This window comes from Sciurus vulgaris (assembly GCF_902686455.1).
Source record: "Sciurus vulgaris genome assembly, chromosome: 7".
NCBI lineage: Eukaryota > Metazoa > Chordata > Mammalia > Rodentia > Sciuridae > Sciurus > Sciurus vulgaris.
The window spans coordinates 130,500,126-130,644,304 of NC_136467.1; the positions used below are offsets into that span (position 1 = coordinate 130,500,126).

The 144,179-nt window shown below is 43.2% G+C and overlaps 1 long non-coding RNA gene and 5 pseudogenes across 6 annotated transcripts; 2 read left to right on the forward strand and 4 right to left on the reverse strand.

The window, feature by feature from the left end:
• The first annotated feature begins 7,235 nt into the window (after nt 1-7,235).
• LOC306666328 (SRSF protein kinase 2-like) lies at nt 7,236-10,613 on the forward strand (annotated as a pseudogene). Its single transcript has one exon. The product of its transcript is annotated as an SRSF protein kinase 2-like (transcript).
• Nucleotides 10,614-21,936: 11,323 nt separating this feature from the next.
• On the reverse strand, nt 21,937-22,846 carry LOC306665786 (biogenesis of lysosome-related organelles complex 1 subunit 5-like; annotated as a pseudogene). Its single transcript has 2 exons — nt 22,649-22,846; nt 21,937-22,580 (listed from the first exon to the last, which is right to left on the reverse strand). The product of its transcript is annotated as a biogenesis of lysosome-related organelles complex 1 subunit 5-like (transcript).
• An 8,544-nt stretch (nt 22,847-31,390) lies between these two features.
• On the reverse strand, nt 31,391-34,474 carry LOC306666371 (methyl-CpG-binding domain protein 1-like; annotated as a pseudogene). Its single transcript, XR_013766722.1, has 3 exons — nt 34,228-34,474; nt 32,492-34,120; nt 31,391-31,773 (listed from the first exon to the last, which is right to left on the reverse strand). The product of XR_013766722.1 is annotated as a methyl-CpG-binding domain protein 1-like (transcript).
• Nucleotides 34,475-46,494: 12,020 nt separating this feature from the next.
• On the reverse strand, nt 46,495-117,447 carry LOC306665629. Its single transcript, XR_013765095.1, has 6 exons — nt 116,519-117,447; nt 115,468-115,671; nt 80,978-81,096; nt 65,275-65,385; nt 64,595-64,795; nt 46,495-47,664 (listed from the first exon to the last, which is right to left on the reverse strand). It is a non-coding gene; the product is annotated as an uncharacterized lncRNA (long non-coding RNA).
• Nucleotides 81,187-86,121, reverse strand: LOC306666989 (putative RNA-binding protein 19; annotated as a pseudogene). The gene is made up of 6 exons: nt 86,051-86,121; nt 85,168-85,319; nt 84,207-84,277; nt 83,151-83,356; nt 81,572-81,705; nt 81,187-81,212 (listed from the first exon to the last, which is right to left on the reverse strand). The product of its transcript is annotated as a putative RNA-binding protein 19 (transcript).
• Nucleotides 117,448-139,783: 22,336 nt separating the features above from the next.
• Nucleotides 139,784-142,940, forward strand: LOC306665787 (CCR4-NOT transcription complex subunit 4-like; annotated as a pseudogene). Its single transcript has 2 exons — nt 139,784-139,858; nt 139,959-142,940. The product of its transcript is annotated as a CCR4-NOT transcription complex subunit 4-like (transcript).
• Nucleotides 142,941-144,179: the final 1,239 nt, after the last annotated feature.

Genomic DNA, 144,179 nt, shown 5'->3' on the forward strand with positions numbered 1-144,179 from the left:
CACATTTCACACTGTCCCTTAAATGTATGCATTATTCACGAGTCAGCATTCCTAGGAGGTTTCCTGTCTTTTCAAACAATAGTAGCCAGTGATCTATCAGGGAAGATCCTGAAAATACTGAAATATATGCCTTCCATCCACTGCTCAAAGGAATTTTAGAAATCCCGAACATGTTCCATCATTCATAAGGGTTTAGCTCCTTGAGTAAAGGTGTGGAGTTGGTGGAATGAGGTCCTCAGTGCTATTCCAATTAATATCCATAAAAATTGTCGTATGTTTTCCAGCTTTGGTGAGGATCCTCTCTGCATGGAGGTACCAAAGTTCTATTAAGGGTCTTGGAAAGAGGACGTATTCTCATCTCTCCAAGTTTCCACAGTCATGTTTGCCTAGATATGCTGGTAAGGCCAGTGATGGTGTATTGACATTAGAAGGAAAGGGGCTCACTCAGAGAGCTCACTATGGAACAAGGTTGCCTAGGACTCATTTGAGAGTGAGCACTCACAGTTGAAATTTGTATACTCATAATACCCTGAGGAAACAGCACTGATGGGAATGGGATGCTCACCCACAGGACACAGATGACACTGAGCAATGGTGTTTGAAGGAAGATTAAGGACAGGACCCAGAAAATACTAAACACTGTCAGGAGAGGGGCCCTAACCCACAGAACCCAGAGTATAATGAGCAAGGAATGATTAGAGAATGCAGAAAATAGAAACATAGAAGACTAAGCACTAATAGGTGACTTGCACTCACCCATAAGGTTGAGAATAAACTGAGTAATGACAGGTTAGGTGAACTTAGAGGTTAAAACAAGAGGCTGAGCAATGTTAGGAGAGGGGTTATCACCAAGAGGACCCAGTGGAGTCTGAGCACTCGTGTGTGAGTTGCACTCACTCCCAGTACTCAGAGTACCATGAGCAATGATGAGTGAGGGGAGATTTAGGTAAGGACCCAGAGAAGACAGAGCAATGGTGGGAGAGGTGTGCTCAACCCTAAGACTCAGATGAACCTGAGCAATGGAGGTAGAGGGGAGATTTAGTGCAGGACACAGACAAACGTGAATACAGTTAGATGAGGTATGCTTGACCACAAATGCCAGAGGAGACTGACCTCTGCTGGAAGAAGGTTACTCATCAAGATGAGTCACAGCCCTTGAACGCTTTTCAAGAGTACTATTCTCAGTTACTTCAGGGGTTGTGGGACATTGGTATTTCTTCAAAGTTCTGAAGAACTCCTCCTTGGTGTCAGGAAAGTTTTCCTTGGCCACATTTCACACTGACACGTGAAGGTATGCATTGTGCCTGATTCAGAGGTCCTAGGATATTTCCTCTTTTGTCAAAAGAGACCATCCAGGGACATATGAGAAGAGATCCTTGAAATACTTAAATATGTTTTCCATCCACTGTTCAGAAAGTTGTCTAAATCCTGGGCATATGTCACCCATAAGAACTCAGCCACTTGAGCAAAGGTGAGGAAATGATGTACAATGAGTGGTGAACTAGGTCTATAATTCTCTAGGAATTGACATCCATTGGAATTATCCTTAAATATTAGGCATTTGTGAGGAGTCTCTCTGCATGTCAGCTCCAAAGGCCTAATGAGGCTATTGGAAATAGGAAGCATCCTCATCTCTGCAAGTTTCTACAGTCACGTTGGCCTGGAAACACAGAGAAGGCCTGAGATGTTGTACTGATATTAGCAGGAAAGAGGCTCAACCAGAGTGTTCACTAAGGGAAACAGGACTCAGAGCACCCTGTGCAATGGTGAGCAAGGGAAAATTTAGGGCAGGACACAGAAAAGACACAGGACTGGTGGGGGAGGAGATCTCTCCCAGAATATTCCAAAGACCATGAAAATGGCAGTTTGATAAGAGTTTTATGGTAGAAACCAGAGAACACTGAGCCAAGTAATATGATGGGCCCTTGACCACAGAATCTAGAGGAGAAAGAGCTCTTTTGGGAGAGGGTTTAACTCCTACAGATGTCAGAATTTTGGAATCCTTTTCAAGAGTGGCCCTCTGGGCAGTGTCTCAGTATTATGAGGGATGTTGGGAATGGTGCTATTTAAAAGGTCTAAAGAAGTCCTCCATGATGGGAAATTGTCCTTGGTGACATTCAAACTGTCCCTTGAGGGTGTGCATTGTGATTGACCCAGAAGTCTTAGAAAAGTTTTATCTTGTCAAAAGAGAGTAGCCATTTTCATATGACAAGATCCTGAAGAAACTGAAATATATGCTTTGCATCCACTGCCCAGAGAGATGACAGAAATACTGGCATGCCACATCACTTATAAGAGATCAGATAGTTGAAAAAAGTATGGAAATGGTACACTATGGGTGGCAGAATGAGGTCCTCAGTGTTGTGGGAATGGACATCAATCAAAATTGTCTTGTATTTTCAGGCATTGATGAGGAACCTATCTGCATGGCAGCACCAAAGGGGTATTGAGTTTGTTGGAAAGAGGGAGAATCCACATCTTTCCATGTTTCCAAATTCACTTTGGCCTGGACTCACAGAAAAGGCTAGAGATGGTGTACTGACATTGGCAGGAAAGGGGCTCACCCAGAGTTTACTAAAGGAATTAGGTTGCCTAGGGCTCATTGGAGAGTGAGCACTGGTAGGTGATGTGTGTCCACCCACAGTAGCCAGAGGGCACTGAGCCTTATTAGAAGAGTGGAATTGACCCACAGGACTCAGAAGACCCTGAGTAATGCGGGGAAGGAAGATTAAAAACAGGAACCAGAAAAGATTGAGCACAGGTGAGAGAGGGGAACTCTCCCAGGAGATACAGGAGATGCTGAACAATAGTGTGTGAGAGGAGCTTAAACACTCCTCCTTAGAAGACTTAGAATTCCTAGGTGAAAAGTGCTCAACCACAAGGCACAGGAGACTGAATACTGCTGGCCTGAAGACCTTGCTCACAGAACATTTCATATCCTTAATACTCACATGAATGTGAGTACTCTTCTCCTATTCACTCTTCTCCTATTGTTCCCTCTTCTGATTTGACTTTGGTGCTGATCTATGGCCTTATGAGATCTTCCATTCCTCCTGTTCTCCCCAGTGTCCTCTCTCCATGGTGGTCTGGGAACAGTGATCAGCAGTGTGTGGTGCCCTGCCCAGCCTTTCTCCTTAACTCCCATATAGTTTGTGATGTCATAATGACCTAGGAGGAGGGGCAGGCACATCTGTTTTTGCTACTAAGGCCTTAGAAAGTGTGTGGGGCCCTCAGGACTTCCTATGTCTCTAGTGTAACCTTTCCTTGGACCTAATGACCTCTGCCTCACTCTCCCTCTCCCTCTCCCTCTCCATCTCCCTCTCCCTCAAGGGCAGACACTCTGCTCTTCTGCTTCATAAAATCACTAGTGTGAGTTTCTTCATCCAGAGTAGTTTTCTGGGTACTTTCAGAAACTATTGTTTTCTAAAGTACTTAGTTTTCTTATATATATATATATATAAGAAAACTTATATATATATATATATATTATTATTATTTATGAAGTTTGATACAAGAACATCCAAACATCCACAACTTAGAGATTTTTCTCCAAATTATGAAAGTAATTAAATGTAATTTTATTATATTGTTGCCAATTACATTAATATAACTACCAGTTTATGATTGTGTTCTGTTCCTTGTGGATGACTAAAGAATGATATAGTATACACAATGATTGATCTCAGAATAAATGCTGATAATTAAGCAGGGTACATAAATGAAGGCATAAGGCTATTTCCAAAAACTCTGTACCAAGAAGTACAACTATGATGACAGATTTTAAAACCATTCTAAAGTAAATAACCTATAGTTTTCAAAATTTAATTCACTGTAGATCATTGGTAATTTCTATTCTGTGTATACACAACATACAAATACTTACATGGAAGAATTAAGTAATGGTCCTGGTTGAATAGTTAAACCATTTTGAACATCAAGGAAGTAACAAAGTCAAATGAACAAATCAGTTGCTTCAAAAAGCACTATTCTTCTTTACCTTACCAAAAAAAGAATAAACATTTTATTTGCACAAAATTATTTCTGAATCTCTCTCTTATTGTAAGGAATTTTGTTGTCATAGGAGGTAGCAAGCATTTCCCATAGTAGATATTGCTGATGATTTTTTCACTAGAATTGACTTTTTCTTAACCCATTCTAATGTACTTCAACTTTAATGTGAGATCTTTATGGGTCCAGAAAAATTTATCATAGACTGGAACTTAGTCACTTAGTTCCTGTTGAAAGATTCAGTGTTGAGCATGATGTCTAATTGAAAAGATCTCAGAATCTTTGTAGTGAATGCAAAAAGCAAAGCAGAGAAAATACTGTACATTTCTGAACACTATGGTGTGCAAACCAAAATCAAACTTATCCACATATTGGATCATGTGTTCTAACTCATAAATCAGTAATATTATGTTTTAGTTAGTAGAAGTAGGATATTATCTTTCTTATAGTCAAGGGCATCTTGGATTCATTCAGGACCAGCCTGGCTGTTTTATGGTTCCTCTGACCTAAATGTGCAAGTGATAGAGAGAAGAGACTCCAAGAGATGTGGGCACATTATAAACACAGAGAAAGTGGTTATAGCCAGCAACCAGTGGCACCCACCTATAATTCAAGCTATTGAAGAGGCAGGGTCAGGGGATCACAAGTTCAAAGCCAGCCTCCACAACTTAGTGAGGCTGTAAGTAAATTAGCTCTCTAATTTATCCTGGCTCAAAATAGAATATTAAAAAGATTAGGGATGAGGCTTAGTGGATAAGCACCACTGGTTAAATCCCCAGTACTAGGAATAGATAGATGATAGATAGATAGATACATGGATACATAGATACTTATATAGATGATAGATAGATAAAGTGGTTTGAATCCAGAGGGAAGGAGGAAATTGATACAATAAAACTTTTCAACATAGGCTGAAAAATGGGAAAAATGTGTTCAAAAAATTTCAAAAATGGGAAACTGTGTTCTTAGCTAATCCTGAGAATGAGAAAAAAAAAGGAAGTATTATTTTTTTACTTTGAACACATACAAATAAATTTACCTAGTGTCATCACTGATATTATAGATGCTAGTAATGTATGACTCAGTGAAATAAAGACTATTTATGGATAGTTTGAGTGATAAGTTGTTCACACAAATACATATACAAAATAACCTTTCATTATGTAATTTATTTTTACAACAAGATTAATGGTTTAGTTCCAAATTTGACTTCAGCAGTAGGCTGCATTATATATGTACTTTATGTAAATTCATGAGACAGATTTGAGAATATTCCCTACTTCGTAATATCATAAATAATAACTTAATTGAAAGTTTATATAAACAAAACACATACAACCTGCACCTGAATATTTCATTGGCAAATTCATATATGTAAAATTAGACAAAGTTGTTATTTTCAGTTATTTAAATAAATTCATCTAAAGTATCCACCAGTATTAGAAATAATTATTTCATTAGTTTCAACACAAAAATAATTATCTCATATTGATTTTAATTTTTCTTCAATTCTCAATAGTTTAAAAACTTGTATGTTTTATGTTCATAGAGGATCATAATTCCCAATATTACATTAATTATTTGTAAGCCAAAATCAAAGCAATGCATTTTTTTCTTTCTGTAGTGCTGAGGATCAAACCAAAGTTCTCATGTATACTAGGCAAGCACTCTACCACTGAGCTATGTTACCAGACCCAAAACAAGCTATTGGGAGTTCACGTATAGTTTTCATAGTGTAGAAGTACCTGGACACTTATTTCAAGTTAGACAAAAATTTAAAGAAGATTATTTAAATTCAGGGGGGATGGTTAACCAGAAATTGAACCCAAAAGCACTGAACTACTGAGGTAAATCCCAGCCCTTTCTATTTTTTATTTAGAGACAGGTCTTGCAAAGTGCTTGGGGCTTTGCTAAGTTGCTGATGATGGTCTTGAACTTGCCACCCTCCTGCCTCACCGCCCCCCAAGGCTAGGATTATAGGCAGGCACTACTGCTCCCAGCTTATTTAATTTTTTTAAATTTATTTTTATTTTTTCTTCTTAGATATACATGAAAGTAGAGTATATTTTGACATATTATACATACATGGAATATAACATTCAAATCCTGTGATTGCACATGATGTGGATTTTTGTTGGTAGCACATTCACTTATAAACATAAGAAAGTTATATCTGATTTATTCTACTGTCTTGCCTATTCCAACTTCTTTGATTTAAAAATTCTTTGATGAAATATTTGTGTCAATATGATAGGATAATGGATCTATTTATACCCCTTCACCTATGATTTTTCTATTCTGTAATTTCTAATATTGTTGACATGTATCTATTTAAATTTAATTCAAATGAAAATAAAAAATGCAATTCCTCAGTTGCACTATCCCACAACTTAAGTGCTGATTAGCTCAATTTGGTCAGTGAACACTGTATTCACACATATATAGAATGTTTCTTCCATCAATAAACTATAATGGAGGGTCATTGTTGATTTATTTGTGCTTGAAATAATATGAGTAGAATTATTTCAAATTATCATCCATTATTTTCATTTATTCCAAAATAGAAATGATGTTTAAGGTCCTAATACTTGCTTGACCCTGGAATTAACAAAGAAGTCCCTTCCCTCATGTAGCCTATGTTTACTGGACAAGAAAGAAATTAGCGAACACACAGAAAATGTTTTACAGTAAGAAGTGCACGGAAAAACTAGATTAGATAAGGTGATAGAAGTGTCTTAGAAAGGTATATTAGGCCAGGCTAAATAATATGAAAAATATCTTGTATAGAGGATTGAATGAAGGCACAGGGTACTATCAATACCAATACCAACACTCTCAGTGCTTTGAGAGCATTTTATATGGACAGAACAATACAAATGTGCTGATAAAACAATTCCTGGCCTGCGCAGTTCCCGCCTCCTCCCAGCTGGTGGAGTTAGTGGAGGCTGCAACCCGGCTAGGCTGGGCTCCGTGTTGCCACTGCCACCGCTGCTGTGAAGCCCAGCTTCCACCGCGTCAGGATGAGCTCCTGGAAAGTGCTGGCCATTCAGGCCCAAAAACAGAGGCCAAAAAGAGAGAAACATCCAAAAAAAAATCAAGCAGAAGATTGAGCTGCTGATGTCAGTTAACTCTGAGAAGTCATCCTCTTCAGAAAGGCGGAGCCTCAACAGAAAGCTCCTTTAGTTCCTCCTCCACCACCACCATTGCTGCCAAACCCCACACCCCAGAGCCAGAGGAGGAGATCCTGGGATCAGATGATGAGGAACAAGAGGACCCTGCAGATTACTGCAAAGTTGGCTATCATCCAGTGAAAATTGGAGACCTCTTGAATGGTCGGTATCATGTCATTAGAAAGCTAGGATGGGGGCACTTCTCCACTGTCTGGCTGTGCTGGGATATGCAGGGGAAAAGATTTGTTGCAATGAAAGTTGTAAAAAGTGTCCAGCATTATACAGAGACAGCCTTGGATGAAATAAAATTGCTAAAATGTGTCCGAGAAAGTGATCCTAGTGACCCAAACAAAGACAAAGTGGTCAGCTCATTGATGACTTCAAGATCTCAGGCATGAATGGGATACATGTCTGCATGATCTTTGAAGTGCTTGGCCCCCACCTCCTCAAGTGAATCATCAAATCCAACTATCAAGGCCTCCCAGTACGTTGTGAGAAGAGTATCATTCGACAGGTCCTTCAAGGTTTAGATTATCTACACAGTAATTGCAAGATTATTCATACTGATTTAAAGCCCGAAAACATCTTGATGTGTGTGGATGATGCATATGTGAGAAGAATGGCAGCCAAGGCCACTGAGTGGCAGAAAGCAGGTGCACCTCCTCCTTCAGGGTCTGCAGTGAGTACGGCTCCACAGCAAAAACCTATAGGAAAAATATCTAAAAACAGGAAGAAAAAGCTGAAAAAGAAACAGAAGAGGCAGGCTGAGTTATTAGAAAAACACCTTCAGGAGATAGAGAAATTGGAACGAGAAGCTGAAAGGAAAATAATAGAAGAAACCATCACCTCCACTGTACCTTCCAATGAACAAGATGATGAGTACTGCCCAGAGGTGAAACTAAAAGCGGCAGAATTAGAGGAGGCAACCAAGGAAGAGACTGCTAAAGATGATGGCGAAGCTGAGGACCAAGAAGAGAAAGAAGATGCTGAGAAAGAAAATGTTGAGAAAGATGAAGATGATGTTGAACAGGAACTTGCAAATATACACCCTACATGGATAGGGTCACCCAAAACCAATGGCCATATTGAGAATGGTCCTTTCTTACTGGAATAGCAGCTGGAGGACAAAGAGGATGATGAAGACGACTGCCCAAATCCTGAGGAATATAACCTTGATGAGCCCAATGCAGAAAGTGATTATACATACAGCAGCTCCTATGAACAATTCAATGGTGAATTGCCAAATGGACAACATAAGATTCCAGAGTCACAGTTTCCAGAGTTTTCTACTTCATTGTTCTCTGGGCCCTTTATTGTTCTCTGTGGCTTGGGGCTCTGTGCTCTCTGAGGGATCTCTTACTGAGCAAGAGGAAAGCAGTCCATCCCATGACAGAAGCAGGACAGTTTCAGCCTCTAGTACTGGGGATTTCCCAAAAACAAAAACTTGGGCGGCTGACTTGTTGGTGAACCCCCTGGATCCTTGGAATGCAGATAAAATTAGAGTAAAAATTGCTGACCTGGGAAATGCTTGTTGGGTGCATAAACACTTCACAGAGGCCATCCAAATGTGTTAGTATAGATCCATAGAGGTTTTAATAGGAGCAGGCTACAGTACACCTGCAGACATTTGGAGTACAGTATGCATGGCGTTTGAGCTGGCAACAGATTACTTGTTCGAACCACATTCTGGGGAAGACTATTCCAGAGATGAAGACCACATAGCCCACATCATAGAGCTGCTAGGCAGTATCCCAAGGCACTTTGCTCTCTCTGGAAAATATTCTTGGGAATTCTTCAATCACAGAGGAGAACTGTGGCACATCACCAAGCTGAAGCCCTGGAGCCTCTTTGATATACTTGTAGAAAAGTATGGCTGGCCCCATGAAGATGCTGCACAGTTTACAGATTTCCTGATCCCAATGTTAGAAATGGTTCCAGAAAAAAGAGCCTCAGCTGGTGAACGCCTTCGACATTCTTGGTTGAATTCTTAGCAAATTCTACAAATATAGCATTCTGAGCTAGCAAGTGTTTTCCAGTACATTGGACCTAAACGATGACTCTCATTCTTTAACAGGATTACAAGTGAGCTGGCTTCATCCTCAGACCTTTATTTTGCTTTGAGGTACTGTTGTTTGACATTTTGCTTTTTGTGCACTGTGATCCTAGGGAAGGGTAGTCTTTGTCTTCAGCTAAGTAGTTTACTGACCATTTTCTTCTGGAAACAATAACATGTCTCTAAGCATTGTTTCTCATGTTGTGTGACATTCAAATGTCATTTTTTTAAACGAAAAATACTTTTCCCCTTTGTGTTTTGGCAGGTTTTGTAACTATTTATGAAGAAATATTTTAGCTGAGTACCATATAATTTGCAATCTTAAGAAATTATCAAGTTGGAACCAAGAAATAGCAAGGAAATGTACAATTTTACCTTCTGGCAAAGGGACATCATTCCTGTATTAGTGTATGTAAATGCACCCTTGTAAATGTTACTTTCCATTGAGTATGGGATGGGAACTCAAATTTTCAGAAAATCTACCAAGTCCTGAGTGCTTTGTGGCCCAAATTGCATGTAGCAGACACTCACTGCTCCAAGGAGTTGTGCAAATTTTTCATTCCATAATAGTCCATTTACTTTAGATTTTAAACTGAATTTGCTCTGGATAACAAGATGTCATTCCCTATATGGCACTTTAAAAGAAGAAAAGACATGCTTCTTATTCTAAAATATACTTTATAATTTGGCAGTTCCATTTGCATTTTTGCATATTTTTAAAAGTACTTAAAAAAAAGTGATTTCTCTTTGAAAATGTGATGGCTCGGTACCACGTTGTGTTGCCTACTCCAAGCACTGTAAGTTAAAATACATAGATTAAATTGGACAAGGGAAACATGTTCAGTTTGTGTGGAATGAAAAAAATATATATATTTTTTGGAAAAGCATGATCATGTTTGTCTAAACAAGGTATAGTATGTACAGTTTGCAGTGTGGAGGGAAGAATACTTTTCACAGCTCAAAGGTAACAGTGATCACTTTCATTCCATAGGCAGCTTTATGTGTGGCTACAGCAGCTTATACTAGCTTTTTCTTTGTCTTTCCATGAATGAGAAAGTGATTTTCCCTTTGCAGGTTGCACACAGTTTTTGTTTATGCATTTCCTTAAAATTAATTGTAGAATGCAGGACACAAAAACCATTAGTAGGCAATACAATTTTATAATGTCAATATATAGAAGTATATTTAGCCTCTTTTAGATGTCAGTGAATTGAATGTCTTTTTATTTTAAATTTTACATTCATTAAGGTGCCTCTTTTTTCTTGACATTGTCCATTAACATTTATTCATATGCCTTTCCAATAACTAGATTGTGAAAAGCTAACAAGTGTTGTAACAATAATCCATTGTTTGAGGTGATTGCAGTTATCTTAAAAATTAAAGTGTTTGTTTTTTTCCCAAAACAAACAAACAAACAAACAAACAAAAACCCAACAATTCCTTATCTGCGTGTGGTGGAACATGTGTGCAATACCAACAGCTTGGGAGGCTGAGTCAGAAGCATTATAGTTTCAAGACCCTAAGCAAATTAAAGAGACCTTGTTTCAAAATTTTATAAAGGTGGGATGGTTGGAATGTGTCTAAGTGTTTATGGATATGCTTTCTTGGACTTATTCCCTGTACCAGAAAAATAAATATATAAATAAAAACCACACACACACTCCTTATTGTGGATCGGGGAAGAATCTCAGAGTAACTAGAAACAAAGAGCAGTAACAGCTGTCAGAATGTGTCTATGTCTTGCCTTTATCTCTTCATCAGGATTTGAAGTATATATTATAATGTGACACAAAGCAACGGAGTGATTCTGGGATGGGGTGCATGGCATAATATGATTCATTATTAAAGAGAGCACTGATTGCAGCATAGCAAATAGAACAGGGTGGGTATAGGCAGTAATCGAAACAGGGCAAACAACTTCCAGGGCAGGAGTTTAGATCAGAGGTGGCAGTGACCTGGGCATGTATGGTAGCAATGGGAAAAAAAGTTTGGATTTCCTGGGAATGATGAAATTTTCCTGTATTATATCTCTGCATTTTCTCCAGTCATTGAACATGAAGCCAGTGTTCAAAAGCTAACATTATGCTGCAATTTTATTTCTGTTTAGCTGTGAAGCACTCTATCCTGATTAATTAATCTTACTGAACCCATACTAATTCTTGGAGGTGTTGGATTATTTGAAATTAATTACAAAGCCTATAATCACAGTTTAACAATCATTAACAGGTTTGGGATAAAATAATGGTCTTCAGGTTATTTCTCATGAAAGTATATTTCTGGTTCTCACATACTTTATTTGATAAACATTTTCCTTTGTCCATTATCAAATGAGTGCTCCTTGATGTTCTTGCTCCATAAATACAATGTTACCTGGATGCATCAATAGATGTATATTATGCTATTTAGTGCTCATCTAATGTTTTCTCATATCAAATCACATCACATGTTTGGTAAAAATGAATTGAGTGAGAAATAATACAATAAGAACTAAAGGAAAGATACTATGAAATATTTTATTAACAGGGCATTAGATTAAAGAAGCAGAGTCAGATATTCTAAGAATGTTAAAATAATACTAGTGTATTGCATCTCTTTTATCCTATGGAGGAGACAGAGGAGCATAGAAGGGAAATATTCTAGCTGAACTTCTCCTTTGATATATTTTCTCTTCAAGAGGGAGAATGTGCTATAAATATCTATACAAATATTTTAGTATTACATATAAATAAATTGAATAGATTAATTCATGACAAGAAGACTCTAACAACCATATTTTTATCACCTTTTTGTTACACTTGTTATGAAAGTCTTTTCCGTAATATAGCTAGTATCCTTTAAAGCAGCTCTAAGAAAATCCATTCCTATTTTCTATTAAACTACCATTCAACCACTATGATTATGTTCTCATAGAGCAAGCATTTTTTGTATTAGTATAATGGTTCCAAAAACAATAAAAAATTTTTAATAATAAAATTTTAATAACCTCATATTTATTACTTTATTGAGGAAGATATTTGAGATAATAGTATGATGTGATTAGGAAACAGAACAAGGTTGACACTCTAAAAATTTCCACTTTGTAAGTTCAATGTTCAACTTGAATGTTCTCCTTATAAAAGAAAAAAACATGGAGTTTAACAGGTAAGCAAGTACTTACCTGTCAGAAAAGTATTAGATCATACAAAAGACTTTCATTCATAAACTGTTCTTTTGTATTATCAAAACTAAATAGTAACATTCCCTGAGTATAATTGTGGTGCCATACTTAAATTGATAAGCCACATAGACATTTTTACTGTTTTCTATTTCATTACTGTTTTATTTTGTTTTGTTTTTCATAGTATTTAATAATGTGGGATGTTGCCTTCACTCAATTGGTTAGATTCCACAAAAATCAGCTATGTATTTGTTATTTAAGAATAAAGAATAGTATGTATGAGTCAATCACTCATTTTTAAGTGTTTATGGTGTATATAATCTTTCATTTCAATATTACGTATCAGACAAATAAAAGCCCAACATGCAATAAGTATGTATTGAATGTCTTTCTATGATTGTTTCTGTTTCTCAAACTACTCCCACATTTGAAATTACTTCTATTTTTTAATCCCCATTCCTCACTTTATGTGCATTTCCTGAATGCATGTGTGCAAAGACAATTTTCTATTTCAGACTGGCTTCAGAGAAAGTGGAAAAGATAAGTGGACTATTTTCTTGTACTTCTCCACTGCTTTCAACACAAAACCAATGCCTTTGCATCTATGAATTGTATTCCTCCTACTCATATAAATGGGATATGCATTTTTTTGTACAATGTCCATTATGTTGTTACTCCAGTAATCCAGAACACAAACCAACACTTAAAAACTTCTCAAGGGATTCAACATCAATCCTCTTCTTTTATTCTGTAAAAATTTAATCTCCAAATTTCCCTTTTGTCTCAAAATCAAATGAAGACACTTAAACTCTCCTTATTTGCAACACTTATTTTCTCTATTGAATGAAAACTGATTGTCACTTTGTCAGAGAAACTTATATATTCTCTTTCTACTAGTTCTATTCATATGGACCATGCTGCCATAAACTGCTCCCAAGTCTGTGTTACTGATGTTTACTTTTCCAAGAAATATGTGTTTTTATTTTTAAATAATGTTGAAATTACTTTCATGTAATTTAACCTCCTCTAAGTAGTCTCATCCATTACAGCATTTCTGCACGTGCTTGATGTCCTCTTTCCCACATCAAAACTTCTCAATGGTTTTACAAATATTGTCAGTATTATAAGTAAAACAATATTTATATGAAGCCAAGATACTCCTATGTGGGAGATAAATTAAGCATTTTACATAAAATAACTTTGTTCATTCTTCTCCAGATTTTACAAAGATACTCCTTTCTATATTTTGTAAGAGGAAACAGAGGCTGAAAATTTTAATTGCTCGGGTTCACAGAGCTACAAATTGCTATATGTGTTCTAAGTTTTCCAGTGTAGTTCATTTAACCTGTACATATTTTTTTTTTTGTTTTAGCCAAGCATTTTACTTACACTTACAGGTATATCTGTTTTTGATACTCTACATATTCAAGGAAAGCTGCTCAAAATATTTGAAAGTGAAGAAACTTGTGACATATCAGTATACTAGTCATCAGAGAAAAGGTGTAAAAAATATTATTTAAACAATTAACTATATCAGCAGAATTGAATAGTAAGGAGAATAAAAGTCAGGAGATTTGTAAATTCTTTAAAACTACATTGATCAGAAATGTAAGCAGACAATTATGAGAGCACAGAACTGCATCAAAAGAGCACCAACTATCTTGTAAGGTGAATAATAAGTGTCAACTGAGCCTAACATGGAAAATGCAGTAGAAAAGGCCCTGACTGGGAATTAAAGAATGCGTATACATGGGTTACTTTTCTGAAGAAATCTATTTTATTTGCAAGGCACTAAATCTACAAGAGAATGATTGTTAAATCATTGCGGTGCTTGGTAATATGCCAGAAAATAATATGGTAAAAATCATGCATGTATCCCTATTGAGAGGTACTCAATACATGTGAACACATTCTAAAATAAAATTGTAAAAATAACTTCAAAATACTGTCAGAGATGTCTTAAAATTAAATTTTGGATAGAAAACCAGAAACTGTATGTTGACAAACTAGACACAAATGTAATATTCCCCCTACATGCTTGAATTTCTCAATTATTTTGTTACATAAGATTAATTCAACATATGTGGAAAAATTAGAACTGTATTCACTTCATTTGCCTATCTTTTAATGGTGGGGAGATGGATTGATTTCTAAGAAGGCAGTGGGATTAACAAGTACAGGCAAATTATATTAGATAATATTTGCTTAATTCAAGACAATAATTATTCTAAGTTATCTACTAAAATCTCTTATTGGGGAAATTAAAGAGAATATCTGCATATAATAAAGTAATAAAGTGATTATACAGCTACAAGTTAGGAGACAGACTAAACTTTGAATGGAACAACCCCTTAAGGCAACAATATCCAATGAAAACAACACCTAAGGTTCAAGGGTAATTTAAATATATCTAATACTTATATTGATAGCATAAAAAGAAAGAGTTGGAATTGATAATAATAACATAATGCAGCATTTCAAGCATATTACCTTCATGTGATTTGTAAAATACTACCAATGAAGAACATGTGATTTTGGAATGACACCCTCAAGTTTGACTCTCTCCAGCATACTTCATTTTACTGTAGCCACATGCTAGTGTTGAGGGATATGGGTCTCCTGATGTCAGGGATTTAAAGGACATGATCTATTGCTTTACATGCTAGTGTTGAGGGATAGAGTTTCCTAATAATATTTCTCCTCAGGCCCAAAATTAGAAGAAACAATACCCTGAGTGGGAGCAGGAAGTTCCATCCAGGAAGTGTCCAAAAGTAGAACATTATTTCTCACTTCAGACTGGCCACAAGTTTTTCACACTGCAGACATCATACAGCAGAAAAATAAAAATGCCTAGGATTTAGGGACACATGGCCTGCAATCTTCCACAGCCCTGACTCTGATGTTTAAATACATAAAATGCAAAATTACTTGGAAATTTGAGATTAAACCTATTGGCCAAGATGTAATGTATGTTTCCTCCTGTGAACATATTCCCACAATTAATAAGTAAGTGCCCTGGGAATCAGAATAAGCTGTATGTGATTCCAAAGCCAAAATAGTTCCACCAGATCACAAAACTTTTGCAATATTTCTTATTCTCATCAGACTTGAAAAGTGACAATAATTCAAAAAAGCAGGATATGTGATATATGTATATAAAATCCACTCCTGTGTATTACATAGCACAACACAAAGAGAACGTTCCCACCCAAGTATCATCTTGGGGCTCCCATTACAGAATCAAGGGAATCCTGATTCAATTTACCTCAAGGACAAACACCAGCTAAAATTTATCTCAAAGCCCCTTTACATATCAAAATATAGGTTGATTTAAATATGTGGGAAGTTAAATCAGTGTTTATTAATTATAAAACAGGCTGGTTCAGAGGAATGTAAAGGACCACCAAGCCCTATGTTTTCAAAACAAAGAGAAAAATGCACTATAGAGTCATGCAGAAGAATTTTTTATGGAGGGCATAGAACAAAAGGAGGCAAAGGAGGGACATACAATTAATGGAAGTGCCATAAAATATCAAAGAAATGGAATCTGGATTTCAGGCCAGCAGGAGTTGGCATATTGTGTCTGGGCATGTGGATGACATGAGTGACCCTGATGAAAAGATTATATTTTGAAGAAAAAAAGTGGTGATAGGTCAGAAAATGGTTAAGCATTATATAAAGAGTAACTTCAAGGTGTTTTGACAGTTGTGGGAGCAACTTATATCAATTCTTCCATGAAGCCTTGATTCAAATGAGTCCTCTAAAAACATCCAATTGTAGAGATGAGAAAACACAGGCTTCTAGATAGCAAATGGATTCTCAGCATATTTCAGACTGACAACTCCCCAGGACAGAACTGTATGAAATTTCTTCTAAGATTCTCAAAGTCTGGTTTACTCCTAATATATGGGATATTTGTTTGAGAAATTATATTTCTTCTCCAATTTAAGGAGAGAGCATAGTGAAAACATCCTAGGAGGTCCATTTGAATTGAGAGACTATATTGTTTGTCCTTCTTTTATGTTAAGGAAAGTCTTCAGTAACACATCAACCCAGGTTCCTACATTGGGGCAAATACTTCGAGACAACTTGGTGCAAGAAAGCACAACATGGGGTCAAAAATCTAAATAAGACTGAGGGAAGAAAATAATCTATATGACTGATAAATCAACTGAGAAATAACTCAGTTTTTCAGTTGGGAAATTGAAAAAAAAAAAAGGAAGAATGTGATCTTATTTACCTCATGGACAAGAGATTAACCAAGAAATATAACTTTTTAAATGTCAAAACCAAGAGAATCCTGAGAGAAGCTGCTACAATTAGAGAGTTCTTGTGCCATTTAAACTTCTGCAGCCCATCTGTGATGCTATCTGCCTGTAGCTATTAAAATGTTGCATGTTCACATCTCTTCATTCAGTATTCCCTTTCCTGGGAGCCTGTTTTCAACAGCCCACTAGTATATATTACTAGCCCAATTGTATCATCCCTCCAAAATCTCACATGTTGATGTTCCAAATAACTGGTACCTCAGACTGTGACTTCATTTAAATATATGGTTCCTTTTTTATTTTTATTTATGTGGTGCTGGAGATTGAACCTACAGCCTTGTGCATATAAGGCAAATACTCTACCAGCTAAGCTACTCAGGATACTGTACTGAGGATACTCAGTTCAGTATATGGTTCTTAAAGTCATGGTTAATGCTAATCTAGTTAATTGGTATGAAGCCTAATACAATTAAATTTTTCTCCTTATAAAAAGCAGCAATATGGATACAGATGAATAGGAAAAAAATGTCATGCAAAGAGAGTCAAAAGATGGCAACATAAATGTCAAAGTGTGGACCTCAGAGGAAACCATTCCTGGAGAAATCTTGATATAGAGACTCTGGAATTGGCACAAATAAATTTGTTTCACCCCATCTGTGACTTTTTCATGACAGCCCAATGATATTGATGGAGCCCACTAGGACATATATACACTGTTCCTGCAGCATAGGTGAATGAAGGTACAAATGAATCACATCACATTCCAACAGCATTGAAAGGCTGTACTGCTGCAAGAAATGAATTTTTTTCTGGAATATTATAACAGCATTGAGGATACACTCATTACATGATGAGGCTACAGAGATTTGTGGCTATTCTCCCCTTTGTTAGAAGAAAAACTGTTTGGATTATAGATATCTGACTTCAGGATTTTGCCCTGGTAGTTTGGTGGTAGTGGGAAGTAAAAAAAAAAAAATCTGAAGAGCATGTGATGAAGACTTACACTTTAACTGTAAAATGAAAACTTGAGTTGGGGCAGAGCTGCTGAAAATTACAGGTGAGAAATGTTATACTCACCCTGAGCTGAACAGTCCCAAATAAACACATTCAAATTAAGAATATGAATATTCTTTATCTATACATTCTCCACAGACTCATGTAGTAATATGACTTGAAAAACTAGTTACCAACCAAAATCTAAATTTGATGTTCATTGACACATTTCATAGATACAAAGTCAAAACTGGAGACAATTTAGAAAACTGAATATTTTGTAATATTCATTATATTTGTATACGAAAAGTCATTTGGTTAAAAATACAAATAGTATAAACTAATTTGTCAAACTTAATCAAAATATGTTATGAAGTTTGCCTCAGTGAAGATCTGCCTTAGTAAGTTAAAAAAAACTGTGAGGTCTAAAAGCTCAATGTGTAAAACAAGCAACAGTCCATTAGAAAATGCATGCAGAGGAGGCAGATTCCTAGAGATCCTACCACTGTATTTGATATCCATATTTCTAAAATTATGCTTCAGACAAATTAGTTTGGTACTTTAAACCCTTTGAAAATCACTGTTGAAAACAAAATAAGTGACTGAAGTGTTTCTAATATTGGCACATGAATTTCATAGATTTTAATCCAAAGGTCTACTGGAGAAAAAAGAGATGCATGAATATTTTTGTTAGGTGTGTGTTTCAAAGGTGTTAAAGCAAAATCAGAATAAAATGTTTCAAAAATTATAGCAAGAAAATTTGAATTAATCTTTCCTTGTTTTACATAGACATTATTACAGTGGTGAAGTCAAGCAAATACAGGAAAAGTAGCACTTCATACCTACAAGTGGCCATGTAGTTAACTGTGGGTCAGCCCAAGACAAAAAATGTCAGAGAATTGATGTTGCCTTATCCTATTTCATCCACAGGGCTTGTTGTTCACATATTCATTAGTTGTATTCTCTCATTCATATTTAAGTTATTATTTCTAGAAAGATAAAATCCAAACAAAATTATTGATATTTTATTTATTAAATTATATAGGAATTTCTGCATTTGTTATAATAGGACATTTGCAAATAATCATGGTCAGAAAATGTCTCTGGTATTCATCTTCAGTGTATAGAAGAATATGTTGTAACACAGTTGGATACTGAGGCCCAAGAAGGCCTTTGAAATATTTGGGAAACTATTTCAACCTCATGCTTCTGTTTATAGAAGTTTTTAATTTTTTTTTTTTTTTGTGGTGCTGGGGATCGAACCCAGGGCCTTGTGCTTGCAAGGCAAGCACTTTACCAACTGAGCTATCTCCCCAGCCCTTGTTTTTAATTTTTTAGTATAACTATTTTAGTCTTCTGTATTTAATACATTTGGATCAAGCATCTAACTTAAATTTATTGTGGTTATAAAAACTCATCAGTTATTTCCAATTTATTTATTTTCTAAAGTGTTAAGTGATTGGAATTACTAAGTTATATTAAATCATTTACAAATATATATTAAAGTAGATGTTCAAAAATACCTTCAACTTAGAGAAATTTATATCATTTACCATGGTAAATAAAATTTATCATATCATTTTCAGCTTCATGGTTGTAAGATATTCTAATATTTACAAGTGTAGGTCATTTAAATTTTTACTTTTATGATTTTATTAATGTTTCCTTCCAATATTCTGGAAAAAATCTGAAAAACCATGGCCTAAAACAGAGTTTAAACTAAGCTAGCAAAGACAAAAACAAGAAGAAAATACAGTTGACAAAATCATCTTTCATCCCTGTGAACATTGGTAGCTGTCTTGAAAAATCATCACTAAAACTGATTTTTGAAACTTTCTACTGATTTCCATCATGCCATTAATACAGGTAATTGATTGTATGGACAGCTTTAATTCTCATGATGGGTCTGAGACTTAAATACTTAGAAGACAGTGAGATGGACAAAAATCTTACTTCTTGATGAAATCTAGGTAACAGAAGAAAAACTAAAATTCCTTTGTGTGGGAAACTATTTTGTTATACTTACATTTTAGTCAGGTCTCTGAATTAGATATCATGTGCAAACTTGAATATTTATTGACCTAGAAACAGTCATTTCAATATTCCTTTCTCTATATCAAAAAGTGTAAATGGTACGCATTCCTGGGTCAGGGAAATTGATTTTAGCAAGTATTTTCTGTTCTCTACTGAAAATGATAGCTGGTATTTACTGAAAACCTACTAGGAGCCATTGTGTATAGGTCTACAATGTTATTTAGTTTAATTCTCAAATATTATTTGCATAAATAAGTGGAGCCATAGGGAGATTAACATGCCAAAATAAAATGGCTTAAAGCAGAAGTGCTAGAATCTGAGAAGGGAGAAAGTACAGTTCTGAGTTTACGTATGTTCTGAAATCCTACACACCTGTAAAAAGACCTGGAAATTGTGATCCCTATGTAACAAATGGATGGAAGTCACTTTTGTTCTTAGGAGTTCTGTTTTTGGCTAGCCCAAGATACATGAATTTTTGACATGATTATTTTTGTTATAGGTTTGGGAGAGAACAATCATGAACAATTATGGATGTAAAGGTAGAATGTCCATCTTGCAAGTGCTAAAAACAAGTATTCCAATAAAGCTTTATACTAAAGTGAACAGTACAAGTAATTTGTACTTCTTCAAATTTTAACCCTCAATCAGAAATAGTATTATCCTATAAACATTAAGAAACATGAATCTGTCTTCTGACTGCAACAGTATTGCTATTATTATCTGGAATTGCACTACACTAAAATAAATATAATTTTAATATTTTAGTTTTATGTAATGTGATTACATTTTAATTTTACATAACAGTGGTTCTCATTGTGACATATCCCTCCATGGATGTATTATTATTTATTCTAATTAATTCCCTAGTACTTCCCTTGTCCTCTTTACCTTCCTTGCCCTTTTCCCCTTCCTCTACTCTTCTGGTCTTACTTTAATTTATTTACATTTTTCTTGGTGCATTTTAATTATACATAAATATGGAATTCACAATGGTGTATTCAAAATTTATACAATATATTTTTTCAATAGTATTGCCCAGTTCTTTCCCTTTCCCTCCCTATCTCCATCTTGATCCCCTACCTCTCCTCTACTGACTTCCCTATTTATCTGAGATGCTCCCTATTAATTCCTTTTTTTCTAACTTATGTATCTGAGGATAAACCAAAATAAAAACAATAATCTCCCCAAATAAATTACTACTTTCTTTCTTTTCTCCTCTATTAACTTTAATCACATTTTTGACATGTAGCCAAGAATGAAGCTTTGACAGTAAGCCATAATTTTACACAATCATTGTCATTTTTCTGCAGTTGTTAACACTGAGATAACATGAGAGTTAGATATTTTCTTTCTTCTACCTTTCCTTAATAAAAAGCAATGAAAACTATTAGAAAGATCCAGCCATACCTCAAATTCATTTGACATAAATGTCTTGAAATTGTTGCATTTACTTTTGCTTGGTTTATGGCAAACAAAATCAACTTAGTTCTTCAATTTGATTGTTAAATGCAGAATTATAAGGATCACAGTGATGACGAAATTGATACAAGTTTCATCCTAATACACCTGCTTATGAGAACAGACGTGAACATTAAAAAGGATTTACATTTAACACAGATCATTTGCCATGTGGGCAAATACTTCTTGTTCATTCAGAGCCAGAATGCTTATATGGTTCCAGAGGGACTCCTTGGCAGATTGTGCTGATTACTCATTATACAGTTGAAACATATATAGACGTTACTTATCTTATATAGCTTACCCACAGAAAAACATTCACAAAAATGAGGTAAATACTATGGGCAAGACTGTGGTTCTTGGAAAGGCTAAAAGCCAAAATATACTTTTGGTAAACTTTTCCTCCTAAGCATGTTTCAAAAGATAAAAATATTAAGAGCTGGAAGGCCACAAAACTTAGCACACACATCTTGTCATCCAGGGAAACACAGGCATTATGCTGCACTGCAAAATCTGCAATCTTTCCCAGCAGGCAGGTCCAGGACCACTGTGGCCATCTTTGTGATAGTGGAGACAATATTTTGATCATTAATTCTCTTAAATGTGATCTTTTTTCTAAGGTCAGCTGTTTGTTTATATCACTCATGGAATAACACTCTATGTGTTAATAATGCTTTATTCTTATGTCTCTCACAGCCAAGGAAGCTGTGATAGGCAGCTATTTTACCTGCCTTGTTAGCCATGGTGATGAACTAACATCGACCCTGTGTGAGAATGAGTTCAATTATCCTAAGAAGTCTGTACTTACAGTTCTCTCAGTTAATGATTGGAAAACAAGTCAAATCTGACAATGAGTAAATTCATCCCATTTTCTTTCTCTTCTTCCCCATTCAAATGATCATTATATAGGCACTTAAAACAGGAATGGTATGCCACTCTTCCTCTATTGAACAGGCTCAAGATAAAGTTTCTGTTTAAACATAAGAGTGCCACTGAAAGTACTGCTAAACTTGAAGCACAGGCTAAATGTTAGTGGGAGCATTTTGTGGGGGAAGTCAATGTCTTCTCCTTTCTCTGTCAATGTTGTACTTCAGATTCTTAAAATGTTGAGAATTTGGCTAGGTCCTTCTCCATCTTAGCATACTGATCTTTAAGCCTCTCCATGGCTCTCCTGTGCTCTTCATCTGCCTCAGTCTGATGGTGGGGTTGTTCTTTCATGAAATCCTCTCACAGGAGATGATGCTGCTTCTCACTAGCTATTAAGTGGTCATTACACATCATTTTTTGTTCCTGTTCCCTCTGCTGGAGTCTACAGACAGAGTCATTAACTGCTTGCAATCTCTGGAGAACTTCTTTCAAGTTGTCCTGCATTGTTTCTCTGCATTTGGGAGGAGTATGTTCATTTGTTTCATGGATCATATTCTTCAAATATTCAAGAACTCACATTTCTCAAAGACCATGTTTTTCCCACTAAACATGGGCTTTCAAGGGAATTTTCAATTTCAACTTGAGTGTGTGAGTGGGTTCTGATGCTCCAATTCAAATTCTATTACAAAATAATGAGTTTCACCTTGAATAACTAGTCTGTGATCCAAAAGCCTTGAATGATTTCTCCAAGATCCTTGATAATGAGGTGTGCTGAGCCTACAGTCCCCAGCGAGTCCCTCTTCTTGATGCTGCTCTCTGGGGTGACCTCACCACCCATAGGGTCTCTGTCCCTCTGCCACTATTTGGACTGGCTCCGCCCACCTTGCTACACTAAATTACTACTTTCTACATGTAGTTTATTGCCTCCAAATTTTAAGAAGATGGGTAGGTTAGGACCTGTATTGTGGAAGGAAATAGCATTAAATATAAAAGAGTACTCTCCCTCCACTTTTTATATAGAGAGGAGTTATGGTTACATTTTGTGATAGAAATTGCAAATTTGCCACAAATATCCATTTAAAAATGTAGTGAAAACTAATAATCAGAAGCTTGTTCAAAATCCCTCCTATGTACACATAATTTGTTGCTGTTGATTTGCTTATTGAATGAAATATGAGATTAGTGATGGTTTCAGTGGGTGTGAGGTTGTTGCCAGAAGCTCAGTCCATGTCCCTGATGCCAATCCAATAATGAGGATGTTTTTTGGAAAAGGAAAAAGATGGATTATTGCCTTGCTATCAAAGAGAAATGAGATGGATTCCTGTGCCAATGACTGTGATTTTGCCCATAATTAGGAATGGGGGGGGTTTTTATAGAAGCAATTGAGAGAAAAAGAGCAAGAAGATTTCGGGAAGAAGAAGATCAAGGAAAAGAAGATCAGGGGTGAGAAGTTTAGGGTTAAGATCAGGGAGAAGTTTAGATGAAAGAAGATAAGGGAGAAGGTCAGGGAAATGGTTAGAAATAAGAAAAATATATATAATTTTTAAAGTCATAAGGAATATACTCAGAACATCAAGTGATCCTCTGTTATGTTGCCCCACTATAAATCTATAGCTTCTATTTCTATGGAAAGTGGGCAACAATATCTCCTATCTATTTTCTCCTGAAAGCAGGAAAAATTAGGGGAAGTATCCCAAAGTCTTTGTTCTCTATCAGGTGGGACATGGACAGTTAAGGGCATTCAGCATCAGAGCAATCCAGAGGTCCACAGTGGTAGATGGCATGTGACTGAACAAGGCATACATGGGCAGGGTTTGTGCTAAGTTCACAATAAACAGAATAGTAAATCATAACTTTTTGTAAATAATAAGCACAAAAAAATTAGTATTTCACTCAGTCTCTGAAAACCATGTGGACTGTAACTCATAAACTTATCAGTGAAAAACAGATCAAACTCATCACTGTAGAAGGTTAGGAAGATTTGTAGGTTTATGAAATCAGACTGAAATTAACTCAGGAGAAATTTGCAACTCTTGTAATTACTATTAGGCACTCTTATGTAAGAACATTTTCATGATAACCTCCAGCTTTACTTAATTTTTGTAGGGTTCACACAATTGTACCTCTTAAATTATATTAAAAACCATTGCTTTTCCTTTTAAATGTCCATGTAGGACTGTGATCAGGCTTTACTCTCCTGCCAGGTGTTTGAGAACAAGTTGGTCAAAACTGACCTTTGTCCTACCTACTGTTAAATGTCAGCTGAGAGTCCTCAGAGATCACTCTTGGGTACAAGGTGCCAAGCATCCTGACTTCTTTAGTTTTCCTCTACAAGATGTGCCAACTGTCAGGTTGGTTCCAGGTCTGGCTGACTGCCAGGGTCCAGTCCTAAGAGCAGTTGGGGGTCCGAGGTGAATGGGAGCTGTCGGCATGGTGGAGAAACAGCACACAGAGACCCCAAGTGTTCTCAGACTGAGTCTGAATCTTTATTATTCACTGAGTCTTTTTATATGTTGTTTTCTTTGGTATTGATTACATCATTTCATGCTTAATACAAGGAAATGTTTAGTAAAAAATCTTCAAGAGTATAATTAATTATCCTATTCAAGAAACATGTTTTTACTGTATGATAGCTTAAACAAAAAGAAAACCAGTTCCCAGCAAGGTAGAGGGCACTATGCTCCATTTAGTTTTAATTTCCCTGAAAGAATATGTCATTAAGTTTCTATAGAAGTTACCCCTTTCAAGAACGCTAATGTTTGTTATTAACAGTGGAATGTTTTTGTTAATACTAACAGAGAATAGAGGAATCAGGTTATAGTTAATACTTATTTTATTTCATGTAATCAATGATGGACTAACACTCTAACTAGACATGGAAGAAAACAAATTGTACCTATGATTAACCTATTTAATTATTAAGTGAGAAAAATATCCTTAAACTTAATCATAAACACTAAGAACACAATGAAGACCAAACACCACATCAAAACTCAGAGGAATACACTCTCATACATAACCTTAAGAGAATTTGTATACTAAATGAAATCACAGTCTCCTTACAAATTTGAGCAAATCATAATTGCTTATTTATAATTTCATCTAAGTATTAATATTAAATTTTATTGTATGTTATTTTGTGTCCAAACACCATGAAATCTCCCCAGTATTCTCTATAATCTGAATCTAAGGATATATTGAATATTAGTATTGAAAGCAACTGCACATGGAGACATGCCATGTCTATGGCCCCCAAGAAGGAGGATAATCTTTCAGCAGAACCATGTCAAGTGTTGAATTCTCTACTCTAACAGAACCATGTCAAGTGTTAAATCCTCTACTCCAACAGAACCATGCCAAGTGTCAGAGTGGTAGAAAGCAGATGCAGCACCTGACCTCATGTGGCTTCCCTTGGATGCATCAGAGTTATTTCCATTGCCATTGACCCATCTCTTAGTAGAATGTGTACTGGCTAGCTTCCTATTCTCTAGGGTCCTCTCAATCTCCCTTATCACAGATCAGGTGACTCACCAAAAGTGCAGGGCCCAGAGAGCCTGTCATTCTTTGAATACTGGATGACTTTAGATTGAAAAGTCAAAATACTGGCTGCTTTTTCCTTGGTCCTTTCACTTTTTTGCATTGTTTACCATGTTTTTGAGTTTAAACACCAGGCAAGACAGTTTCACCTGTTTAAAGAGAGAGCAACAGGTTATGACTTCAGTATATATAATTGTACAGATACCTCTAATTTAATTGGGGTTAGTATTAGTACTGGAAGTAAGCATTTTATATTCTATAGATTACATGGAAAATACAAAATAAAATTAACAGAACAAAAAAAAAATCTTCAGTTTTTGTGATGTCTATGAACCAAGAAAAAATGACTTTTATATTCTTGAAACTTTAGGTATATATTATATTCTCTTTTTGAGATAAAAATAATCTTGACAAAAAAATCAATTTTTTGAACACAACTTTAAATAAGCTGACATCTAGATTATTTTGGAAACATTCTAACATGGAGTAAGTGGGAGGTAGAGGCTTATCTCTGGTAAGGTGGGGCTCTTCACAACTAACACAATACAACATTACATCTGAAAACAAATCAAGACAGAGACAGTTTTAACTTTATTTTTGCATAAAAAGTGGCAGAATCCTTCCATGTTTTACAATATCACCTTTAAACAGATCAGGCTCTCTTTAATACCTTCCAAAAATGCATTTAAATTCCAATTCCAGTGTGAAGAGTCATACAAAATTGGACATATAACTTATTGACAACAGATTACTTTAACTATAAAACATCAAATGCACAAATAAATACCAAACAAATTTGTTATTTCCACACAAATGTGAGCCTTTTGCTACACCTAATTGTACTTTGGAGAATACCAACATGGCAAAGTGATCTCTGAAGAGAAGACTTTTTACATCTGACTAATTTTAACTATTAAGGTAGAATTTTGAATAGAGTGTATGATGACAATAATCACAGGTCTTTTAGAAAACAAAGTTAATGATCAGAAATTGACTTAGTCAAAGCAAGAAGATATAAGACATGTCTTCAAATGACAGTGTGGCCTTTCTACGTCAGATACAATGTACCAAGGAGAGCACTTATTGGTATCTTGCCAGTAAGCTTATATAAACTTTCATTTTATAAATTTTTACAGAAAATTTAGACAAGGCTTAGAGAGATAGAGTTCTCAGATGCATGTATATACCATGTCACATATATTTAGTGTGTCTACTATATTGTTATAAACTATGTAACACTTGTTTTTTTAACCAGTTATTGATTCTGCAATTCTCTGCAGGCATATCGTTGAATGAGAAACTGTCATAGCAAGAATTTCTTTGCCCCAGTCATGAATATTCCCCGTTAGATCTTAAAAGGGGAGAATATTCTTATCCCCAGCTGAGAAACTAAAAGCTCTGGAATGTGCTGACACATCCTTTGTGGACAGCAACCTCCACCCTCCATGGGAAATGGCACTGCAAGGCAGGACAGAGGCCATGTTCTCTTTGACCATTTTTTTACAGCCAAGGCAGCTTTTCTGGGATCCCCCCCAGCTTGGGTGTAGTGTGCTTGACTTCAATGAGATGATCTGCAATTTCCTGGGGCCCAACTAAGATTTGGCATCTTTAACTTAGTTCTTGATGTGTCAGATCCCTTTTATGCAACTGCAAAAATGCCTGTACATAAAGAATCTCTTTCATATAGTTTAACCCTGGCAGACCAACTTCAATGTCAAGATTATATAATAATCCAGAAAAATCATTTAAAGTTCAGATTGTTTAACAGTAAGCCCTCTTTCTCTTAGACATGCTTATCCCTATAGGATCAAATTCCAGATTTTGTTACACTAAACTATATTTCTCTAGACACTTGTACCTATATGTGCAGACAAGAGAGAATCACCAAAACTAGGGCTAACATATGGGAACTTTTAATCAGACAAATCTGCATGTACAAATTTCCTTCATTTCCTTAAACTTGGACAGATCAACTCCAACTGAAAGTGGATCTAGGAAGCTATTTAAAAGTCAGATTATTACAGTAAAAAAAATTGTAGACTTAAACGTGGCCCTATTTTCAACTCACTTTACCTCCAACAGATCAATTCCAACTCAATATTGTACAAAAAAGAAACAGAAACCAGAGAGGAACCCCCAAACTATGGCCAACAGATGGAAAACTTTAAATTGACCAGGCAAGATCTTTCCCAAGAGACTAACCATAGAACCAGTGAAGTACAGCCATATCTCAAAAGGCTGGAGCATATACAAAATAAACAGAAAACCAGAAGGAATTCCAAAGATCAAGGCCAACAAAGACATGAGAACCTAAAAGAGATAAGAAGGGAGTACTTATCTTTAGGTTCTTAAGTCTCATTGAATCATGACTCCCACACAACTGGAGACACAGATGTCCCAAGAAGAAGCATTCGGATGTTCCCACAAAGAAGAATTAGGTGTATGGAATCAAGGGTCTTGGTGTGTACACCAAATGGCAAAGAGTGTCACAATTTCTTGTATTCAGTTTCCTTTTTTCAATTTAGAATGGAAAAGACTGACAATAAAATCAAAATGACACTCTGGAAATACTGTCACTATTCAACATGAAATGGAGAAAATATATTATTTTAGCCAATTACAAAAACAAATCCTCTGTATTGTACTTACTAATACTCACCTAATTCAATTAAATAAATATGTGGCAGCTGGCCAATTATTTGTCCCAATTTAGTTTATTTCTGTGAGCTCATCCTAATGACTGAAAGCAGTTTCCAAAAGAGTCTGTTAAAGAACTGATATAATTAAGATCCAACGACTGCCACTTGCCTCTTATGGCTGAGAACAAATGGTCTTAATACTGAATACTAACTGCTCGTCTCAGATTATTTTAATAAATTAAATGATCCAGTACATCATCCAGTCTTTTGTCCAAGTGTGAGACATGAAAAGACATGTTTGGTATTTCAGGGACTGTTTCTGTTTCGGTATTGCTTATTCTACAAAATTATTATTGCCATTAATATGATTTGTGAATATGATTAAATGTTTCTTCTGAGATCAGATATGTAGAAAACATTCTGAAAAATTGTGGTCAGAAATTTTGCAAGATAGCTGCATTTAATAATTATTATTTCATCAAATATTTCTGTTTTAAGTGTTTTGGGTTTTCACAAATAAGAAATAATAAGTAATAATAGCAAATAATTATACATGACTCATATTTTGAAATATCTAATAAACATAAAATTCTTAAAAATATTTTAGGAAATGATTACCTAAAATAATGTTTACATCAATGGATACAGAGTTTATGACTTCATGAAATCATTCAAGTGACCTAAAAGTCATCTCACAAGCAGTAAGTGGAAAATACATGGTGTAAATTTATTTGAGATAGGTAAGATCAAAATTGCAATTCATCTATAGAAGTAGATGGTGGGCATATTTTCCCCAATGTATCTAAAAATAACAATTTTCCAGTAGAAAAGAATGTATGTAAAAGAATTTTAGCAAATCATATTAACAAAACAGAAACTCATTTGGTTGCTTGCAATATTCAGAGCAATAGAAATCTTTAGATATAGAAAAAAATGGTCTTCTATTTTGAAGATTACCTTATTTGCAAAGAAACTAATCCAAGAAAGATGAAGAAAAATGTATTCCTCCGCAACAACTAAATATAATTTATGAGCAAATAGACTTTATGTTCCTATAGAGCTCAGTAATTTGAATATCATAATAAGTCTTTTCTGCTTATTGGCCTCCAGACTGAGCACAGACTAGGCACCTGAAAAGAATGTTGTCAAGTAGGAGGATTTAGCTGCTGGAATTCAGTCCTGTGTTCTCATCTCATCTTTGACAAGTCCCAGTATATGATGAACATCTTGAGCCCACATGTTCAATAGGTAAAACAATTTTCCTTGAGAGGTTGTTAGGAAAATTAAATTTGAATACATCTGGCTCTGTTAATATAATACCTATGGTATAGAACCCATCTAAATTTTTTAAATAAGTTAATGATGAATATCCTATATTTAAAATAAGGAATTGTTCCTCTACAAATAGCCTGCTAGTTAGAGCTTTAATTTTACCTAGTGCAAAAACTTGAATGAAGAGATTTTTCTTTCTCTTTACTTTTTAAAACATCTTATTCAATTACAAAGTTGCACTGTAGGTATTTCTTCCATTGAAATGCATTCTGAATGTTTTTTCAGTTGTATTTTAAGAAATTCAGATGTGCAGAGTGGCAACTGTCTATAATCCTGGCAATTTACAGGCATCTGAGGGAGGAAGATCCCAATTTTGAAACCAGTCAAGGAAACCTCATGGGACTGCCAGCAACTTAACAAGACCCTGTATCAAAATAAATTAAAAAAAATAAAAAGACTGAAAATGTAGCAAGGTGTTAATATGCACCTGAGTTCAACCCCCCAGTCCAAAAAAAAAAAAAAAAAACCTTGAATTATTCAGTGCACCTTGTATTATAACATTTACTCAATAAAATTTCTCATAGTAGACAAAGGTGCCAAAAATATGCAATGGAGAAAAGATATAGCCTCTTCAACAAATGGTGCTGGGAAAATTGGAAATCCATATGCAACAGAATCAAACTAAACCCATATCTCTCACCCTGCACAAAACTCAACTCAAAATGGATTAAGGACCTTGGAATCAGACCAGAGACCCTGCAGATTATGGAAGAAAAAGTAGGTCCCAATCTTCAACATGTTGGCCTAGGACAAGACTTCCTCAACAGGACTCCCATAGCACAAGAAATAAAAGCAAGAATCAATAACTGGGATAGATTCAAACTAAAAAGCTTTCTCTCAGCAAAGGAAACTATCAGCAATGTGAAGAAAGAGCTTACAGAGTGGGAGAATATCTTTGCCAATCATACTTCAGATAAAGCACTAATCTCCAGAATCTATAAAGAACTCAAAAAACTCTACTCCAAGAATTCAAATAATCCAATCGACAAATGGGCTAAGGAAATGAATAGACACTTCACAGAAGAAGATCTACAAGCAATCAACAAACATATGGAAAAATGTTCAACAGCTCTAGTAATAAGAGAAATGCAAATCAAAACCACCCTAAGATTCCATCTCACCCCAATTAGAATGGCGATTATCAAAAATACAAGCAACAGGTGTTGGCGAGGATGTGGGGAGAAAGGTACACTCATACATTGCTGGTGGGGCTGCAAATTAATGCAGCCACTCTGGAAAGCAGTGTGGAGATTCCTTAGAAAACTTGGAATGGAACCACCATTTGACCCAACTATCCCACTCCTTGGCCTATACCCAAAGGACTTAAAATCAGCATACTACAGAGATACAGCCACATCAATGTTCATAGCTGCTCAATTCACAATAGCCAGATTGTGGAACGAACCTAGATGTCCTTCAATTGATGAGTGGATAAAGAAACTGTGGTATATATATACAATGGAATATTACTCTGACATAAAGAACGATAAAATTATGGCATTTGCAGGCAAATGGATGAAATTGGAGACCATCATGCTAAGTGAGATAAGCCAATCTCAAAAAACTAAAGGACGAATGATCTCTCTGATAAGTGGATGATGACACATAAGGGGGAGGGTGGGGGGAGTTAGTGTTAGGGTTAAGGTTAGGGTTAGGGTTAGAGTTAGGGAGGGGGACAAGAATGGAGGAAGAAAGGACTGTTTAGAGGGAAAAGAAGGGTGGGAGGGGTGGGGGGGAAGGGAAAAAATAATAGAATGAATCAAACAACATTACCATATGTGAATTTATGATTATACAAATGGTATGCCTTTAACCCATGTACAAACAGACAAACAACATGTATCCCATTTGTTTACAATAAAAAAAAAAAGAATGACTCTTTGGCATTCCCATTCTAAAGTGGGTGCAAGCACAGAACACCAGAGCACAGAAGAAAAAAAATCAGTAACTACGCCAGTTACAGAGGTATACTAGTAACCTAAGTACAACTATGTATACCCTCTTAAGGCTGCAGTTACTGTAAATTAGCATTCCTTAATCATTTGTAGTCCACCCACTTCAGTTTTCTATGTGGTACGTTTCTAGATTTGGATTCCATATCCTGAATTGCTGGTTCAGCTTTTCAGCCACAAAATAATGTCTTTCTTCTCTTTTAATAATCTTTTAATAATTCACTTTTTCGTCCTATAATGCTTCTTCTTTCAATTGCAGTTCCATAAAATACTCATTTTCATTTACTGCTAAGAGTTTACGTAGCCTGAATGAATGATACAAAAATAGCTGAAGATCAGCAAATTTGTTTTGGCTGGACAGAATTTGTCTTGAGTTTTGTGTTTTCAGCAACGTAGTTTTATCAAGTTATCCTCAGTTGAGTAGTGAGACCCTTGGGAGCTGACTCTCGGCAGGATGGCTTTGCAACGTGTCATCTTGGCTGTTTCCCAGAACTCCCTTCCCCAAAAGCTTCTGGTTAGGATGGCCACAAGAGACATTCTGCCTGAGAACTGGAGGGTAGAAGTGAAGCAGCAACACAGTTTACAGTTGGATGGTTGGTGCAGGGGCACCGAAGTGCTGTTGCAGTTCATACATGCAGTCATTTATCTGCAGGCTCACCTCACTGGTGTGGGGCAGCACCCAGGCCTGCAGCCAGGCCTGCAGCTGCTATACCTTCCCTGAGAGCTTCCTTCAGTTTCTCTAATGCTGAGCCAGGTGCACATTTAACTCTGTGAGGAAGGGCACCAACTTCTTCTGCAGGACACCCACATCACTGAAGCAGGAGGTGGTGAGAGACTGACATGGGCTCCAGGAAATCCTTGTGGGTCCCAGCTTGTGCTCGTGAGTTCCAGTGTGTCCTCCATCTCCCATACTTTACATCCATCTTCCCTTTCCGACTGCCTCCCTGCAGACTTGAGTCCTACAGTCTGCAGAAGCCTCCAGTCTACTGCTTTCTAGCTCCAGGTTTTTTAAGGTCCTTGGACCTTGGCAACCAGACTGCTGTGTCCTGGAAGCGGGTTCCACCCAGGCTGAAAATCTCCATGATCACAGGTGTGCCAGGCCCTCCTGCCTCCTCCTCCTCTGGGGCCGATTCGGAGACACAGCCATCCTTGTTCTCCTCCTTTCCCTCCTCAGGGTCAGGTGGCTCTTGCTTCACAGGTGGCAGGCACAGGTCTACTGCCTTGCTAGGGCAGCCAGGCTGCAATGTGGGAGAAGTCAGGACAGTTGTATCTGGTGTCCACTCTTCCTGGGCATCTGCTTTCTCTTGCTTCACCTGAGGTAAGGCCACAACCCAACTCAGGCCAGAGCACTGGGCCTCCTGTAATGGGGCTTCTGTGGAAGCTGTAGCTGGGCCGGGCACCTGCACAGGACTGCTGGCACCCTCCCGTAAAAACACAAGGTCGGTGCCAGGAGGGGGCAGTACAAAGCTAGCACCTGCTTCCTGCTTCATCAGAGGCTGGGCATGGCCTGGTCAGGCTCCTTTGGTAGCCAAAGGAGGCTTCAGGGTTGGAGCCAGATGGGGCCGTCGAGCTCGACGAGGGTGAAGTGGGGGTGATCCTGCCCCCTCCTCAGACCCTGACCCAACACTGGGCAGCAGCCGCTTCATGGCAAACTGCAGACATTGGCGCCAATGACACTTCTGGTGCTTCTGGTTGCTGCCCCTGAATTTGGGCTTGTCACAGCAGAAGTCACAGCGGCCACAGTCCATCCACCGTAGGCAGGCTGCACAGGCCCCGCACTTGCGGTTCTGCCGGTGGTTCATGTAGGGCTGCAGCTGTGTGGGCTCTGGGGGTTCTGGAGGCTGCGGTGTGGGAAGAATAGGCACTGGCTGAGCTCGGGAGTGCCGTAGGGCAGCCATCTTGGAGTCACAGCCTCCCCTGTGGCGTCCATGCTTACCCTGAAGGCAGCGCCACTGCACACACCTCCACTGGCGCCTGAGACCAGGGCAGGGAGGGCGAAGGCAGACTCGGCAATGGCCACAGTCCTCTTGGGTCTGACAGCCCCGGCACACTCCGCACCCTCGGCTCCTCTGCACAATCTGGAGGCAGCGTCTCCTCTCACACTTGCAGAACAGCCCTGAGGCCACATCATGGGGCAGCTGCAGGAGGCAGGTGGAACAGGCCCCACAGTCTTCAGTTACCCTACAGGCTGCACTCTCCACAGCCCACACGCTTAAACATCCTCTGCTCTCAATTGAAGGCAATTCTCTGTGCTCGGCAGTCTTTGCACAATGTCTTGAGCCTTGCCTTCCAGTACCATCCCCTGAGAAGCTGATTCCACAGTTCTCACAGCACCCAGGTGCAGGGAATGAAGCTGGGGCTGTATCAGTATCAGCCTTGGTCTCATCCTCTCGGGTCTCTTTCCTCTCTTTCTTCTCCTTCCTCTCTTTCCTCTCCTTCCTGACCTCAGTCCTCTGGGGTGCAACCTGACGTTTCCGAGTTTTGGCTGATCTTGAAGGCTTTTTCCACTTCTTGCTGGGGACAGCCACAGCCTGGACCTTGGGGGTTGGATAGCACAAGATGCCTTGTTTGAAGTCAAAGAGGGAGAGATCACACGCAGGGCCCAGGTATCGGGTCAACTCAACTTTGCTTCGGATCCTGTCTCCTGTGGGGCTGAGGATGGGCCAGGATGAGTTGGCACCAAGATGAAGCCAATGCAGCTCCACCCATACAATTCTCCTACAGGGCTAGTGGGATTCAGGAGGCAGCCTGGACTTGGCCTCTGGTAATAGGTGTCTGAACGTCCACAGGTGACCCCTGATTTGTGATAGACCTCATGTCGCTTCCAGCCAGGGCCCAGGGCTGGGCAGTCCAGCCAGTCCTCAGCCATGGAGGCCTCCAAATGTAGCAGCAGCCAGCTTGGCTACAGGCATGTAGCTTCTGATGCCCTAGGCCCGCGGACCCATGGTGAGGGTCATGTCTGCGCACTCCGCCTGGTCCTACTCCTCTACCTCCTCCGAAGCAGCCTTCTCTCCGTACTTGATGTTTGATAAATAACATCAAGACTAGGTGTTATCTGCAATGGCATTTAGTGTGAAAAAGAAGTGAATGCTCTTAGGAATACCTAAAATATACTCCAAATATGTCTTTATCCAAATGTCTATAAATATTGTGTTCCCAGCTATAGATCTTGTTCTCTTACTGGAACAATGACAATAACCTTGTGTCTATCTGCTTTTCTTTTGACCACTCTCCAACTTGAATAAATTTGAGTAGCTTGAGTAGATATTATTTTCTAACTTGGGTAAATGTTTTGAAGTATGAATTATGTTATATCACTTTCCAGTGACAACTCTGCAAAATAAAATCCAAGTTCCTTATGATAGTCATGTGGTTTCAAGCTTCAAAGATGGTCCTAAATGATACTTGCTTCCTGATTTTCCATCCTTCTGTGCATCCTTCCATGCCATACCATGGTTTGTTTGTTTAACCAAGAGCACACATCAGAGATGGTGGTACATTGCTTCAGAAATATGTTTCACTATAAAGAAAGTGACCTACCATGTTACAAGAACTGTGCAGAGACTCACATGTAAGGAATTAAAATGCCTGACCAGAAGCCAGTGAGGATATGGGGTGGCTGGCACACTTACCCATGAGTTTGATGTACATCCATGAGTCGATCCTTGAAATGACTACAACCTCAGATAGCCCTTTCAGCCAGAAATGCCACCCTAGACACTCCCAATTCCTGATTCAGAAAAAGTACAAGAGATGGTTTGTTTTAAAATATTATGTTAAGGGACAATTTGATATACAGTTTTTCCTCCCACTTCCTGAGTGGTAAACTGCTTGCAACCTAGAGTAATTTTTCTGCTGGCTATCCCTTTTATTTTACCTGCTACTCTATTTTCTCCACAGGGCTAATCAAATACCCTCCATCTTTTATTTTTCATGGTACGCTATTTTTTTCAGAGTACTAATTACATATCTGTAATTTCCCCACACTCATATAAAATATAAAAATCCCATGAAAATATAGCATCCAAAAGAACAGGGAGCAGATAATCAATTCTTCATTGTATCTCCTATATTTATTCAGGGCACAGCAAAAAAAAAACCTCAATAAAAATGTGTTGGACTCTAACCAATTGAATCAGTTTTTGCAAAATCCAAACAAACAGAACTCCAGGTATTAACTAAAATGATAGAGGTGAGATATTTTTAGTGAAAGCATTGAGTAGAAATAGTATCTTTGCTAGCAGAGATAAAATATTTAATGATAACTGGAAGCAAGTGTGCAGTATACTAACTAGATTCTTTTCTCTCAGAGTTTGTTTTGCTTTCTAGCCAATTAGTTTCAAACAAATGATGTTAACATGACTCAAAATGTAGCAATTCTTGAATTCTTGTATAAAAGAGAACATGTCAAGCTTCACTTTCCTAATTCTCTCTAAGGATATCAGTTTGCTTGAAGGAGACTCCAGCCCTGACACAGTCATCTAATGCATTTTTTTATTGTTCCACAGTAAATCTAAGATAAGGTTGGAGCTATAGAGAGAACTTTATATATTTATTTATTTCAGTGTCATCACTATTCCTATTACAGTGTGGTTTCTAAGGGTCACAACGATGCAGCCAGTATATCAGATAGCAAGCATCTCCAGTTTTCCTGTCAAGGGTGATTCTTTTTTTTTTTTTTTTTTCAGTACTGGGGATTGAACTCAGGGCCTTGTGCTTGCAAGGCAAGCACTCTATCAGCTGAGCTATCTCCCCAGCCCCCAAGGGTGATTCTTTATCCCATGTGATATGATTGGCAGATTGTCAGTGATGAGCAGTCAAGTGCTTCCTCCTTTCTCCTATTGCAGAAGTGTTTAAATGGCATGGATGAGTAATCTTCCACCTGGTAAAAAATTTGCTTGTGTGAGTGCTGCATGAGAACAGAGACATGTATGCCTGGAATCTGAAACCAAAGCAAAGCAAGTAAGTAAATATAAAATCTCTCATTTAGTGGATTGCTGAAATTTCTGTTTCAAGGCATCATTTATATAGTTGCAGACATGCTCCTTGTACTATCTTGGGTACCAGTTCTATGAAGAGTGTCTGTGAGCACAATTTCTCTGATATTTTTAACTACTCCAAGGCCAAACATTGGCCCCTGAGGGAATACTCATCTTGGCCAACAGTGTGTGATGAGTGCAAGTATTTCTCACCCTGATTTGGCATCAGACCTTGAGAGTTCCTCAGTTGAAGTGAGCTTATATGGGATAACAGGCACAATTATCAGTAAATGCTCTATCTGACAAAAACCTAAGCCTCAGTGACCTAATACATAATTACCTCTCATTTTCCAGAAGTCCAATATGGGTCTGGCTGCCTTCCTCCATAAGAAATGTGGGTTCCCCAGATGGATTCTCAGCCAAGATTTTCAAGACCTTTAAAGATGATAATACCAATACTCCGCATATTTTATTCAATGGAATAAGAACTAATCCTTTCAAACACATTCTATAAAGCTTGTATCACCATGATCCCAAAACCACACAAAGACAAATCAAGGAAAGAAAACTTCAGACCAATATCCCTGAAGAACATACATGCAAAAATTCTTAACAAAAATCTGGGAAATTGCATACAAAACATATTAAAATTATAGTGCACCATGATCAAAGTGGATTCATCCACTAGACAAACGGTTGGTTCAACATGCAGAAATCAAAAAATGAAATTCATCACATCAATGGACTTAAAGGTAAGAATCATATGTTCATTTCAATAGCTTCAGATAAAGAATTTCATAAAATCCAATACCCGTTTATGTTCACAATACTAGAAAAAATTGGGAAAGTAGAAACATATCTCAACATTGTAAAAGCTGTCTATGCTAAGCCCATGGCCAAAATAATTCTAAATGGAGAAAAACTGGAAATATTCCTTCTAAAAACTGGAACAAGACAGAAATGCCCTCTTTCATCACTCCAATTCAATATTGTTCTTGAAACCCTATCCAGAGAAATTCTTAGCAGGAAGAGTAAAGATGGAGTTATCAAAATACCAGACTTTTAACTGTTATACAGAGCAATAGTAACAGAAAAGACATGGTATCATCACACAAATAGGCAGGTATACCAATAATACAAAATAGAAGACACAAAGACAAACCCACATAAATATAGTTATCTCATACTACACAAAGGAGCAAAAAACATACAATGGAAAAATATAGCCCCTTTAACAAAAGGTGCTGGGAAAACTAGAAATCCATATGCAGCAAAATAATACTAAATCCCTATATGTCACCCTGCATAGAACTCAATTCAAAATGGATCAAGGACCTAGGAAGTAGATCAGAGACCCTGCACCTAATAGAAGAAAAAGTAGGTCCAAATCTTAATCATATCTGTTTATGACCAACCAAAGAACTCCTTACCATGAAGGAGGAAGCAGGAGGGATCACAATGCAGACATACAGAGCAATAATAACAAAAACAGCATGGTACTGGCACCAAAATAGTCAGGCAGACCAATGGTACAGGATAGAAGACACAGAGACATACCCACATATGTACAGTTATCTCATACTAGACAAAGGTGCAAAAACTTACATTGGAGAAAAGATAGTGTCTGTAACAAATGGTGCTGGCAAAATTGAAAATCCACGTACAGAGAAATAAAATTAAACCCTTATCTCTCATTCTGTACAAAACTCAACTCAGAATGAATCAAGGTCCTAGTAACAGACAGATTGTAATTATGCCCAATGAGGAAAAGGGGTGTTTTTAAGAGGTGATTCAGAGAAAATGAGATTATGGAGAGAAATCAGGAAGAAAATCAGGACAAAAGAGATCAGGCAGGAGAAGTGTAGGTAAAAGAAGATCAGGGAGAAGTTTAGGGAAAAGAAGATCAGGGAGGAGAAGTTTAGAGTAAAGAAGATCAGGGAGGACAGAAGTTCAGGGAAAAGACTGGGGAAAAGATCAGAGAGGAGAAGGTTAGGGAAAAGATCGGGGGAAAATCATGGAGAGCTGGGCATGGTGGCACACATCTGTAATCTCAGTGGCTTGGTAGACTGAGGCAGGAGGATCGAGAGTCCAAAGCCAGCCTCAGCAACTTAGCTAGGCCCTAAGAAACTCAGTGAAATCCAGTGTCTAAATAAAATACAAAAAGTGATAGGGGATGAGGAGTCATGGTTAATTGTCCCTATGTTTATTCTCCAATAAAAATATAAATAAATAAATAAAGTATCAGGGAGGTCAGGGAAAAGGTTGGGAAAAACAAAAAAAAAATGTAAGTTTCAAAGTGACACAGTGTGTGTGGAGCACTACAGGGATACTCTGTGCTGGGAACTCTGGGGACAAGGGTGAGCCAGGTAGGATTCCTGCATGCAGCACAGAATTGGCACAGAAGACACACTGTACCTTGCTCTGTCTGCCTGCAAGTGAGAGCAAGTGGGTTGGTGAGCAAACCCACAAGCATTTCCTACATGACCCTTCAGAGACTCAGAAAGACTCTCACAGGCAGCAGGATGGCAAATGGGACAATCAAGCAAAGGTCACACATTAGCTTCTGGGCTCTTGGATTGGGATCGGTATTCTGAAAGAATGAATCTAATTGAGTGCTATGTATTTTAATATGTGTGTGCAAATAACACACACACACACACTCATGCGCACATGTGTTTCCATCTGCAGGACCAAGGCGGTTGGGCAGAGGAGGGCCAGTTTGTGTTTTGAACCTGGAGGCTGGCAGATGGTTCCTGCTCTGAGCCCCCCACAGACAGTACAGGGCTTCTTTGACAGGTCCATATCCACAAGGGTGAAGAAGAGAGCAGAGAACAGAGCCTGGAAACTGGAAAGGAGCTGGAGGGTTGGATACATAAGGAAGGGCTGGGGTGGCAGAGGCTCTGCCAGTTGGGAAGCCCAGGAGAGCCTGCTGTGGCTGGGCAGAACAACTCAGTGGCAGTCGGAGCCAGGCTGTGGGAGCTGGGAACAGGTGGAGATAAAACAGGCAGGCTGTGCCAGAGTCTCTCCTCGGCGTGGTCAGATGCCTGGAGGCCCTACATAGGCAGGCCAGCAGACGCCCTTCCCTGCCCAGCAGAAGGCCAGGGCATGGCCTGCAAGAGAGTGAAGCAGGAGGCTGCAGCACCACGCTGACCACAGAGAACAGCAGCACACGCTTGTTCGGCTCCTTGCTTGCTTGGCCCTTGGGACAGGTGCTGTCAGGCCTTATGAGTCCAGCCAAGAAGAGGAACAATCCAACCAGACAAATACACAGGCCTAAAGATACTGATATGAAAATTCCCAACTTGCAGGAACAGTGAGCCTCCTCACAGAAAGCCCTGCAAGCAAGGAACCCCCCCCACCTGCCTGGAGTTTCCACTGGCCTTGCCATGCTTCCTGCTCACTCATGAGGTAAAGTCAACTGTCATCAGACACATGAGCACAGGCTGCAGCATGACATGAAGAGAGGGTAATAAACACAGCAAAACATGTATCCAGATAAATCAGAGATCACACAAGAAACAAACTCTATGGAAGCCATCACTAATGTCTTTAAATAAACAAGAGATGATGTTACATCCAAGAAACAAGAATAGAAGACCACTAAATCACTCAGAGAACAAAACAAATTTAGCATATGATGGCAGAAATGAGAAGTTCAGAGCATTGGACAACAAAGTAGAATAAACCTCTTAGAAGGCAGAGCAAAACCTCAAAGAAATAGATTTATTTTTCTATAAAAAATAATAGAATTAGAGACAAGAACTTATAAAAAGAAGGGAAAGATAATATTACAGTAATTAGTTGAGAAGGACCAATATCCTAATTCTAGCAATTCTAGAAGGAGGTGAGAGGAAACATAGAAGAAGAAATAGTCACTAACTTCAGAAAATTTTTAGGACATGAGTTTTCAGATTGAAGAAGTCAAGTGCCCAGGAAAGGGATGGTTGTAGATCCACATCAGTACACTGCACTGTAAGTCCAGAACGTGATAGAAAAGGAGCAAGGTCGCATACAGAGGACCAGAGGACCAGAGCCTTCTCCACAGCAACCCAGGAAACTGGAGGACTTCACATTCTGGATGCAAGTGTTTCCTGTTAGACTTTCGTATCTCCAAAATAGCAAACAAAAATGAGGTAAAATCAGGATTATTTTCAGATGCAACAGATTCTTCAAAAAATTTACCTCAAATATATACCTTATCAGAAAGCTACTGTAGGGAGCCCTCCAAAAAAGGAAGAGGTGATTTGGGAAAAAGGGAAAATGCAGCCCAGGAAATAAGAGAGGCAAAGAAATCCTCAGACCACAATGATGGGTGAGGCCAGGACACTGTCCAACCCCCAAAAGGTTCTGGAGAAATGCCAGGAATTGACCTGCAATTCAGAGCATTAGAAAAGTAGAGAAGGGCCAGGCTGTAATTAGTTGTAAGTACATAGAAAGTGAAGGGATATGAGGACAGCTGTGAACTCCGGGAGCCCTGGGCAGCCAGCGAAGGGAAAGCAGTCGTGGCACAGTGCACAGTGCCCATGCTCAACACCCATGTAAGTCCAGCTGGTAGAAGGAGCTTCAGAGAGTCGGCACCACCATGTCAGGAGGACAAGCACAGCAAGAGCAAGCTGGTTCACATCTTCATGAAGGCGTTCAGCAAGTCAGGGCTAAGGTAAGACTCCAAGAAGGAGCAACCTAGACACTTTTATTTAGACACATGGAGATAAATACCTAAAGAATAAGAAGTTGAAAATGATCATGTCTGAGGAGGGTAAATGGGAGCAAGGGAGGCAGGGAGTCCTGTGCTTGGCACAAGTGCTGGAGGAGAGTGAATTCACACTTGGACTATACACACACTAAATATTTTATAAGAATTGGAAGTATAGAATTAATTGGAGTTTATCAAGAAAGTGAGAGAGGGATGCCACTCAAGACAGCAAGAAAGACCAATGTGGTGTGGAAAGGGGTTTTTATGGGAGTGAGAGTGTGTGTGTGTGTGTGTGTAGGTGAGAAAAGGCTGTGAGGGATGGGACTATGGGGCTGGACAGAGGCCCTCCAGAGGATCTTGGATTCTATTCTCAGGAATCTGGACCCCATCCACTAAGACTGGGAAAGTGACTGCACATGGAACCACAGTGCCATCTTAGTTACCAGGGCCATCCTGCTGGTAGTATGGGGCAGGCACTGAAGACAAGAGGCAAGGTAGGTGGGAGGCTGAGGGGTTTAGTTCTGGGCAGAGAAGACAGTTGGAATAGATATTGGGAGGAGTATACACTGAATTTGATGCCCATCTTGACTGAGAGTTTGGCTGGGTATGAAAATCACAACTGGAAATTGGGTAGAGAAAAAGCAAGAGAAAAGTGGGCCTAACACAGTCAGATGATCAGCTATATGAGGGCAGGGCTGCACCCCTCTTGTTCCAACTGCGTCTCCTGCAGCTGCACTGGGGCCTTGCACAGAGAAGGAGCCAGGGAATGCAGAAGGGCTTCACCTCCTCCCTGTTCTCCACTCTCCAGGTGCCAGAAGGGAGACATCCTGGTGCCCTTGTGAGCGAACTTGTGAGGACAGCAGAGCATGAGATGGAAAGGACTTGGGTGCTGCCCATCAGGCCCGCCACAGTGCACCGGCTGCCCCTGGAAGAGCAACCACAACCCAACCCAAGGAGGCTTCCCAGGAGAAATAATCCTTCCAAACAGAGCACTTTGTTCATGGGGTTTATGGACAAGGCTAGAGCTTCATTCCCTTTCCTTCTCTGTCTACATGTCCCCAGAGGCAGCCAGCACGGAGGAACACCCACAGCACATCAGCTCCCACCCAGCTCCAAGCACCTGAGTCCCTCTTCTTCAAGCAGGACATTCCTGTGCTGCTGAGACAGCCCACACATCTGTCTCTGGCCACACCCACCCCCTGCACACTCACAGGGCAGGGCCAGGTCTGACCTCCTCTACCCTTGAGGCCCGGGATCACTCAGGGCCTATCTGTCCTCAGCTCACCCACTGGGCTCCTCTCAATCTTTAGGGTGGGTCAGGCACAGTCTTGGCTCAAAATGCAAATACACTTCTGGAAAAGGTCAACCTAAGAGAGGCCTTTCTATGCAAGTGAGTGTGTTCAGATGCATCTTCAAACACGCAAAGGCTTACTTACATTTTAATATCACGGAGCTGAATGGGCAAAACAAATCAACTGCTCTGTTAGGGCCCAAACTCCCAAGGCCTCCTCTCCCTTTGCCTCCCAGGCCTGGTGGGGAAGGCTTTCCCAGCTTCTGCTGAGCACCACTGAGCCTCTGCGCCCTTCACTGGCTGATAGTCTAACCAATGATTCATGGGCTTGAGAGGCCTGAATGCTTCTGAGTACAGAGGCGACTCCAAGGGCACCTGCACCAGACACTTTCCACACCAGCATCCCTTGCCCTCAGCTCTGCATGGTGAAGGCAGCCTGTTGTGCTGTTTGCCCTGAGCTCTGTAGTCTCTGTCTTCTGCAAGAGGATTCCAGGCTGGGATGTTGGTGGCCCCTCCTCAGTCACCTTGTGCCTGAGACATGTGCTGCTGAGCCCCACATGCTTTCACAGGGCTGTGGAGGAGCTCGTGGGAGAGAAACCACTGGAAGGTCCAGACATCACTGCACCATGGAGCGCCAGTAGCTCAGGCCTCTATGGCATCGCCTCCACTCAGTCTCCACACCTCTGCCAGTCAGGTGTCACTACAGAACAACTCACCCCCAAACCAGCCACTTAAAGATTTTATATTTCACCAGGCTGGCTGGTGGGCCCCTGCTCCCCTGCCTGGGCTCCCGTGCAGCCCTTCTTCCTGGGTCTAGAGGCCGCTGCCTGGCACCGGCTGTCAGTTGAGCTGCTTTGTCATTCTCCACGTGGTGCTCAGCCCCCAGCAGCCAGTCCAGCTTTGGAGCAGTGCCCTAGGGCTGCACACCCAGGGCACAGAGGCAGTGACGTGGAGCCTCTCAGGGCACAGCCATGAGCTGCAATGTCACTGCATGAGATTCAATTGGTCAAAGGAGTCTAAGGCCAGCCAACATGCGGAGGCAGGACAGACCCTGCCTCTCAAAAGCAAGACCTGGCTTTACAAAGGTGAAGTCAGCCCTGGGGACAAATGCAGCTTGGTCACCTCTCTAATCTCTGATCGAGTTCACACCTCCCTGAGGCCCAACCATGCTCCAAGGGGAGAGTGGGTCTGTGACACAGAGGTGGAGGACCTTTCAGAGTGACTGGGAGCAAACCAGAGGCCTCTTTTAGGAGCAGGGTCTCAGGAAACCAGAGCGCTATGGGCATAGAGGACATTTGTCCTGGGCCCAGGACGTGGTGGGGCTGGGCTAAGGCCACACTGTGTGCATTTGCATGGGGAAGAGGAACCCCATGGCCACTTGCTCTCCTGCTGTAATGGTTTCCTCCTCAAAATGCATGCAGCATACACACAAGAGGGGACCCCAGGAAGTGACTGCTGTGTGGCTTTGGGAGGTGAGAGTGACGCCACGCCTGTGATGGTGGGGGCCGTTTAGGTGTGGAGACGTCCCAGCACACCCTGTCGCAGTGACTGCCATGTCCTGGGCCTTTCCCTCCTTTGCTGGCCTCTGCTTCAGGGAGCTCATCTCAGCTTGGCTTATCATAGCCTGAGGCAAAGCTTGAGTGCTCAGGCTGAGTCTTGAGCAGCTGAGAGCAAGGGCCAGGGGAGAGGCGGGCTGAGTCCAGGCTGCAGGGCCTGGCCAGGGAGGGCTGGTGGTGGGTGTGCAGGTGCAGCCTGGGACTGAGCCACACCCTGGGACCAGGACAGAGCTATGAACCACAGCTGCCCATGGCCAGGAGGCAGCTGGCCTGGGGCAGGTGAGCCAGCAGAGCACAGGAGCTCACAGTGGACTGGGAACAAGCTCCCTTTGAAAAACAGGCTGCCTCTGAGGGTCAAGATGACAGGCCCAGGACAGGACCTTGGATGGACAAGAGGACTACAGGAAACAGCTACATGACCATAGAGGCACTGAGGAGACCTTGCGTGAGGTGAGAGCTGCCCCTCCACCATGAGCCAGCAAGGCCACAATCGGAGTTGCCGTTTTCTCTCCTAAAACCAAGGGGCATTCCAGAGGCACTTGGCCACCTATTTCAGAGAATTTATTCTCCTGTACCAGCTGAAAACTTCTGCCTGCAGAGTAATTAGTAAAGGAGAGAAAAACAGAAAAGGGGTTAGACTGGCCCACAGGAGACGCCCCATCTGTGGGCACCAGGATTGCTGTGAGAGCTGAGGAAGTAATGGGGTCTGGGAAGCACTTGGCTCCTCCTGTCCTTGGGGTCACTGCTGACCAAGCCAAGGAGCAAGCACTCATGATGGACTGGCCCAGCATGAATAATGATGGGGGCTGGCGTGCAGCAGAGCACTGAGGTCTGGAATGTTAGCAGTGCCCTGGGAAGACCCTCAAGAGCTCTCCCCTGCCACCTGCTGCCCTGGGACCTTCTGAGAAGCAGGTTCTCCTGGTCTCTTTCTGCACCCCTCCTGGGCTTCCTGACCCAACGATGGACTGGCCAGCAGTAGAAGGTGGTGGGTAGAGCCCAGGTTCCAGTGGCTGAGTGGTTCGTTTTAGGAAAGGGAAGAGGGACAGATGGCTTTACAATATATCCAGGACTGTACTTAGAGAGCAGCAGGTCAGTCTCGCACCTGCCACAGATCCAGCCAGCTGGACACCTGCCAGGGACAGTGTGTAACACCCGGCCACAGACTAAGAGAAGTGACGGGGTAAAGCGGAAGATTGCCAGAAGGCAACTGGGTAAGGACTGGCAAGGAACAGGAAGATGGGACATGGGGACTGAGGTCTTCACAGAAGCAAGCGGAGCCCACTGGTAGTAGGAGAGCTTGCTGCAGACCTGGGATCCCTTCCTGGGGCCCGCTAAAGGCCAGGGCAATTCAGAGAGAAGCTCTGTTAGACACATGAAGAGCAGAAAGTGCAGAGAGCTCCCATGGTGACCAGAAGCCCTGCCAGACTCATGCAGCATGGGTCTCTGTCAGGTGCTAGAGCATTCAGGATAAACTGCATGTCAGCTGAAACAGAGGGTCCAGACTGTCACTGAGGCACATGAACCAAAGCCTGAGAAGAATGGATCCAGCTCTGAGGAGATGAGTGTGGGTGCAGCCTTTGGTGCAGGACACTGTGCCAGACAATAAGTACTCAGAAAGACAGCAAGCCCTTTCTAAACAGGCATGGAGTGCCACAACAAACCCACGGGACCTGAGTGAGGTACACAGCAGGGGTGCTCCTGGCATAAATGTGCAACCATACACGCAGTTTCACCACTGACGGAAAAGCTTCCCCAATGCAGAGGAACCCCCACTGGTTCTTTACTGCTGTAAAGCCCCAGACCTCCCTTGACATGTTCAAGCGCATTTCTGGTGAGGAAGGACAGGCCTCCCTGGTCTTGCACAATGAGAGCTATTCCTGATGTTGGCAGAGAACTCTAGCAGAGCTCAGATCTTAGAAACACCAAGTACGGCCGCCAGAGAAACTAGACTTCAAATTTACACATTTCAAGTCCTAGAGTGAAGATACATATGCATTTAAAGATAGAGAAAGGCCGGAAGAACGTCGAGGAGTACTAGTGAGCCATGGATGGAAAGTCCAGTGGAAATGGACAGAAACCAAATATGTATTTAAAACTTTACCACGGCCGGGTGTGGTGGCACATGTCTGCAATCCCAGCAACTTGGGAGGCTGAGGCAAGAGGATTGCAAGTTCAGGGAGACTCTGCCTCAAAATCAAAGGGCTGGGGATGTGGCTCAGTGGTAGAGTACCCCCGGGTTCAATCCTGGTACCCCAAACCACCAAACTTCACAAGGGACTTGTGTCCAAGATGGAGAATCAGTGGCCAGTGCTTCCCTAGATTTGTGGTCACCTTGCAAAGAGCAAAGTCATCATGTGACCCTCATTCTTGTCACCCATCCTCATCTGAAATCGGAGGATTTGGAAGGAAGAAGAACAACTGTTGTTATTTTCAACAGGAAGGGTTTCTCCTCTGCCCCTCTCTCAAACAGCAAATCACAAAGAGCCAAGAAATGTGAACTGTGGTGTCAAGGTAGACAGTCAGCAGCAAAATAATACTATTATGAACATAATAAATTTCTATACATCAGCAATAATTAAAAAGCTGTTCAGAATAACCACATGACATAAAAACAAAAGTCAATAAACATGATGAAAAATACCCTTTATCAAGCAATATGTTTACTGAGGAAACAAATGAAATAAAAGCACATCCTATTCCTAGATGAACAATCCGACATATACTGTAAGGATGTCAGTTCACCCCAAATAGACTAGCAAACAAAATGAAATTCCCCCCCACACAAAAATCTTCCTGCATAGTTTTGTGAACTTCATTAATGTATATGAAGTGGGATGTGGAAGTTCACATGGGTAAGGAAACAGGAAGGCTGATTCAGTGCCAGAGACAAGGCAGAGTTCAATGGAGCAGGCAAAGAGAAAGCCAGACTGTGCTGCCCTTTAGTGTAAGGCCACTTGCACCTTAAATAAGTGGAGACAGACTGAACCAGAATAACTGCTCAACTGTAAACAGATAAATACATTGGACATGTAGTATACTACATATCTATATAGACTCCAGATGAATTACTACAACAGCAAAGTCATAGGAAACTAAGGAAAGAATATTTTATACATACATATCTGGTGTGGAAACAGATTTCTGTAAACATGATATCAACATAGAAACACTAAAGAAAAATTTGATGGATTTGGCAACCTAAAATTTCCATACCATTTTCATGTTAGAAAATAGGAGAAAATGATAAATTGGGGAAAATACAACATGCAGTATCAAAAGGCTGTTAATTATCTCAATATATAAAGAGTACTTGCAAATCAATAGAAAAAAGGTATCTCCATGTAAGAAAGGACTATGGATACAAATAGGCAATTCAGAAAAGACTAATATGCATCCCGTCACCATATGAGAACCGTTCAACCCCACCAGCTGCCAAGAGAACACAACCTAAACCAGGTGCCATTCTTTAAATGGTCAAAAAAGCAGATTTTCAAAAACAAAACAAAACAAAACACTCAGGTTGTCAGCTGTTGTTAGGAATTAAGCATCATTTCCATACCTCTCTGATGAGTGTGTCCTTTTGTGTGAAATCTCAGAAGAGCAGATATTCCATGTCTCAGGCATGTCCTAGACCTTTACCTCTTTTGGATCAGCAATTATAACTCCTGAGTTTTCTCCTGAGGAAGCAATCAAATAGACACACACTAAGATTTGGACCACCAAAAATGTGAATTGTAAGTGTTAATATCAAACCTGGGGAAAACAATGGAGTCTTCATCAAGGCAGTGGTTTTAAGTGAGTCAATTTAAAAGTAGTGACTACATTTACATAAAGGGTCTGTGTATAAATCCAAAGTCTCTTCAGTAAAGCATCTAATGACATGGGGACATGCTCATGGCATAATGCTAAGTGAAAAAGGTCTCAAATTCACAGACATTGTGATCTCCATGTCATCTTGTAAAAATGAACTTTGTCTTAGAGCCACACTGTACTTCCTCTTCCAAGTGAAGAATTCATGTCTAACATAGTCTGAACAAAGAACATAACGGAGGCTACACAGAAGCATCTGGACCAGGGACAGTCTGAGAGGTGGGTTGGCTTGAGATCCAAGTGCAGAGGAAGCCTTCCCCTCCCAGCTGACCTTGCAGGTGTGGTGCTGGGCACCTGGGCCTCCACCTGTCTGTTCACCTGTATCTGCTAAAACTCACTCTTCAGAATGAGGCCTGAAATCCTGCCTAGCAAAGCAGCCTACAGAGGGTGGTCAGCAAATGTCAGGCGGGGTGTGCTTTGATGATGGCTGAATAGTGTTAAGATGCATAGGCACAGAGGGGGAGCCCACGCAGAGGGGAGGTGTCTGGGCAGTGGGGCCACAGGAGTCCTAGTGCCTGTGGGCAGGCAGGAGCTTCAGAGAGGGGCAGAGCACCTGCCAAAGATTGCTGGGCCCCTCCACTGAGCCAGCAGAAGCCCAAGGCAGCACCCAGATGGCTTCTGCTGAGCTGAGGCTGAGGTCCTGTGCTGAGTCCCCCTGGCATATCCCAGTGTTGATGAACACAGGTCTCTCCACCTTCCCTGGTAGAGAGCTCACATGCTCACAGGTGGGAGTGACCATGTGGCTATTGCTCCCCAGCAGTGAGGTCAGTGCTGATTTCCCTGGCACCACTGGGATCTGGCAGAGCATCTCCCCAGGCTATCACTGTGCATACATCATTTCTGATCTCAGTACAAACTCAACGGTTTTCCAGAGGCCCAGCCTCTTCTTTCACCCATGTAGAGGGTGCAGCTCAAGACTCTGGGGGACAGAGATGCCAGCCACAGCTGGGCCCAGGATAGGCACTCCCCAAAGTCCCTGACGACACCTGCTCCCTGCGCCAGTGTCAGGCACACTCTGTGCCTCCCTGACCAGCAATTCTGGGGCTCCATGTCCTTGGCAGGACTTGTCTTCTCTGGGCAGGAGGACTGGCCAACCCTTTTCCTCTCTTCTTCACCTGCCCATCTGATCTCCCATTTCCCACCTGGCCCCATCTCAGGCCAGATTAGGCCTGCCATAGGTCCAGGTCCTGGCAGGGCTGGGGTCCAGTAGAAAGGGGTGCACCCCTGCCAAGGGCAGCCAGCACTCACTAAGGATGGTCCAGAAACAGCACCAGGGCTTGGCCTTAGACTGCTTCATGCCTCCATCAACAGAGTCCTCCAGACATGGCAACAGGGCCCCAGCATCCCTAGTGTGCTTCTGTGGGCTTGGGTCCCTGGATCTGTGCTCCAGGGGAGCAAGTGGACAGCATGTCCTGTAAGGGACAGAGCAGGGTGGGACTGGGACACATTGTACATTTTCAGCTCACAGAGGCTATTCTCACACAGGATGTACTGACAGAGGCAGTTCTCACAGAGGCCATGCTCACAGAGGTCTTGTTCACATAGATGGTGCTCACCAAGGCTGAGCTCACAGGGACTGTGCTCACAGAAGACAAATTCACAGAGGCCGTTCTCACACAGGCCATGCTCACAGAGGCAGTTCTCGCAGATGTCATGCTCACAGAGGCTGTGCTCACAGAGGCCTTCCTCACAGAGGCCATGCTCACAGAGTTCGTACTAACAGAGGTTGAGTTCACAGAGGCCATGCTCACAGTGGCCTTGCTCACAAAGGCCCTTCTGATAGAGGCCTTGATCATGGAGGCTGTGTTCACACAGGCCTTCCTCACAGAGAACTTGCTTACTGAGGCCATTCTCACAAAGGCTGAGCTCACAGAGACCTTGCTCACAGAGGCTGAGTTCACATAGGAGGAGCTCACAGAGGCCTTCCTCACAGAGGGCTTGCTCACAGAGGTCATGCTCAGAGACCTTGCTCACAGAGTCTGTGCTCACAGTGGCCATGTTCATACAAGCCATTCTCACAGAGGATGAGCTCACAGAGGCCTTACTCACAAAGGCCATGATCAGAAAACTTGTTCAAAGAGGCCAAGCTCACAAAGGGTTTCTCACAGTGGCTGTGCTCAGAGAGGCCATTCTCACAGAGTCCGAGTCCATAGAGGCCATGCTATGGAGGCTATTCTCACAGAGGACTGGCTCACACAGGCCAAGGTCACATAAAAGGAGCTCACAGGTTTTCCTCACAGAGGCCATGTTCACAGAGACCTTGCTCACATAGGCAATGCTGACAGAGGCTGAGCTCACAGATGTCGAGCTCACAGAGGCTGTACTCACAGGAGATGAGCTCACAGAGGCCTTACTCACAGGAGATGAGCTCACACAGGCCTTGCCCACAGAGCCCGAGCTCACTGAGGCCGAACTCACAGGGGCAATGTTCCCAGAGGATGAAATCATAGTCTCACACAGAGGCCATGCTCACAAAGGCCATTCTCACAGAGGCCATGTTCACAGAGACTGTGCTCACTGGGGCCCTTCTCACAAAGGACGAACTCACAGAGGTCATTCTCCAACAGATAATGCTCACAGAGGTCATACACACAAGAGGCCATGCAGACAGAGGCCTTGTTATAGATGCCTTGCTCAAAGAGGCAGTGCTCACAGAGGCCTTCCTCCCGGAGGGCTTGCTAACAGAGATCGTCCTCACAGAGTCCATACTCACAGTGGCTGAAGGCATAGAGGCTGTTCTCACAGAGGCTGAGCTCACAGAGGCCTTGCTCACAGAGACCGAGATCACAGAGATCGTGCTCACAGAGGCCAAGGTCACAGAGGACTTTCTCACACAGGCCATACTCACAGAGGCCTTGTTCACAAAGGCTGTGCACGCAGAGGTCTTCCTCACAGAGGGCTTGCTTACAGAAGCTGTGTTCACAGAGATCTTTCTCACAGTGGCGGTGCACATAGAGGCTTTTCTCACAGAGGCTGAGCTCACAGAGGCCATGATCACAGAGGCCAAGGTCACAGGGGGCTGTCTCAAAAAGGCCATTCTCACAGAGGCCTTGCTCACAAAGGTCGATTGCACAGAGGCTGAACTCACAGAGGCCTTGCTCACAGAGGTCTTGCTCACAGAGTCTGAGCTCACAGAGGCTGTACTCACAGTGGCCTAGCTCACAGATGGCTTGCTCACATAGGCAGGGCTCACAGAGGCCGAATTTGCAGAGGATGAACTCACAGAGGTTGTTCTCACACAGGGATGCTCAGAGAAGGAGTTCTCACAGAGGCTGTGCTCACAAAGACCTTTTTCATAGAGATGGTTTTCACAGAGGATGTGCTCACAGAGGAAGAACTCACAGAGGTCCTTTTCACACAGGACATGCTCACGGAGGCTGTGCTTGCAGAGGCTTTTTCACAGACACCTTGCTCACAGAGTCCAAGCTCTCAGAGGCCTTGCTCTCAGATGCTGTACTCACAGAGGCCTTCCTCACAGAGGGCTTACTCACAGAGGCTGTACTCACAAGAGACATTGCTCTCACTGTTCAAGCTCACAGAGGCCATGATCACAGAGTCTTAGCACACAGGCGACTTGCGCACATAGGCAGGGCTCACAGAGGCCAAGCTCACAGGAGCCATGCTCCCAGAGGCAGTTCTCACAAAGGCCGTTCTCAAAGAGGCTGTTCTCACAGTGGCTGTGCACATAGAGGCTGTTCTCACAGAAACCAAGCTCACAGAGGCCTTGCTCACAGAGTCCCTGTTCAGTCTAAGCTCACCGAAGCCATGCCCAGAGAGTCCTTGTTCACAGAGGCTGTGCTCGCAGAAGCCTTTCACACAAACACCTTGCTCACAGAGGCCGAGCTTACAGAGGCCTTGATCACAGAGACTGTGTTCACAGAGGGCTTGCTTACAGAGGATGAGCTCATGGAGGCCTTGCTCACAGAGACTGTGCTCACAGAGGCCACGTACACAGAGGGCTTTCTCAAACAAGCTGGCCTCACAGAGACCTTGCTCACAAAGGTCGATTGCACAGAGGCTGAACTCACTGAGGCCTTGCTCACAGAGATGTTGGTCACAGAGGTCTTACTCAGAGTCTGAGCTCACAGAGGCCATTCTCACAGTGGCCTATCTCACAGAGACCTAGCACACAGATGGCTTGCTCACATAGACAGGGCTCATAGAGGCCGAGCTCACAGGGGCCATGCTCACAAATGATCAACTCACAGAGGCCCTTCTCACACAGACCATGCTCAGAGAAGCAGTTCTCACAGAGGCCATGCTCACAGAGGCTGTGCTAACAAAGACCGTTCTCACAGAGGGATTCCTCAAAGAGGGCTTGGTTACAGAGGCCATGCTCATAGAGGCCTTGCTGACAGAGGCTCTGAACACAGAGTCCTTGCTCAGAGACCTTGCTCACAAAGGCCTTCCTCACAGAGGCAGTAATCACAGAGGTCTTTCTCACACAGATCGTCCTCACAGAGGTCTTGCTCACAGTGGTCATGCTCTCAGAAGCCTAGCTCACAGAGGCCAGGCTCATACAGACCTTGCTCACAGAGGCTGTGCTCACAGAGGCCATGCTCACAGAGGACAAAGTCACAGAGGGGTTTCTCACACAGACCATGCTCACAGAGGCCTTCCTCAGAGTCCATGCTCACAGAAGCCATTCTCACAGAGGCCTACATCACAGAGTGCTTGCTCACATAGGTGGTGCTCACAGCGGCCAAGCTCACAGTCTGACCTCACAGAGGCCGTGCCCCCAGAGGCTGAGCTCACAGGGTCCGAGTTCACAGGGGCCATGCTCACAGAGGATGACGTCACAGAGGGCGTTCTCATACAGGCCATTCTCAGAGGCAGTTCTCACAGAGGCCATTCTCACAAAGGATGTGCTCACAAAGTCCTTCCTCATAGAGGCCTTGCTCACAGAGGCTGTGCTCACAGAGGCCTTCCTCAGAGAGTCCGAGCTCACAGATGCCGTAATCACAGAGGCCCAGCTCATGGAGGGCTTGCTCACATAGGCAGGGCTCACGGAGTCCATAATCACAAAGGCCACTCTCATAGAGGCCTTGCTCACAGAGGCCTTTCTCACAGAGACTTTGCTAACACAGGCCTTACTCAAAGAGACTTGCTCACAGAGTCTGTGCTCATAAAGGCCAGTCTCATACAAGCCTTGCTCACAGGGGCTGTGCTCACAGAGGCCAAGTTCACAGAGGCCTAGTACATAGAGGGCTTGCTCACAGAGGCCATTCTCAGACAGGCCATGCTCACAGAGGCCATTCTCACGAACAGAGGCCATACACACAGAGGCTGTGCACACAGAGTCCTTGCTCATCGAGGCCTTGCTCACAGAGGCTGTGCTCACAGAGGCCTTGCTCACTGAGTCTGCAATCACAGTGGCCATGTGCATAGAGGCCATCCTCACAGAGTGTGTGGGCACAGAGGCCTTACTCAAAGAGGGCTTGGTTACAGAGAACTTGCTCACAGAATCTGAGCTCAGAATGGCCATGCTCACATAGGTCTTGCTCACAAAGGCCATGCTCATAGAGGCCTTGCTCACAGAGGCTGTGCTTGAGGAAGCCTTTCTCACAGAGACCTTTCTCACAGAGGCCTTGCTCACAAAGTCTGAGCTCACAGCAGCTGTGTTCACAGAGGCCTAGTTCACAGAGGCCTTGCTCACATAGGCAGTGCTCACAGAGGCTGAGCTCAAAGAGGCCATTTTCACAGAGGCTGAACTCACAGATTCCGGGCACGCACAGGCCTTACTCACTGATTCGGAGCTTACAGAGGCCTTGTTCACACAGGCCCTGCTTACAGAGTCCATGCTCATAGAGGCCATTCTCACAGAGGCTTGCTCAAATAGGTGGTGCTCACAGAGGCTGAGCTCAAAGAGACTGTACTCACAGAGGACCAGCTCACAGAGCCTGACCTCACATGGGCCATGATCACAGAGGCTGTGCTCCCAGAGGCTGAGCTCACAGAGGGCTTTCTCACACAGGCCGTGCTCACAGAAGCCAAACTCACAGAGTCCAAGCTCACAGAGGCCTAGCTCACAAAGGCCATCCTCACAGTGGCTGTGTGCACAGAGGCCGTACTTACAGAGGCCATGGTGACAGAGACCTTGCTCATAGAGGCCTTTCTCATAGAAGATGAGCTCACAGAGGCTGTGCTCATAGAGACCATTCTCATAGAGGCTGAGCTCACAGAGGCCGTACTCACAGAGGCCTTGCTTACAAAGGCCATTCTTACAGAGGATGAACTCACAGAGGCCAACATCACAGTGGCTGAGCTCACAGAGGCCTAGCTCACAGAGGACTTGCTCACAGAGATTGTTGTCAAAGATTCCAAGCTCACAGAGTTCAAGCTCACAGAAGCCGAGCTCACAGAGGCCTTGCTCACAGAGGCTGTTCTCAGATAGGCCTTGCTCACAAAGGCCTTACTCGCAGGCCTTGCTCTCAGAGGATGAGCTCACAGAGGCCTTGCTCACAGAGGTCAATCTCACAGAGGCTGAGCTCACACAGGCCGTGCTCCCAGAGGCTGAGCTCATAGGGGCCTTGCTCACAGAGGCTGAGCTCACATAGGCTGTGCTCACAGAGGCCGAGCTCACAGGGGCCATTCTCACAGAGGCTGAGCTCACATATGCCATGCTCACAGAGGCCTTGCTCACAGAGGACAAGATCACAGAGGCCTTGCTCACAGAGGACAAACTCACACAGGTTGTTCTCACAGAGGCCATGCTCACAGATTTCGAGCTCACAGAGGCCATGCTAAGGGGTTGGGACTGCAGGTATGGAAGGGCATTCCCCAAGATGGCAGGGTGAGAGCCAGGCAGTAACCAGTGGTCACAAGAGACCCAGCCTCCAAATTCTGTCTGAACCCTGCAGCAGCCTTGACCTTTATAGCATTCAAGGTCACAGGCTTGGCCACTGTTTAAAAGCATATGAAGGTTCAGGGGCTCTTCTGCTGTGGCTTGCAGACAGCTTGTTATCTTGTCTGCAGCTCCCCAAATCCCTGGCCCATTGCCCTGCACCTAAAGCAGTTGTCCCTGGGGGTGAAGCTGTTGTCTGAGTGAAATACCCCAGAAGTCCCTCCAACCTCCCAGAAAATATAGCCAGTTGACACTGCATAAGCAATCCTCAGTGGGCACGCACATGCACACAGCTGGGGCTGAGCAGTACGCTGTCTGTGCAAAGAGTTGAACTGTACCTTGACCTAAGTGCAAGAGGAAGATGACTACAGTGTCTGAGGAGCTGCATCTGACCTGACAGTGCACAGTGCTGGTGACAGAGTGGGAGTTCTGGTGTCTAACCAAAGACCAGGAAGTGCTTCTCCGTCTTCCATGCCTTGGCAGGGCCTGACACATGGGCCTCAGTGAGGGAGATGTGGTCACTGCCAGTGAGGTCGGCTCCCTGGGGGTGCTATAGACCCCTGATCATGTGCTCCCTATGGTGATGGCTCCCTCCTTTTTCTAAGGGTCCCATTTATCCCCGGACTTAGGGTTCAGCAGGAAGGCTGTCTCCTCCATCTGCACAGGACATTCAATCTACATTCAAATACTCTCCAGCCGCTCCCACCACATTTGCTGCCCATCCCTGGCCCAAGTTACTGTTTTCTGGCCACTGAGTGTTTCTTGCCCACCATCCTCCCATCTCATCTCCACACAGGGGCTGAAAACTGTCCTGAAGCACAAATGAGACCCTTCACCATGTGCTATTAGCTCTCTGACAGTCTCACCCAGCCTTCAGGCTGATATCCAGTCTCTTAAGTGACCTGCAAATCTGGTCCTAAACACCTCCACCTCCTCTGATACCCACCACACACTGCTCTGCCAGCTGCCCTCAGGGGCTTATACCTCCAACTCCCTCAAGTCCCTGACACAAGCCCTTTGCACATGCCATCCCCTGCTCCTGGACAGCTTTCCCTCCAGGTCTCTGTGCAGGTCACTTCTTGTGGACAGGTGTCAGCTCAGCCATCTGCACCTAAAGGGCTCCCCTTTGCCCACTCGGCCTAAGGCAGCCCCACTTCTGAAGTCACATGACTGAGCATTCGGCATGATCTTGTCTTGTGTGAATTGATGGCTCCACTGCCCATCTCCACACCTGAAAGAGGAAGGCTCTCCCCAGGCCTACCACAGTGCTGTCACAAACTAGGCACACAACACAAGTGTGTGGGTGGAATAAGTGAATGAAAGTATCCATGGAGGACTGAGAGGGCTCTTCATTGCTTGGGCATTGTCACCTGTAAAACTGGTGAAAGGATGGGCCCAGCAGGACAGGAGATCAGGGGTTGCTCCCAGTTTCAGATGTGATGGGCCCACAGCATGGACCCTGGCTCACAGCCCACTTACCTGCAGGTCCTTGAGGGCTTTCTGGGCTTGCTCTGGCTTCCGGTACTCCACGAATCCAAACCCCATGGAAGTCAACGCTCCTGGAACAGGGGGCCCACTGTGAGAGGGAGCATGGAGTGAGCCAGGGCTCAGCTTTGGATCCTTTCCAGTTCCCTTTCCAGCCCCCACATGGCCTCAGCTCCAGGCTTGCCATTTATGACTAGTTGCCCCAGCGAATCTGCTGCAGAGGTTCACTGACTATTAATTAACAGATTACTGATGTGATAATTAACTTTCTAATAGGATCCCGCCTTCGTGAGGGAGGGGCAAGTGACTCAGGGCTGACCACTGTTCTCCAGCAGGAGCCTCTACCTGGACGGCCCTGCCTCCATGTGGTGTCTTGAGCACCCAGGGCTGCCACCTGGGGGCCTTTTTGACCTTTGGATCTGGCTTCTGGATTTTGGGTCTAATATTCTGACAGGGAGGTGAAGGTGCCCTGGCTCTGCCTGGTTCCCCACTCCAAGGCAATAGGAGGCCAGAGGGCAAGAGCAACAGCAGCATCTCCAGGGGCGCTGCTTCCTGTCAGTGTGTGTGTGTGTGTCAGGTGTAGAGGGGTAATGCTGGGGAGTCCCACGGGGCACTCAAAAGCACAAGGTCTCTAACTGCACTTCTGCCTCCCCTGCAGAGCCCTGCACCTGTGTTTCTATCCAGAGGCTGAGGGTCCCAGGACCAGGCATGCTAGGAAACCTTGTGAACAGCCCAAACGTGGCTCAGAACTGCAGGGGGCAGGCAGTCCTGTCCCGTGGTGACTGTCAGTTTGCTCTCTGAGCAGAGAGCTTTCGTTTGGGGGCAGAAGGCTGTGGGTGGTGAGCTGGTGGCATCTGCACCTGAGTATCAAACATACTCCTGAGAAAGAGGAGCTCACTCACCCTCCGACACAGCAGGGCCATACTGCCTGGGAGGCTGGTCTCTGCCAAGAGCAGCACCTGGCTCCTGGCCTCTGTGCCTGTGGGATCAGCCCACAGGAAATGCTGACCTGGGACTGAGGGAGAGGAACACATGCTGGTGCCAAGAACCCAGCTCTGCTGGCCCCCCATGTGCCAATTCTGTATAAGCTCTGCCCACCATCTCTCCTTGTGCCCCTCAAGGGTTAGCAGTATGACCTGCTGCTACACAGCTGCCTGCAACCAGCCATCCTTCACACCAGCCCTAGGCCAAGCTTGGCCTCGTCCTGCTGCACCTAGCTGACCAGATGCCACCTAGCTCTCCCCAATGCCTGGCTGGATGACAAGCTCTGGAAAGGACAGTGGGCACCCCAAGAGCTGCTTCCAACATGAACAATGGGTGGCATGGCAAGGTGCTGCTGAGTGCTCGCAGGGGTGAGGGCAGGTTCCCACAGGGGCAGTGTCCCTGTGGCCTGGTTTATCTGCTGCCATGGCAGCCTGAGCAGACAGAGGCAAGGGACCTCTAACTTCATGCACATAAGTGTCTGCTTAAAACCCTCAGTTGTTCCCCACCAGGCTGCAGTCCAAACCCCTGCAGTGCATAAAAACCACTTCCTAAGCTGGAAATTGCCTCCCTTTCCAGGGCACCTCCTGCCTTGGCCTCTGCCACCAGGCTGCTCAGCCTCCCTGTCTCTAGTCCCACTCTGACTTGAGAACCTGCCACAGCCCTCCTGGTCCTGTGCTGAATCCACCAGCTCCCATGTCCCCCAGCTACTGCAGGTGCCTGGGGACAGGGACCGCATCTCTGGCGCTCACTGCCTGGTGGTCCAGACCAGTTAGGGAGTGAATAAGCAGTGGTCACTCTTGACTTGTGCTGCACCCCACCATGTCCGCGAATCAAAGGGCTGCTGCATGGGGTACATGGCTGTGATAAAGGACAAAGGACATGTCCTTGCTCATGTTCTGCAGGGAACAAGGGCATGAATGAGGGGAAGCCAGGAGTGTCAGAAACAAGACCCAGGGCTGAAGGGAGAGGCCAGGTTGTCTCTGCCTGCCCACTACCTAATGGCCAGGGAGGTGCAGATTAATGACATGATGGAATGATCTAGAAGTTCTATGTATGGGTCACTTCCCTTGGAACTGAAGCAGGAAAGCCCACAATCAGTCCTTTTGCTGTGTCTGGAAGGATTCGGGAGGAGGGAGCCCCTGGGTGCTTATGGTACCCTGCCCACCCACTAGGTGCACAGCTCCAGGACCACGTGACAGCCTGCAAGGCTCTGGACAGCTTAGGATGCGTGGGCCTCTTTGACTGCACAGCACGAGTCTCCAAGAGAGAGGAGGGGCTGTTTCAGACAAGCCTGGCTGCCCTCCCCACCTGCAGGTACCATTTCTTCTGGAACCACTTCCTTTCAGCCAAGATTTCCATGGGTTACCTGCTTTGCTCCTCTTGGAGATGGAGCAGCACCTCACAGCACCCACTTTGGAAAACACCTGGGGAAGAGAGGATCATGCAGCCACCAACTTCTGGGAGCATCTGCCACCTGCGTGGGAGCATCTCCAGTCAAGATGGGTCCACCCGCAGGCACAAAGCAGGAGGCATGCAGAGCTGACTGCAGGACACTGCTCACTGTGCATGGGCCTGTGCCAGGCCCCACACCATCCACCTGCCTAGTGACCCAGAGACACCCTCAGATGGGCAGCTAAGGGCCAGGGAGCTGGCAGTTGGGGTCACAAAGCTGGACATACTGGACTTGGGCCTGGGCTGCTGAGCCACTGTGCAGCCTGCCAAGCTGTCTTCCCACGTCTGCCTATGGAGATCCTGGGTCATTTGGAGGTGGTGAGCGATGGCCTGTTCCAAGTAAACTTGTCAGTCCTCCGGGCCTCTCGAAACAGCAGCTGGGCTGCTTTCTTCCTCCACTTACAGAGGGAAGAACTAAGCCTTGGAACAGCTGAGAGGTCTGCCACAGACCCCAGAAGCTGGTGTCAGTTCAGGGCCTTGGAATCTACTGAGCCCAGGCTTGACCACTTCACTGCCCTCTGTACTTAAAGTCAAAATAATTCTAAAAATCTGTAAGTCACACTCTAGGTTTCCCCTCCCTTCTCCTGTCTCCCTTTAGAGTCCAGCTAAGGCCCATTCCATGTGGCTCTGGCTCTGGCCCTGTCTTCAGTACCAAAGACAGGCAGGTGCTCAGTACTGTCCACCAAGTGAGTGACAGGTAGCAGGAGGAGTGGAGACCCTCACACACACCGGCGGCAGACTCATGCTTCAGGTGTGGGACCCTCTACCTGGAGGATCTCACTCGTCCTAGTCAAACCTTCAAAACAACCCAATGGGAAAGTTCCACTCGTGCCTCTATGACAGCTGGAGAAACTGAGGCACAGAAAGGCTGCAGGGCTTTCCCATTAGCAAGGAGTGAGACTAGGATCCAGGCCCGGGAGGACTGACCCCTGATCATGTCTCCACACTCAGGTGCTGGGACAGGGTCCTGTGATCTGGGTGTGTTTCCCCACAGTGCTCTAATGGGCTGAGTGAGCTCAGAACAGTGAGGCAACCTCTCTGAAGCTCCATCTCCCAGTTGAACTAGATGGTCCTGGCTGAACCTTCCAGCTCCAGGGCCTTCAATTCTGAGGACATTTTTGAGCTGCCGTTTGTGCAACTCCAGGAAACGCTGATCCAATAGTGATGTCCCACACCATGCCAGGAGTGACAAGGACAACACAGGACCAGAGCTGGCCTAACAGGTTCAGAGCCACCTGCCTTTGAGACACTGCTAGGGTGCTCCTATAAAACTGAGTCACGTGGGTGTCAGTGCTTCACCAGGTGCTCCAGGGCCCCTGGCCATGCTGCCTGCTTGGATCTGGGCCTCTCCACTGCTGTGGCTGTCCTCCTACCTAGGGACAGTCACGGCACAGAGGTGGGTTAGGTGGACACTGCCTCTTCTCTTGAACCCTGCATAGAATTTTAGAGCTCAGGGGACCTTTTGAAAGGAAGGGGAATCAGAGATTTCCATCCTGTAACAATCTCCCTTCCAGGATAAGTTCAGGGCTGTGAGCTGTGTCACTCATCCATTAAGGAGGAAATCTGGTGAGCATCTGTTCTGTGCTGTGCTTGATTCAGCACCTCTGCTAGGGAGTCCCATTTGGGGAGGCAGGGAGCTCACAGACCCCATCCCCTGAGCAGAAGGGGCCCCTCATCCATCCTGGCCCTGCACCCCATGGACTGCCATGCTCACTGGGCATCTGCCTATCCCTTGCCTGGAGCTCCCTACCCTGCCCCTCCAGCTCTCCTCTCACAGGTGCAGACTCACCCCTCCAGAAGTGCCAGGTGGGGACACCCTCACTCATGAGTCTCCTGCAGGCTCCATCAGGCCACACACAGAATTGACTTCTGGGCCACTCACCACAGAAGCAGTTGGGGAACTGTTTTCAAGTGTGCTTGGAACATGGACCACCCCCACCTGATAGCAGGGGAGGTTTTCAGCAGGGCAAGCTGTCTACCATCTGAGCCAGGCCGGACCCAGAGCAGACGCACTGCCCTCATCACAGCCTGGAGCATCCCCCATTCCTGGTGGATACTCACTTCCCTCAGTGTCTCCTCTGTGGTGCTGAAGTTGAGATTTTTAATAAACAGAGTGCATCCTGGAAGGCTCTCATCTTCCTCCTCCTCCTCCTCCTCTTTTGCTCTTGGCTGTGGATGCCTCTGCTCCTTCCCCTGCGGGCTTCCCACCTCCTGGGGTCTCACCATCAGCTACGAACCCCATCAAAAACAAACCACCCTATTAAGTAACATCTACCCACCAAAGCCAGGGCCTAAAGCATGGAACACTGTACCAAGGGGCTCTGCCTCCGTGACACAGTTAGGAGGGACTGCAGGTGACAGCAGTGAGAGAGCCAGGGAGAGAGACAAAGTCTCCCCTGTTGCATTTTTTTTTTTTTTTGTACTGGGGATTGAACCCAGGGGCACTTACCCACTAAGCCACATTCCCAGCCTTATTTTTTTATTTTATTTAGAGACTAGGTCTGGCTGAGTTGCTTAGCATCTCCCTTTTTCTGAGGCTGGCTTTGAATTTAAGATCATCCTGCCTCAGCCTCCTGAGCTGCTGGGATTCCAGACGTGCGTCACCGCACCCAGATCCTCCTCTGTTTTAAAGAGAATATGACAGAAATCCAAACCTACAAGACCCAGATAGGACTAGGCCACACTTATTTTAACTTCAAAATAAATTATGGAAACTGTGTTCTTGAACCATGAACCTAAGCAAAATATTTTTACTTAAAAAAAGCACTTAGTGAACTTTCAAACTGAAATGCATCTTAGAGTTTTGCAAAAATTACAGAATGGGAAAACTTAGAGCATTCTAAAACCCCTTGAATATGGATTTCAAATACCCCTTGAACATGCACGTGTGTCAAAGTGGTTTTGTCTGTACATGAGGAAGTCATAGTATTTTGTAATAATGGAAACTGGGATAAACAACCATGGAGTCACAGACAGAGCATCAAGGCCACCGGAGGCTGGGATTGTAGGTCACCACTGAAATGATGTGCTGAGGAATGCTGAAGGGCACTGATGGACCTGGGGAGCTGAAGGTGAAGACGAGGAGGGTGGTGTGCAGTTCCGCTGGTCTGTTTGAGCTGGGAAAGCGCACATGCACACACAGCCATGAGAACAGCAGGCAGGGGCCTTGGCTGCTTCCACAGCAGCAGACCCAGATGGCTGTACCAATACCTGTCACCACTGCCCCTGCACCTCACCCCCTCTGAAGGAACAGGTTCCAGGGAGAGGGAGGGTGAATGTGGCCTTGCCAATTAGTGGTGGTGCCCACGGGTGCACTGGGCAGAAGGGACAGGGCCACCGGCCATCGGCCAGGGCCTAGTGTGGGTGTCTGTCCCAGTGAAGTTAGCAGACATCTCAGTCTCAGGACAGTTGGAGAAACCCTACTTTAGGGAAGTGCACTCAGTTTGGCTTAATCTCCCCAGTTTTACCAAGTCCTGAGAGCTGGGCCTGGGGACAAACCCTTTCCCCAGGAAAGGCTCAACAGCTATCCCACAGACCCAGGGGTACAGCCCCAGGGTGGGGATTCCTCACCCCAACCCACCTTGGTGCTGAGCAGGTAGCCACCCTGCCCCAGACTCCAGCCCTGCCCCCCAGGCTGGCAGAAGCTCCCGAGGTCCCGAAGCCAAACAGGAGCCCATGAGCTTCTCCCCAGCATGCTTCCCTCCAACAGCTCCCACCTGTGCAGGGCCTAAGGGGGCTTCTGGGTCCTCAGACCTGTCCTGCACTGTCATGCCAAGCTCCAGGGCCCTGTTCTCTGCCTCTTGCTTGTGGCCTGAAGCTTTCCAGTCCTGATTAGGTGTCAACCACTTAGCCGCTGAACAAGACATTCAAATCTCACAGAAACAGCTAGTGACCCAAAGGCCCAAAGGACACCTCCAGTCCTCCAGCTTCCTGGGTCCCAGGCCACAAGGAGGAAACCTCCTTGCAGGTTCCTACCCACCCAAGAAACAACCAACAGACACAGCGAGGGACTCCAGGTGTTGTCATTGATACTCAGAAGCCCACTTTCAAAGGAGAGGGGAGGAAACAGCCTACTAAGTACACAGCAGCTCAGACTCCAGGTCCTGGAGGAGAACTTTAATCAAAGTAAAGTCAAGACCATCAGCAGGAAGACCCTCTGGGTCTCCTGGTCATCCTGCATCTCAGAGTTTGAAGGCCAAGGAAAGAATGGGCAGTAGATCTCCTGCCACATGCCAGGACCTCAGCTGGGTGCCTTGGCTACCTGGCCTCATGCACAACCACAGAGATCACATCACAAACAGAAATGAATGGTCTCGGGAACATTCTGGCATCCCAACACTAGATGCCAAGTGGTTTCAGGAAGGCAAGACAGATTCCAAGAAGACTGACAAAAACTTATAGAGGAGAGAGGTGTGGAGACGATGGTGCCCCAGAAGGTTCATGGCCAGTGCAAGGGATAGCCTCTCCTCAGCAATAGCCAGCTTCTGCCCTCTTGGGAGGCCAACTCGGTATGGCCAGAAGTTCAGAGTTTTGAAAAGAAGCAGAAAACTCAACTTTTCACAGGAAAACCCAGTTTTTCAATCTTGGCAACCTAACTCAACAGCACTAGGCTTTTGTGCCAGGCAGGAGCTGGTTAACCAGCCAGCAAGCACACACCTCCTTCTTGCTCAGAGACCTGTGGCAAAGTCTGATCACCTTTCACACTCTGTCCCAGGGACCTGCCAGGGTTCCAGGGGTGAGAGTCTCCCAGGGACACCTTGGGAAGCCCAGGACCCTCGGCAAAGTGGAGTCAACTCCACTCGACCCCGGCCCAGGAGCCTGGTCAGATGGTCGCAGGCACCACCTGGGGTGTGGCATTTGGGTTTAGTGAGAGCCGAGCTGAGCTGAGCAGGCTGGGTCAGTGGGCACCTCAGGAACTGTGCTCAGGAACGTTCCCCCCTGGGCAGGTCAGCCACTCTCAGCCCCGCCAAGAAAGGTGCACTGGGAAAAGCAACAGGCTGGAGATGAAAGTCGTGTTCTCGTGTGCCCAGCCTTTCCCCAACTGCACAGGCCATCTAGTTCCAGAGATGTCCACACCCTAACCCTTCATGCCCATGATAACATCCCTGTCCCTGGAGTTCCCAGATCCTGAAATGCTACAAGAAGAGGGCATTGCAATTTTTAGAGATCTGATGACCACAGGGGCCTGGAGAGGAGGGGCCTGGAGACAGCGGTCAGGAGGGGCAGAGCCATGGGACAGGCACACAGGAACACAAGGCTGTGGGCCTGTACCACCAGGCTCTGCTGTGTACCACCTATGCAGCCTGGGCCAGTGACAGAGCCACCCTGCCTCCACATCCCTCCTGCAGCCCGGAGTAAAACCACATGGACACACATAGACACAGACATATTCTCCTGCACTGTGTTGAGCTGTTAAGAAAAAAAAGCATCCACTACTCATCCACAGGCCTGGTTACTATCACCTGCCATTGGACAACATCCTGCCAGTGGCACCTCAGTGTCTACTCCCAGTTTGTAGGCTGTAAACCCAGGAGGAGATTTGGGACCAAAAAGGCCCAAAGATGGGACAGAGATGAGAGTGGGATGGTAGTGGTTCAAGGAGCTGAGGGACACCAGGAGCCTAATGGTGGCAGAGACAAGGACTGGTCCTCCCCAGAGCCCTCAGATGTACTGGCCACACCCTGGACTTGGACACCTGCCTGCCAGCTCTGCCACAGGTGACTTTCTGTTGGTTTAAGCCAATGTGCCATGGCTATAGATATTCTTAAACAGCCCTGCCTAGAGAACTAACTTTCAGTTTATCACAGGTACAGGACAGCAGAGAAGCAGACAGTGAAGGCTCAAGTAAAGGCAGGAAAGGAAGCCAGGGAAAGTGGGGGTGGGGTGCTTTCTGCAGCTGTGCTGCATAAGGTTAGAGCTCAGGCCGAGGGCCCTCCCACATGCCAGCTCCCTCTCCCCTGGGGCAGCCCTACCTTGGAGTAGGCCAGGTGTTAGAAGGCCCTGTGCACCTCCAGGGGCTCCAGGAACTCCAAGATGGCAGTGATGCCACCCTTGGGCAGCAGCACTTGGCCCAGGCTCCCGAAGCACCCAAAGGTCTCCCACTACTCAGCTGCCAGGGTGCCTGCGGGGAGGTTCTTGGCCATAATCACGGTCTTGCTTCACTCTGCTGCAGCCTGTGGAGTGGGGAGGACTCATGAGGGATGGCAGCAGGGGTCCAGTCTGACATCAGCACTGTCTGGGGCCCAGGGATCAGGCACTTGGGAAGCAGACCCAGGAGGTGCCACTCTCTCCAGCAGGCCACCTGCTGGCTCCACAGCTGGGCAGCTCTGCTGAGGGGTCAGCCCCCAGCCCCCCACAGAGTTGTGCAGACCCTGACAGTGAATGACCAGCCTGCTGGACCTCCCAGGTGCCCCAGCTGCTGTTCCACTGATCAGACTGTCATCTCAGTGTGGAAATGCAGGCATGGAGGAAGAAATGCCAGGTGCAGCCTGTCCCTGTGAGGGGCAGTGGAGGGGAGAGCCCTTAGGTTTTGGTTTCAGTCACCACAGGGTCTGTTGACACACCCCCAGCCTCCCTGGAGCTCCATCCCCATCTCTATAGCAGCCATCAGTTGGGGTCATCAGAGCCCACGGGGAAGGCAGTGGGGACCCACCTGGCTGAAGGAGTCCAGGCTGACCCCGTTGTGGAGAAGGAAGTGCCGTACCTATTGCACAAGCTGGGTCTCCCCAAGGGCCACACCGACAGCCACACTACCCTTGGTCTCCTGAGGGAGGGGGAAAGGAGGCCCACAGCCATCAGGTGGACCCGATCTGCTCTCTTCAGCCAGCAGCTAAGCAGACTCAGTGGAAGTGGGTTCAGCGGTGCCCCTCACCCAGCCACACCCACCTGACCCCCTCTGGTGCCCTCTCCAGCCACGTGTCTCTACACCCATTTGGGCTCTTCCCTTCTCCACAGTGGCAAGTCTGTGGGTCCCCTTGCAGCCCCTAGGGGCTTGTGCAGGGCTGACCCTGACCCTGACCCCTCACTCCAAGCAGTCCTTTCTCTGTCACCTCCCCAACTAACCCAGGCTCTTCTCTCTCCACTTGTCTCCATTAGGAGGTTCAAGAAGGCATCAGAAGGCTCTAGAAAGCAGGACCCTGTCCCAGCACTGCAAAGTCCTGGTGCTTGGGACACTCATGACACCAGAACCACTGCAGCTGTCCCTTGTCCCTCCCTCCAACTCAGGCCAAGTTGCACTGCCCAGCATGGCAGCCATGAGCCATTGGGCACCTGAGGCATGGCACATTCAAACCCACGTCCTGCTACGCATGGAACTCAGTGGCCTGGGTGGGAACAAGGGAGGAGAAACACCCTGTGACTATGCTGGGCGCAGTGAAGCAATGATCCCTCAGATGTGTTAGCTGAAGAGGGTGTCTGTTAGAATTAATTTTCCTGTTTCTTTTAAAAACATGGCCACTAGGCCAATCAGTTAAACACAAGCTTGCTGTCCACCTCTGCAGACAGGCTGGCCTTGAGTGTCTTGAGAAAGGGCAGAGGACCATGGAGAAAGCAGCCAATGGGCAGAATGAAGGGACATCCCTTGCCACATGGCTGAAACGTGCTCCTGGTTTTGCCCAGAAAGAACTCCACAGGGGTCCAGTCCTGGACAGAATCACCAAGAGTGTCTGTGGACACGAAGCTCACAAGTCATGGGCCACTCACGTGGTTGAACACTTGGCTCTTGGTGGCACTGTACTTCTGTGTGATGGCATCGGCCATGGTGTTGGGCCCCATGAACAGCTATAGGGGACACACCCTATATTGGTGACTACACCCTCATGGTGACCCCTTCCTCATACGTGGCACTGCCTGACTCACCAACAGTTTACTTGGACTTGCTTATACTGCCGCCCTCCCCTGGAACCTGGAAAGTATGTTCTTACCCAGCAACCAGTTATGTGTAACTCCCTGGTTGGCCTGCTTATCTCCACCCCCTACTGTCAGGGATTGGTTAGCAGCAGTTCCGCAAACATGATCAGTTTGTGCTTGCCATTATAGTCCTATGGAACTCTCCCCTGTGTGAATCCCCCATGCCTTGCTAACTTTTAAGCTAATTGGCTCCCACCTAGCCCCCACCCTACATAAAAGCTGTGTAAATTCCTCAATAAATGAGTTTCTGCTTTGCCACATCCGCTGACAGACCTCCAGGTTCTGGTGTGATTCTTTAGCCACCAACACTCATCATCCTGCTCGGCCCCATATTTTCCTTTGGGTGGGCCCTAAGGAGATACATCGGACCTTGTTGCTCAACAGGGAGCAACACTGGTGTTCCGTGTGAGGCACTGAAGCCGCCGACAGGCCAATTGGACCGTGGGTGAGTGTACTCACATAAAATATGGGACAGTCCAACTCCAAGCAAGATCCCTCCCTTGACTCCCTTTGGGTTCTCCTCAGAAGCAGAGGATTAGAGCTCTCAGATAGCCAGGCATTCCAAACTTGGAAAGCCCTTATTAAAACAGCCCACTGGCTGCCAGAGGCCAACCTGTTTGACTGGGAAACCTGGGACAGAATTGAACTTCTCTGTAAGGGTCAAGTCAATAAAGGGGATATCTCCCTTCTCTGGGCCTTCCCCACTATCGCAGCTCTTAAAAGCTGTTTCCCACCACATCCCTCCCACAACTCAAGTAAAGATGGGGGTCTCCTCAAAGATACCCACCCCCCCAGAGAATCATTTGGAGACCCCTCCTCATAAGGGACAAAAGGAACTATCACCAGAGACTGAAACAGACCCCCCACTTGACCCCTTTGACACAGCTCCATGGCCACCTAGGGAGGAAACACCCGTGCCCTTGGAGTGGCCATCTTCCGAATCCACTTACTCTTCTAATCCTTTTCGGGCTCCTTTTGTCCTTCCCCCACCCTACCCAGAAACAAAACCTAATATGAGCACAGGGTCACCCTCTGCCCCTGCCTCTGAAGCATGTCACCGTTTTCTGGTAAATGTTAACCCAGGAGGCAATAGGCCTGCAGTTTGGTACCCATGGGAAGCACAAGATCTAAAGGAGCTAAAGAAGGCAGTTACAGAGGATGGTCCCTACTCCCCCTGGGTGGAAACAATCCTTCAAGGCCTAGCCCACCAGCACTGTACCACCCAAGATTGGAGGAACCTAACTAAGGCCGTCCTCCCAGGTCCAATGTATACTAAGTGGTGCGCTTTTTAAAATGATGAGTGCCATGTGCAGGCAGAAAGAAATCAAGCCGCTAACCCACCTATTCCTATCACCTTTTGGATGCTCTCAGGATCTAGTGACCAATTCTCTACGGGCGTACTGCAGGCAGCTATACCTGCTCCCTATCAGGAACAAGTCCATGCCTTGGGTTTAGCAGCTTGGAGGAAACTTGAAGAAGGTCCCTCAGAGCCCCTGGTCTCAGGGATCACCCAGAAGTCTTCAGAAGATTTAGCTACATTCACAGAGTAGGAAAAAGCTCATAAAGAAAGTTTCCCCCAGGCCCACTGAGAGATCAATTTGTAAAGATGTTAGTATGGGAGGGCATGACCACTGATCATAAACTGGCCTGTACCGGCTTAAAGGACAGATCTATGGGGTGGTGGACTGTTGCCACCAAGAACGTCAGCACCATGTCTCATCAGGCCTAAACCATGACCTCAATGTTAAGAGCCTCCCAGGAGAATAGCATGCCCACTCTTGTCTGTGTGGTCCAGCAGGCATTCCCTGGGAATAAGAAAACTTGCTTTAAGTGTGGTCAAGAGGGCCACTTTAGGAAGGAATACCCTCAAAAAGATAAAGGAAATTCTCCTCTCTATGAAGACTCTCCCTCTCAGCCCCCACGGACCCCCTGCCCCCTGGTGGCCTCAGAATTAACCGCCAATCTGGTTGGGCAAGATATACTAAGTGAGGCAGAGGCCTATATTACTACCGACCATAAAGCCTTTTATGAGGATCTACTAGAAGAGGAAGAATATCAACAGGTTTAAGGAGTGACGAGCCCATCATCCTAACTACAGAGATGACCCTTCCTTGGAATCAATAAGGAGAGGGGAACCCAGATTTTCTGTCCGGCTGCACCCCCAATCCTAAAGGCCACTGCTCACCCGGAGCCTCTGAAAATCAAATGGCTCCCAGGCCCTCCTGTTTGGGTAGAGCAGTGGCCACTCCCTCAACATAAACTACAGGAACTCCACCTGCTCGTGCAACTGCAGTTAAAGGCAGGTCATCTTAAACCATCTATCAGTCCATGGAACTCCCCAGTTTTTGTTATCCAAAAAGCTAATGGGAAGTGGCGACTCCTACACAACCTGAGAAGAATAAATGAAAGGATGTTACCATTTGCACCCCTCAAAGGGGACTTCCTTGGATTCCAGCCATACCTAAATATTATCACCTCATAGTTATTTACATCAAGGACTGTTTCTTTTCTATTCCCTTAAGCCCCAAAGACTCTGAGAAGTTCACCTTCTCTATTCCATCCCTTAATTTTGAAGGCCCTGATCAAAGGTTTGAGTGGACAGTCTTACCCCAAGGGATGACCAATAGTCCTCCCATATGCCAATATTTCATGTCCAGGATCCTTGCCCCCCTTAAGCAAAGGAATCATCTACTTTATGTCTATATGGATGATATGATCCTTGGGGCAACACAAAGTGATCAGTTAGATCAATTTTTTGAGTCTTGTCTGCAATTGCTTACTGAGCATGGATTCCAAATTGCACTCGAGAAAGTTCAATGGCTCCCCCCATTTAGGGTCTTAGGATCCTGGAGCTGGATGTGGTTCCTCCTGTTAGGCTCCAGCTCCAAATTCAGGAAATTTATTTCTTACCCCAGCTACAGAAGCTTCTTGGGTAGATTAACTGGATGAGTCCTTGGATCTCCATTAGCACAGAGGAGCTCACCCCCCTGTTCGATGTACTCAGAGGACCAAACCTATCCACAACAATCATTTTGGAGCCCATTCATATGAATGTTCTCCTTAAAGTTAAACAGGCCATTGACCTTTCCTGTTTGAGGAGATATAACCCTTCCTTGCCTCTAACCCTCTACATCTTCAGGGGAAAATCCCTTCTCACAGGCCTCCTGGTGCAAGAAGGGAAACCCATCCATTGGATTCACCTGTCGGTTGGGGGAATACTCCGAGTCTATGCCAGTTTGGATCAACTTGCAGATTGCATTATGAAAGGCAGGGACCTATCTCTCTGCCTTTTTGGCCATCAGCCCCATGCACTTATTGTTCCTTTTTTGCTAGCTGATTTTACCTGGCTACAAAGAAACAACAACCGCATTGCAATCACCATGAAGGGATTCTTTGGACAGGTTGATTGCCACTATGGCCCCTATAAATGGATGAGCTCTTTTTCACAATTGGATTGGGCAGCACCCAGACATATTTTACTGGAAGCTAACCCCTGCTATCCCACCATTTTCTCAGATGGAGAAAAAGGAGGAGCAGCAATAGTCATTTTTCCACCTTTCATGCAGGGTAACGAGAATCCCAAAACAATCATCCATGAGACACAAGGTTCAGAGCAATTCAAGGAGCTCTATGCTATCATCCTAGCCCTAAGTGAAATACAAGAGGCATTCAACTTATTTGCTGATAGCCTCTATATTGCTAACCTACTCCCCAACCTTCCCTGGTCTTATATTAAACTGGATGATAATCCCATTACCCCTTTAATGACTCAATCAAGGAATCTATTAAAACTAAGAACCAAACCTATATTCCTGCAACACCTTTGGGGACACCAACATCTCCCTGGCATCCTGTCTAAAGGAAATGCCCTTGCTGATTCCTTAGCTTCCACCCTTCAGACTTATTCTGTCCAGGAGGAAGCTACTGCCTTTCATGAACTTACTCATGTTAACTGGCGAGGCTTACACCATAGATATCCTCAGGTACCCATTAAGGAACCCCAAAAGATTATCTAAACATGTAAATCTTGTTCACCTTTTCTACAAGTACCTCCTTGCAAGAAGCCAGAGTCAATCCCCATGGATTAGCACCTAACCATCTGTGGCAAATGGATGCCACTCATTATACTCCCTTTGGAAAGCTCAAATACATCTTTGTAACTATTGATACCTTTTCACATGCCTGCTGGGCCACGAACCATGCCGGGGAAAAGACAAAACATGCTATAAGCCATTTGCTACAATGTTTTGCTGTTCTTGGCCTCCCTAAACAACTCAAGACTGATAACAGCCCTTGCTTTGCCAGTAAATCATTCTCCACATTTGTAGAGCCCTGGAGCATCCAGCATAATACAGGTATACCCCATAATTTCACTGGTCAAGCAATTGTTGAATGATAGAACAGAACCTTAAAAACCCAACTAACAAAACAAAAAGGGGGAATATCATCCCCCCATGATCAATTATGGATGGCACTATGAACTTTAAATATTTTAAATTTTTCCAAAAATGATCATTTCTCTCCATTCCAAAAGCATTGGACAGCCACAATAAAATATCACACCATTAAAGTCCGATGGAAGGACCCTCTCACAGGGGCCTGGAGAGGTCCTGACCCTCTCCTGACTGTTGGAAGGGGGTTTGGATGTGTATTTCCTGTTGATGAGGACAAGCCCATTTGGGTCCCTGCAAAGAACATCAAATATCACCCCCCTCCAAATGACATCCTCCCCTCACAAAATGGTAATACTGACCCAAGGAGTTCCACCTCTTGAGGTATGGTATTCTCTTGTCTTTGACAGGTATGCAAAAACCTTGGTGGACTCTTTGCCTCCTCATCATCTCTCTGTTGGTGTTCATTAGTGCAACCATCATCCAAGCTTTCTTGGAGCGCCTGGAGCTATACCATAAGTATCAAAACCATACTAAACCCTAAATCCCTCAGCTTACCATGGGACCTTTACTTCCCCTTATGATCCTCGTGATCACATACGAGCCCCTTATTCAAGCTAGTCTTTTTTTAATTTTAATTAAAAATCATAAATTTACAGAGGGCAATGTTGTTTGATTCATTCTGTTATTTTTCCTTTCCCCCCTCCCCCCACCCCTCTTTTCCCTCTATACATTCCTTTCTTCCTCCATTCTTACCACCCTCCTTATCCCTAACCCTAAACCTAACCCTAACCCTAACACTAACCCCTCCTAACCTCCCATATGTCCTCATACGCTTATCAGCGAGATCATTCGTCCTTTAGTTTTTTGAGATTGGCTTATCTCATTTAGCATGGTATCCTCCAATTTCATCCATTTGCCTGCGAATGCCATAATTTTGTCATTCCTCATGGCGGAGTAATATTCCATTGTATATATATGCCACAGTTTCTTTATCCATTCATCAACTGAAGGGCATCTGGGTTGGTTCCACAATCTGGCTATAGTGAATTGAGCAGCTATGAACATTGATGTGGCTGTATCTCTGTAGTATGCTGATTTTAAGTCCTTTGGGTATAGGCCAAGGAGTGGGATAGCTGGGTCAAATGGTGGTTCCATTCCACGCTTTCTGAGGAATCTCCATACTGCTTTCCAGAGTGGCTGCACTAGTTTGCAACCCCACCAGCAATGTACGAGTGTACCTTTTTCCCCACATCCTCGCCAACACCTATTGTTGCTTATGTTCTTGATAATCACCATTCTAATTGGGGTGAGATGAAATCTTAGGGTAGTTTTGATTTGCATTTCTCTTATTACTAGAGATGTTGAACATTTTTTCATATATCTGTGATTGCTTGTACATCTTCTTCTGTGAAGTGTCTGTTCATTTCCTTAGCCCATTTGTTGATTGGATTATTTGTATTCTTGGTGTAGAGTTTTTTGAGTTCTTTATAGATTCAGGATATTAGCACTCTATCTGAAGTATGAGTGGCAAAGATATTCTCCCACTCTGTAGGTTCTCTCTTCACATTACTAATAGTTTCCTTTGCTGAGAGAAAGCTTTTTAGTTTGAATCTATCCCAGTTGTTGATTATTGCTTTATTTCTTGTGCTATGGGAGTCCTGTTAAGGAAGTCTGCTCCTAAGCCAACAAGTTGAAGGTTTGGACCTACTTTTTCTTCTATAAGATGCAGGGTCTCTGGTCTGATTCTGAGGTCCTTGAGCCATTGTGAGTTGAGTTTTGTGCAGGGTGAGAGATAGGGGTTTAATTTCATTCTGTTGCATATGGTTTTCCAGTTTTTCCAGCACCATTTGTTGAAGAGGCTATCTTTTCTCCATTGCATATTTTTGGCACCTTTGTCTAGTATGAGAAAATTGTATTTATTTGGGTTTGTGTCTGTGTCCTCTATTCTGTACCATTGATCTACCTGTCTATTTTGCTACCAATACCATGCCATTTTTGTTACTATTGCTTTGTAATAGAGTTGAAGATCTGGTATTGCGATACCCCCTGTTTCACTCTTTCTACTGAGGATTGCTTTAGCTATTCTGGGTTTCTTATTCTTCCAGATGAATTTCATAATTGCTTTATTTCTGTAAGGTACATCATTGGGATTTTAATTGGAATTGCATTGAATCTATATAGCACTTTTTGTAGTATGGCCATTTTGACAATATTAATTCTTCCTATCCATGAACATGGGAGATCTTTCCATCTTCTAAGGTGTTCTTTAATTTCTTTCTTTAGTGTTCTGTAGTTCTCATTGTAGAGGTCTTTCACCTCTTTTGTGAGATTGATTCCCAAGTATTTTATTTTTTTTTTGATGCTATTATGAATGGGGTAGTTTTTCTAATTTCTCTTTCTGAAGATTCATCACTTACGTATAGAAATGCATTGGATTTATAAGCATTGATCTTGTAACCTGCTACTTTACTGAATTCACTTATGAGTTCTAAGAGTTTTCTGGTGGAATTTCCTGGTTCCTCTAAATATATAATCATGTCATCAGCGAACAGGGATAGTTTTGAGTTCCTCTTTTCCAATTCATATCCCTTTAATTTCTTTGGTTTGTCTAATTGCTCTGGCTAGAGTCTCAAGAACAATGTTGAATAGAAGTGGTGAAAGAGGGCATCCCTGCCTTGTTCCAGTTTTTAGGGGGAATGCTTTCAGTTTTTCACCATTTAGAATGATATTGGCCATGGGCTTAGCACAGATGGCCTTCACAATGTTAAGGAATGATCCCACTACCCCAATTTTTTCTAGTGTTTTGAGCATGAAGGGATGCTGTGTTTTATCAAATGCTTTTTCTTCATCTATTGAAATAATAATGTGATTCTTAACTTTTAGTCTGTTGATATGGTGAATGACATTTATTGATTTCCTGATGTTGAACCAACCTTACATCCCTGGGATAAACCCACTTGATCGTGGTGCACTATCTTTTTAATATATTTTTGTATGCGATTTGCTAAAATTTTGTTGAGAATTTTTGTGTCAATGTTCATTAATGATATCAGTCTGAAATTTTCTTTCCTCGATGTATCTCTGTCTGGTTTAGGTATCAGGGTGATATTGACTTCATAGAATGAGTTTGGGAGGGTTCCCTCCTCTTCTATTTTATGGAATACTTTGAGAAATATTGGAATGAGCTCTTCTTTAAAGGTTTTGTGGAACTCGACTGAGAACCCATCTGGTCCTGGCCTTTTCTTTGTTGGTAGGCTTTTGATGACCTCTTCTATTTCATTGCTTGAAATTGATTTATTTAAGTTGTGTATGTCTTCCTCATTCAGTTTAGGTACTTCATATGTCTCTAGAAACTTGTTGATGTCTTCGAGGCTTTCTGTTTTGTTGGAGTATAGATTTTCAAAATAGCTTCTAATTATGTTTTGTATTTCACTCGTGTCTGTTGTGATATTTCCTTGTTCATCCCGAATTTTAGTAATTTGAGTTTTCTCCCTCTCTTTGTTAACGTGGCTAAGGGTTTATCAATTTTGTTTATTTTTTCAAAGAACCAACTATTTATTTTGTTAATTTTTCTGATTGTTTCTTTTGTTTCAATTTCATTGATTTTGGCTCTGATTTTAACTATTTCCTGTCTTCTACTACTTTTGGTGTTGGTCTGCTCTTCTTTTTCTAGGGCTTTGAGCTGTAATGTTAAATCATTTATTTGTTGATTTCTACTTCTTTTGTTGAATGTGCCCCATGAAATAGATCTTCCTCTAAGTACTGCTTTCATAGTGTCCCAGAGATTTTGATATGATGTGTCTTTGTTCTCATTTACTTCTAAGAATTTTTTTATTTCCCTCCTGATGTCTTCTGTTATCCATTCATCATATAAAAGTGTATTATTTAATCTCCAAGTATTGGAGAAGTTTCTGTTTTTTATTCTGTCATTTATTTCTAATTTCAGTCCATTATGATCTGATAGAGTACAAGGTAGTATCTCTATCTTCTTGTATTTGCTAACAGTAGCTTTGTGGCATAAAACATGGTCTATTTTAGAGAAGGATCCATGTGCTGCTGAGAAGAAAGTGTATTCGTTCTTTGTTGGATGGTATATTCTATATAAGTCAGTTAAGTATAAATTGTTGATTGATTATTGAGATCTATGGTTTCTTTATTCAATTTTTGTTTGGACAATGTATACAGTGGTGAGAGAGGTGTGTTGAAATCACCTAGTATTATTGTGTTGTGGTCTATTTGATTTCTGGAATTGAGAAAGATTTGTTTGACGTACATGGATGAGCCAATGTTCGGGCCATAGATATTTATGATTGTTATGTCTTGCTGATTTATGCTTCCCTTAAGCAGTATGTAATGTCTTTCTTTATCCCTTCTGAGTAGTTTTGGCTTGAAGTCCACATTATCTGAAATAAGGATGGATACTCCAGCTTTTTTGCTGTGTCCGTGTGCATAGTATGTTTTTCCCATCCTTTCACCTTTAGTCTATGGGTATCTCTTTCTATGAGATGGGTCTCTTGCAGGCAGCATATTGTTGGATTTTCTTTTTAATCCAATCTGCCAGTCTATGTCTTTCAATTGATGAGTTCAGGCCATTAACATTCACAGTTATTATTGTGATATGATTTGTATTCCTAGTCATTGGATTCATTTTTGTTTTTTTTGACATGATTTGGTTCCTCCTTTATTTGGCTATTCCTTTAGGCTAGTTCCTCCTGTTGCTGATTTACATCGTTGTTTTCATCTCTTTCTCATGGAATATTTTGCTGAGAATGTTCTGTAATGCCAGCTTTCTTTTTGTAAATTCCTTTAGCTTTTGTTTATCATGGAAGGATCTTATCTCATCGTGAAATCTGAAAGTAAGTTTTGCTGGGTATAAAATTCTTGGTTGGCATCCATTTTCTTTCAGGGCTTGGTAAATGTTGTTCCAGGCCCTTCTAGCTTTTAGGGTCTGGATTGAAAAATCTGCTGATATTCTTATTGTTTTCCCTCTGAATGTAGTCTGATTCTTTTTCTCGCAGCCTTTAAAATTCTGTCTTTATTTTGAATGTTAGGTATTTTCATAATAATGTGCCTTGGTGTAGGTCTGTTGTAATTTTGCATATTTGGAGTCCTATAAGCCTCTTGTACTTTGTTTTCCATTTCATTCTTCAGATTTGGAAAATTTTTTGATATTATTTCATTGAATAGATTGTTCATTCCTTTGGTTTGTTTCTCTAAGACTTCCTTAATCCCAATAATTCTTAAATTTGGCCTCTTCATGATATCCCATAATTCTTGTAGATTCTGTTCATGATTTCTTACCATCTTCTCTGTTTGGTCAACCTTGTTTTCAAGATTAAATATTTTGTCTTCAATATCTGAGGTTCTGTCTTCTAGGTGATCTATCCTATTGTTTATGCTTTCTATGGCATTTTTAACTTTGTTTATTGTTTCCTTCATATCAAGGATTTCCGTTTGTTTTTTTTTTTCAGTATCTCTAACTCTTTATTGAAATGCTCTTTTGTTTCCCTTATTTGCTCTTTTAACCGTTGATTAGTGCGTTCATTTAATGCCTGCATTTGTTCTTTCATCTCCTCGTTTGCTTCCCTGATTGTTTTAATTATGTACATTCTGAACTCCCTTTCGGACATTTCTTTTGCTGTGCTGTCATTGGGTTTTATTGATATAGTATCTAGGTTTGTTTCGGACATTTTCTTCCCTTGTTTTCTCATATTGGTCAGATGTCAGTGGGACTTTGTGATATTGTAGATTTCCTCTATTGGCTTATAGTGACCCTGTAGATTTCCAATGTATCACCTACCAGCCTTCAGTAGCCAGAAGTCTTGGATTAATTTGATAATGCAGTGCTTCCGAAGAACGCTGCCCCTAGCCCGCTACTGGTTCCAGGGAGAGAGACCTGGAGAGGTCTCTTGCTGCCCAGCCCTGGTCCCAGAGGCTGGTTGTAGGTCGGAGGTCTCCACTGGCTTGGGGACTTGTGGCTGGCCTCTGTGTAGACAGGCTGTCACTGGGCGGTTTTGCCCCGAAGGAACTAGCCTAGAGAGGCGCTTCCTGCCAGAGGAAGCTGGGCTGCTTGGGGAAGTCCCTGGCGCCCTGTGCTGGTCACTGAAGCAAACTGTGGGTGGGCCGGAGCTGGCAGCGGGGCGGGCCGGAGCTGGCCACGCTGCTTCTGTGTAGAAAGGCTCTCACGGGGGCCTGTTCTAAGAGGTTGGAGGATCTGTCCCTGTGGGAGGAGCCCACACCAGACTGCACAGAGCTGCCTGGGGAAGATGCTATCTGCCCTGTCCTACTCTAATAAGCCACTCAAAATCCGGGCCTGCCACCCAGCTGAGCTTCGCTGGGTGGGGGAGACTCACTCCGTGGTTCTATTTTAGTCTGAGTCTCTCAATGCCTCCCCTTCTTGAATCCTGTGTTCTGGGGCGACTGAAGATGCAGTCACCCTCTAGTCTGCCATCTTGGATTGCCCTGTGGAAAAAGCCTGCAGCTGGAGGGGGACAAGGCTGCCTGGAGAGGTCTCTGGCTGCCCAGCCCTGGTCCCAGAAGCTGCTTGTGTGTCGGATGTCTCCGCTGGCTTGGGGACTTATGGCTGGCTCTGCTTCCAGAGAGGCTCTCTCTGGGTGGTCTGCCCCCGGGAAGCTAGCCTAGAGAGACGCTTCCCGCTGGAGGGGGCTGGGCTGCTTGGGGGAGTCCCTGGCGCCCTGTGCTGGTCTCTGAAGCAAACTGCGGGCGGGCCAGAACTGGCCACGCTGCTTCTGTGCAGAAGAGCTCTCACTGTGGGGCCTGCTCGGGCCAGAACTGGCCACGCTGCTTCTGTGCAGAAGAGCTCTCACTGTGGGGCCTGCTCGGGCCAGAACTGGCCACGCTGCTTCTGTGCAGAAGAGCTCTCACTGTGGGGCCTGCTCGGTGAGGGCTGGAGGATCTGTCCCTGTGGGAGGAGCCCACCGCCAGAACTGCACAGAGCTCCTGGGGGAGACACTATCTTGCCCTATCCCACTCGAATCTGGTGCCTGCCACCCGCTGAGCTTCGCTGGGTGGGGGAGAACTTACCCTGTGGTTCTATTTTAGTCCGAGTCTCTCAATGCCTCCCCTTCTTGAATCCGGGTTCTGGGGCGACTGGAGATGCAGTCACCCTCTAGTCTGCCAACTTGGATCGCCCCGTGGAAAAAAGCCCTGCAGCTGGAGGGGGACAAGGCTGCCTGGAGAGGTCTCTGGCTGCCCAGCCCTGGTCCCAGAAGCTGCTTGCGTGTTGGAGGTCTCCACTGGCTTGGGGACCCGTGGCTGGCTCTGCGTCGGGAGGCTTTCACTCAAGCTAGTCTTTATTATCATTTAAAGACCCATGTCAGGATTGCCTGATTGTTTCCTCCCTACTTACTCATTGCTATATATCAAAAAAGTCCTGCCAACCTTTTCATTCATTCCCTCACAGTAAATGGGCTGCCACAGTTCTTCGATCAGGGTGTCACAGCATGTTAAATTAGGTGACAATGCCTGCTGTGCTAAGCTGGCTCCCATTCCCCCTCAACCTTCAGGACCCCCATCTTGTCCTGAAGCATGTAACTCTTACTACACCTTTATGCCAGCCTTTTGCATGAAGAAGCTCAACAATGTTTGCACTCATCAGGCATTGTGCTTTTGGACTAGTGTATCCTCTGGTCAAATGGAGGTATTGGCCAACAATGCCCCAGTGAAAATTCCAAACCATGTGCTGGACCCACCTCCCTCAAGCAGGAATGAGTGATGGGGGAGGAGTGCAATAATGAGCACAAACCAACACATTCAAAAGGTCATACAAAAGTTAGTGGGTCCCAGTCCTTTCCCTGTCTATCACCCCTTATCCCTGCCCGAATTGAAGGGAGAACTTGGTCTTGACCCAGGCAGGAACTCAAAACCTTCTGCAAGCCACTTTTTGCTCTTGAACCTCACTAATCCTCCCCTTGCTGATGATTGCTGGCTGTGCCTTCGTAATGGGCCCCTTCAGGCCACTGCTGTCTTGGTAAAATGAATCCGCAGACTTTACATCTGATTGCCATATCTTCCCCCCCCAACCCACAGGTATTTCTTCCTTTCCTTAATAAACTCTCAGGTGAAACTGTTACCTTCCCGCATCTCACTCTAATACATCTGAAAATATGGGAACCCTTAACCTCTTGGTGTGTGCACAGAACATCACCCATTGTGCACTCAGAAAGCCTATATGCACCCCAAATGGAACAATCTTTTCTGTGGAGGCCTTGTCTCTAATGTTCTCCCAGTAACTGGACGGGGCTATGTGCACTTGCCACTCTTATTTCCAGACCTCAATATCCTCCCCAACAATCAATCTTTACCCATACCACCGATGGAAAACACTTCAATCCTCGACCCAGAAGAGCTATTCAAGCCCTCCCCTTGTTTCTTGGGATAGGAGTAGCCACTGAGTCGGAGCAGAGTTTCCAGCCTAAGCACCTCTCTTACTCTATATAATAAACTTTCACAACAATTAATAGATGGACATGCAATCAGTGGCTAGTACAATCTTAGACCTACAGGCACAATTAGATTCCCTTGCAGCAGTGGTCCTACAACATGGAAGAGGATTAGATTTACTAATGCCAGGAAAGGAGGACTTTGCTTGTTTCTTCAGGAGGAATGCTGATTTTATGCCAATTGGTCCGAAATTGTCCATGACAAGGTCAAACAACTGCAAGAAAATCTGGAAAAACAGCATACAGAGCTTCAATCTAGCTTCTTCTGGACGTGCTTACATGGCTGACTCCCTTATACTTCCCCTGCTTGGTCCCCTTTTCCTTTTCCTTATGGCACTTATCTTTGGCCCCTGCATTTTCAATAAGGTCATACAGTTCATACAGAAATGTTTGGAGGCCGTGCAATTAATGAATGTCCAAGTACAATACCAACGGCTAGCCACTAGTTATGAGGAGGCATATGATGATGATGCAAGGTTGACCCTGGAGACCCCTTGAGCCAATGACAGGTAAGATCCCAGATTTGCTGGGACAACCTAAGACAGGCTCATGATGAGCGCCCCCCAGAGCTGTTGAAATGCTGTGGAGTATTCAAAGATGGGGAAAATCTCTAAAAGAGGAGACAACCTAAGACAGAAGCTCCACCTTCCAACTGGCTCCAGGGGGGGGACAAACCCTATAATGGCAACTGCACCCTCATGGCGACCCCCTCCTCATACGTGGCACTGCCTGACTCACCAAAAGTTTACTCAGACTTGCTTGTACTGCCGCCCTCCCCTGGAACCTGGAAAGTATGTTCTTACTCAGCAACCAGTTATGTGTAACTCCCTGGTTGGTCTGCTTATCTCCATCCCCTACTGTCAGGGATTGGTTAGCAGCAGTTCCGCAAACATGATCAGCTTGTGCTTGCCATATAGTCCTATGGAACTCTCCCCTTTGTGAATCCCCCATGCCTTGCTAACTTTAAAGCTAATTGGCTCCCACCTAGCCCCCACCCTACATAAAAGCTGTGTAACTTCCTCAATAAATGAGTTTCTGCTTTGCCACATGTGCTGACAGACCTCTGGACGCTGGTGTGATTGTTTAGCTGCTGACACTCATCATCCTGCTCGGCCCCATATTCTCCTTTGGGTGGGCCCTATGGAGATACATCGGACCTTGTTGCTCAACAAGGAGCAACAAACAGTGTGTTCCAGTTGTGGGAGCTGAGGGCAGAGGCACGGCAGGACAGACCACGCTGGGACCCACAGGCACTCTCGTGCAGACACATAGCCTGTCATAAGCCTCCCCACCTTCCTAGCCCTCCCGCCAGCTTGCCTGTCCTGGGTGGGCTCCCCACCCACAGGCAGAAGGGCTGACAGATCCAACCTCTGGCAGTGTCAGCAGCCAGCCTGTGCAGGGCCCAGCAGGTGGCAACCATCCACTCAGCAGACACGACCACAGAGCATAAGTGAGCTCAGCACTGCTTTTCCCTCTACAGTGAGGAAGCGGGCTCAGAGGTGAGGATGAACCTCAAGCAATAGAGCAAAAGGAACCAGGCGGCCTGGAAAGGTGGAGAGGGTGGCAGAGCCTGGGTGGGGCTGGCGAGGACCTGGAGCTGCTGGCTTTGTCCTTGGACACCTTCCTCTTCTTGTAGGAAGAGCCGGGGGTGTCAGCATCCTCACTGGCTTCCTACCTGATGGTGGATGGCAGCACATGCAGCATCCTGCCCTGTGGGACAGGGAGGAAGTGGGCAAGCTGCCCTCCCACCCTCCAGCCCTGCACTCCAGTGGGGCCTCCTGTCTAGTGGGGCCTCCTGTCCTAAATAGTTGGACCCAGGGCCAGACCTGCAGGAGGACAAGGGACAGCAGACAGAGCAGACACATGGTTACTCTCAGTCCAGCTGGCACTGGGGTACCCGACACGGCCATGCCAAGGGAAAGGTGCCCCTCTGTGACATCCCCATAGCCCCTCACACTGCACCCCAGGCCCTGCACAGGAGAGAACATGAGCGGCCGTGGGTGGGCCAGGTCTGGCCTGGAGCCCACAAGGTCCTATACACTGTGAATGAAGGTGCACTGGAGGGGAGGTGGCCTGGGCACATCGCAAGGTGACCCTGAAGAAGCAGAGCTCCCTGCATTCCACAGGGCCATCCCTCCTCCATCACCAGGCTCTGCGACCCTGGCGGGCTCATGAGCAACCTCACCTGGACACCTGACTATACCACTGCCACGTAGGCCTTCACCTGCGTGCTCTGGGAACATGAATGTGACGAAGGCAAAGCCCTTGGGGATTTCTTGGTCAGGCTGTTGATTGGGTAGTGCAGCTCTGACAGGGGACCTGAGGACAGGAGAGCGTCAGTTGTCTGGGTTTGAGCTGGGCCCAAGCTTGAAGGAAAGTGCCGGGCACTAAGGGTCGGCCCAGACAACAAGCACAACTGCTGTGCACTGGCATGTCCACTCAGCCCAAGGGAAGGATGGTACTGCCAGCCATGAGGCTCACCTCCAGGTCAAGGGTGTCATTTCCCAGTCCCCTCGCACTGACTCTAAGAGAAGCAAGGAGGAAGGTGTCAGGCTGCACCTGGCTTCCACGGCCTGCTGAGCACAGCCTGTCCTGGGCAGTGGCCTCACCCACACAGCCTCTTCCTCTCACCTGTGAATGGCACAACAGTTCACCCACACACAGTGGCCTTGAGGATCCAAGAGTTAGTGTGCAGTCACTACCCAGGGCCTGCTGCAGTTAGTGCCACATAAGTGTTCATGACGCCGTCCCTCTCAGAGGACACTGTCTGCAGTGGTTCCACTCTGAACACCAGGTGTGGCCACATCCCAAATGGATACCTGCAGTCTAAGGATCAAGCTCCTCCCATCCACCCAGTGCTGCCATGTGGTCCAGGGCACCTAGCCCATGTGAGGACCTGGGAGCAGGACAGTGTGGACAGACCTTCAGGTCCCATCACCTGGCCTGCAAGCAGGTTCCACTTGGGACCTCTGAGCCGTCCTTGGCCCGAGCCACACTCACACAGCCTCGCTGATCCTCACACCCAGGCCAGCCTCCTGGGAGACAAGAGCGCCAGCAGCATCTCCAGAGCACAGATCCACCTGCACTGCGAGCCCACCTTCCTCCCCTTGACAAATGGCCCTGTGACCAATGCTCAACTACAGGCCTGCAAGTTCCCAGCCCAAGAAGTAACAGCAGCAAAACCAAAGATGGCCCTGGCTGTTGTCTCTTCTTGGAAGCTTTGTTTGCTTGGCAAGACTGAGAAAGAAAGCATTCCCAGGCAGGAGCATGGTGGGTGGGGGAGGGCTGGGCGGCTGCTGGATTCCAACACCAGAAGCCAAGGAATTCAGAAAATGGCCTCCATCACTCCTGCTCTGCATTTGGATGGTGAGCGTAAGGAATCAAGTTCTGCAGGGCATGCTGGTTATGCCTGTGGTCCCAGCAACTTGGGAGGCTGAGCAGGAGGATCAGGGCCAGCCTCGGGACTTACCAAGATAGTCTCAATTTAAAAAAATAAAAAAAAACTGGGGATGTAGCTTTGGGGCAGAGCAAACCTGGGTTCAATCCCCAGTGCCATTTAAAAAAAAAAGGAATCCAAAGTCAGTTCAGAAAGCAGAAGTGCCAGTAGATCTGCAGTGAGGACAGAGAGCCCTTTTTCAGATGAGGAAACCAGCTGAAGCCACTGGCCCAGTCAAGAGCGAGTGGGAGGCAGACTGGGCCGACCCAGCCAAGTGGGAGCCAGGCACAGCAAGGGCCTACATGCACGGTCAGGAGCAGAGACCTACCGTAGGGGGAGAAGAGCACCTCCAGGTCCTCCTTGGTGCTGGTGTAGGGCAGATTGCACAGAAAGAGCCTCCCGGAGTCAGCCAGGTCCTCCTCCTCTTCATTCTTCCCTAAGCGTCCAGCCTTGCCAGGGCTGCACACTGTTCTGCAGGGTCCCCTTGGCTGTGGGCACGTGCTTCTCCCTGAACACCTTGATGTAGCAGTCCACCTGTAGGAGGAGAGGGTCCAGGGAGCCTGGGACTTGACACACCTGGCTGGGGACCCAGTTCCTGGCTGCAGGCTGCCAGATGCTCCAGCTGGAAGTGATGGGCCCGGCAGCAGGCTCTGTAGAGGGGCAGCAGCCTGAGCCCCTGGGACCTAGCCCAGCCTGCCAGTATGGCCTCAGCCCTTGGAGCCTGCTGTCGTAGGCCAAGTGACATGTCCTCTGACTCTGAGCCCACTCTGGCACTGCTGGTGGCTCTGCCTTGTGAAAGGTCTCACGTGACAGCCTGACCCTGAACAATCACCTGCTGGTGAGCAGGTTGCAAAAACCACCCTGCATGCATAAGGAGGCCACAGGGATGGCCTGCCTCCACTCCGCACTGCAAGAGCTTGATAGATACCTTCCACTGACCTGCCAGCAGGACTCCTGGGGACCCCCATCTACCCTGACACAATGCATCCCCAGGAGTCCATGGCTGGGTCCAATCGCCATCCATGCCAGAGAGGGTGGAGGGCCACGTCCCAGCTCGGGGAAGGTGCCCTTGCATGCACCTCCACCAACCCTGCCCAGAGGCCAGAGCCTGCTCCTCACTCCAGGAGGCCCAACAGTTGGCCCACTGGAGACCTCCCTTCCTCCAACCCCAGCCCTCATCACTGCCATGACGCCCAGTACTGCCCAGGGCCATGTGCCTGCTCATGGGCTCCAGTGCTGCCTGCCTCTCCACAGTCCCTCTGTTTGCTGCTGTACCCTCAGAGCCCTACAGTGTCAGGTGGGAGGAAGAGCTCAGCACAGACTGTACATGAAGGAGCCCATGAAGGGACGAGAAGCCCAAGGGGCTCTGCCAACGCCCCCTTACCATGTACGCCCTGTCGCACTTCAGGGCTTTCTTCACTTCCTCTTTGCTGCTGAAATCCACAAAGATGTACCCTGAGGGGGACCAGGACAAAGGTTAACAGCAGGCCCTGCAGATGCTGGGAGTCACTAGGGCTGCTGCACACAGCTCAGGGCAGAGGCTGGAAGCCTCCAAAGCACAACCCCCTCCCTCCCCACTAGACCAAACTCCCTTTTGAGGAGCCCTCTGCACCAGCCTGGCTTGCTTGGCGAAGGCGCCAGAAGCCAATTGTCAGAAACAAGGGCCTTTCTGACTCCATCTGGCCTCAGCCCTTCCCTGACCATGTTCTGCAAAGGAGAAATGCTCATACTGGCCCCTTGATCCCAAGCCTAGTCACTGGGGGGGACTGGACTCTGTGACCACCCTCCCAGGCCAACTTCCCTCCACCATGCCCCCTGCATCTGGGCAGCCAGATCCAGGCTCCAAGGCCAGGGTTGGAGGCTCACTGCCCAGAGCGCCACCTGGGGGCAGCACCACGCATGCTCAGAGGTAAAGCCGCTGCCCTCCAGCACCAACTCCTGGGAAGCAACAGAGGCTGTGACTCACACAGCACCAGCAGGTGGGGGGGGGGTCTTTCCTGATCATGGGAGGCCTCCACAGCTCACCTCAATGGGGCCTCTACCCTTGGAGCCTCAGAGCAGCACCTGGTCTGTCTATGCCAACATCTTCTGCCAGCATGAACTCAGCCCAGCAAACCAGAACTGCTGGCCTCTAATCTAAACAGATGGGGGAACCTGCCAGAAGAGCGAAGGCTGGCAAGGGAGAAACAGTGAAGGATTCTGATACTCTCCACCAGCGGCCAGAGGCAGAAGGAGGCCATCAGAGTCGTGTCCTGACCAGGGTAGAGTGAGGACCACCACCAGGAGAGGAGACATGCCCCACCCTGTGCCAGCCTCCCTGACTAGACCCAGCTCCCAGACCTCACCTGTCTTGTTCCCATGCATGTTCCTCATTATCCAAATGGCCACTGGCTTCAAGGATGCCAGGAATTCCATGACATTCTTCTGCAAGGAGAAGTTTGGTCCCTCATCAGTCCAACAAGAAAAGTGGGCCCAATAAGAGAGGAGGGGCAAAGTACTGAATCAGAAAAGATAATAGGGCAGATTATGGTTCTGCTTTCAGTTATTCTTATCTTTCCTCCATTGTAAAATAGAAGAATTGGAAAATAGAGATCAGAGAAGAAATGTGTCAACAACTATAGAATAGCAACATCATCACTGCTATTTTAAGGCATCGTTTCTGACCTTTTTTGAGTTTTTTTTTTTTTATACTTGGGGTCAATCTAGCTTTTCTCACTTCACTCTACAGCATAGATATCTGTCCATGACACTTCACATTGTAAGGGAGATCCCCCGTGTTTCTTAACCATTCTCTTCTCTGGTGTGTGTATGACTTAACACATATTTCAAAAAAATATGTGAACAGGCAGGGTGTGAAATCATGGAAAATGCTAAAAAGTGCAAATCAGAAAACAAACACTCCTAATTCCGGGGCAAGCTCTCCCATTCCTGGCTCCGTCTGCAAAATAAAAGAAGTGAAACCAGTTTTAATCTGGGCACTGGGTGCTCAAAGTCCCCTGCCCTTGAGTAGCCTGGTGAGCCAGCCACCAGAGGAAACTAAAAAAGCAGTCCAAACAAATGGAAGAAGTCCAGCAAAGTAGGGGTTTTTACACTGCTCTGCAATTTCCTGATTATCAGATTCGCTCCAGAAGCCTGGCCTCATTCCTGGTGCCTGGTGGGGACAGCCAGCACCTGCACCACAATGTGGTCAGGTGTCCTCTGGGGATTGCATCCACCTGCTGTTCACACCTGGCTTCTTCCACTTGCCACAGCACCCTGGGTTCTTCCCTGTCTCTGCGTTCTTCATAGTGACACCTCATGTTCCCCCATTTAATGTGCCCCGAGGAGTTAACCCAGGCACTGGTGACATTTTGGGCTTGATGATTCTTTGTTGTGGGGGCTGTCCTGTGTGCAGCAGGGCATCCTGGCAGCACACCGGGTCCTGCCACTAGATGCCAGCAGCAGCCCCTTCAGAGGTGACAACCAAGCGTTCCTCTGGACATCACCAGGTGTCCCATGGAAGCGGATCATTCCCTTCTGAGAATCATGGATACACACCTTCCTAGAAATGGAGATTTGCTTTTCTATTGTTATTGATTGACAATCTGTTATATATATTCACTTTGGGATATTTGGATAGATTCTAGCTTTTTTATTATAATCACAAATAAAATTGCTGTGAATATTCCTGTACAAATCTTCGCATACACATAAGCTTTGATTTCTTTTTCTTATAGGGAAATATCTCAGCTAAATGATATAGATTTCTTTGTAATATGTATGAAAACATGATTGTATCCCTTTTCATTCACACTACTAGTATTTGAGAACGCTAGCTTCTCCATGACCTTGACAAGTGATATTTATTGTAGATTTAATTTGCATTTTTGCACAGAATAATAATAATATTGAGCACTTTTTTGTATTTGATTCATGTATTTTCTTTGTAAATTGTTCATGTTATTGCCAGTAAAATTTTTCATTATTATGATCATTATTTTTGCATTATTATCCTATATAAACTTATTGTGTAATATGTGTGTGGGTGTTTGTTTAGTTGTATTTCCATTGCTATGATCAAAGACCTGACAAGAAAGAAATCAAGGAGGAGAAATATTTATTTGGCACTGCGTGGTTCAGGAGGTCTCAGTCCTCTGAAGACATGCAACATGAGGACTGTAGGCAATAAAACTGTACGTGGTTTGTAATTCCTGCTAAATTAACACATTATAGTTTGTATCTTGTTACACAAACACGAACAAAAATGTGGTGATAATGTAAGATAATAGACATATTATTTGCTTCACAATAGTAAATATTTTATTACTTAATTGTGACCTCAGCATAGCTACACACTTCTAAACGAGTTACCATAGAGAACAAAGGAATGCATATTAAGTTTCCAGTGTGGGACTCAAACACAACACTACTCCAGGCACATGACTAAGGTAACAACAGCAATTAAAACTCAGCAGTCATAGCATGTACCCTCAACATGCTACAGTGAAAACAACATTTAAGTTTGTGGTCTCAAAAGTCATAATCCCAATCTAGGTGCAGAAAACGTGCAGACAAGGAGACCATTCTCTGCAATTCCTGACCAGTATTTCTAAAATATTCAGTCTTCAAAACAAGAAAAAAAGTCTGAGGATCTATTGACAAAAAGAGATACATAAGGAGATACAATATAAATGTGTTGACATGTTTGGAGATTGTCCCCATCAAAATGTAATTCCAGCATGTGGTGGTACTGGGGAAGGTGGACCGTAATGATCATGGGATAGAGCTTCATGAAAGGGTTGTTTTCTCTTCTAGCACTGAAGTTTTAACCATGGAGTGAGTTGTTTTAAAGTAATTTTGACTTCCCTGGCTTTTTCTTGATTCCCCTTTCACTGTGGTATCTTTGAAGCTGAGCAGTTATTGTCACCTGTTCTTAAAACTGTCAGCCTCCAGGACTGTGAGCTAAATATCACTTTTCTTTATAAATCACTCAGTCTCAGATGTCCTGTTATAGCATTAAGAAATAGACTAAAGCCATACCAAACTGGTAATCCTGAATAGGATACTGAACATCAAAGATATTTATTAGAACTAAGAAATCTTAATGAAGTTTCTACTGTGTCAATACTGATTTATTTGTGGGACCAAAGTGTCATAGATAGCATAAATTGTTTTAAAATAGAGAACACAGTTGTGGTTAGTGAATTTTTGCCCTATCTTTGCAAAAAACTGTCTAAACTATTCCAAAGTTAAAAAAAAACCTTTATTATCTGAAATAATTCCAAAATCTTAGTGTCCAATATAGCTTAGAGTACCTGATTATCTTCTCGGGAATTCTTTATAAATGCTTGTCAGTCCTGCTAATATAGCAGTATATCTGGCAGAACTTAATAAGTTAACTAATATTTGTGATTCAATGGCTCAGCACAATTAATTAATGAGTTTAACAATTTATATTAGGAAAAAGGGTTGCCAAGGAACAGAAAACCCCTTGGTTTTAAAGCAAAATCTTTCTCTTTAAATATGAGTAAGGGAAAACAGGAAATACAGATACAACTGAAAACTGTATTCCAAACCTGTGCTACATGGCAAAACATGCAGGAGTGTCTCCAAATATGTGTGCATATTGCTTTGTTTCTACGGCATATTTTATATCTAACCTACTGTATTTTATAGCATTGTGTATTAAAACATTATAAACCTCTATTCTTCTGATCTAAGCAGTTCATTGTTGAAATATTCATCCCACCCCAAGCAATACATAGATGCAATGTAATATGTATAAATATATCAGTGAAAATTTTCACAGATATAGAACAAAAGATCCTAAAATGTTTATGAAACCACTTAAGACCCTGAATGACCAAAACATTCTGAGAAAGAAAAACAAGATGGATGCACTATACTTCCTGATTTAAAAATTACACTATTGATTATAATAGTCTAAAAATATTATATAGTACTATCACCAACCTAAGACACATAGACAAGTAGAACAGAATAAATACCCCAGAATCAAACCAAAACACATAATCCCAACTAATATTCAGCCAGAATACAACAGAAAGAGGGGTTGTCTATTCCATCAAAGATGTTGGGAAAACCTGGATATCTACATTCAAAAGAAGAAATTGGACCTATATGTCATATATACATAAAAATCTACTTGAAATGGATAAAAGTCTTCCTAAATGTAAGAGCCCAAACTGTAAAACCCATAGAAGGAAACAGGGCGATAATGCTCCTCAAATTGTCACTAGCAATGAAATTTGGGGGTAACAATGAGATAGCACCCTCTAGATTACAACTCAGTAGTAGAAAAACAAATACCTGACTTAAAAATGGGATAAGGAGCTGAACAGACATTTGCCAAAAGAAGACATAAACATGTCCAATGGATACATGAAAAGGGGATCTGTGTCACTCTATTTCAGGAAAATGCAAATAATCACTATGAAATATCACTTTACATTGTTAGCACAGTCTCTGGCAGGAATATTGCTCAATATATGTTAGCTCTCATTATGTGTAACACTCTGAAGACCTTTTCACAACCATAATTGTAAAAATTATAAGAAAATTTTAGAGAAATGAGAGGGGTGAGTGAAGCCCATGAAATGCAAAATATACTAATTTATCAAATACAGCACTTTGAGTGTGAGTTATATATTAAATGGCTCAATGATATTTTAATAAAATTTAAGATATAAAAATAATAGAGTGAAATAATTTTACAATATTTTTATAAATGAAAAGAATAACTGGTTCCTCCGAGTCACCTGAATTTTGTCAGACACATAAAATGTATCCCTTTTAAATAATGTAATGATGCTATAATTAATTTTATCAAAAAGGAAAGAATTTCCAGAGGTAATGACTACTTGCAGTATGATACATTGTAATATTCATTTTAGCCAAACCATGGTTGAATTTTACATAATAATCTAAGTTCTTATTTAGGGGCAGTAGTATAAATGTTCATATAAATAGCCTCTCTGTGTCTTTTAAAGACTAACACTTAAAATGATTTTTATGCTGCCTTATATTCTTCCCGTTAATACACAACAAAGTCAGGGTTTGCCTTTCTGATTACCTGAGCAGCCCACTTTTTATTCAGACAAAAAGGATTAAATAATTTCCCTTTTTCTCCTGATTGAAGAAAAACCATAACTAAATTTCCTTCCAATTATGAAGAATATACATTTTATAGGATTTAAAACATCTGTGTATAGAATGTATAGAACTATTTTTTTATCATTCTGATTTAAATTTTTTAGCTTTTTATAAGGCAGGTCACATTTTTGAATGGAGTTACACATCATACATCAATCTGTAATGTATAAAAGAACAGCAAAATTTCCTTTGCCATAAGCTTTATGTTGATATAAAAACAAAAAATAAATGTTCATTATTTATGTCTTTGCTGCAAAATCTTCATTATTTACTTAAATCATGTTTATCAGCTATATTTTCATCATGTAGCTAGAATAACGAAAGTTTAGATTACATTAAAGTGAACCCTGTGTCTGATCCATCAGGCCATTTCTAGCACAAACATAAACCTACACAGTTCAGCTTCTATACTTTGTAGTAGTTGCAGTTGAAATATAGACACTGCACAAAGACAAAAGGAATCTGGAGAAATTCTGAATTATTTTTACCATTGAAATACTAATTTAGATTTTTGTTATTAAAAATAATCACAGCTCACATTTTAATGGTGGTAGTCCTCATGGGGATTTTTAAAAACTATTAATTCCAATTAATTTTCTGATAGGTAGTATGCTGTACAAGATTCACTGAATTATGTGCACAGTTACCAGCATTATGTGCCTTCTTTCTGTGGTGAATCTGTTCAGAGTCAGTGGCCATCTGGGAGATATTTCTTTTTTATTTTTAGTTTTTATAACTGATGCCAGGGTAGCATCAGGGAATGTGTTCAGAATTTTTATAAATAAGTGAAGGAAATAACTTTGAAATCAGAAGCTGTGTTCAGGACACATGCATCTGTTTAAGTGAATAGATGTATACATCTCTTTCAGTAAAAGAGGATTCTGAATATAACTCAGGCTTCTAAGCATTACAAACAAGACACTACCTATTTTTAAATGTTAAGTAAATTGCCACAGAAGCTGCCCAGCTGTGCCAAAGACATTGCTACTTGAGAATTGAACTATTACTTGAAGAAACATGGTGATGTATGCAATAAAATCACCATCCAGTGTAATGAACTGAACACCTTGGTGTTTAACATTCTGGCCTCAAGACTAAATGATCATTTTCCCCTTTTGACAAACTTGTACATTTCAGCACAATATAAATAATTGTATGTTTCATTGTATTCTGAATGATTTGTCTTAAATAAAATATTACTTTTTGTTAGAATTGGGACTTATGTGCTTTTTTTTAGCCAAAGTATTATATCTCCAAATGCATTCTTAAAAAAGCATATGGGAATGTATAATAAAGTAAAATATGGGCAGAAATAGAAATGTCTGAAGAAAAACAAGTTGGTTTCCAAAACTACACTTATGAGCTAGAAATTGACTTTAACCTCTATGATTGGTTATTTCCCAATTGCATTGCTTTCAATCCAGGAAGTCATTCAAATAAAGTGCAGCAGTGGGCTCATGATCATTAATATTCTTTGTTATTATCATGTTCCCAATCATCCTAGTGCATCTGGTTTAACAAATATGTAATGGTGTTATGAAGGCTTCAGCTAAACTGGCAGCCAGATGGCTATACCTTGCATTTTTGGGGTGTGGTATTCCACATGAGGCTGTATTTTCTCTGAATCAGCACTCCATAGTCAAAATTTATGATTCCAGGAATTTCATAATAGCAAATGATAGAGGGTCCCAATTCCTATTACCTCCTGGCTATCCACTAGCAAAATATTGCTTCCCCTCACTATTGTTCTTGTGCTTTGCTGACCTACAAGACCTATTCGTAAAGGAGGACTGCTTTCACCAGAACACAAAGCAGTGATTCTAATGAAATGGAAGTTAAGAGTGCCTTTCAGTGTCTTTAGGTTTCTCATGGCTCTCAATCAAAAGACAAAAAGGAAGTTACTATGCTGGTAGGGGTGATCAATATGATACTAAGGATAAAGTGAGTGCTATTCCACAAATAGAGGTGAAAAAATGTATGTGTGAATACAGGAGCCTCTTAGGGTACCTTTTGTTATTACCATGCTCAGCTTAAAGTCAATGAACCCTGTAATGACTCAGTCCAGGCAGGATATTAGTGACCACAGGTCCACCAGGGACTATGAATGTACTTGTCAGCCTCCACAATTGTGGGAATTCTCCCTCTCTTTGCCATCTTACATACATACAGCAAATGAGTTTTGTCAAAGACCAAGGGCAATGCAAAGGAGCAAAAGCAGACCTTTCAACAAATAGTGCTGGAAGAGTGAAATATATGTAGAACATATAATATGAAGGTCTGATATCCAAAACATACCAATCAGTCTTAAAACTCAACAATAAAAATGTTCTAAGGATCTGGACATATGCATCACCAAAGCTGCACAGATGGAACTAAGCATATCAAGAGATGTTCAATAACATGCCATTATGGAAGGACAATTTAAATGACCATATAGTACATACCTACTAGGATGACAAGAATACAAAACATTGACAACAACAAATCCTGGTGAGGATGTGGATCAAAAGGAATTTACTTCATCACTGGTAAAATGCAAAATGGTGTAGTCTGGAGGATTGGCAAGTATATACAAAACGAATGCTATCACCATATAACCCAGTAATCATTCCTGGATAGTTACCAAAATGGATTGAAAAACTTATGTTCACACAACAACCTGGGCAAAGATTAAAAATTATAACAGTGCTATTCATAACTGTCAAGAGTTGGAATCAATCAAATTTCCATTAAAGGTATATGTACAAACTGTGGTATATTTATAAAAGGGAATAATACAGAATTAAAAAGAAAAGATCTTCAGTGGTTTCAGCAAAACAACATAGTAGAAAGACCCAAGTCTTTGTTCCTCTATGAAAACATTCTTTTTAAACATCCATAAACTGGCTACTATACTCATAGAAGCTGTAAAATATACTCAAAGGTCAGTAGCAACCAAATAAACATCAAACTTAAAAATACCACATTAAATATAATAATAAATGTCATGTATTTTAAGTGTATTTTGTTCATTCATTCCCAGGCATTGCACAATCTTGGATAGGAGACATCAGTGCAGAAGCCAGTTCCTTGTGCAAATGAGAGGCAGCAGATCATAGTTGATTTGCAACATTTTAACATGTCTAGGAACTGCCCAAAGCACAGGTTGCTGTCTCATGACTCAGATGAGAGAAACAAAGGTAACTGCTATTGAAAACTACAGGAGGAGTAAAACTAGTAATTATCTGAAGCAAACTTTATACTTGAAAATGTATAATGGAAGTCGAGGAGAAACTTGGGTAATGTGGGTAATGTTTTACTCAGTTTTTTTTTCTTTTTGCTTCTCTGACCAGAAGACCTATTAGAACAATTTTACAGGAGCAAAAGTTTATTTGGCTCATGGTTTCAGAGGTCTCAGTCCATAGATGGCCAACTCCATTGCTCTGGGCCTGAGGTGAGGAGATATCATGTGGAAATGTATGATGGAGGAAAGCACGTCAGAACATATGCACCAGAGGTGGGAGAGGAGAGAGAGGGAGAGAGTGGGAGGAGTGAGAGAGTGAGAGAGAGAGAGAGAGAGAGAGAGAGAGAGAGAGAGAGAGAAAAGAGAGAGGAGAGGAGCAGAGGCTCAACAGAAACAAAACATAAACCCAAAGGCACATCCTTCAGAAACCCCTTCTTCCAGCCAAATTCTACCTGCCTAGAGTTACAGCCCAGTTAATCCATCATTGGATTAATACACCTATTAGGTTAAGATCTCATAACCCAATCACATCACCTCTAAACTTTCTTTCATGGCCTCACATATGAGCTTTGGGGTACACTTCATATCTAAATCATAACAGGAAAGATGTAATGAAATTACAATATTAAAAAGCATGTGTATTGAGAAAAAGTCACACACTAACAGTACTACGATGTTTGCTTAGAAAACAGAATGCCATTACACAAGCTGATTCTGAGTTAATGAGTCAAAGCCTATTACAGCACAGATCAAGTCTACAAGATGAGAGAGAAATTCCTGTTTTTTCAAGAGATATTTTCAGTAACACCACACACACACAAATCACAAGATACAAATGAAATAGAAAATATGGGTGTTCTAAGGAATTAAAATTTCTTAGAAACTGTTTCTATAGAAATGCAAATTCATAATTTTGAACATAAAAGTTAAAGCAACTATCTTAAATATCTTTTCATAAGTGAAAATATTAAAAAGAAAACATTAAAACAAATATAACCTGTCACCACTGCCCCTGCACCTCACCCCCTCTGAAGGAACAGGTTCCAGGGAAGGGAGGGTGAATGTGGCCTTGCCAATTAGTGGTTGGTGCCCACGGGTGCACTGGGCAGAAGGGACAGGGCCACCGGCCATCGGCCAGGGCCTAGTGTGGGTGTCTGTCCCAGTGAAGTTAGCAGACATCTCAGTCTCAGGACAGTTGGAGGAAACCCTACTTTAGGGAAGTGCAACTCAGTTTGGCTTAATCTCCCCAGTTTTACCAAGTCCTGAGAGCTGGGCCTGGGGACAAAACCCTTTCCCCAGGAAAGGCTCAACAGCTATCCCACAGACCCAGGGGTACAGCCCCAGGGTGGGGATTCCTCACCCCAACCCACCTTGGTGCTGAGCAGGGTAGCCACCCTGCCCCCAGACTTCCAGCCCTGCCCCCCAGGCTGGCAGAAGCTCCCGAGGTCCCGAAGCCAAACAGGAGCCCATGAGCTTCTCCCCAGCATGCTTCCCTCCAACAGCTCCCACCTGTGCAGGGCCTAAGGGGGCTTCTGGGTCCTCAGGACCTGTCCTGCACTGTCATGCCAAGCTCCAGGGCCCTGTTCTCTGCCTCTTGCTTGTGGCCTGAAGCTTTCCAGTCCTGATTAGGTGTCAACCACTTAGCCGCTGAACAAGACATTCAAATCTCACAGAAACAGCTAGTGACCCAAAGGCCCAAAGGACACCTCCAGTCCTCCAGCTTCCTGGGTCCCAGGCCACAAGGAGGAAACCTCCTTGCAGGTTCCTACCCACCCAAGAAACAACCAACAGACACAGCGAGGGACTCCAGGTGTTGTCATTGATACTCAGAAGCCCACTTTCAAAGGAGAGGGGAGGAAACAGCCTACTAAGTACACAGCAGCTCAGACTCCAGGTCCTGGGGGAGAACTTTAATCAAAGTAAAGTCAAGACCATCAGCAGGAAGACCCTCTGGGTCTCCTGGTCATCCTGCATCTCAGAGTTTGAAGGCCAAGGAAAGAATGGGCAGTAGATCTCCTGCCACATGCCAGGACCTCAGCTGGGTGCCTTGGCTACCTGGCCTCATGCACAACCACAGAGATCACATCACAAACAGAAATGAATGGTCTCGGGAACATTCTGGCATCCCAACACTAGATGCAAGTGGTTTCAGGAAGGCAAGACAGATTCCAAGAAGACTGACAAAAACTTATAGAGGAGAGAGGTGTGGAGACGATGGTGCCCCAGAAGGTTCATGGCCAGTGCAAGGGATAGCCTCTCCTCAGCAATAGCCAGCTTCTGCCCTCTTGGGAGGCCAACTCGGTATGGCCAGAAGTTCAGAGTTTTGAAAAGAAGCAGAAAACTCAACTTTTCACAGGAAAACCCAGTTTTTCAATCTTGGCAACCTAACTCAACAGCACTAGGCTTTTGTGCCAGGCAGGAGCTGGTTAACCAGCCAGCAAGCACACACCTCCTTCTTGCTCAGAGACCTGTGGCAAAGTCTGATCACCTTTCACACTCTGTCCCAGGGACCCGCCAGGGTTCCAGGGGTGAGAGTCTCCCAGGGACACCTTGGGAAGCCCAGGACCCTCGGCAAAGTGGAGTCAACTCCACTCGACCCCGGCCCAGGAGCCTGGTCAGATGGTCGCAGGCACCACCTGGGGTGTGGCATTTGGGTTTAGTGAGAGCCGAGCTGAGCTGAGCAGGCTGGGTCAGTGGGCACCTCAGGAACTGTGCTCAGGAACGTTCCCCCCTGGGCAGGTCAGCCACTCTCAGCCCCGCCAAGAAAGGTGCACTGGGAAAAGCAACAGGCTGGAGATGAAAGTCGTGTTCTCGTGTGCCCAGCCTTTCCCCAACTGCACAGGCCATCTAGTTCCAGAGATGTCCACACCCTAACCCTTCATGCCCATGATAACATCCCTGTCCCTGGAGTTCCCAGATCCTGAAATGCTACAAGAAGAGGGCATTGCAATTTTTAGAGATCTGATGACCACAGGGGCCTGGAGAGGAGGGGCCTGGAGACAGCGGTCAGGAGGGGCAGAGCCATGGGACAGGCACACAGGAACACAAGGCTGTGGGCCTGTACCACCAGGCTCTGCTGTGTACCACCTATGCAGCCTGGGCCAGTGACAGAGCCACCCTGCCTCCACATCCCTCCTGCAGCCCGGAGTAAAACCACATGGACACACATAGACACAGACATACTCTCCTGCACTGTGTTGAGCTGTTAAGAAAAAAAGCATCCACTACTCATCCACAGGCCTGGTTACTATCACCTGCCATTGGACAACATCCTGCCAGTGGCACCTCAGTGTCTACTCCCAGTTTGTAGGCTGTAAACCCAGGAGGAGATTTGGGACCAAAAAGGCCCAAAGATGGGACAGAGATGAGAGTGGGATGGTAGTGGTTCAAGGAGCTGAGGGACACCAGGAGCCTAATGGTGGCAGAGACAAGGACTGGTCTCCCCAGAGCCCTCAGATGTACTGGCCACACCCTGGACTTGGACACCTGCCTGCCAGCTCTGCCACAGGTGACTTTCTGTTGGTTTAAGCCAATGTGCCATGGCTATAGATATTCTTAAACAGCCCTGCCTAGAGAACTAACTTTCAGTTTATCACAGGTACAGGACAGCAGAGAAGCAGACAGTGAAGGCTCAAGTAAAGGCAGGAAAGGAAGCAGGGAAAGTGGGGGGTGGGGTGCTTTCTGCAGCTGTGCTGCATAAGGTTAGAGCTCAGGCCGAGGGGCCCTCCCACATGCCAGCTCCCTCTCCCCTGGGGCAGCCCTACCTTGGAGTAGGCCAGGTGTTAGAAGGCCCTGTGCACCTCCAGGGGCTCCAGGAACTCCAAGATGGCAGTGATGCCACCCTTGGGCAGCAGCACTTGGCCCAGGCTCCCGAAGCACCCAAAGGTCTCCCACTACTCAGCTGCCAGGGTGCCTGCGGGGAGGTTCTTGGCCATAATCACGGTCTTGCTTCACTCTGCTGCAGCCTGTGGAGTGGGGAGGACTCATGAGGGATGGCAGCAGGGGTCCAGTCTGACATCAGCACTGTCTGGGGCCCAGGGATCAGGCACTTGGGAAGCAGACCCAGGAGGTGCCACTCTCTCCAGCAGGCCACCTGCTGGCTCCACAGCTGGGCAGCTCTGCTGAGGGGTCAGCCCCCAGCCCCCCACAGAGTTGTGCAGACCCTGACAGTGAATGACCAGCCTGCTGGACCTCCCAGGTGCCCCAGCTGCTGTTCCACTGATCAGACTGTCATCTCAGTGTGGAAATGCAGGCATGGAGGAAGAAATGCCAGGTGCAGCCTGTCCCTGTGAGGGGCAGTGGAGGGGAGAGCCCTTAGGTTTTGGTTTCAGTCACCACAGGGTCTGTTGACACACCCCCAGCCTCCCTGGAGCTCCATCCCCATCTCTATAGCAGCCATCAGTTGGGGTCATCAGAGCCCACGGGGAAGGCAGTGGGGACCCACCTGGCTGAAGGAGTCCAGGCTGACCCCGTTGTGGAGAAGGAAGTGCCGTACCTATTGCACAAGCTGGGTCTCCCCAAGGGCCACACCGACAGCCACACTACCCTTGGTCTCCTGAGGGAGGGGGAAAGGAGGCCCACAGCCATCAGGTGGACCCGATCTGCTCTCTTCAGCCAGCAGCTAAGCAGACTCAGTGGAAGTGGGTTCAGCGGTGCCCCTCACCCAGCCACACCCACCTGACCCCCTCTGGTGCCCTCTCCAGCCACGTGTCTCTACACCCATTTGGGCTCTTCCCTTCTCCACAGTGGCAAGTCTGTGGGTCCCCTTGCAGCCCCTAGGGGCTTGTGCAGGGCTGACCCTGACCCTGACCCCTCACTCCAAGCAGTCCTTTCTCTGTCACCTCCCCAACTAACCCAGGCTCTTCTCTCTCCACTTGTCTCCATTAGGAGGTTCAAGAAGGCATCAGAAGGCTCTAGAAAGCAGGACCCTGTCCCAGCACTGCAAAGTCCTGGTGCTTGGGACACTCATGACACCAGAACCACTGCAGCTGTCCCTTGTCCCTCCCTCCAACTCAGGCCAAGTTGCACTGCCCAGCATGGCAGCCATGAGCCATTGGGCACCTGAGGCATGGCACATTCAAACCCACGTCCTGCTACGCATGGAACTCAGTGGCCTGGGTGGGAACAAGGGAGGAGAAACACCCTGTGACTATGCTGGGCGCAGTGAAGCAATGATCCCTCAGATGTGTTAGCTGAAGAGGGTGTCTGTTAGAATTAATTTTCCTGTTTCTTTTAAAAACATGGCCACTAGGCCAATCAGTTAAACACAAGCTTGCTGTCCACCTCTGCAGACAGGCTGGCCTTGAGTGTCTTGAGAAAGGGCAGAGGACCATGGAGAAAGCAGCCAATGGGCAGAATGAAGGGACATCCCTTGCCACATGGCTGAAACGTGCTCCTGGTTTTGCCCAGAAAGAACTCCACAGGGGTCCAGTCCTGGACAGAATCACCAAGAGTGTCTGTGGACACGAAGCTCACAAGTCATGGGCCACTCACGTGGTTGAACACTTGGCTCTTGGTGGCACTGTACTTCTGTGTGATGGCATCGGCCATGGTGTTGGGCCCCATGAACAGCTATAGGGGACACACCCTATATTGGTGACTACACCCTCATGGTGACCCCTTCCTCATACGTGGCACTGCCTGACTCACCAACAGTTTACTTGGACTTGCTTATACTGCCGCCCTCCCCTGGAACCTGGAAAGTATGTTCTTACCCAGCAACCAGTTATGTGTAACTCCCTGGTTGGCCTGCTTATCTCCACCCCCTACTGTCAGGGATTGGTTAGCAGCAGTTCCGCAAACATGATCAGTTTGTGCTTGCCATTATAGTCCTATGGAACTCTCCCCTGTGTGAATCCCCCATGCCTTGCTAACTTTTAAGCTAATTGGCTCCCACCTAGCCCCCACCCTACATAAAAGCTGTGTAACTTCCTCAATAAATGAGTTTCTGCTTTGCCACATCCGCTGACAGACCTCCAGGTTCTGGTGTGATTCTTTAGCCACCAACACTCATCATCCTGCTCGGCCCCATATTTTCCTTTGGGTGGGCCCTAAGGAGATACATCGGACCTTGTTGCTCAACAGGGAGCAACACTGGTGTTCCGTGTGAGGCACTGAAGCCGCCGACAGGCCAATTGGACCGTGGGTGAGTGTACTCACATAAAATATGGGACAGTCCAACTCCAAGCAAGATCCCTCCCTTGACTCCCTTTGGGTTCTCCTCAGAAGCAGAGGATTAGAGCTCTCAGATAGCCAGGCATTCCAAACTTGGAAAGCCCTTATTAAAACAGCCCACTGGCTGCCAGAGGCCAACCTGTTTGACTGGGAAACCTGGGACAGAATTGAACTTCTCTGTAAGGGTCAAGTCAATAAAGGGGATATCTCCCTTCTCTGGGCCTTCCCCACTATCGCAGCTCTTAAAAGCTGTTTCCCACCACATCCCTCCCACAACTCAAGTAAAGATGGGGGTCTCCTCAAAGATACCCACCCCCCCAGAGAATCATTTGGAGACCCCTCCTCATAAGGGACAAAAGGAACTATCACCAGAGACTGAAACAGACCCCCCACTTGACCCCTTTGACACAGCTCCATGGCCACCTAGGGAGGAAACACCCGTGCCCTTGGAGTGGCCATCTTCCGAATCCACTTACTCTTCTAATCCTTTTCGGGCTCCTTTTGTCCTTCCCCCACCCTACCCAGAAACAAAACCTAATATGAGCACAGGGTCACCCTCTGCCCCTGCCTCTGAAGCATGTCACCGTTTTCTGGTAAATGTTAACCCAGGAGGCAATAGGCCTGCAGTTTGGTACCCATGGGAAGCACAAGATCTAAAGGAGCTAAAGAAGGCAGTTACAGAGGATGGTCCCTACTCCCCCTGGGTGGAAACAATCCTTCAAGGCCTAGCCCACCAGCACTGTACCACCCAAGATTGGAGGAACCTAACTAAGGCCGTCCTCCCAGGTCCAATGTATACTAAGTGGTGCGCTTTTTAAAATGATGAGTGCCATGTGCAGGCAGAAAGAAATCAAGCCGCTAACCCACCTATTCCTATCACCTTTTGGATGCTCTCAGGATCTAGTGACCAATTCTCTACGGGCGTACTGCAGGCAGCTATACCTGCTCCCTATCAGGAACAAGTCCATGCCTTGGGTTTAGCAGCTTGGAGGAAACTTGAAGAAGGTCCCTCAGAGCCCCTGGTCTCAGGGATCACCCAGAAGTCTTCAGAAGATTTAGCTACATTCACAGAGTAGGAAAAAGCTCATAAAGAAAGTTTCCCCCAGGCCCACTGAGAGATCAATTTGTAAAGATGTTAGTATGGGAGGGCATGACCACTGATCATAAACTGGCCTGTACCGGCTTAAAGGACAGATCTATGGGGTGGTGGACTGTTGCCACCAAGAACGTCAGCACCATGTCTCATCAGGCCTAAACCATGACCTCAATGTTAAGAGCCTCCCAGGAGAATAGCATGCCCACTCTTGTCTGTGTGGTCCAGCAGGCATTCCCTGGGAATAAGAAAACTTGCTTTAAGTGTGGTCAAGAGGGCCACTTTAGGAAGGAATACCCTCAAAAAGATAAAGGAAATTCTCCTCTCTATGAAGACTCTCCCTCTCAGCCCCCACGGACCCCCTGCCCCCTGGTGGCCTCAGAATTAACCGCCAATCTGGTTGGGCAAGATATACTAAGTGAGGCAGAGGCCTATATTACTACCGACCATAAAGCCTTTTATGAGGATCTACTAGAAGAGGAAGAATATCAACAGGTTTAAGGAGTGACGAGCCCATCATCCTAACTACAGAGATGACCCTTCCTTGGAATCAATAAGGAGAGGGGAACCCAGATTTTCTGTCCGGCTGCACCCCCAATCCTAAAGGCCACTGCTCACCCGGAGCCTCTGAAAATCAAATGGCTCCCAGGCCCTCCTGTTTGGGTAGAGCAGTGGCCACTCCCTCAACATAAACTACAGGAACTCCACCTGCTCGTGCAACTGCAGTTAAAGGCAGGTCATCTTAAACCATCTATCAGTCCATGGAACTCCCCAGTTTTTGTTATCCAAAAAGCTAATGGGAAGTGGCGACTCCTACACAACCTGAGAAGAATAAATGAAAGGATGTTACCATTTGCACCCCTCAAAGGGGACTTCCTTGGATTCCAGCCATACCTAAATATTATCACCTCATAGTTATTTACATCAAGGACTGTTTCTTTTCTATTCCCTTAAGCCCCAAAGACTCTGAGAAGTTCACCTTCTCTATTCCATCCCTTAATTTTGAAGGCCCTGATCAAAGGTTTGAGTGGACAGTCTTACCCCAAGGGATGACCAATAGTCCTCCCATATGCCAATATTTCATGTCCAGGATCCTTGCCCCCCTTAAGCAAAGGAATCATCTACTTTATGTCTATATGGATGATATGATCCTTGGGGCAACACAAAGTGATCAGTTAGATCAATTTTTTGAGTCTTGTCTGCAATTGCTTACTGAGCATGGATTCCAAATTGCACTCGAGAAAGTTCAATGGCTCCCCCCATTTAGGGTCTTAGGATCCTGGAGCTGGATGTGGTTCCTCCTGTTAGGCTCCAGCTCCAAATTCAGGAAATTTATTTCTTACCCCAGCTACAGAAGCTTCTTGGGTAGATTAACTGGATGAGTCCTTGGATCTCCATTAGCACAGAGGAGCTCACCCCCCTGTTCGATGTACTCAGAGGACCAAACCTATCCACAACAATCATTTTGGAGCCCATTCATATGAATGTTCTCCTTAAAGTTAAACAGGCCATTGACCTTTCCTGTTTGAGGAGATATAACCCTTCCTTGCCTCTAACCCTCTACATCTTCAGGGGAAAATCCCTTCTCACAGGCCTCCTGGTGCAAGAAGGGAAACCCATCCATTGGATTCACCTGTCGGTTGGGGGAATACTCCGAGTCTATGCCAGTTTGGATCAACTTGCAGATTGCATTATGAAAGGCAGGGACCTATCTCTCTGCCTTTTTGGCCATCAGCCCCATGCACTTATTGTTCCTTTTTTGCTAGCTGATTTTACCTGGCTACAAAGAAACAACAACCGCATTGCAATCACCATGAAGGGATTCTTTGGACAGGTTGATTGCCACTATGGCCCCTATAAATGGATGAGCTCTTTTTCACAATTGGATTGGGCAGCACCCAGACATATTTTACTGGAAGCTAACCCCTGCTATCCCACCATTTTCTCAGATGGAGAAAAAGGAGGAGCAGCAATAGTCATTTTTCCACCTTTCATGCAGGGTAACGAGAATCCCAAAACAATCATCCATGAGACACAAGGTTCAGAGCAATTCAAGGAGCTCTATGCTATCATCCTAGCCCTAAGTGAAATACAAGAGGCATTCAACTTATTTGCTGATAGCCTCTATATTGCTAACCTACTCCCCAACCTTCCCTGGTCTTATATTAAACTGGATGATAATCCCATTACCCCTTTAATGACTCAATCAAGGAATCTATTAAAACTAAGAACCAAACCTATATTCCTGCAACACCTTTGGGGACACCAACATCTCCCTGGCATCCTGTCTAAAGGAAATGCCCTTGCTGATTCCTTAGCTTCCACCCTTCAGACTTATTCTGTCCAGGAGGAAGCTACTGCCTTTCATGAACTTACTCATGTTAACTGGCGAGGCTTACACCATAGATATCCTCAGGTACCCATTAAGGAACCCCAAAAGATTATCTAAACATGTAAATCTTGTTCACCTTTTCTACAAGTACCTCCTTGCAAGAAGCCAGAGTCAATCCCCATGGATTAGCACCTAACCATCTGTGGCAAATGGATGCCACTCATTATACTCCCTTTGGAAAGCTCAAATACATCTTTGTAACTATTGATACCTTTTCACATGCCTGCTGGGCCACGAACCATGCCGGGGAAAAGACAAAACATGCTATAAGCCATTTGCTACAATGTTTTGCTGTTCTTGGCCTCCCTAAACAACTCAAGACTGATAACAGCCCTTGCTTTGCCAGTAAATCATTCTCCACATTTGTAGAGCCCTGGAGCATCCAGCATAATACAGGTATACCCCATAATTTCACTGGTCAAGCAATTGTTGAATGATAGAACAGAACCTTAAAAACCCAACTAACAAAACAAAAAGGGGGAATATCATCCCCCCATGATCAATTATGGATGGCACTATGAACTTTAAATATTTTAAATTTTTCCAAAAATGATCATTTCTCTCCATTCCAAAAGCATTGGACAGCCACAATAAAATATCACACCATTAAAGTCCGATGGAAGGACCCTCTCACAGGGGCCTGGAGAGGTCCTGACCCTCTCCTGACTGTTGGAAGGGGGTTTGGATGTGTATTTCCTGTTGATGAGGACAAGCCCATTTGGGTCCCTGCAAAGAACATCAAATATCACCCCCCTCCAAATGACATCCTCCCCTCACAAAATGGTAATACTGACCCAAGGAGTTCCACCTCTTGAGGTATGGTATTCTCTTGTCTTTGACAGGTATGCAAAAACCTTGGTGGACTCTTTGCCTCCTCATCATCTCTCTGTTGGTGTTCATTAGTGCAACCATCATCCAAGCTTTCTTGGAGCGCCTGGAGCTATACCATAAGTATCAAAACCATACTAAACCCTAAATCCCTCAGCTTACCATGGGACCTTTACTTCCCCTTATGATCCTCGTGATCACATACGAGCCCCTTATTCAAGCTAGTCTTTTTTTAATTTTAATTAAAAATCATAAATTTACATAGGGCAATGTTGTTTGATTCATTCTGTTATTTTTCCTTTCCCCCCTCCCCCCACCCCTCTTTTCCCTCTATACATTCCTTTCTTCCTCCATTCTTACCACCCTCCTTATCCCTAACCCTAAACCTAACCCTAACCCTAACACTAACCCCTCCTAACCTCCCATATGTCCTCATACGCTTATCAGCGAGATCATTCGTCCTTTAGTTTTTTGAGATTGGCTTATCTCATTTAGCATGGTATCCTCCAATTTCATCCATTTGCCTGCGAATGCCATAATTTTGTCATTCCTCATGGCGGAGTAATATTCCATTGTATATATATGCCACAGTTTCTTTATCCATTCATCAACTGAAGGGCATCTGGGTTGGTTCCACAATCTGGCTATAGTGAATTGAGCAGCTATGAACATTGATGTGGCTGTATCTCTGTAGTATGCTGATTTTAAGTCCTTTGGGTATAGGCCAAGGAGTGGGATAGCTGGGTCAAATGGTGGTTCCATTCCACGCTTTCTGAGGAATCTCCATACTGCTTTCCAGAGTGGCTGCACTAGTTTGCAACCCCACCAGCAATGTACGAGTGTACCTTTTTCCCCACATCCTCGCCAACACCTATTGTTGCTTATGTTCTTGATAATCACCATTCTAATTGGGGTGAGATGAAATCTTAGGGTAGTTTTGATTTGCATTTCTCTTATTACTAGAGATGTTGAACATTTTTTCATATATCTGTGATTGCTTGTACATCTTCTTCTGTGAAGTGTCTGTTCATTTCCTTAGCCCATTTGTTGATTGGATTATTTGTATTCTTGGTGTAGAGTTTTTTGAGTTCTTTATAGATTCAGGATATTAGCACTCTATCTGAAGTATGAGTGGCAAAGATATTCTCCCACTCTGTAGGTTCTCTCTTCACATTACTAATAGTTTCCTTTGCTGAGAGAAAGCTTTTTAGTTTGAATCTATCCCAGTTGTTGATTATTGCTTTTATTTCTTGTGCTATGGGAGTCCTGTTAAGGAAGTCTGCTCCTAAGCCAACAAGTTGAAGGTTTGGACCTACTTTTTCTTCTATAAGATGCAGGGTCTCTGGTCTGATTCTGAGGTCCTTGAGCCATTGTGAGTTGAGTTTTGTGCAGGGTGAGAGATAGGGGTTTAATTTCATTCTGTTGCATATGGTTTTCCAGTTTTTCCAGCACCATTTGTTGAAGAGGCTATCTTTTCTCCATTGCATATTTTTGGCACCTTTGTCTAGTATGAGAAAATTGTATTTATTTGGGTTTGTGTCTGTGTCCTCTATTCTGTACCATTGATCTACCTGTCTATTTTGCTACCAATACCATGCCATTTTTGTTACTATTGCTTTGTAATAGAGTTGAAGATCTGGTATTGCGATACCCCCTGTTTCACTCTTTCTACTGAGGATTGCTTTAGCTATTCTGGGTTTCTTATTCTTCCAGATGAATTTCATAATTGCTTTATTTCTGTAAGGTACATCATTGGGATTTTAATTGGAATTGCATTGAATCTATATAGCACTTTTTGTAGTATGGCCATTTTGACAATATTAATTCTTCCTATCCATGAACATGGGAGATCTTTCCATCTTCTAAGGTGTTCTTTAATTTCTTTCTTTAGTGTTCTGTAGTTCTCATTGTAGAGGTCTTTCACCTCTTTTGTGAGATTGATTCCCAAGTATTTTATTTTTTTTTGATGCTATTATGAATGGGGTAGTTTTTCTAATTTCTCTTTCTGAAGATTCATCACTTACGTATAGAAATGCATTGGATTTATAAGCATTGATCTTGTAACCTGCTACTTTACTGAATTCACTTATGAGTTCTAAGAGTTTTCTGGTGGAATTTCCTGGTTCCTCTAAATATATAATCATGTCATCAGCGAACAGGGATAGTTTTGAGTTCCTCTTTTCCAATTCATATCCCTTTAATTTCTTTGGTTTGTCTAATTGCTCTGGCTAGAGTCTCAAGAACAATGTTGAATAGAAGTGGTGAAAGAGGGCATCCCTGCCTTGTTCCAGTTTTTAGGGGGAATGCTTTCAGTTTTTCACCATTTAGAATGATATTGGCCATGGGCTTAGCACAGATGGCCTTCACAATGTTAAGGAATGATCCCACTACCCCAATTTTTTCTAGTGTTTTGAGCATGAAGGGATGCTGTGTTTTATCAAATGCTTTTTCTTCATCTATTGAAATAATAATGTGATTCTTAACTTTTAGTCTGTTGATATGGTGAATGACATTTATTGATTTCCTGATGTTGAACCAACCTTACATCCCTGGGATAAAACCCACTTGATCGTGGTGCACTATCTTTTTAATATATTTTTGTATGCGATTTGCTAAAATTTTGTTGAGAATTTTTGTGTCAATGTTCATTAATGATATCAGTCTGAAATTTTCTTTCCTCGATGTATCTCTGTCTGGTTTAGGTATCAGGGTGATATTGACTTCATAGAATGAGTTTGGGAGGGTTCCCTCCTCTTCTATTTTATGGAATACTTTGAGAAATATTGGAATGAGCTCTTCTTTAAAGGTTTTGTGGAACTTGACTGAGAACCCATCTGGTCCTGGACTTTTCTTTGTTGGTAGGCTTTTGATGACCTCTTCTATTTCATTGCTTGAAATTGATTTATTTAAGTTGTGTATGTCTTCCTCATTCAGTTTAGGTACTTCATATGTCTCTAGAAACTTGTTGATGTCTTCGAGGCTTTCTGTTTTGTTGGAGTATAGATTTTCAAAATAGCTTCTAATTATGTTTTGTATTTCACTCGTGTCTGTTGTGATATTTCCTTGTTCATCCCGAATTTTAGTAATTTGAGTTTTCTCCCTCTCTTTGTTAACGTGGCTAAGGGTTTATCAATTTTGTTTATTTTTTCAAAGAACCAACTATTTATTTTGTTAATTTTTCTGATTGTTTCTTTTGTTTCAATTTCATTGATTTTGGCTCTGATTTTAACTATTTCCTGTCTTCTACTACTTTTGGTGTTGGTCTGCTCTTCTTTTTCTAGGGCTTTGAGCTGTAATGTTAAATCATTTATTTGTTGATTTCTACTTTTTTTGTTGAATGTGCCCCATGAAATAGATCTTCCTCTAAGTACTGCTTTCATAGTGTCCCAGAGATTTTGATATGATGTGTCTTTGTTCTCATTTACTTCTAAGAATTTTTTTATTTCCCTCCTGATGTCTTCTGTTATCCATTCATCATATAAAAGTGTATTATTTAATCTCCAAGTATTGGAGAAGTTTCTGTTTTTTATTCTGTCATTTATTTCTAATTTCAGTCCATTATGATCTGATAGAGTACAAGGTAGTATCTCTATCTTCTTGTATTTGCTAACAGTAGCTTTGTGGCATAAAACATGGTCTATTTTAGAGAAGGATCCATGTGCTGCTGAGAAGAAAGTGTATTCGTTCTTTGTTGGATGGTATATTCTATATAAGTCAGTTAAGTATAAATTGTTGATTGATTATTGAGATCTATGGTTTCTTTATTCAATTTTTGTTTGGACAATGTATACAGTGGTGAGAGAGGTGTGTTGAAATCACCTAGTATTATTGTGTTGTGGTCTATTTGATTTCTGGAATTGAGAAAGATTTGTTTGACGTACATGGATGAGCCAATGTTCGGGCCATAGATATTTATGATTGTTATGTCTTGCTGATTTATGCTTCCCTTAAGCAGTATGTAATGTCTTTCTTTATCCCTTCTGAGTAGTTTTGGCTTGAAGTCCACATTATCTGAAATAAGGATGGATACTCCAGCTTTTTTGCTGTGTCCGTGTGCATAGTATGTTTTTCCCATCCTTTCACCTTTAGTCTATGGGTATCTCTTTCTATGAGATGGGTCTCTTGCAGGCAGCATATTGTTGGATTTTTCTTTTTAATCCAATCTGCCAGTCTATGTCTTTCAATTGATGAGTTCAGGCCATTAACATTCACAGTTATTATTGTGATATGATTTGTATTCCTAGTCATTGGATTCATTTTTGTTTTTTTGACATGATTTGGTTCCTCCTTTATTTGGCTATTCCTTTAGGCTAGTTCCTCCTGTTGCTGATTTACATCGTTGTTTTTCATCTCTTTCTCATGGAATATTTTGCTGAGAATGTTCTGTAATGCCAGCTTTCTTTTTGTAAATTCCTTTAGCTTTTGTTTATCATGGAAGGATCTTATCTCATCGTGAAATCTGAAAGTAAGTTTTGCTGGGTATAAAATTCTTGGTTGGCATCCATTTTCTTTCAGGGCTTGGTAAATGTTGTTCCAGGCCCTTCTAGCTTTTAGGGTCTGGATTGAAAAATCTGCTGATATTCTTATTGTTTTCCCTCTGAATGTAGTCTGATTCTTTTTCTCGCAGCCTTTAAAATTCTGTCTTTATTTTGAATGTTAGGTATTTTCATAATAATGTGCCTTGGTGTAGGTCTGTTGTAATTTTGCATATTTGGAGTCCTATAAGCCTCTTGTACTTTGTTTTCCATTTCATTCTTCAGATTTGGAAAATTTTTTGATATTATTTCATTGAATAGATTGTTCATTCCTTTGGTTTGTTTCTCTAAGACTTCCTTAATCCCAATAATTCTTAAATTTGGCCTCTTCATGATATCCCATAATTCTTGTAGATTCTGTTCATGATTTCTTACCATCTTCTCTGTTTGGTCAACCTTGTTTTCAAGATTAAATATTTTGTCTTCAATATCTGAGGTTCTGTCTTCTAGGTGATCTATCCTATTGTTTATGCTTTCTATGGCATTTTTAACTTTGTTTATTGTTTCCTTCATATCAAGGATTTCCGTTTGTTTTTTTTTTCAGTATCTCTAACTCTTTATTGAAATGCTCTTTTGTTTCCCTTATTTGCTCTTTTAACCGTTGATTAGTGCATTCATTTAATGCCTGCATTTGTTCTTTCATCTCCTCGTTTGCTTCCCTGATTGTTTTAATTATGTACATTCTGAACTCCCTTTCGGACATTTCTTTTGCTGTGCTGTCATTGGGTTTTATTGATATAGTATCTAGGTTTGTTTCAGACATTTTCTTCCCTTGTTTTCTCATATTGTTCAGATGTCAGTGGGACTTTGTGATATTGTAGATTTCCTCTATTGGCTTATAGTGACCCTGTAGATTTCCAATGTATCACCTACCAGCCTTCAGTAGCCAGAAGTCTTGGATTAATTTGATAATGCAGTGCTTCCGAAGAACGCTGCCCCTAGCCCGCTACTGGTTCCAGGGAGAGAGACCTGGAGAGGTCTCTTGCTGCCCAGCCCTGGTCCCAGAGGCTGGTTGTAGGTCGGAGGTCTCCACTGGCTTGGGGACTTGTGGCTGGCTCTGTGTAGACAGGCTGTCACTGGGCGGTTTGCCCCGAGAAACTAGCCTAGAGAGGCGCTTCCTGCCAAAGGGAGCTGGGCTGCTTGGGGAAGTCCCTGGCGCCCTGTGCTGGTCACTGAAGCAACCTGCGGGTGGGCCGGAGCTGGCAGCGGGGCGGGCCGGAGCTGGCCACGCTGCTTCTGTGCAGAAGGGCTCTCACTGGGGGCCTGTTCTAAGAGGTTGGAGGATCTGTCCCTGTGGGAGGAGCCCACACCAGACTGCACAGAGCTGCCTGGGGAAGATGCTATCTGCCCTGTCCTACTCTAATAAGCCACTCAAATCCGGGCCTGCCACCCAGCTGAGCTTCGCTGGGTGGGGGAGACTCACTCCGTGGTTCTATTTTAGTCTGAGTCTCTCAATGCCTCCCCTTCTTGAATCCTGTGTTCTGGGGCGACTGAAGATGCAGTCACCCTCTAGTCTGCCATCTTGGATTGCCCGGTGGAAAAAGCCTGCAGCTGGAGGGGGACAAGGCTGCCTGGAGAGGTCTCTGGCTGCCCAGCCCTGGTCCCAGAAGCTGCTTGTGTGTCGGATGTCTCCGCTGGCTTGGGGACTTATGGCTGGCTCTGCTTCGAGAGAGGCTCTCTCTGGGTGGTCTGCCCCCGGGAAGCTAGCCTAGAGAGACGCTTCCCGCTGGAGGGGGCTGGGCTGCTTGGGGGAGTCCCTGGCGCCCTGTGCTGGTCTCTGAAGCAAACTGCGGGCGGGCCGGCTGGCAGTGGGGCGGGCCAGAACTGGCCACGCTGCTTCTGTGCAGAAGAGCTCTCACTGTGGGGCCTGCTCGGGCCAGAACTGGCCACGCTGCTTCTGTGCAGAAGAGCTCTCACTGTGGGGCCTGCTCGGTGAGGCTGGAGGATCTGTCCCTGTGGGAGGAGCCCACCGCCAGACTGCACAGAGCTGCCTGGGGGAGACACTATCTGCCCTATCCCACTCGAATCTGTGCCTGCCACCCAGCTGAGCTTCGCTGGGTGGGGGAGACTTACCCTGTGGTTCTATTTTAGTCCGAGTCTCTCAATGCCTCCCCTTCTTGAATCCTGGGTTCTGGGGCGACTGGAGATGCAGTCACCCTCTAGTCTGCCAACTTGGATCGCCCCGTGGAAAAAGCCTGCAGCTGGAGGGGGACAAGGCTGCCTGGAGAGGTCTCTGGCTGCCCAGCCCTGGTCCCAGAAGCTGCTTGCGTGTTGGAGGTCTCCACTGGCTTGGGGACCCGTGGCTGGCTCTGCGTCGGGAGGCTTTCACTCAAGCTAGTCTTTATTATCATTTTAAAGACCCATGTCAGGATTGCCTGATTGTTTCCTCCCTACTTACTCATTGCTATATATCAAAAAAGTCCTGCCAACCTTTTCATTCATTCCCTCACAGTAAATGGGCTGCCACAGTTCTTCGATCAGGGTGTCACAGCATGTTAAATTAGGTGACAATGCCTGCTGTGCTAAGCTGGCTCCCATTCCCCCTCAACCTTCAGGACCCCCATCTTGTCCTGAAGCATGTAACTCTTACTACACCTTTATGCCAGCCTTTTGCCATGAAGAAGCTCAACAATGTTTGCACTCATCAGGCATTGTGCTTTGGACTAGTGTATCCTCTGGGTCAAATGGAGGTATTGGCCAACAATGCCCCAGTGAAAAATTCCAAACCATGTGCTGGACCCACCTCCCTCAAGCAGGAATGAGTGATGGGGGAGGAGTGCAATAATGAGCACAAAACCAACACATTCAAAAGGTCATACAAAAGTTAGTGGGTCCCAGTCCTTTCCCTGTCTATCACCCCTTATCCCTGCCCGAATTGAAGGGAGAACTTGGTCTTGACCCAGGCAGGAACTCAAAACCTTCTGCAAGCCACTTTTTGCTCTTGAACCTCACTAATCCTCCCCTTGCTGATGATTGCTGGCTGTGCCTTCGTAATGGGCCCCTTCAGGCCACTGCTGTCTTGGTAAAATGAATCCTCAGACTTTACATCTGATTGCCATATCTTCCCCCCCCAACCCACAGGTATTTCTTCCTTTCCTTAATAACTCTCAGGTGAACTGTTACCTTCCCGCATCTCACTCTAATACATCTGAAAATATGGGAACCCTTAACCTCTTGGTGTGTGCACAGAACATCACCATTGTGCACTCAGAAAAGCCTATATGCACCCCAAATGGAACAATCTTTTTCTGTGGAGGCCTTGTCTCTAATGTTCTCCCCAGTAACTGGACGGGGCTATGTGCACTTGCACTCTTATTTCCAGACCTCAATATCCTCCCCAACAATCAATCTTTACCCATACCACCGATGGAACACTTCAATCCTCGACCCAGAAGAGCTATTCAAGCCCTCCCCTTGTTTCTTGGGATAGGAGTAGCCACTGGAGTCGGAGCCAGAGTTTCCAGCCTAAGCACCTCTCTTACTCTATATAATAAACTTTCACAACAATTAATAGATGACATGCAATCAGTGGCTAGTACAATCTTAGACCTACAGGCACAATTAGATTCCCTTGCAGCAGTGGTCCTACAACATGGAAGAGGATTAGATTTACTAATGCCAGGAAAGGAGGACTTTGCTTGTTTCTTCAGGAGGAATGCTGATTTTATGCCAATTGGTCCGAAATTGTCCATGACAAGGTCAAACAACTGCAAGAAAATCTGGAAAAACAGCATACAGAGCTTCAATCTAGCTTCTTCTGGACGTGCTTACATGGCTGACTCCCTTATTACTTCCCCTGCTTGGTCCCCTTTTCCTTTTCCTTATGGCACTTATCTTTGGCCCCTGCATTTTCAATAAGGTCATACAGTTCATACAGAAATGTTTGGAGGCCGTGCAATTAATGAATGTCCAAGTACAATACCAACGGCTAGCCACTAGTTATGAGGAGGCATATGATGATGATGCAAGGTTGACCCTGGAGACCCCTTGAGCCAATGACAGGTAAGATCCCAGATTTGCTGGGACAACCTAAGACAGGCTCATGATGAGCGCCCCCCAGAGCTGTTGAAATGCTGTGGAGTATTCAAAGATGGGGAAAATCTCTAAAAGAGGAGACAACCTAAGACAGAAGCTCCACCTTCCAACTGGCTCCAGGGGGGGACAAACCCTATAATGGCAACTGCACCCTCATGGCGACCCCCTCCTCATACGTGGCACTGCCTGACTCACCAAAAGTTTACTCAGACTTGCTTGTACTGCCGCCCTCCCCTGGAACCTGGAAAGTATGTTCTTACTCAGCAACCAGTTATGTGTAACTCCCTGGTTGGTCTGCTTATCTCCATCCCCTACTGTCAGGGATTGGTTAGCAGCAGTTCCGCAAACATGATCAGCTTGTGCTTGCCATATAGTCCTATGGAACTCTCCCCTTTGTGAATCCCCCATGCCTTGCTAACTTTAAAGCTAATTGGCTCCCACCTAGCCCCCACCCTACATAAAAGCTGTGTAACTTCCTCAATAAATGAGTTTCTGCTTTGCCACATGCGCTGACAGACCTCTGGACGCTGGTGTGATTGTTTAGCTGCTGACACTCATCATCCTGCTCGGCCCCATATTCTCCTTTGGGTGGGCCCTATGGAGATACATCGGACCTTGTTGCTCAACAAGGAGCAACAAACAGTGTGTTCCAGTTGTGGGAGCTGAGGGCAGAGGCACGGCAGGACAGACCACGCTGGGACCCACAGGCACTCTCGTGCAGACACATAGCCTGTCATAAGCCTCCCCACCTTCCTAGCCCTCCCGCCAGCTTGCCTGTCCTGGGTGGGCTCCCCACCCACAGGCAGAAGGGCTGACAGATCCAACCTCTGGCAGTGTCAGCAGCCAGCCTGTGCAGGGCCCAGCAGGTGGCAACCATCCACTCAGCAGACACGACCACAGAGCATAAGTGAGCTCAGCACTGCTTTTCCCTCTACAGTGAGGAAGCGGGCTCAGAGGTGAGGATGAACCTCAAGCAATAGAGCAAAAGGAACCAGGCGGCCTGGAAAGGTGGAGAGGGTGGCAGAGCCTGGGTGGGGCTGGCGAGGACCTGGAGCTGCTGGCTTTGTCCTTGGACACCTTCCTCTTCTTGTAGGAAGAGCCGGGGGTGTCAGCATCCTCACTGGCTTCCTACCTGATGGTGGATGGCAGCACATGCAGCATCTTGCCCTGTGGGAACAGGGGAGGAAATGGGCAAGCTGCCCTCCCACCCTCCAGCCCTGCACTCCAGTGGGCCTCCTGTCTAGTGAGGCCTCCTGTCCTAAACAAGTTAGACCCAGGACCAGACTTGCAGGAGGAAAGGGACAGCAGATGGAGCAGACACATGATTACTCTTGGTCCAGCTAGCACTGGGGTACCCAACACGGCCATGCCAAGGGAAAGCTGCCCCTCTGTGATACACCATAGCCCCTCACACTGTGCCCCCAGGCCCTGCACAGGGAGAACATGAGCGGCTGTGGGTGGTCCAGGTCTGGCCTAGAGCCCACAAGGTCTATACACTGTGAATGAAGGTGCACTGGAGGGGAGGGGGCCTGGGCACATCACAAGGTGACCCTGAAGAGCAGAGCTCCCTGTATTCCACAGTGCCATCCCTCCTCTGTCACCAGGCTCGGTGACCCGGGCGGGCTCATGACCAACCTCACCTGGAATACCTACCTATCCACTGCCACGTAGGCCTTCACTGCGTGCTCTGGGAACATGAATGTGACGAAGGCAAAGCCCTTGGGATTTCTTGGTCAGGCTGTTGATTGGGTAGTGCAGCTCTGACAGGGGACCTGAGGACAGGAGAGCGTCAGTTGTCTGGGTTTGAGCTGGGCCCAAGCTTGAAGGAAAGTGCCGGGCACTAAGGGTCGGCCAGACAAACACAGCACAACTGCTGTGCACTGGCCATGTCCACTCAGCCCAAGGGAAGGATGGTGACTGCCAGCCATGAGGCTCACCTCCAGGTCAAGGGTGTCATTTCCCAGTCCCCTCGCACTGACTCTAAGAGAAGCAAGGAGGAAGGTGTCAGGCTGCACCTGGCTCCACGGCCTGCTGAGCACAGCCTGTCCTGGGCAGTGGCCTCACCCACACAGGCCTCTTCCTCTCACCTGTGAATGGCACAACAGTCACCCACACACAGTGGCCTTGAGGATCCAAGAGTTAGTGTGCAGTCACTACCCAGGGCCTGCCACATAAGTGTTCATGACACCGTCCCTCTCAGAGGACACTGTCTGCAGTGGTTCCACTCTGAATACCAGGTGGGGACACATCCCAATGGATACCTGCAGTCTGTGGTATGTCCCTCCCATCCACCCAGATCTTCTGTGTGGCCAGGGCACCAGCCCATGGGAGGACCTGGGGAGCAGGACAGCGTGGACAGACCTTCAGATCTCATCACCTGGCCTGCAAGCAGGTTCCACTTGGGACCTCTGTGCTGTCCTTGGCCTGAGCCACACTCACATGGCCTTACTGATCCTCCACACCCAGGCCAGCCTCCTGGGAGACAAGGGCATTGGCAGCATCTCCAGAGCACAGATTCACCTGCACTGTGAGCCCACCTTCCTCCCCTCGACAAACAGTCACTGTTGACCAAGATCAACTATGGGCCTGCAAGTTCCCAGCCCAAGAAGTAACAGCAGCAAAAACAAAGATGGCCCTGGCTGTTGTCTCTTCTTGGAAGCTTTGTTTGCTTGGCAAGACTTGAGAAAGAAAAGCATTCCCAGGCAGGAGCATGGTGGGTGGGGAGGGCTGGGCGGCTGCTGGATTCCAACACCAGAAGCCAAGGAATCTCAGGAAAATGCCTCCATCACTCCTGCTCTGCATTTGGATGGTGAGAGCTAAGGAATCAAGTTCTGCAGGGCATGCTGGTTATGCCTGTGGTCCCAGCAACTTGGGAGGCTGAGGCAGGAGGATCATGGCCAGCCTCGTGGACTTACCAAGATAGTCTCAATTTAAAAAATAAAAAAAACTGGGGATGTAGCTTGGTGGCAGAGCAAACCTGGGTTCAATCCCCAGTGCCATTTAAAAAAAAAAAGGAATCCAAAGTCAAGTTCAGAAAGCAGAAGATGCCAGTAGATCTGCAGTGAGGACAGAGAGCCCTGTTTTCAGATGAGGAAACCAGCTGAAGCCACTGCCCAAGGTCAAGAGCAAGTGGGAGGCAGACTGGGCTGACCCAGCCAAGTGGGAGCCAGGCACAGCAGGGGCCTACATGCGTAGCCAGGAGCAGAGCCCTACCTTAGCGGGAGAAGAGGACCTCCAGGTCCTCCTCGGTGCTGGTGTAGGGCAGGTTGCACCAAAAGAGCCTCCTGGAGTCGGCCAGGTCCTCCTCCTCCTCGTTCTTCCCGAGTGTCCGGCCTTGCCAGGGCTACACTCTGTTCTGCAGGGGCCCCTTGGCTGTGGGCACGTGCTTCTCCCTGAACACCTTGATGTAGCATCCACCTGCAGGAGGAGAGGGTCCAGGGAGCCTGGGACTTGACACACCTGGCTGGGGTCCCAGGTCCTGGCTGCAGGCTGCCAGATGCTCCAGCTGGGAAAGGTGATGGGCCTGGCAGCAGGCTCTGTAGCGGGGCAGCAGCCTGAGCCCCTGGGACCTCACCTAGCCTGCCAGCATGGCCTTGGCCCTTGGAGCCTGCTGTCCCAGGCCAAGTGACATGTCCTCTGAACTCTGAGCCCACTCTGGCACTGCTGGTGGCTCTGCCTAGGGAAAGGTCTCATGTGACAGCCTGACCCTGAACAATCGCCTGCTGGTGAGCAGGTTGTAAAAACCACCCTGCATGTGTAAGGAGGCCACAGGGATGGCCTGCCTCCACCCGCACTGCAAGGGCTTGATGGATACCTTCCCCTGACCTGCCAGCAGGACTCCTGGGGACCTCTGTCTACCCTGACACAATGCATCCCCAGGAGTCCATGGCTGGGTCCAATCACCATCCCTGCCAGAGAGGGTGGAGGACCATGTCCCAGCTTGGGGAAGGTGCCCTTGCTGCACTCCACCAACACTGCCCAGAGGCCAAGCCTGTTCCTCACTCCAGGAGGCCCAACAGTTGCCCCACTGGAGACCTGCCTCCTCCAACCCCAGCCCTCGCCACTGCCCTGACCGCCTGTACTGCCCAGGGCCATGTGCCTGCTCACGGGCTCCAGCGCTGCCTGCCTCTCCACAGTCACTCTCTTTCCTGCTGTACCCTCAGAGCCCTCAGCGTCAGGTGGGAGGAAAAGCTTGGCACAGATGTACATGAAGGAGCCCATGAGGGAACAAGGAGCCTGAGGGGCCCTGCCAGTGCCCCCTTACCCATGTATGCCCTGTCGCACTTTAGGGCTTTCTTCACTTTCTCTTTGCTGCTGAAATCTACAAAGACGTACCCTGAGGGGGACCAGGACAAAGGTAACTGCAGGCTCTGCAGACACAGGGAGTCACTGGGGACGCCACACCTGGCTCGGGGCAGAGGCTGGAAGCCTCCAAAGCACACCCACCTCCCTCCCCACCAGGCCAAACTCCCTTTTGAGGAGCCCTCCACTCCCGCCTGGCTTGGTGGACGAAGGTGCCAGATGCCAGGAGTCAGAAACAAGGGCCTTTCTGCCTCCCTCTCAGCCTCAGCCCTTCCCTGACCAGGTTCTGCAAAGGAGAAATGCTCATGACGGTCCCTTGATCCAACCTAGCACTGGGGGACTGGACTCTGTGACCACCCTCCCAGTGCCAACTTCCCTCCAACCATGCCCCCTGCATCTGGGCAGCCAGATCCAGGGCTCCAAGGCCAGGGGTGGAGGCTCACTGCCCAGAGCAGCCACCTGGGGGCAGCACCACGCATGCTCAGAGTAAAGCGCTGCCCTCCAGCACCACTCCTGGGAAGCAACAGAGGCTGTGACTCACACAGCACCAGCAGGTGGGGGGGGGGTCTTTCCTGATCATGGGAGGCCTCCACAGCCTCAGCCTCATGGGGCCTCTACCTGTGGAGCCTCAGAGCAGCACCCTGTCTGTCTATGCCAACATCTTCTGCCAGCATGAACTCAGCCCAGCAAACCCAGAACTGCTGGCCTCTATCTAAACAGATGGGGGAACCTGCCAGAAGAGCGAAGGCTGGGCAAGGAGAAACAGGTGAAGATTCTGATACTCTCCACCAGGCTGCCAGAGGCAGGAAGGAGGCCATCAGAGTCGTGTCCCTACCAGGGTAGAGAGAGGACCACTACCAGGAGAGGAGACATGCCCCGCCTTGTGCCAGCCTCCCTGACTCCACCCAGCTCCCAGACCTCACCTGTCTTGTTCCCATGCATGTTCCTCACTATCTAAATGGCCAATGGCTTCAGGGGTGCCAGGAATTCCATGACATTCTTCTGCAGGGAGAAGTTTGGCTCCTGATCAGTGCAACAAGAAAAGTGCGGCCCAGTAAAGAGAGGAGGGGCAAAGTACTGAATCGGAAAAGAAAACAGGGTGATTACGGTTCTGCTTTCAGTTATACTCATCTTTTCTCTGTCATAAAATAGAAGAATTGGAAAATAGAGATCAGAGAAGAAATGCATAACAACTATAGAATAGTAACATCATCACTGCTATTTTAAGGCATTGTATCTGACTTTTTATCTGAGGTTTTATTTTTTCTTTTCTTTTATACTTGGGGTGAAATCTAGCTTTTCTCACTTCAGTCTACAGCATAGATATCTGTCCATGATCTTCATGTTGTAAGGAGACCATGTTCTTAACCATTCCCTTCTCTGGATGTGTGTGTGACTTAAACATGTATTTCAAAAAATATGCGAACAGGTAGGGTGTGAAATCACAGCAAATGCTGAAAAGTGCAAATCAGAAAACAAAACTGACTCCTAATTCCAAGGGCCAGCTCTCCCTTTCTGGCTCCTTCTGCAAAATAAAAGCAGTGAAACCAGTTTTAATCTGGGCACTGAGAGCTCAGAGGCCCACACCCTGAGTAGCCTGTGATACCAGCCACCAGTTGAAACTGAAAAGTATTCCAAACAAATGAAGAACTCCAGCAAAGTAGGGTTTTCATACTGCTGCTGCCAATTTCCTGATTATCAGATTCTCTCCAGAAGCCTGGCCTCATTCCTGGTGCCTGGTGGGACAGCCAGCACCTGCACCACATGTGGTCAGGTGTCTCTGGGGATGAATCCACTTGCTGTTCCACACCTGGTTTTTTCCACTTGCCACAGCACCCTGGGGTCTTCCCTGTCCCTGCGTTCTTCATATGACACCTCATGTTACCCAATTTTAATGTGCCCTGTGAGTTAACCCAGGCACTGGTGACATTTTGGGCTTGATGATTCTTTGTTGTGGGGGCTGTCCTGTGTGTGGCAGGGCATCTGGCAGCACACTGGGTCTCTGTCCATCAGATGCCAGCAGCAGCACCTTCAGAGGTGACAACCAAGAGTTCCTCTGGATATCGCCAGGTGTCCCATGAGCGTGAATCATTCCCTTCTGAGAATCACGGATACACGCCTCTCCTAGAAATGGAGCTTTGCTTTTCTGTTCTTATTGATTGACAATCTGTTATATATAATTCACTTTTGGGAATATTTGGGTAGATTCTAGTTTTTTATTATAATTATAAATAAAATTGCTGTGACTATTCCTGTACAAAGCTTTGCATACACATAAGCTTTGTTTTTTTTTTTTTTTTCTTATAGGGAAAATATCTCAACTAAATGATATAGCAGATTTCTTTGTAATATGTAAGAAAACTGCCAACATTTCCAAAATAATTGTATCCCTTCTCATTCACACTACTAGTATTTGAGAGCTCTAGCTTCTCCATGACCTTGACAAATGATGACATTTATTGTAGTTTTAATTTGCATATTTGCACAGAATAAGAATGTTGAGTACATTTTTTGTATCTGTGATTCATTTATTTTCTTTCTAAATTGTTCATGTTATTGTCATTTAAAATTTTTCATTATTCTGATCATTATTTTTGAGTTATTATCTTATATAAACTTATTGTGTAATATGTGTGTGTGTGTGTGTGTGTGTGTGTGTGTGTGTTTAGTCATATTTCCATTGCTGTGATCAAAAGACCTGACAAGAAAACATCAAGGAGGAAGAAACGTTTATTTGGCACTCGTGGTTTCAGAGGTCTCAGTCCACTAAAGACATACAACATGAGGACTATAGGCAACAAAACTGTACTGTGTTTGTAATTCCTGCTAAATTAACACATTTTAGTTTCTCTTGTCACACAAACACAAAATGTGTGATAACGTAAGATAATGGACATATTAATTTGCTTCACAATAGTAAATATTTTGTTATTACTTAATTGTGACCTCAGCATAAATACACACTTCTAATGAGTTACCACAGAGAACAAAGGAATGCAAGTTAAATTTTCAGTGTGGGACTACTGGAAATTTAATTTGCTACTCCAGGCACACGACCAAGATTACAACAGCAATTAAAACTCAGCAGTCATAGCATGTTCCCTCAACATGCTACAGTGAAAACAACATTTCAAGTTTGTGGTCTTCTCAAAAGTCATAATCCCAATTTAGTTGCAGAAAACCTCCAGACAAAGGACGATTCTATGGAATTCCTGACCAGTATTTCTAAAATATTCAGTCTTCAAAAACAAGAAAAAAAATCAGAGGAACTATCAAAGAAAAGAGATACATAGGAGATACAATAATAAAATATGTGGACATTGTTTGGACATGATTTGTCCCCATCAAAATGTAATTCCAGCATGCGGTGGTATTGGGAGGTGGAGCCAGGTATTGATCATGGGGATAGAGCTTCATGAAAGGATTGTTTCTCTTCTAGCACTGAAGTTTTTACCATGGAGCGAGTTGTTTGAAAGTTAGTTTGACTTCCCTGGCTTTTTCTTGATTCCCCTTTCACCATGATATCTTTGAAGCTGAGCAGTTATTGTCATCTGTTCTTAAATCATCATCCTCCATTCCTGTGAGCTGAATAAATCACTTTTCTTTATAAATCACTCAGTCTCAGATGTCGTGTTATAGCATTAAGAAATAGACTAAGCCATACCAAACGGTATCCTGAATAGAATACTGGAACATCAAAAGAATATTTAATTAAGAACTAAGAAAATCTTAATGAAGTTTCTATTGTGTCAATACTGATTTATTTGTGGAGCCAAAAGTGTCATACTAGCATAAATTGTTTTAAATAGAGAACATAGTATGGGTTAGGTGGAATTTTTTGCACTATCTTTGCAAAAAAATCTGTCTAAACTACTCCAAGGTTAAAAAAAAAAAACTTTATTACATGAAAGTAATTCCAAAATCTTAGTGTCCAATGTAGCTTGGAGTACCTGATTATCTTCTCAGGGAATTCTTTATAAATGCTTGTCAGTCCTGCTAATATAGCAGTATACCTGGAGAACTTAATAAATTAACTAATATTTGTGATTCAAGGGCTCAGCACAATTAATTAATGAGTTTAACAATTTATATTAGGAAAAATGGGTTGCCAAGGAACAGAAAAACCCCTTGGTTTTAAAGCAAAATCTTTCTCTTTAAATATGAGTAATGGAAAATAGGAAATACAGATACAACTGAAAACTGTATTCTAAACCTGTGCTACATGGCAAAACATGCAGGACTGTCTCCAAATATGTGTGCATATTGTTTTGTTTCTATGGCATATTTTATATCTAACCTACTGTATTTTATGCATTGTGTATTAAAACATTATAAACCTCTATTCTTCTGATCTAAGCAGTTCATTGTTGAAATATTCATCCCACCCAAAGCAATATACAGATGCAATGTAATATGTATAAAAATACCAGTGAAATTTTTCACAGATATAGAACAAAATATCCTGAAATGTGTATGAAACCACTTAAGACCCTGAATGACCAAAACATTCTAAAAAAGAAAAACAAGATGGATGCACTATACTTCCTGATTTAAAAATTACAGTATTGATTATAATAGTCTAAAAAATATTATATAGTACTATCACCAACATAAGACACATAGACTAGTAGAACAGAATAAATATCCCAGAATCAAACAAAAACACATAATCCCAACTAATATTCAGCCAGGACACAACAGAAAACAGAAAAAGGATTGTCTATTCCATCAAGGATGGGGAAAACCTGGATAGCTACATTCAAAAGAAAGAAATTGGACCTATGTGTCATATTATACAGAAAAATCAATTTGAAATGGATAAAAATCCTCCTAAATGTAAGAGCCCAAACTGTAAAACCCATAGAAGGAAACAGGGTGATAATACTCCTCAAATTGGCACTAGCAATGAAATTTGGGGGTAACAATGAGATAGCACCCTCTAGATTTACAACTCAATAGTAGAAAAACAAATACCAGACTTAAAAATGTGATAAGGAGCGGAACAGACATTTGCCAAAAGAAGACATAAAAATGTCCAATGGATACATGAAAAGGGGATCTATGTCACTAATTTTCAGGAAAATGCAAATATCCACTATGAAATATCACCTTACATTGTTAGCACAGCCTCTGGCAGGAATATTGCTCCATATATGTTAGCTCTCATTATGTGTAACACTTGAAGACCTTTTCAAAACCATAATTGTAAAAACTGTAAGAAGATTTTAGAGAAATAAGAGGGATGAGAGAAGCCTATAAATGCAAAATTTACTAATTTATTAAATACAGGACCTTGAGGGTGTATATATTAAATGTCTCAATGATTTTTTTATAAAATTTAAGAGATAAAATAATAAAATGAAATAATTTTACAATACAGTTATTAAATGAAAATAATAATTGGTTCCTCATGAGTTACTTGAATTTTGTCAGACACATAAAATGTAGTCCTTTTAAATAAATGTAATAATGCTATAATTAATTTTATCAGAAAGGAAAAAAATTCCAGAGGTAATGACTACTTGCAGTATGATACATTATAACAGTTCATTTTAGCCTAACAATGGGTTGAATTTTACATAATAATCTAAGTTCTTATTTAGGGGCAGTAGTAGAAATGTTCATAAAAATAGCTCATCTGTGTCTTTTACACAGATAACATTAAAAATGATTTATGCTGCCTTATATTCTTCCAGTAATTACACAAAGGCAGAGTTTGCCCTTTCTGATTACCTGAGCAGCTCACTTTTTATTCAGATAAGGAGGATTAAATAATTTCCCTTTTTCTTCTGATTGAAGAAAAACCGTAACTAAACTTCCTTCCAATTATGAAGAATATACATTTTATAGGATTTAAAACATCTGTGTATATATGTATAGAACTATTTTGTGATCATTCTGATTTAAATTTTTTAGCTTTTTATAAGGCAGTTCACATTTTTTTAATGGAACTACACATCATACGTCAATCTGTAATGTATAAAAGAAGAGCAAAATTTCCTTTGCCATAAGCTTTATGTTGATATACTTATAAAAAATGTTCATTACTTATATCTTTGCTGCAAAATCTTCATTATTTATTTAAATCATCATTTAGCTAGAATAAGAAAGTTTAGATTACATTAAAGTGAACCCTGTGTCTGATCCATCAGGCCATTTCTAGCAACAAACATAAACCCTACACAGTTCAGCTTCTATACTTTGAGTAGTTCCAGTTAAAATAGAGACACTGCACAAAGACAAAAGGAATCTGGAGAAATTTGAATTATTTTTACCATTGAAATACTAATTTGGATTTTTGTTTATTAAAAATAATCACAGCTCACATTTAAATTTGTGATAATCCTCATGGAGATTTTTAAAAATTGTTTAATTTCAATTAATTTTAAGATAGGTAGTATGCTGTACAAGATTCACTGAATTATGTGCACAGTACCAGAATTATGTGCCTTTTTTCTGTGGTGAATCTGTTCAGAATCAGCAGCATCTGGGAGATTTTTTTTTTTTTAATTTTTAGTTTTATAAAGATGCCAGGGCAGCATCAGGGAATGTGTTCAGAATTTTTATAAATAAGTGAAGGAAATAACTTTGAAATCAGCAGCTGTTCAGACACATGCATCTGTTTAAGTGAATAGATGTATACATCTCTCAAGTAAAAAGAGATTCTGAATATAACTCAGGCTGTATGCATTAGAAACAAGACACTACCTATTTTTAAATGTCAAGTAAATTGCCACAAAAGCTGCCCAGTTTGTCAAAGACATTGCTACTTGAGAATTGACTATTACTTGAAGAAACATGGTGATTATGCAATAAAATCACCATCCAGTATAATGAACTGAACACCTTGGTATTTAACATTCTGGCCTCATAACTAAATGATCATTTCCCCCTTTTTGACAAACTTGTACATTTCAGCACAAAATAAATAATTTTATGTTTCATTGTATTTTGAAATGATTTGTCTTAAATAAAATATTACTTTTTGTTAGAATTGGACTTATGTGCTTTTTATTTAGCCAAAGAATAATATCTTCAAATGTATTCTTAAAATAGCCATATGGGATGTATAAATAAAGTAAAATATGGGCAGAAATAGAAATGTCTGAAGAAAAACAAATGGTTTCCAAAACTACCACTTATGAACTTAGAAACTGACTTAACCTCTATGATGGCTATTTCCCAATGCATTGCTTTCAATCCAGGAAGTCATCCAAATTAAAAGTGCAGTAATGGGCTCATGATCATTAATATTCTTTGTTCTTATCATGTTCCCAATCATCCAAGTACATCTGGTTTAACAAAATGTATAATGGTGTTATGAAGGCTCAGCTAAACTGGCAACCAGATGGCTATACCTTGCATTTTTGGGGTGTGGTATTCCACATGAGGCTGTATTTTCTCTTAATCATCACTCCATAGTCAAAATTCATGACTCCAGGAATTGAGAATAGCAAATGATAGAGGTACAAATTCCTATTACTCCTGGTTATCCACTAGCAAAATATTTGCTTCCCCTCACTATGTTCTTGTGCTTTGCTGACCTACAAGACCTATTTGTAAAAGGAGGAATGCTTTCACCAGGAGACAAAGCAATGATTCTAATGAAATGGAAGTTAAGAGTGCCATTCAGTGTCTTTAGGTTTTTCATGGCTCTCAATCAAAAGACAAAAAAGGAAGCTACTATGCTAGTAGGGGTGATCAATTATGATACTAAGGATAAAGTGAGTGCTATTCCACAATAGAGGTGAAAAAACATATGTGTGGAATACAGGAGCTTTTAGGGTACTTTTTGTTATTACCACACCTCTTGCTTAAAGTCAATGAAATCCTGTAATTACTCAATCCAGGCAGGGTATTAGTGACACAGATCCACCAGGGACCTATGAATGTACTTGTCAGCCTCCATAATTGTAGGAATTCTCCCTCTCTTTTGCCATCTTACATACATACAGCAAATGAGTTTTGTCAAAGACCAAGGGCAATGTAAAGGAGCAAAAGCAGACCTTTCAACAAATAGTGCTGGAAGAGTTGAATATCTATATGTAGAACATATATAATATGAAGGTCTGATATCCAAAACATACCAATCAGTCTTTAAACTCAACAATAAAAATGTTCTAAGGATCTGGACATATGCATCACCAAAGCTGCACAGATGGATACTAAGCATATCAAGAGATGTTCAATATCACATGCCATTATGGAATGACAATTTTAAATGACCATATAGTACATACCTACTAGGATGACAAGAATACAAAACATTGACAACAACAAATCCTGGTGAGGATGTGGATCAAAAGGAATTTACTTCATCACTGGTAAAATTGCAAAATGGTGTAGTCTGGAGGATTGGCAAGTATATACAAAACTAGAATGCTATCACCATATAATCCAGTAATCATGTTCCTGGATAGTTACCAAAATGGATTGAAAACTTATGTTCACACAACAACCTGGGCAAAGATTAAAAATTATAACAGTGCTATTCATAATTGTCAAGAGTTGGAATCAATCAATATTTCCATTAATAGGTATATGTACAAACTGTGGTATATTTATAAAAGGGAATATTATACAGAATTAAAAAGAAAAGATCTTCAGTGGTTTCAGCAAAACAACATAGTAGAAAGACCCAAGTCTTTGTTCCTCTATGAAAACATTCTTTTTAAACATCCATAAACTGGCTACTATACCTCATAGAAGCTGTAAAATATACTCAAAGGTCAGTAGCAACCAAATAAACATCAAACTTAAAAAATACCACATTAAATATAATAATAAATGTCATGTATTTTAAGTGTATTTTTGTTCATTCATTCCCAGGCATTGCACAATCTTGGATAGGAGACATCAGTGCAGAAGCCAGTTCCTTGTGCAAATGAGAGGCAGCAGATCATAGTTGATTTGCAACATTTTAACATGTCTAGGAACTGCCCAAAGCACAGGTTGCTGTCTCATGACTCAGATGAGAGAAACAAAGGTAACTGCTATTGAAAACTACAGGAGGAGTAAACACTAGTAATTATCTGAAGCAAACTTTTATACTTGAAAATGTATAATGGAAGTCCGAGGAGAAACTTGGGTAATGTTGGGTAATGTTTTACTCAGTTTTTTTTTTTTTTCTTTTTGCTTCTCTGACCAGAAGACCCTATTAGAACAATTTTACAGGAGCAAAAGTTTATTTGGCTCATGGTTTCAGAGGTCTCAGTCCATAGATGGCCAACTCCATTGCTCTGGGCCTGAGGTGAGGCAGAATATCATGTGGAAATGTATGATGGAGGAAAGCACGTCAGAACATATGCACCAAGAGGTGGGAGAGGGAGAGAGAGGGAGAGAGTGGGAGAGAGTGAGAGAGAGAGAGAGAGAGAGAGAGAGAGAGAGAGAGAGAGAGAGAGAGAGAAAGAGAGAGAGAGAGAGAGAGCAAGCTGCTCAACAGAAACAAAACATAAACCCAAAGGCACATCCTTCAGAAACCTCCTTCTTCCAGCCAAATTCTACCTGCCTAGAGTTACAGCCCAGTTAATCCATATCATTGGATTAATACACCTATTAGGTTAAGATTCTCATAACCCAATCACATCACCTCTAAACTTTCTTTCATGGCCTCACATATGAGCTTTGGGGGTACACTTCATATCTAAATCATAACAGGAAAGATGTAATGAAATTACAATATTAAAAAGCATTGTGTATTGAGAAAAAAGTCACACACTAACAGTACTACGATGTTTGCTTAGAAAACAGAATGCCATTACACAAGCTGATTCTGAGTTAATGAGTCAAAGCCTATTACAGCACAGATCAAGTCTACAAAGACTGAGAGAAATTCCTGTTTTTTTTCAATAGACTAATTTTCAGTAACACAACTCACACACACAAAATCACAAGATACAAATGAAATAGAAAATATGGGTGTTCTAAGGAATAAAATTCTTAGAAACTGTTTCTATAGAAATGCAAATATCATAATTTTTGAACATAAAAGTTAAAGCAACTATCTTAAATATCTTTTCATAAGTGAAAATATTAAAAAGAAAACATTAAAACAAATATAGACAGAATAACACTTAATCAAGAAATCATACAAATAAAATGAGAAAATAAACAAAATGTAACAATTATAAAAACAAATAGAATTTCTGAAAATGAAAAAAACTTAATTACTGAACTGAAGAAGTCACTCACTGCAAGGGTTCAACAGAAGATTTGAATAGAAAAACAAAAGAACCACCAAACTTGAATAAAAAACATTTGCAGTTATCATATCTAAAGAATAAAAAGAAAAAGAGAATAAAGTAAACTGAATGAAGACTAAGGAACTTGTAACCCACTGTTAAGTAGGAAAATACACACATGATCAAAGTGCCAGAAGAATAAAAAAGTGTCAGAGTTATTATTTGAAGAAAAATGGCTGAAAATATCTAAAATGTGATGAAATTTTAAAAAATATTTTAGTTGTAGATGGACATAATAAATTTATTTATTTACTTATTTTTAGGTGGTGCTGAGGAATGAACCCAGTGCCTTACACACACAGGCAAGCGCTCTACCACTGAGCTATAGCCCCAGCCCAGTGATGAGATGTTTGAATCTACAAATTCAAGAATCTCAACAAACTGTGTGTAGAAAAACACATACAGAACAACAAAACCCAGTTGTTGAAAGACAAAGATAAAGAGATACCCTTGGAAGCAGCAAGATAAAAGTGATCCTGAAGGTAACATTCAAGGATCCTCAGTAAAATTATCCATGTTGTTGCAAATGACAGAACTTCATTCTTTGTATTCCTGAATAGTATTCCATTATTTATATATATCACACTTTCTTTATCCATTCATTGGTTGATAGACAGGTGTTTCCACTTCTTGGCTATTTTGAATATGCTGTGATGAACATGGACTATCTCTTTTATTTTTTTATTGTAAACAAATGGGGTACAGCTTGTTTCTCTGTACATGAAGTAGAGGTGTACCATTTGTGTAATCATACACTTACATAGGGTAATGGTGTTTGATTCATTCTGTTAATTTTTCCTTCCTCTCACCCCTCCCATCTCTCTTTTCCCTCTATATAGTGACTCCTTCCTCCATGGACTATCTCTTTGACATACTGATTTAGATATATATCCAGTAGTGGGATTTCTGGATCATGTGATAGTTCTATATTTAATTTTTTTAGGAATTTACATGTTTTCATTATGGTGGTTCTAAATTGTGGTTTTTATTTGCAGTTCCATGATGATTTTGATGTTGAACATTATTTCATCTTTTGGTTATTTGTACATCTTTATTCTTTTGCTTCTGGGTCTGGAGATTGAACTCTTGGGTCACATCCCCCACCTTTTGTATTTTATTTAGAGGCAGGGACTCCTAAGTTACTTAAGGCCTTGACAAGTTACTAAGGCTGGCTTTGAATTTGCAATCCTTCTGCCTCACCCCCTGAGCCACTGGGATTACAGGCATGGGACTCTGTGCCCCACTTATATGTATGCCTTCTTTCAAGTAATGTCTACTTAGATATATGGTTCCCTTCCCCCCCTTCTTTTGTGTTTTGCTATTGGGTTGTTTGATGTTTTAATATATTAATTCCTAACTAAATGTATAATTTCAAACTTTTTTTGCTATATTATATGCTATCTTTCACTCTGTTAATCTTTCCTGTGCAGATAACTTTTACTCTTTGAGGAATTTTGTTTAGAGCATTATGGGAAGTGAAATAATCCAGGCAGAGGAAGATACCTATTGTATGATCTCATTCACATAAGGAATATGAAACAGTTGGTCACATAGATATTGAGAGTAGATTTTTTTTTCAGTGCTAGGGATCAGATCCATGGACATATGCAATTTTATAGAAGATCTTAGCAGAGAATATAGAAAATGGAAGTGGAGTTTCCTGGAATGAAGTTTTCCAAATCACTGTACCGCTATTTCACAGACAGCCTCATTCAAGAGAATATTCACAAATTTTAAAAAAATGTTATTAGAAGATCTGTTGTATAGATAAAGATCGGTTAAAAGAATGAATTCTAACTATACCAAGAAAGCAATAGACAACATGCATTAGGACATTTTGACAAAAATGTTAATGAAATGTTTAAAACCAAACTTGGCAAAACTTCAATATGCCTCCCAGCCTGAAAGTCCAGCTGGATGACAATCTGAGCTTTTAAGAATGAGCTCTAGTTTAAAAAATGAAATTTGTCAGATATGTGACAAATATAGATGAGATAATGATTTGAAATGATAATGGAGCTACTAGAGTGGTCAGAAGGGAATTTTTCAGTGTTTGTCATGGAAGAGAGGATGGAAAAGTAATCCACCCATCAAATTATGTAACTGACAAGGGGGATAAGTATGCCTGAGGATGTATGATGGTTTCAAGCAAAATACAGAAAAAAGAAGGTAAGAGCCTTGGAAATAAGTGAAAGGCAGAGTATATACAAGAAAAATACCAATGCTCTACAGATAATTTTCTGAGTGAAAAGGAAGAGTAAGTGCACTCCTCCTTTTATACCCAAAAGAATTAAAGTCAGCATCCTGCAGTAACACAGTCACATCAATGTTTGAAGCAGCTCAATTCACAATTGCTAGATTGTGGAACAAACCTAATGTCCTTTAGTAGGTGAATGAATAAAGAAACTGTGGTAAATATACATAATGGTATATTGGTCAGTTGTAAATAAGAATAAAATTATGGTATTTGCAGGTAAATGGATGAACTGGAGACTATCATGCTAAGTGAAATAAACCAATCCAAAAAAACAAAGGTCAAAAGTTTTCACTTAACTGGATGCTGATACATAATGTTGGTTGGGGGCTGGGAGGAAGAGAAGAATGAAGTAACTTTGGATTACATAGAGGGAAATGAGAGGGGGCAGGGTGTTGGGGTATGAAAGAGTGGAATGAGAGACATCACTATGATATGTACACATATGATTACAAGAATGGTATGAATCTACACTATGTAAAACCATAGAAGGGAAAAGTTGTACTCCATTTGTGAACAATAAATTAAAATGAAGTATGTAAAAATAAAAAGAAAATAATCTAAAAAAAACACTATTATACTAAGTGAAAAAATGGACGTAAAAGGTCACAAACCATATAATTCCATTTACATGAACTATTCAAAATAGAAAAATCCAAACAAAATCTATAGAATCTAAAGCTCAATTAGAAGATAGAGAAATGGTAGACTCAAGTAACAAGCATAGGGTATTTGCAGTGTTCTAAAATTAGTGGTGATAACTGCACAAATCTGAATATACTAAAAATTCTTTCTTACATTAAAAAGAAGTATTTTTCTATTCTTGCTCTTTTGTTCCTTTTCTTAAAAATTGAACTTATAACTTTGAAGTATATTTGCAATTATTAAGGATCACAACACCTGCCACCTCCATATCTGGACCAAACAAAGGAGACACAAAGTAACATCAGCTTTCAAAAACAACAAACTAAAGGGGGACTAGGAACTAGGAATATAGTTGCAGTATAGCATGCTGAAAACTCCTGGCCTGACTCCTAGCATGCCAAAAAAAAAAAAAAAAAAAAAAAGGAAGAGGGAAAAATGTTTAGTCTTTTACCTAAGACAACCAAATTAATGATAAACATCAGTATGGATAAAAAGTTATTTAAAATCCATAAAATCTAGCAATTCTGTTCATGATCCAAAATATAAAAGGGAGGGGATATAGCAGCACACACACATACACACACAATGGAAATTAAGAAAACAATTTCAAGTACAATGGCATCAAAAAAGAACAAACATTTTAAGTATGAAATTAACTGAAGCAGCAAAAGACTAATACATTTCTTACTATGAAATGCTACCCAAAAGTGAATATACAAATATATAAATTGAGAGATATTAATGGAAGATGTTGATACTACCCAAACTGATCTACAGATTCAATATAACTATCAAAATTTCAATCACTTCTCTTTTTTTAATTTTTTTTTATTTTTATTTTTTTTTATTGTAAACAAATGGGATACATGTTGTTTCTCTGTTTGTACATGGCGTAAAGGCATACCATTTGTGTAATCATAAATTTACATAAAGCAATGTTGTTTGATTCATTCTGTTATTTTTTCCCTTCCCCCCACCCCTCCCACCCCTCTTTACCCTCTATACAGTAGTTCCTTCCTCCATACTTGCCCCCCTCCCTAACCCTAACTCTAACCCTTCCCTCCCCCCCATTATGTGTCAACCTCCACTTATTAGCGATATCATTCGTCCCTTGGCTTTTTGAGATTGGCTTATCTCACTTAGCATGATATTCTCCAATTTCATCCATTTGCCTGCAAATGCCATAATTTTATCATTCTTTATGGCTGAGTAATATTCCATTGTATATATATACCACAGTTTCTTTATCCACTCATCAATTGAAGGGCATCTAGGTTGGTTCCACAGTCTGGCTAATTGTGAATTGAGCAGCTATGAACATTGATGTGGCTGTATTTCTGTAGTATGCAGATTTTAAGTCCTTTGGGTATAGGCCAAGGAGTGGGATAGCTGGGTCAAATGGTGGTTCCATTCCAAGTTTTCTAAGGAATCTCCACACTGCTTTCCATAGTGGCTGCACTACTTTGCAGCCCCACCAGCAGTGTATGAGTGTACCTTTCTCCCCACATCCTCGCCAACACCTGTTGTTGCTTGTATTCTTGATAATCGCCATTCTAATTGGGGTGAGATGGAATCTTAGGGTGGTTTTGATTTGCATTTCTCTTATTACTAGAGATGTTGAACATTTTTCCATATGTTTGTTGATTGCTTGTAGATCTTCTTCTGTGAAGTGTCTATTCATTTCCTTAGCCCATTTGTTGACTGGACTGTTTGAATTCTTGGAGTAGAGTTTTTTGAGTTCTTTATAGATTCTGGAGATTAGTGCTCTACCTGAAGTATGATTGGCAAAGATATTCTCCCACTCTGTAGGCTCTTTCTTCGCATTGCTGATAGTTTCCTTTGCTGAGAGAAAGCTTTTTAGTTTGAATCTATCCCAGTGGTTGATTCTAGCTTTTATTTCTTGTGCTATGGGAGTCCTGTTAAGGAAGTCTGGTCCTAGACCAACAAGGTGAAGATTTGGACCTACTTTTTCTTCTATAATCTGCAGGGTCTCTGGTCTGATTCCAAGGTCCTTAATCCATTTTGAGTTTAGTTTCGTGCATGGTGAGAGATATGGGTTTAGTTTCATTCTGTTGCATATGGATTTCCAATTCTCCCAGCACCATTTGTTGAAGAGGCTATCTTTTCTCCATTGCATATTTTTGGCCCCTTTGTCTAGTATGAGAAAATTGTATTTATTTGGGTTTGTGTCCGTGTCCTCTATTCTGTACCATTGATCTACCTTTGTATTTTGGTACCAATACCATGCCGTTTTTGTTACTATTGCTTTGTAGTAGAGTTGAAGATCTGGTATTGCAATACCCCCTGTTTCACTCTTCCTGCTAAGGATTGCTTTAGCTATTCTGGGTTTCTTATTCTTCCAGATGAATTTCATAATTGCCTGCTCTATTTCTGTAAGGTACGTCATTGGGATTTTAATTGGAATTGCATTGAATTTGTATAGCACTTTAGGTAGTATGGCCATTTTGACAATATTAATTCTTCCTATCCAAGAACATGGAAGATCTTTCCATCTTCTAAGGTGTTCTTTAAGTTCTTTCTTTAGTGTTGTATAGTTCTCATTGTAGAGGTCTTTCACCTCTTTTGTGAGATTGATTCCCAAGTATTTTATTTTTTTCGAGGCTATTGTGAATGGGGTAGTTTTCCTAAATTCTCTTTCTGAAGATTCATCACTTATGTATAGAAATGCGTTGGATTTATGGGCATTGATCTTGTAACCTGCTACTTTACTGAAATCACTTATGAGTTCTAAGAGTTTTCTGGTGGAATTTCCAGGTTCCTCTAAATATATAATCATGTCATCAGCGAAGAGGGATAGTTTGAGTTCTTCTTTTCCAATTCGTATCCCTTTAATTTCTTTGGTTTGTCTAATTGCTCTGGCCAGAGTCTCAAGAACGATGTTGAATAGAAGTGGTGAAAGAGGGCATCCCTGCCTTGTTCCAGTTTTTAGGGGGAATGCTTTCAGTTTTTCACCATTTAGAATGATATTAGCCATGGGCTTAGCATAAATGGCCTTTACAATATTAAGGAATGTTCCCACTATCCCTATTTTTTCTAGTGTTTTGAGCATGAAGGGGTGCTGTATTTTATCAAATGCTTTTTCTGCATCTATTGAAATAATCATGTGATTCTTGACTTTAAGTCTATTAATATGGTGAATTACGTTTATTGATTTCCTGATGTTGAACCAACCTTGCATCCCTGGGATGAAACCCACTTGATCATGGTGCACTATCTTTTTAATATGTTTTTGTATGCAATTTGCTAAAATTTTGTTGAGAATTTTTGCGTCGATGTTCATTAAGGATATTGGTCTGAAATTTTCTTTCCTTGATGAGCCTCTGTCTGGTTTAGGTATCAGTGTGATATTGGCTTCATAGAATGAGTTTGGGAGGGTTCCCTCCTCTTCTATTTTATGGAATACTTTGAGAAGTATTGGAATGAGCTCTTCCTTAAAGGTTTTGTAGAACTCGGCTGAGAACCCATCTGGTCCCGGACTTTTCTTTGTTGGTAGGCTTTTGATGACTTCTTCTATTTCAGTACTTGAAATTGGTCTATTTAAATTGTTTATGTCCTCCTCATTCAGTTTAGGCAATTCATATGTCTCTAGAAACCTGTTGATGTCTTCGAAATTTTCTATTTTGTTGGAGTATAGATTTTCAAAATAGCTTCTAATTATGTTTTGTATTTCCATCCTGTCTGTTGTGATATTTCCTTGTTCATTCCGAATTTTAGTGATTTGGGTTTTCTCTCATCTTCTCTTTGTTAGTGTGGCTAAAGGTTTATCAATTTTGTTTATTTTTTCGAAGAACCAACTATTTATTTTGTCAATTTTTTGTATTGTTTCTTTTGTTTCAATTTCATTGATTTCAGCTCTGAGTTTAACTATTTCCTGTCTTCTACTACTTTTGGTGCTGTTCTGTTCTTCTTTTTCTAAGGCTTTGAGCTGTAGTGTTAGGTTGTTTATTTGTTGAGTTTTACTTCTTTTATTAAATGCGCTCCATGAAATAAATTTCCCTCTAAGTACTGCTTTCATAGTGTCCCAGAGATTTTGATATGATGTTTCTTTGTTCTCATTTACCTCTAAGAATTTTTTAATTTCCTTCCTAATATCTTCTGTTATCCATTCATCATATAATAGCATATTGTTTAATCTCCAGATGTTGGAATAGTTTCTGTGTTTTACTCTTTCATTTATTTCTAACTTCAATTCATTATGATCTGATAGAATAAATGCTAGTGTCTCTATCTTCTTGTATTTGCTAACATTAGCTTTGTGGCATAATATATGGTCTATTTTAGAGAAGGATCCATGTGCTGCTGAGAAGAAAGTGTATTCACTCTTGGTTGGATGGAATATTCTATAAATGTCCGTTAAGTCTAAATTATTGATTGTGTTGTTGAGATCTATGGTTTCTTTGCTCAATTTTTGTCTGGAAGATCTGTCCAGTGGTGAGAGCGGCGTGTTAAAATCACCTAGTATTATTGTGTTGTGGTCTATTTGGTTTCTGAAATTGAGAAGGATTTGTTTGACATACATAGATGAGCCACTGTTTGGGGCATAGATGTTTATGATTGTTATATCTTGCTGATTTATGCTTCCCTTAAGCAGTATGAAATGACCTTCTTTATCCCTTCTGACTAACTTTGGCTTGAAGTCCACATTATCGGAAATGAGGATGGATACTCCAGCTTTTTGCTGAGTCCATGTGCATGGTATGTTTTTCCCCATCCTTTCACCTTTAATCTATGGGTATCTTTTTCTATGAGGTGAGTCTCTTGCAGGCAACATATTGTTGGATCTTTCTTTTTAATCCAGTCTGCCAGTCTATGTCTTTTGATTGATGAATTCAGGCCATTAACATTCAGGGTTATTATAGAGAAATGATTTGGTTTCCCGGTCATTTGGTTCATTTTTAAAATTTTGTTTATTTATTTGTTTGACACAACTTGTTTCCTCCTTTATTTGACAATTCCTTTAGGATAATTCCTCCCTTTGCTGATTTGCTTCTTTGTTTTTCATCTCTTCCTCATGGAATATTTTGTTGAGAATGTTCTGTAATGCTGGCTTTCTTTTGTAAATTCTTTTAGCTTTTGTTTATCATGGAAGGATTTTATTTCATCATCAAATTTGAAGGTAAGTTTTGCTGGGTATAAGATTCTTGGTTGGCATCCATTTTCTTTCAGGGCTTGAAAAATGTTGTTCCAGGACCTTCTAGCTTTTAGGGTCTGGATTGAAAAATCTGCTGATATGCGTATTGGTTTCCCCCTGAATGTAATTTGGTTCTTTTCTCTCACAGCCTTTAAAATTCTGTTTTTATTTTGTATGTTAGGTATTTTCATTATAATGTGCCTTGGTGTGGGTCTGTTGTAATTTTGTGTATTTGGAGTCCTGTAAGCCTCTTGAACTTGATTTTCCATTTCATTCTTCAGATTTGGGAAATTTTCTGATATTATTTCATTGAATAGGTTGTTCATTCCTTTGGCTTGTTTCTCTAGGCCTTCCTCAATCCCAATAATTCTTAAATTTGGCCTTTTCATGATATCCCATAGTTCTTGTAGATTCTGTTCATGATTTCTTACCATCTTCTCTGTTTGTTCAGCTTTGTTTTCAAGATTAAATATTTTGTCTTCAATGTCTGAGGTTCTGTCTTCCAGGTGTTCTATCCTATTGGATATGCTTTCTATGGAGTTCTTAATTTGGTTTATTGTTTCCTTCATGTCAAGAATTTCTGTTTGGTTTTTTTTCAATATCTCTAACTCTTTATTGAAATGATCTTTTGCTTCCTGTATTTGCTCTTTTAACTGTCGATTGGTGCGATCAATCAATGCTTGCATTTGCTCTTTCATCTCATCATTCAATGCTTGCATTTGCTCTTTCATCTCCTCGTTTGCTTCTCTGATCATTTTAATTATGTACATTCTGAACTCCTTTTCTGTCATTTCTTCTGCCATGCTGTCATTGGGTTTTATTGATGTAACATCTAGATTTGCTTGCAGCATTTTCTTTCCTTGTTTTCTCATGTTGTTCAGATATCAGTGGACCGCTGAGATATTGCAGATTTCCTCTGTTGATTTACAATGACCCTGAAGATTTCTATATATATCCCCTCTTAGCCTTCAGTAGGCTGAAGTCTTGGAGGAGGTTGATAATGCGGTGCTCCACAAGGAAGCTGCCTCTCTAGGAGTGGTGGCCTTCAGGTGGGGTATATTCCCTGCTAGTGGGCAGAGGTGCCTCCACTTGTTGACCAATGGTCATCCAAAGGGGACCTAGGCTGTGGGCTGAGGCAAGGCCTGTTTGGGCCTGTGTCTCTGGTTTTACCGTCCTTGTGGGGAAACCTCACCAGGCAGGGAAGACTCACCCAGTGGAGAGGTCTCGCTGGTCAGTTTCCTCCTAGAGGTTCCCCTCAATTTACAGCTACTGCCTGGGCTGGGCTGCCTTCCTCTGCAAAGTTTCCAGGGGCCTGGCCCTACCTCCTGGGCCTGGGAGCCTCACCCTTCGCAGATGAATCTCCTTAGGCTGCCCCTCCTCAGAGAATTTGCCCATAGGCCTGGAACCTTCGCTCCGCCCTAAGCCTGTCTCTGTGCGGCTCTTCCACCCAGAAGCCTCCTAGATCCTGGGACCCTGTTCTGCACCTAATCGCCTGGCTGCGTGGCCCCTCCTCTGAGCAGCCACCTGTGGCCCCGAACAATCGCTCTGAGTCCCAGAGACCCACCACAGGCCTCTTCCTCCAGACAGCCGCCCAGTATGCCGGTGCGGTCACTAGGAGTCCAAGAAACTCACTTCGTGCCTCCTCCTCCCACCAACCACCCGTAGCCCGGGGCAATCAATCACTCCGAGTCGAAGTGACCCTCCCCATTCCTCCTCCTTCTCCAGATAACCCCCCGGGTGTTCAGGAGCAGTCCCTCTGAGTGGCTCTGAATCCACGTGACCCGCTGCACGGGTCCTCTGGGCACCGCCCGGAGCTCTGCTGTGGCCCCTCAAGACCAAGCGTCCCACCATGCTTCTCCTCCAGGCAGCCCCCCTGTGTTCAGGAGCTGTCACTTTAAGACCAAACAACTCACCACTCGCCTTCTCCTCTGAGCAGCCGCCTGGAGCGCTAATGCAGTCACTGCGAGTCCAAACGACCCGCCGCGCTCCTTCTCCTCCTTCTCCTACTCCTCCGGGCAGGCCCCGGGGTTCAGAAGTGGTCAGAGTCCAAACAGCTCGCCACGCAGCCCCTTCTCTGGCAACCGCCTGTAGTTCCCGTGTAGTCACCCGAATCCAAGCGGCCGCTCCTCTTCCTCCTCGTCCTCAGGGCAGGCCCCGGTGTTCAGAAGCGTCATTCTGATTCCAAACAGCTCGCCGCGCGGCTTCTCCTCTGGCAACCGCCTGCAGCTCTGGTGCAGTCTCTCCAAATCCAAGTGGCCACGCTCCTCTCCTCCTCCTCAGGGCAGGCCCCGGTGTCCTGAGTCCACACAGTTCTCCCCGCCACTCCTCCCCTGGGCAGCCGCCGGAGCCCCAGTGGCTGCTCCGAGTCCCAGCGCTGTGCCGAGCGGCCTCCTCTATGGCGCTCCAGCGGGGGGAGGGGCGTCTCGCCGGCAGTTCTACTTCACAAAGTTTCCTGCGTTCCGGGACCCCCGTCCCATCCTGGATGCCCCCCCAGGGGGTGAGAGTCACCCGGCTACTTTGAGTTGGTCCCAAGCGTCTCAATATCTCCTCTCTTGAATCCTGAGTTCTGGAGCAACACGTAATGCAGCCACCCTCTAGGCCGCCATCTTGAAAATCACTTCTCTTTTTTGCAGAAATAGACAATTTCCTCCTAAATTTCACACAGAATTTCAAAGGATCCTATGGTCAGAACAACCTTGAAGATCAAGAACAATTTTAGAGAACTCATGTTTCTTGATTTCAAAATATACAAAATTTTAGTCATTGGAGCAATATTGAAGTTAATTGGTAGACCAGCTGACTAGACTCTAGTCAGTCAGCTGAGGAAAGACTCTAGGTTCCCCCCACCAGCAGCATACAAAAGTAAAACCAAACCAAAGAAAAAAGCCACAGAAGGTAGTGGAGACATATAAATTAATGGAATGAAATATAAAGTCCAGAAATAATCACTTATACAGTAGTCCTCCTTGCCCAGGTTCACTTTCTGAGGTCAAACATGTCACAAAAATATTAAATATCAGTATTAAAATTACAGCAACAATTTACTAGGTTTAAACTTCATGCTCTTATGAGTATTATAATGAAATATCATCTGTGCAAGGACATGAATCCATTTGTCCATAATATAAATTTCCTGTCCCCTAGTTACTTAGTAGCCATATCAACTATTGCATCCAATCAAATATTGCAGTATCACAGTGCTTGTGTTCAAGTAACACTTACTCATAGCCTAAAACAAAGACTGTCACTCACCTCACTTCATCTCATCACAAATATTGTATTATGACAGGAAGGATTTAAGAGGACATTTTCAGAAAGAGAAAACCACATTCACATAACATTTATATAGTATATTGTTATTAACTGTTTTATTTTATCATATCATTGTTACTTTTTATTATTATCAGTAAACTCTTACTGTGGCTATTTTATAAATTATCATAGAAATTTTGCAAAAAATAGGTAAAACAGTGTATGTACAGTGTTTAGTACTATTCATAGTTCCAGGCATCCACAGGTCTTGGAACATCCTATTCATGGATAAAAGTGACTACCCTATGATCATACTATTTTTAACAAAGATACCAAGTATATTCAGTCGGGGAAGGAAAATCTTTTTGATAGCCTGGGAAAATTATATGTGCCTAAATAAAAGAATAAAGTTGGATCCTTCCCTTGTACTAAATATAAAACTTAAATCAAAATGTATAAAAGCATAAGAGCTAAAATTATAAAATTCTTATAAGGAAACAGGGGAATGCTTCATGACAATGCAGTTAGCAATTATTTCTTGAGTATGAAAACCAAAGACACAAAATATTGTAATAAAAGTAAAATTCTGTAACAAGAGGTATGTGAATGTGGTTTCACCTCTCAAAATATCTTCTTGTACTGTACTTATCTTCCCTGTCATGATATGAGCTGACACAATACATATGTGATGAGAAGAAGAGAGGTAAATAATAGTCTTTGTGATGTAATGTTAGGCTATGGGTTGGGGGTTACTTGAACATAAGTACTGTGATACTGCAACACTGATTTGCTGGTTGACATGGATGTTATGTGACCAAAGGACAAAGAAAAATACACTATACATCAAAGTGAAAAACTTTAGTGTCTCAAAGAGCACTATCAAAGAATACAAAGGCAATCCACAGGAGAAAATGTGCATAAAGCATGTACCTGATAAATGATTAGTATCCAGAATATATTTTAAAATTTTTATACCTCTACAAAACAACAAATAGAACTCAAATGTGGGTAGAGTACTTTTTTATGGACTTTGTTGTCCCCTCAAATTTCAATTCTTCAAGCCCTATTCCCTAATGTGACAATATACTTGGAAGTGAGATCTTTACAGTTGCAATGAAGATTAAATAAGATCTTCAGTTGTCATGATTCAACCAGATTATTGACTTTTTCAGAGACACCAGAGGCTCTCTCCAAGAAGAGAGCCCTCACCAAAAACTGAACACTGTCTGAATGTTGATTTTGGACTTTTCAAACTCCAGAACTATGAGAAAATAAAGTGATTGCTTAAGCCACCCAGCCTGCAGTATTTTGTTATGGTAGCCTGGAAAAACTAGCATACACTTGTGCAGACATTGTAACAAAGATATACAAAAGGCCAAGATGTACCACAAAAGATGTTCAACATTACTACTCACTAGAGTCATGCAAATCAAACACAATGGAATGCTACTTCACCTCCATTAGCATTGCTACCATTTAAAAAATTTTAAAGAATTTTTTGAAATATTGGTCAGGATATAGAGAAAACAGAGCCCTTGAACATTGTGGTGGAAATCTAGAATACAGACACTAAGGAAATAACAAGATTTCTCATAAAATTAAAAACAGGGGAAGTCTTACCCTAATGAAAGATGGTGAACTGTCTGGCTGTGGAATCAACCAAAATCAGAAACTTTCTCAGCCATGGATTTTGGATTTGCTGAAGCAATCCAGTCTGGTTCTGAAGAGTTTTCCCAGACACTAGTTCAGTGGTCTCTTGTGAGGACATGGCAGCAAGTGGAGTTGACTAAGGAAAAAGTGAGGGAAGGCAGGTGGCTCTTCAAACTTCTGAAGTTTAGCTCTCAGTCCCTTAAATTAGTATAAACTTTTGTCACTGTTTAATAAACATCAAGAGTATCAAAATCCTGATGCTAAGGAAGACCCCATGGAATGCTGTCTTTGCATGGAGCCATTGAGATATAGGATATGAACTTTTTCTCTTGCACCTATCTATGGCTACCAGATTTGTCAATTTTGTTGGCCTAGAAGTTGCACTGATGAAAATGGTCTTTGTCCTGTACATAGAAAGCCACAACCAGAAGATCCAGAAGTTTGTAAACCACTCTCACAGGAAGAACTGCAAAGGATAAAAAATGAGAACAAAATGAGAGAAAACAGAAAAACTACTTTCCACTGTGGGTGGTTTTTTTTGGTTTGTTTGTTTTTTATATGCCCTGCAAACAAACCTCAACATTTTTGTAAGTCTGTTCCAATGCCTAGCTGACCCAGAGGTTTTAAAACCACCAGAATAATTTGGGAAGTTTGGTAAAGCACATAAAGTTTGTCATCAATAATAGCACATCATATGCAGGCTCACAGGGTCCTAGTGCCAATGCTTGTATCTGACCTATATCTGGTCAGAAAATGCTCCAAGAGCTTTACAGTGTGTCAACAATGTGGTGGTAGATGGCAGAACTCTTAAGACATCTCTTAGGTACAAAACATACTGCAGTTGCTTCTTACAAAATATACAGTGTCCAAAATCTGACTGCATGTATCCACATGAATTGGGAGATGAGGCAGGAAAGTTCACAAAAGAGGAAATTCTCATGGGTAAACAATAATAATATGAACAGAAATTATTTCAAGAATTGTGTAAGTTAATTTCAATTTTCTTCAATTATCTATGGGTTCAGTTGATAAAAATAAGAACCAAGTGACACCAGTGCAGAGCCCCATTGATAAACCTTCAGATGCTCTCAGTATAGGAAATTGTGGTAATTCACAGAAGAATCCAACAGTGATACAACTTCACCACCACCTGGTTTAACAAAACCCAATCCAGGCATCCCCACAAATTCATGCAATCACAGTACAAGGTCCCCATTTGAAGAGACAGTAACAGAGTCACAGTCATTATTCTTTCGACAATTTTTGCGATTCCAACCCTATCCCAAGTAGGCTTCCTCCTTTTCCCAGTTCCCCATGGACATCTAGTGATTGGCCTATGGCACCAGAGTCACAGTCTCTTCATATCAGAAAAAAAAATCCCAGTATCACCCTCTACAGAGTGGCCAGCAGCATTTGGCTTTGGTTCTAATAAACAACCAGAGGATGACTTGGGGTTTGATCCTTTTGATGTTACTCAAAAAGCCTTAGCAGACCTGAGTGAGCAGGAATTGTTCATCCAAGACAAACTTTCCCATTCACCTGCATCTCTTCAGAACTCCTCTTCACATACAACAACTGCCAAAGGTCTAGGCACTGGATTCCTAGATCTGCTGCATAGACAAACTCTTAATTGTACCTTTCCTATCATGCCACAAAGGTTTCCTTAATTGCAGCAGCACTGGGCAATTTGCAATTCCTTCAGTTTTTAGGCCAGGCAGCCTACTATTCTTGGATGGCCTTTCCATACAATAGCATCATGCACTTGAAACACACAGTAAACCCCACCTCAAATAGTACTTCCTTGTACTTGAATCTCTCACCACAACACATGTCTGGGAGGGATCTCAATAACAGGTAGGTTCACTTAAAGCCTTTGAAGATTCTTGGCTAACTTATGCTTCTCTTTGTTGAGGGAGAGAACTTTTGAATAACAGAAGGTACTTATTACTCATGGAAATTTATGTAAAAAATTCTTTATCATAATTAAAATATTTTTACTTAGGTGCCTTGTAATATTGTGCATTATAAGGATGGTGGAGTATTATACCAAGTCATTGTTTGGAAGCATTTTGCTTAATAGGGTAATTACCAAGCTTTAATATGGTATATATGTGTATAAAGAAAAAAAAAATATATGAACCTCTGAATCTATGATTCTGTAAAATCCAACACCATAGTCAAAAAATTTTATTTTACATTATAAAAGTAAAGTGGTTAAAAAAAAGTTTAAAGTGATAATGAGAACATGAGGGATTAAAGTTACTCTAACTTGTAGGGAATTTACTTATTTTGACTGATATGTTCACCAACATGATGCTATAAATAAAGTTTGAGAATATTTGAGAGATCTGATTATTAATGCTTTGTAACATGTTAAAAGACATGCTTTGTGTGGAAAATAAATTATTCAAGGAGAGACATTTACATTTTTAGTCTTGTTTTTAGTTCCAGGGGAAAATATTAGGTATATGTAAGAACACAAGTTTAATACCAGAATATTTATGGTTTTGTTCTTCTACCCTTGAAGGTTTCAGAACTTTTTGTCTAATATTCTTTGTAACATTTATTAGAGGTGCCATTTTAAATTAAGTCATTCTTCTTATTAGTGTTCTCATTTAATTTGGGCTTTTGTGATGATGTGTAAAAGAGAGTTTGTTCCTCTCCTGATTCTCTCAAGTAGAATAAAAAAATTCCATACTCTGATACATAATTTATATAATTAATTTTTATCTCTTGACCTTAAAGTATGGCACAACACAAGCATTTTCATATTAGAATACTTTGACATTAAGACATTCATTCTCTTAACTTTAGCAAGATTGATAGATAAATTTACATAGCTCCCTCTAATTCTTTGGCTGTGTTCCCTTCAGGCCAATAACATTTCATGATCTAGACAAATAGCTAGGTCTTAGGTTGTGGCTATGGATAAGGGAAGTTAATTTACATAAGTTTAAGAGCACCTGACATCATGATTTACACATTGATGAGATTTCTGATATTTGCTCACTTAATTATGGTAGATAGATAGTAGGTAATCCAGAGCAAAATTTTTCAGTTCTCTTTTATGTGATACTTGTTTTTGAAATAGTAAGTATTCAATTTCTGTACAACTTTTCTTCCATTCAAGATGGCCTATTTGAATGCAATTATGTTTTCTTTTGCTTTGTTTTAATCATTAAGGTGGCATTTTAATTATTAGTGAATAGTGTAATTGGTTGTAATTTTACTATCTAAAGTGCCCCTAAATATTTTAAAATAAAGTATTAGCCCAATTACAATTACTATTTCAAGTGGGGATACAAAAGAAGTATAAAAATATGAATTCTATTTACAAGTAGTATAGAGTATACTTGAAAAGATAAAGTTATGTATGAAAATAGTAATCATATGTATGGTACTGGAATCTGAGAGACATCAAGGTAGCCTATGTTCATTGAGGAGACTTCACTGAAGATGTAGGAATTGATCTGTACTACACTGTCTTGAACTTGGGTTACTGGCAGGGGAAAAGACCTTTCATGTTGATGGAAAACTCCAGAGTAGCACAAAGGCAGGCATTAGTGTGTCATTATATTAAGAAGCATTTGAATTGCCTTTTATAACACAAGTGCTTCTTAAACCATAGTAATACAATGGTTGAGAAGATGAGACTCTCTGACAGCAAGGCACAATAGTGTGGGCTTGACAGGGGACACTAGTCTTAGCTGCTTTTGTGATGTACTTTCATTTTACTTTCTACATGTTCATCTTTAATAAGTAATGTTCTTCCAATTTTGTAGTAATCAAATTGCCCACTAGTATCAAAGATCAAATTTAATCCAAATATTTCAAGTAAGAAGATATTTTGGAATGCCACACTGGTAATGAGCAACCACTGATGAGTGAGTATAGTTGTCCTATGTTAGTTGTTTGAAATCTTCATCTGAATTAGATACTTTAATGTTAAAATGTGGCATTAAGTGATAGTTCTGTCTCTGTGTTTTTTTTTTTCTTTCACTGTATACTCAAGCATAGAACACTAAAAGCTTATTTTTCAGAGATGCTAAAAATAAATCACCAACTTTAAAACAATTTGAATACAGAATAACCATATGATTCAGCAATTTCACTTCAGGCTATATTCCCAAAAGTCATAAAATCAGGAACATGAATAGATGTATGTATACTGATGCTCACATCGACATTATTCCCAAAGGCTAAATGGTTTCAACTATCAATCAATGGATGAACAAATCAACAAAATGTAGTACAAATATATAATGGTTGCTATTCAGTCTTTAAAAGGAAGGTAATTCTGATTCATGTCACAATATAGATGAAGCTTGAGGATTTTAAGCCAAATGAAATAAACCAGTCACAAAACAAATACTTTACTGTTTCCAATTATATTCAAGTACTTACAGTAGCAAAGTTCATAGAACATGTG